This window comes from Pseudorca crassidens, chromosome 12, assembly GCF_039906515.1.
Source record: "Pseudorca crassidens isolate mPseCra1 chromosome 12, mPseCra1.hap1, whole genome shotgun sequence".
NCBI classification, from domain to species: domain Eukaryota; kingdom Metazoa; phylum Chordata; class Mammalia; order Artiodactyla; family Delphinidae; genus Pseudorca; species Pseudorca crassidens.
Genome location: NC_090307.1, coordinates 90898109 through 91040992, shown reverse-complemented (window position 1 = coordinate 91040992; position 142884 = coordinate 90898109). Strand labels below are relative to the sequence as shown.

Here is a 142884-nt window from a genome sequence, read left to right as displayed (position 1 = left end):
GGTGCTTTGCATGGGCCCTGGGTCACCATCAACGTCAGCTGTCACAACCTGAAACCGTCTGGGGATTGGACGTGGGATCTTGCCCGGGGCTCTGAGATGAGCTCCGTGGAGAAGGCAGCGGGGGCCCCAGGTCTTAGGGACCCCTGGCGACACAACTCACCTGCTTATTCATTCCACACACACCGCGGGGTAGCCAGCGTGTGCCAGGCGGCCCCAGGTGCCGAGCGCGCAGCAGACAAGACAGAACCAGCCCTCTCGTGGGGCTCTGTGCTCTGGGGTCCCCGGCATTTCTGCCGTGGGGCTCTGTGCTCTGGGGTCCCCGGCATTTCTGCCGTGGGGCTCTGTGCTCTGGGGTCCCCGGCATTTCTGCCGTGGGGCTCTGTGCTCTGGGGTCCCCGGCATTTCTGCCGTGGGGCTCTGTGCTCTGGGGTCCCCGGCATTTCTGCCGTGGGGCTCTGTGCTCGGGGGTCCCCGGCATTTCTGCCGTGGGGCTCTGTGCTCTGGGGTCCCTGGCATTTCTGCCGTGGGGCTCTGTGCTCTGGGGTCCCCGGCATCGCTGTCCCCATCCCCGGGCGACCCGTGATGGCTCTGGGGGGGACTCACCGTACAGCTGCCAGACGCGTACCCTGTCCTCATAGGGGAGCCCGTAGCGCAGCGGGTCACCCACCGGGCCCTGGTAGTACGGCTGCATGATGGAGCGTGTGGCCGCCACGTGGCTCAGCCCGATGGCGTGGCCAAACTCGTGGACAGCCACTGCGAACAGGTCCATGCCGTGGGCATCTGGGGACACAGGAGCCAGTGAGCCCAGGGAGGCACCACCAGCTCCTGCTGGGCCACGGGGACGGGACCCGTGGGGTGAGGTGAGATGAGTCCGCCAAGCTGGTTACAGAGGAGGCCCCGGTCCTGACAGACGGGTCCTATGGAGTCACTCAGGGCTTGTCTGCTCCCTAGGAGGCCCTGTGGAGTTCACAGGGGCCTCTCGGGCCCCGGGGGTCTCTTGGTCCCCCTCACCTCCCACGTGCCCCTCACAGTAAAGTTGGCAAACTATTCTGTACGGGCCACGTGGTAAATATTTCAGGCCTTGCTGGCCGTCAGGATCCCAAGTTACAGGGGTCACTGTAAGCTCCCTCAACCCCACAGCACTGAATAGATGCTCCAGGCCCCACAGGACGGGCCTGGGCTCCCATCGAGGCATAAAACCCACAGGTTCTACGGGGCCACTTCTGGCTCCTCCAGCTGGGATGGGCTCCCCAGCCTGGGATATAGACTCACCCCACGAGGCCCCCGTCTCCCCCGCCCGCACCTGCAGCCTGTGCCCCGCGGCTCTGCCCCTCGTCCCGCCTTGAAGCTAGGGGCCCGTGACTCCTTTGGCCAATGGGACTTAGAAGTGATGGCGTGCCGAGGCCTCGGAGGCCTTCCAAGCTTGCACTCCCGCTTGGGAGCTGGACCAGGGGGAGGATAAGCCTGGCTCACGGAGTCACGTCCCAGGCCTGCGAGCCCAGCCCGGGCCCGCCAGGTGGGTTGCCCGTGCAGAGACGGCTGGAAGCAGAGCTGTCCTGAGCTGGACAGGTGCCCACGGCTTTAGGCAGGGGACGCGTGGCGGTTTCCTCTTCCTGGGGGGCTGGTGTGGCTCCCTACACCATCGTGGGCTCTGTCAGGGGCTGGGGGTCATGCGGGGTCCCCGGGGCCACCCCAACCCGGACGCACCTGAGGAGCGGAACGTCCAGGCCTCGTCATCGTCAAAGTGGGTGTCCCCTGCGGTGTGGTGGTCGCCCGGGAGGAAGGCGTGGGCCACCGCGCCGCCGGGGCCGTCGAAGGGGTAGCGGTCGTTGTGGTCAGCTGTGGAGAAGTCGATCTGGATGTCGGCGGCGCTGCCGGCCACCTCGTGGAAGTTCAGGGGCGTGAGGTCGCTCCAGACTTTGAGCGCGTAGTGCATGAGCGCTCGCACCGTGTCGCGGCCCAGGGGCGAGTCCCGCGGGAACGTGCGGACCCTGGGGCAGGCGGGGTCAGAGCCGGGTCGGTCACAGGGACAGGCCCAGTGCCCCCGCCCCAGGCTGGAGTGCGCTCCCTGGAACAGCTTGCCCCGGGGCGGTGGGGGGCACCGGGGCCCTTATTTGGAAATGGGGTTTGCAGACATAACTGGGGCGGGGATGGAGATGAGCTCATCCTGGAATAGGGTGGCCCCTAAAACCAGTGAGTGTCCTCACAACAGACAGAAGGGGACACAGACGCGGAAGGAGGACACGTGAAGACGGAAGCAAGGATCAGAGCCACGGGCCCAGGGCTGCTGGCGGCACCCGGACAGGGGCGGGGCCGGATTCTCCCTCACAGCCTCCAAGGGACCTGTGGCCCCTGGACCTCGGGTTTCTGGCCTCCAGAACCGAGAGGATAAATTCCTGTCTCTTAAGCCCCGGTCTGTGTGTGCTCATTTTGGCCGACGCCCAGACCCCCGGAAAGGCCAGGCCCGGTGGAGCCCCGCCTGCCCACCTCCATGACAGGTTCCTCTTCCTCCACTTGGTCGGGGCCGGAGCCTGGCGCGTCCTTCGAGCCGGGGCTGCGGCTGGGAGGTCAGGGAGGGAACAGCGCGGGGTTCTCATCAGTGCCAGGGTGGCCTCATCTGCAGGGCGGGCGGGCGGGCGGGGGTCAGGAGCCAGGCCCAGCGCACGCGCACCCCCAACCGGGGATTCCCAGCAGCTCCCCGAGAGCTGGCCCCAAGCTCCAGTCCCGGCCCCTCGCTCTGCACCAGGTCTGTGGGGACAAGGTCCAGGCCTCCAGCTATGTCGGGCCCCCCTGCCAGGGGTGCGTCCACAGGCCAGGAGTGGGGGCTTTCAAAGCATTCACTGACGTACGGCAGGGATCTGAGCAGTCGGAGGGGGCACGGCCCCAACTCGGACCGTCGGCCAACATTCCCTGCATCTCACGGGACACACACCCGACCGGGTCTGTGTGTGACACACGTGTCTACTCCCAAGAGGCCCGGGGACAGACATGTTTTGATCAGCTGGCCCTTCGAAAAGTCTTTACAAAATTGGAATTTGTGGCCAAAATGTAAAAAGTGGGGTGCTCACATAACCCCCCCAGATTTCTGGTTTCTCTTGGAAAGCGGGCAGTTTCAACAGCACAGGCCTAGCACCCCAATGGGGCGACTCAACTGGGGCATGGGTGGCCAGACCCCACTCCGACAGCTGGCCTGCCCGGCCCGTGGCATGGAGTTTGAGACCCCACTGAAAGTGTGGAAAGGGGGTCTGGGTGCGGCTGGTACACACTCACCCCCTGCTGTGCCCACGGCCGGGGATGGGGAGGGGATGACGGAGGGATCCCATGCGGCGGGAATCCTCCCTCCATCCCAGGAGAGCAGGGCAGGCTGGAGGGGGCAGTTAGGAGGAACTGGGCTCAGCTCACCCATCTCCCACTGCACCCTGAGAACTGACCCAGGACGCCAGTGGCCTCCAGGCCTCCGAACTGCTGCATGGCCACGATGGCCTTGGACAGCTCCTCTGGCGTCTGCAGCTGCCCTGTGTCGGGGTCTGCTGGGGGCAGGTAGCCGAACCTGCTCAGCCACTCCTGCGGGCAGAGAGTACAGTGAGGGGTGGAGGGGGAGCTCAGCCCCACAGAAGAGCCACCTGCCTGGGGCCATCACTGCGGGGAGGGGCAGGCCTCTCCTAGCCCTGATCAACACTCCAGCCCCTGCCCAGTAGCCCACAGGGCGTCTCATGCTCCTTCCTTGCCTAAGTGTCTTAATAAACTTGATGCCCCTTAGATGGGTGGGTTTGAGCAGTGCACAACCTGTGCGACTGCTCATGGCAGCCTGCCCCACCTCACTCCTCCTGAGGCAGCAAAATGCCCAGGGGACACTTCCGGAAGTGAGATTTTTAAAAGGTTATTTAACATCGTGAGCGCCCAATTCAGGCCCGGAGCTGGCTTGTGAGGCAGCAGTTTAGGACCCAAGGTCTGAAACCCGTGCTGAGAAGGGCAATGGGCTCAGAATCTGGTTTTAGGAATCTGGTTATGAGCTGCATGTGCACAGTAGTTAAGAGCCCAGACTCTGGAGCGAGGCTGCCTGGGTGCAAATCCCACCCAGCCCCCTCCTCACTGTGCAACTGAGGCAAGTCACACCCCCTCTGGGCTGTTTCCTCGCCTATGGATGTGAGGATATAAAGAGTTAGAACGTGGAAATGCTCACATCAGCCCTGACACAGGTACCCTCCATATAAGGTGTGTGTTGTCAGCGGACAGCTCTGATGCAAAGTGCCCCAGTGGGGGTCCTCTGAGCAGGAGTGGGGGGCAACCCTTTATACCACGGACACACATAGAACCCCTTTACCATCTGTGGGGGGCCAGGGGACAGGGAGGCACCGATGCCATCCGTGGGGACCTCCTGGGGGGCTTCTGTTTCTTCAGCTGCCACACGGCGCTCATGCCCACTTCCCAAGCCATGTGACAATCCCATAAAAAGCACTCAGCCGGGCTTCCCTGGCGGCAGTGGTTGAGAATCCGCCTGCCGATGCAGGGGACACGGGTTCGAGCCCCGGCCCGGGAAGATCCCACATGCCGCAGAGCAACTAAGCCCGTGCGCCACAACTACTGAGCCTGCGCTCTAGAGCCCTCGAGCCACAGCTACGGAGCCCGTGTGCCACAACTACTGAAGCCCGCACACCTAGAGCCCGTCCGTGCTCTGCAACGAGAGGCCACTGCAGTGAGAGGCCCGCGCACTGCAGCGAAGAGTAGCCCCCCTCGCTGCAACTAGAGGAAGCCCGCGCGCAGCCACAAAGACCCAACGCAGCCAAAATAAATAAATAAATAAATGTCCTAAAGGATGAAAGAGAAAGCATTCGGCCGCGTGGACGCAATGCCGGGGTGGGCTCATCAGCCAGCGCCAGAGGACCCACGGTGCGCGGAGCGCAGGGTTTGGGAGATTCTCTGAGCTCCACCCCCTCCCAGACCAGGCTTCAAGAAATGCACCGGCTTGCAGGTCTATTTTTTTTGTTTTTGGTGGACATGTAAAAAATCTTCGATTCATTTATGCTACCTGCAGGGCCCCCAGAAGCTTGCGAGTTTGCAGCCCCTGCCTGAGGACTCCCCGCCCCAGGGATCTGACCCCACAGGGGGCCCAGAGGGTGCTCAGTGGGAGGGGGTCTATCCTCCTGGAATTCCCAGGGAATGTAACTGACCAGGAGGGTCCTCAATGATTTGCATATAATTTGCATACACCTGCAGCAGACTAGCTGGATTCCCTCCTTTCCAGGAAACACTGAGTCCTTGCTGGGGTTCTCTCTGTTCCGTTACCTCCTCCCCAACTCCTGAAGGAACCCCCAGAATGCACAGAACTGGGGGACCGGGAGACCCCCCTCGACCCAGGCAGCACAGTGCACAGCAACCAAGGGGCGCTCCCGGTGGACACACGGGTGACATCCTGTGCCCAGACGAGGGGAGCACGAGGGCCGGGCAGGCTCACCCCGACCCGGCTCTGCCCTCTGTGCTGTTGAGGCCTCTGCCACCCCGAGCACCCTTCTTTCGGGAGGACCACCCTTCACATCACTTCAAACACATTTAAATGCACCCCATCAGCCGCCAACAGGATTTACTGAGTCCCCCGGCTAATCAGTGTCTGAGAGCATTCCCGGTTACAGATGTGTATTTGTATCCACTTTGCTGTACTAACAGAAACTAACGCGACATTGTAAGTCAACTATACTCCAACAAAAATTATTTAAAAAATGTGTGCTTGTGGCTACGCATCTTGGGGGAAAGTTTTACATGTGCTTTAAGGTTTTGATGCTGCCGTTTTCTTTCGGAAAGTCAGAAAACACACACACTCTGCAGCTCTTTGTTAAGACTGCAGGACTGAGCTACAGAGCCTGGAGGCGCCCAGCACCACGAGGAATCCCTCCGGGGTGTCCTCAGACCGTACATGATGCTGGGTGACGATGCTGTCCCCACTCTCCTTACCAGGTAATGGTCCACCCAGGCAAGCGCCTTTCCCCACCCAGGCCAGTTGCTTTGGGTGGGCAGGGGCTGAGACAGCCTGGGGGGACCACCCGTCTCCCGGCTGTCCCCTTCTAGGCTGGGATAACAGCTGGGCGTCTGATCGTAGCAGAGCCCCGCTCTGAGCCCTCGCGGGGCTCCTTGGGGCTCACAGAGGAGCTGCGCCCGCTGGTGCTGGGCAGCCTGGCCCGAAGGCCAAGCGCATCTTTGGGCTTCAGGCCTCAAGAGCACCTCAGGTGGTTTGGAAACGTCTGCTAACATTGAAAAGCAGGAGGTTTCAGCTACAGGTCAGAACAAGGGCAGAGCTGAGGGCCTGCGCCAGCCTGGGACAAGCTCTGCTCCGACCGCGGCCGGCAGCTGCTGGCGCCTGCCCGGGCCCTGAGCACTGCAGCCTGCAGCCCCTGCTGCACGAAGGAGCACAAGAAGGGACCAGATCTGAGGGGCTGGCGGGAGGCAGGGGCTCCCTCCCCCTTTCCCCGCAGGCTTGGGCTCAGACATCCCACCTGCCCCCAGCGCAGCTCCCTCCCCCATCGCAAAGCCCGTCCCTTCTCTTCACACCCCGGGCCCACCTCCTCCCCGTGGCCCCACCAGTGGCGGTGGGCTTCTGTGTCGATTCCTGGACGGCTCGCTGGGGGAAATCCTCAGGAGGTGTCTGACAACAGGACGAGCCCCTGGCAGCCACCGGCCCTCAGGTGATGCGTGGATCGGGGGGCCTGAAGAACCCACGGGGACCCTAGCCCAGCCTGAGCCATCCTGTTCTGCCTTCAGTGGAAACACAAGTGTCCCCGACAAGAAGCCCCCATCCCTGCTGGGAAGGAACAGTCACCCTAGAGCCCTGTGAGGGAGGGGGCGTCTTGGACAGCCCCTTTCTCTCTCTCTTTCTCTCTCCCTCTCGCCCTGCCAGCTCGTTCCGTTCCCCTCTTCAGGGGAGACAAGCAAACTCCCGAAGGGCCGGGGTTTCACTTTTTTTCCTGGTAGTACGTACACGCTGGAACATCACAGAGGAACCAGGCTGAGAGCCCGTCCTCAGGGCCGGGTCCTTGCATGGGGCGAAGGCTGACAAAAGCCCTGCCTCGGCTGCCCCTGGAGCCCGCGCAGCCCCGATCCCTGCACCCACCTCAGTGGTGCCTGCATGAGGACGGCCCCTGGGGTGGGGGCCCTGCCCCTTGCCCCCCAATACCCTGCAGAGCCTGTGGGTCGCCTGGGCCAGCCCCCTCCTGTGCTCATCCACTGGTCCTCCCTTCACTGTCACCACGGCTACCGTGTCTCCAGGGCAACGAGGCTGTGTGGGCAGAGGGTGAACTTTCCAGAAGGCTGAGGGGAGGGGGGAGGGGTGGGAGCGAGGGGAGCCCCAAACCCGCAGGGGCTGCCCCGCCTTGGAGAATCGCTAACAGCCAAGGACATGCTTTCACCCTCCTCCCCGCAAGGACCCCCGTGAGCTGAGCCATTACTGCAGATGGGGAAACCGAGGCCCAGAGAGGTGGGTGTCCTGCCCAAGGCACTGGCAGGAAGTGGGGCGCCGGCCCCTCCCGCAAATGCAGTCACCTACCATCCCTCCCGTGGCTTTCCCATTCGCCCTGCCCAGCCCCCGCCTGGTCTTGTTTTTCTCTATGTCGTTTATCGCTGGTTGACACAACGTGCATGCGTTCACAGCGTTAACGATGTTTAACGATGTTTAACGCACACACCACAGAACTCCCTCCTGACCTCCGCAGTCACAGGCCAGTGGGCCATCGCCGCCACGGAGCGGCCCCGCGTTCACGTCTTGAGCGGCCCTCGGCCCAGCAGGTCAGCCGTCAAGTGCAGGCACCTGCGGCCTCGGTGCTGGCTCCCAGGCGGCGCAGCAAACCAACCTTCCACAGACGGGTGGACCAGTGGGCGAGGGAAGGCCGCGCTGCGACGTGCTGTACGGCGCCGGTGCCGGTAAACAAGAAGTGCTTACTGTGTGCAGTGCCCCCGCAGGTCCCTCCCACAGCCCCAGGCCTGGCCACTGCTGTCCCCACTTACAGGGGGGGAAATGAGGGCTCGCCGCACGCGTTGGCCGTGGGAGCAGGACCGGAGCGAAGCCACCGGGACCCCGGGACGCCTGTCGGCTCGCCGATGCCCCGTGAGGGGCCTGTGTCTGGCCGGGACAGTGGGGACGGCGGCTGAACTGTCGGCGCCCCCTTCGCCCTCCGTCTCTAACTGGATTCCGCCAGCCTCGTCTGGAGCGGGTATGGAGAGCGGTGTCATTAGCCCCACGGCACAGTTGAGGAAACGGAGGCCCAGGGCAGTGCAGACAGCGTCACAGCGCGGGGGGAGCGGAGGCGGGCGGGCGGTGGTTTAGAGCGCCCACCCCCACCCCCAAACAGTAACAGGCCCTTCGGCACCCACTGCGTGCCGCCGGCTCTGCACCTTCACCCACTCACTGCTCAGCACCCACGGGGCGGTGTCACCATCACCTCCACGTGCAGCTGCGGAAATGGCTCACGGTCCCAGGGCGCAGCTCTGGCTCAAGTCTGTGTCTGACCCGCTTGGCCGTCCGGGCGCTAAAGACCCAGAGCTAAGGGGGTTGGTGGCCCCCCGGCAGGGTGCGTCTTCCTCCAGGGGCTGCTGGCGGTTGGGATGACCCCTTGCCCCAGCATCTTCCCCAGGGGGATGCTCCCAGAACCTCCTCTGACGGTCCACCCGTCCATCCGACACCCTCACCGAGGGATCCCTGTGTCAGGTGCCGGGGGGACAGGGAAGGTCTGGGGAGACACCGTCCTGCTGTCTACGCAGGAGGGACAGTCTTGCACAGAAAGCCAAAGATAAACACGTGATAAGTGTCACAGATGATAAATGATTAGTGATCCTAATGGCCAACGATTATTGAGCGCTGCTCAATTACTCACAGCACCCACAGGGGAAAGCTGTGAGAACAGGGGTCTGTGGGGTTCAGTTCCCGCTTGGCACACAGTAGGCGCTCAACAGAGAACTACTGAAATGATCTTACAGGTGGGCGCTATTATTATGACCATTTTACAGATGAGGAAACAGGTGCAGAGAGGTCAGGACACTTGCCCACGGTCACACAGCCAGACAGTGCAGAGCTGGGAGGGGAACCCAGGCTATCTGGCTTCAGGGCCTATTCCCAGGACCGCTGTGCTATGAGGGGAAGTGAGACAGGGTGGAGGGGCTCCTTAAATGGGTGCTCGGGGGGGTGGCACCTGAAGGATGAGAAGGAGCTGGCCAGATGATGAGCCGAGGTGAGAATTCATGGCAGTGGGAACAGCTTGTGCAAAGGCCCTGGGGCAGGAACCAGCCTTGGAAGTTCAGGGAGCAGAAAGGAACTGGTAGGACTGGGGTACAGAGGGAAGAGAGGATGGAGGAGTGGGCAGGCGGGTCCCGCATCCTGCCCAGGCCACTATCCATCCCTCCTGAGAGCTGGACAGTGCCTGGGAGGGACACAGCAGGCTGTCGGCTAGCGTGTGACAGATGCACCCGTCACCCCTCCCGTGCTCAGCAGAGGCCCTGCACCCAGAGCATCTCACTGGAAGCTCCGAGCCACCATTAACCGAGAGGCAAAAACCACATGCATGCAAAGCACCCTCGGAAACCCCCAGGAAGGCACTGCATCAGGGAGGACCCTGGTGAGCCCTCAAGCCCTTGTCCCTGTTCCCACACCCCCTCCTCAGAACACGAAGGCAGCTTACTGCCTGCAGACGCTGTGGTGAGAGATTCAGGGGCATCACCCAGGGAACGTCCCCACTGCCCCGCTCTCATGGCCCCACTTTACAGACGAGGAGACTGAGGCCCAATGCTCAGATCGCAGGCTGTGAGCAGAGGCTGGCCCCGGAGCCCCTTGAAAGAGCAACGACATTTCCTCAGCTGCCAGGCTGCTCGCCAGCCTGTTTAGTCAGCTTCCACAGTCCCGGGGCTCAGACCACAGGCGGCCAGGGCGGTCCCGCCCACGCCACAGGCCCCCGAAAGCACCACAAAGACTTCTCAGTCATCCAGACGCCCTAGGCCATGAGTGTCTGGGAAACGACTCACTTGTTGACAACGTGCCTCCAGGGTCGGGAAGGGGCCCAGTTGGGTCCTAAGCTCTGGGAGGGGAACCTGGAGGCGAGGCTCCCCTCTGGGCGGCTCAGTGACACCATCCCTGGTCCCCTCGGTTGGGTTCCCTGACTGCAGCCGAGAGGGTGTTCCCGGCCCCAAGCCAGGTCTGATACGGGTCCTGAGTGCACCGAGGTGCCAGACACTTGCTGGGGACCCAGAGGCGACTGGCTGAGGCCACGGTGATGGTCACCCCCGCCACCCCCCTCCCTACCCCCTGGAGGCGGATACGTGCTCACAGGAGCTCCAGCCCCTGCCCAGCCCCCTGGGCCGCTACTCCCGGCCACCCTCACATACTCTCAGCCACAAGCCACTGTCACCGTCTGGGTGTCAGACATCAAAAGACCTGCCAGCACGCGTGGTACAAGGCACAAGAGCTCACAGACTTTGTTGCTGGGATAGAAACCTGAGAACAAACTTTAGAGGACGGTGGCGAATCTGCCAACATACGATACGTTACGTGCATACCTGTCACCTGGGCTCCCCCAGCATGGGTCCCTCACATACTCACGTCGCAGTAAGCGGGCGTCCTGGCAGCTCCTGGCTATGGCGAACTATTAGGAACAGTCTGCCCGTCCGTGCGGGGGTCTGGCTAATGGACATGACATCCGTGCAGTGAAATGCGACGGGTGGAAAGAAAGAACCAGGAGGACCGAGACGTTCCAACACGGACCGTTCTCCAGGATAGACTGGGAAGTGAAAACCGCAGGGCGCGCGGCAGTGGGCAGCAGGTTGTCATCCGTAGAAATAAGGGACCGAGGTCCCCATGCCCTTTTACGTGCCCAGACAACCTCTGGAAGGATCCTCAGGAAATGAGGGAGACAACGGCCCCTGCAGACCCTTCTGCATGGTCTGAATATTCTGCTGTGGGTACTACCTACTCAGAAATAAAATAATGAAAACGGGCCCAGAAGGACTTGCGGCTCAGTCGACAACCCCAGGAGGGCACGGGGCTCTTTTGTCCCGCTCGCCGAGGCCTGAAAGCCCACCGTTGGACCGGCGCGTCAGGCCTCAATCCGGTGCTTTGTTCTCCTCTGAGGCTCGGGCGGGCTGGGCTGGGGAGCCCCCTCCCGGGGACAGCCAGCGCACAAGAGACCCGCTGGGCACGGCTCTGTCTGGCAGAAGCTGGGTCACACTTACAAAGGGGCCCTTCTCCTCACTGGCAGCCCTAGATCTGAATATCCAGTCAGTGGGCCCCTGGGGGCAGCGTGCAGAGCTGGGTGGAGGGGAGTCCTCCCTCCTCCCCGCAAATCCCTGCTGGTACTCCCAGCCTTCCGGCACCTCCGGGTCTGATGCGCTGAGGTGTCATTCCCCCGAAGGCCACCAGAGACCGCCCTTGGCCCGCAAGTCGGGGGCAGGAGGCAGGAAGGTTTCTCTCACTCAGGCTGGAGGGGTCCTGGCCTTCCCTGGGTGGGGCGGGGGTCTCCCTGGGCAAGGGCAGCATCCTCTGCTCTTTATGCGCCGGGTCGTATACCAGGGCTCTGCTGTCTCTGGGGCTCCAGGCTGGGGAGCCACGTCCCCTGCCCAGTGCCCCGTTGCCGGGGAACCCAGGGGAGCAGGGAGAGGCGGAGGCATGGCGGTGCAAGCCAGGAGCCGGAGTGTGCACCTGACCCGCTTCCTCTGGGTGGGCGGCGAGAAACTTCAGAACAGCCCTGGGCGAGACACACGCACTTGGCTGGGCTAGGAGCTCCATGCCCTGAGCGTGCGGGCCCGACCCCCAGGAACCCTCCCGTGGGGTCCCTCACAGCTGGAAGGTGGGAGCCTGGTTCTACTACCACCCAGCCTAGACCTAGAGACTTGATGCCCTCAGACACCCCAGGGCCCGGAGGAGGTGGGCAAAGGCACCCCGATTTCAGAGCAGTTTGGCTGGGAGGAAGCGGCGCTGGGGACCCTCTGGCGTCTGGATGCAGACAGCAGGGACCGTGGTCATTCCCCCGCAGGCGGCTGCAGGGGTTGCGGCAGCTGGGCGGGGGTGGCCGAGTCCTGCCAACCACGGGGCTGCGGATGCCGCCCAAACGCCTGCACTGGCCTGAAAGCCACCCGGAGCTCGAGAATGCCACTGGCCTGGGAGAGGAGCCTTATCGGCACCCCTTTAGGAGACTGCCGTGGGCCGGGGGCAGAGGCAGGGAGCAAGGTCCCCGGCCCTGTCCCTTCATCTGTGCAAGTGAGGGCAACTGCAGGGGCGGAAGCCTCAGAAGGAATCTGCTTCATCCACCGCCCTGCTCTCACCCTCGCCTGGCCTCCCGGGGCCCGGGGGTGGCGAGACCCATAAAGTCTGATCTAAATCTTCCAGGTCCCGAAGAGGAGGCTCCAAGCCTGGCGGGCTGAAAGGGGGAGGGGTGTGGGAAGAAGACACTGCGCAGTCCCCCAGTATGGTTTCCAAGCCAGTGGGACAGCTGATACTGAGGGAGGGGCGCAGGAGAAGGCGGGACGGCTACATCCCAGCCTGGGAATGGGAGGGGGACTCCAGCAGGCTCAGGACAGGGACAAGGGTGGCAAGGCAGGGCTGGCCACCCTGGGGGTGGAAGGAGACAGGGACTTGGGCCAAGATCCATGCCCAGCGGGGGGCTGGGAGGCCGGCTCCCTTGCTCCCCAACGTCTTCAACATCCTCAACGGAGCAAACTCGAAACCACCGACTTTCCGGGGCGCCCACACTCAGCAGCCCTGTCTTTTTCTCGGTTGTGGGCGCGCACCCCTCCCCCCCGCCACTCCCACGGGGAACGCACTCGGGACCGCCCTGCTCTGGGCGGCTGCGACTGCTGTCCCACCCGCCTCAGGGGCCCCTTTGGGGCTACACGGAGCCGGCAACGGGGCTGGGGCCAGTGAGCCCCCAACCTCCGCGGAGCAGGTGAAGTCCCTGCTCCGGCGACTGCGGCGGGCTCTGAGCGCACGGAGCCCGGGAGGGACCCGCCGCCTCTTTCCCAGACCCGGGTGCGCGCGCGTAAGACACTCAGACTGTGACCCAGCCTCAGCCTTCCTGCCCAGGAAATGGGTGCAGGGCGTCCGAGTTCCCGCAGGCACCGAGGCGCCCCGATGGGGTCTCCCCGGCCCGCGGGAGCCCTGCATCCCGGCCGCGCACTCACCACTCCCAGGCTGAGGTCCTCGGCTCGGGGCGCGGGTGCAGCGCAGCCCCCACGGGCGGCCAGCGCGAGCAGAAGCAGCGGCAGCGGCGGGACCCGGGCCCAGGGAGGTGGCGGGCCGGGCCCCCGGGTGGCGCGGCGCCGCCGCATCGCGCTCACAGGGCGGACGGCGCGGCGGTGGCAGTCCCCGCGCCCGTGCGCCCCGCGCCCGCGCGCCCCGAGCCCGCGCCAGGCTGCCTGCCCGACCGAGCCCTGCGCCGCCTCCCAGCGGCGGGGCGGGGCATGCTAATATATGTTAATGAACGCCGCCGCCGCTCCCTCCCTCCGCCTTAAAGGGCCCGCGCCCCGCTCCCGCCAGAGTCCCGCGCCCCCTGGAGGATGCTCAGAGCTCACCCACGCCCCGCCCGGCGAGTCCACACGGGGACCTTGGCTGCGGTGGCCCGAAGGAAGACACTTCCAGAGTGTCCCCAGACGGCCCCGGGGCGGCGGAGGCATGCAGGCGGGGGCACAGTCCGGGGCTCTGTGCCGGCCCCCGGGGAACGGACCTCGCCTCCCGCCCGACCGCTCGTACTTGGACCCCGCGCGCCGAGCACTGTTTCACGGTCAGGGCTGGGGACCCGGAGCGGCAGCCGCAGCGCGCCCGGCGGACGCCTGGGGGAGCCTTTGCACCGTGGTAGAAGGGAGGTGGGGTCGGATGGCGGTTGAGGAGGGAGAGTGGGAGGGGTCGGGGTAGGGGTGGGAGCAGGGAGGGGCTGGGGGCGTGAGAGGAGCCGGGCTGCAGCGGGGCTGGGGGTGGGAGCTCGGGAGGGACTGCGGGAGGGGGTGGGGTGAGAGACTAGGAGGGGCGCGGGCGGCGGCCCTGACTCTGGTGGCGTCTGGGCGCAGCTGGGAGTCAGCGAGGGCCGTGGGTCTGTGGTCGCTGTGGGTTTGAGGGCTGGGTTTTCGGGCAGAGCCTCCTCTCCACTGTCCTCCCGTGGCTGGGGTCTTGCGCATCCTTCCCTGCTGTTACTCTCCAAGCCTGCTCAGAAGACCGTTATGTTGACCCGCTGAGATCACTTGCAGTGAAGACCCTGCATACGATGGCCGTTCACAGGCACATCCCCCAACCTTGCTCAAGTGCTACTGGCAAAAGCCTAGCTCAGACTGGCTCTGGTCAGGGAAAGGAAATTTATGGGCTCATTAAACTAGGCCATCTCAGAGCAGGCTGACGTCAGGCAAGGCTGGATCAAGTTGCACCAGGACATGATCAGAATACGGTTTCTCTCTCCATCTCTGTGTTGGCTTCATCCTCAGGCGAGATCTCTCCAAATGGCAGCAAAGACAGAGTGGGCAGCCGCCCCCGACATTCTTCCAGATTAGCAAACCCGGCCGACCGACTCTCAGGCCGCAGTCCCACGGCCATCTCTCATTGGACGCTGTGGGCCGTGTGCCCATCCCTAACCAAGCATGTGGCTGGGGGACGAGCGGGACCAGCTGCGCTGACGATGGGAAGGAAGGCGTTTTCTAAAGGAACTTTGAGATGCTGACGTCAGAGTGAAGGAGGGTGGGTGGCAGCCAGGGCTGGCGCAAGGGGCTCGGAAGAGATACCGGAGCAGTCGACCCCATGGTGTAACAGTTCTTCCTGCACCTGAGAGGGGACGCTGGCTGAGGAGCTGTAGGAGGCCCTGAAGGCGGTGAAGAGCCATGGCAGTGGCAGCGGCAGGGCCACAAGCATCAGAAGCTGCGGACAGACAGACCTGGTTCTCGCTAGGTAGGTCCAGACGGTGCCTGGTGGACGGTGCGGGAACCAAGGATGCTTGGTGTCGGGGGACGTGTCACTTCGTGGCGGGGGCCGTGTGGCACCACGGCTGCTGTTTTCTCCTCGAGCCTGCCCCTGAATGCTGGCATTTGAATGTGGCCCAAATACAAGCGCTGACGAGAGGCCACTTTTCACCCATCAGATGGGCGACGTTGAGAAAGTCATCTGTCATCACTCACCGCGGAGGGAAGTGGGGACTTTGGTGCTGCTGGAGGGGGTGCCACTGGTGCAGCCTCGCTGGGAGGCCATCAGGGAGCAGCTATTAAAATTTGAAATGTACACTTTCTACGGCCCAGCATTCTTGGTGTCTGCCCTGGAAAAACACGCCCATCTTTGTACAAGACGGCTGATGCGAGATGTAATAGTTAACCAAAAAAAAAAAAAACCCAGAAACTGCCTAACTGTGTGCTCTGGTGCTGGCTGTGTTCAAGGACGAGGGTGACGGGCAGAGTCCCGCGGCGCCCGTTTGCCGGCCTGTGTTTGCTGCAGTGGGGTCATGTCCCACTGCAGAAATGGGCACTTTTCTAAGACCCGCAGCTGCTGTGTAAGCTGGTGGCTGCCCTGGGATGACCGCGCTGGGACGTACCCCAAAGATGGAACACTGCATTGAGTGAGAAAGGGTGAACTAGATCCAGGTGTGCCAATGACGCTACTCAGACCTATTGTTGAGTGAAAAAAAAATTACAAGAAAAAAAGCAGAGAGCAGAAAAACCCCACAAAACAACTACATAGTTACATTTACCATGTGTACCGTGTACAAACACACGTGTCATCTCTTCTGAGCTTGGTCTGCTCAGGGGACCAGATGAGGACGAACAGGTAGATACCAGGATGTGAAGGGACCAAGGCCTTCAGGGTCTCAGCACAGGTTTACATTCTTACCAGGAGCAGCTATTCCTGGTTTACTTGTGTAACTCAAGGTCAGTGGGAAGAGCAGGGTGCATGTGTGTGTTGGATGGGAAAGGTCAGCTTGCTCAAGGAGGTCCCTGCTCCAAGATGGGGCCCCAAGGGGATGTGGTGCCCTTAGACCAGGCCCCAGGCCTTCAGTCCAGCAGAGCGATGGGGCACTGGCCACATGCCTGAATCCCTGCCCTTGTGGGGCTGACACCTGGCATGGTGGGCATAGATGAATCGGGTGCAAAGTGGAACAGTGGCTCCCAGAGGTTCCAGGCCCCATCCCTGGAATCCACGATGTGTCCCCTTATGTGGTAAGGGGAGCCTTGCAGATGTGATTAAGTTAGAGATGTTGAGATGGGGGTGGTCGCAGTGTCCTCACAAGGGCCCTTGAAAGAGGGAGGAGGGGGAGGCTCAGAGTCAGGGGAGGAGGCCACGTGGTGATGAAAGCAGAGGTCGGAGCGATGCAGCCAGGCACCGAGGGATGCAGGTGCTTCTAGCAGCTGGACGAGGCAAGGAGCAGAGCCTCCCCGGGAGCCCCAGAAGGAGCCAGCCCTGCTCACACCTTGCTTTCAGCCCAGCTGAAGGTCTCTAGACCTCCAGTCTCTAGACCTCCAGACTCCAGAACTGGGGGAGAACAAAGGTGCCTCACTTCGCACCACTAGGTTTGTGGTCACAGTTAAGGGCAGCCACGGGAAACTCCTGTGCATCTTATGGGCGGGGTCAGGAGGATGAGATGTCAGCTTCGCAAAGGCCTGAGGGAAGAGCAGTCAGCCAGGGGGCCAGCCCGTGCAAAGGCCCCGGGGCAGTCTCTGTGTGTTGGAGATTCAGCCATGGGGCTGGAGTGCCAACAGGGGGAGGTGGTTTTAAAACTTGTCCTTGGGACTTCCCTGGTGTCACAGTGGTTGAGAATCCGCCTGCCAATGCAGGGGACACGGGTTCCAGCCCTGGTCTGGGAAGATCCCACATGCCGTGGAGCAACTAAGCATGTGCGCCGCAACTACTGAGCCTGCGCTCTAGAGCCCGTGTGCCGCAACTACTGAGCCTATGTGCCGCAATTACTGAAGCCCGCGTGCTCTAGCGCCTGCGTGCTGCAACTACTGAGCCCGCATGCTGCAACTACTGAAGCCTGCGTGCCTAGAGCCTGTGCTCCACAACAGGAGAAGCCCCTGCTTGCCACAACTAGAGAAAGCCTGTGCGCAGCAACAAAGACCCAACGTGGCCAAAAACAACAACAACAAAAAGCTTGTCCTTGAACTCTTGGCTACGCTCCCCAGCGGGGGCTACACCCCTGGCCTTTGTGTCCACCTCCATCGACAGATGGGCCTGCAGGCTCACTTCTGAGCCTGCCTTAGCAAAGGCCACGGGCTCCCCTGGACCCCCCGGCACTCAGTGCAAGACACTTGCCATCTCAGTGGGGGCGGAGAGAGGGGGGGAGAGAGAGGATGCACAGAAGCCCCAGGGCTCTAGCCGGCGGTTTGCGTCTTCCCAGCTCAGGGGCCAGCTTGTGGGTGAAGAAGCTTCGGATGGTCTGGGGGCGGCTGCAGGGAGGCCTTGAGGAGCGCTGCCCGGCCGAGCCCGGACAGCCGCAGCCGTGGGAGGTAGTCAGGATGGCTGAGAGGTGCTTAGTCCTGCCACATTTGGGATGTTTTTGCTGGTATCTAGATGCCGTGTGAGTCTGCTAGGGCCGCCGTAACAAGCACCCGGACACTTATGGTCCTGTGTCCTGGAGGCGGGAAGTCCGAGATGGAGGTGTCGCAGGGCTGGTCCCCCCGAGGCCTCTCTCCTGGGCGTGTAGATGGCCGTGTCCTCCCATGTCCTCACGTGGCCGTCCCTGTGCGTGTCTGTGCCCTGATCTCCTCCTCCTATAAGGACACCAGTCACGCTGGATCGGGGCTCACCCTATGGACTCACTTCACCTTAATCACCTTTAAGACCCCATCTCCAAGTACAGTCACATCTTGAGGACCGCAACACCCAGATTTTGGAGGAACACAGTTCAGCCCAGAGCAGACGCCAGATGGAGGGAGAGGGGGTCGTAGCCAGAGGTGAGAGGTCGTCAGGGCGGGGACCACGTGCGCTGGGGGTTGTGCGGGCCAAGTGGCCATGGGGGCCGGGGTGGGGTGTCGCTGGCCCCCCTGGGCCCCGCCCCACTCAGCTGCCAGGTGCAACTCTTGGTCCTGGAGCCGGACCCTCTGCCCAGCCCGTGCCCCCGGGGAGCACCCCACCCCTCCCTCTCTGGGGCACCTGCCTGAAAGGGAGGCGGGTCCCCATGCCACGGCCTCCGGAGAGGGCGTTACAAGAGAAATCAGTTCTGGTTCAGAATACTTGTATTCACCTCTTGGTATTTGAAGAGAAGATGCTCTAACTGCTGGGATTGTCTGTGGGACAAGCTTTCCGGCGCTCAGGCTGTCTCGTACCCTGTTGTCTTCCATCCAGGACGAGCCTCTGGCCCCCTTGGCCCCATTGGTCTCTGTGCAGGAGGAACAATTTCAGGCGCCTTCAAGAAACCCAGCTTAAGAGGGAAAATTAGAGGTTAGTTTCAGGCATGGCTGGTTCCAGGGTCTCTGAGCCCAGACTCTGCTTCCTCCCTTTGGCTGACCTCGCGTGCTCCCCCACTCTGCCCAGAAGAGGAGGCCTCCCTTTTTCTGGGCCATGCCATGCGGCACGCAGGATCTTAGCTCCCCAAACAGGGCTCAAACCTGTACACCCTGTGCTGGCAGCTCGGAGCCTTGACCACTGGACCGCCAGGGAAGTCCCGAGGAGGCCCTTCCTAACGTTTCAGGGAAGGTCCTGGATTGTCTCACCTGGGTCTTGTGCTCTTCTCTGAGCCCATCACTGGGCCAAGCAGATGTGAGTTCTGATTGGCTGGCCTGGGTCTTGGGCTGAGGGCCTGTCAGCCCCACCCTTACCACGTGGGCCAAGTCGGGGAGGGGCGGCTTTCCGGAGGAAAATTGGGGTGCAGGTGCCAGAAAGGGGTGTTGGCAGGAAAGAGGCCGGCAGTGCATGTTCCCGCACCCTTTCCAGGCTTGTCGTCCGGTCGCTCTGCTCTGGGAGCTGATCTAAGGATGTACAGACCCAACTCAGTGAATTCCGGCTGGCCTACTTGGAGGCGATGTAGCTATTCCCAATTTAAAAAGAACCAAAGCTGAAAACCTATGTCCACAGACAAACTTGTGCATGAGTGTCCGTTGCAGCATTACTCATAATGTCCCCAAATGGAAGCTGCCCAAAGAGCCACTGACCCGTGAAGAAGGGACACACAGATGTGGTGTCCACACAATGGAGTATTGTTCGGCCCTGAAAAACTATGCAGTTGTTGACCCGTGAAGAAGGGACACACAAATGTGGTGTACCCACACAATGGAGTATTATTCGGCCCTGAAAAGCTATGCAGTTGTGAGGCATGTTGCAGCGTGGAAGAGCCTGGAAAACACACTGTAAGTGGAAAGAAACAGGAAGACAAGGCCACGAGCTGTACGATTCCATTTATAGGAAATGTCCAGAACCAGCAAATCCAGAGAGGCGGGAAGCAACGCGGTGGCTGCCAGGGGCTGGGGGAGGGGAAGGGGGCGACTGGTAGTGAGTAGGTGGTTGGTTTATTTTGAGGAGGTGGGAATGTTCTGGAATTGGATAGTGGTTGATGTTTGTACGGTGCTATGAGTGTACCAAAAGCCACTTTAAAGGGGTGAATGGCATGGTGTGTGAGTCTCTGCTTAAAAGGAGAGAAGGAAACGCGGGGATGACGGGTTGGGGGCTCTGCTCCAGGCGCGCTGGTGAAGGGTCGGCAGGTCGGACCCGCCTGCCCCGTCTGTGCTGTGTGGCCGCTGCTCTTCCGGCCCCGGCTGCACAGGTGACAGCTGCTCGCAGGGGTCAGCAGGTTGTGAAACTGAGAAGAAGCCAAGTTACTGTGCATCACTGAATCAGCGGTACCACGATCTCAGAGAGCGCGAAGGGGAAGGGCCGCCACGCACACGGTGACGGGCTGCTTTGTCACGTGCAGTTGGTTCCCGACTTATAGGAAGAGGTTTCTAGACTCAGCAAGACACAGCCCTTCACCGTGCATCCCTATTAAACACACATTAAAGAGCGAGGAAAGTTAAGCAGGCTGGTGAGGTGTTGGAGGCGCTGTCAGGTCTGTGCTCTGTCCGTGTGTGGGGGAGGGGTAGGCAGAGGGAGGGGGCGGGGAGGGAGGGGGCGGGGGCGGGGGGAGAGGGAGGGAGGGGGAGGGAGGGGGAGAGGGAGGGAGGGGGAGGGAGGGGGAGAGGGAGGGAGGGGGAGGGATGCTGCTTCTTAAATAGTGCGGGGAGGAGCCTAGCCGGCTGGGAACGCAGGAAGAGGGTCTGACGCTCCCACTGCCCTCAGCCTATAGCCACGTGCTCCTCGGAGCTCAGGCGGGCTCCTGCACAGCAGCTGGGGTTTCCTTCCAAGGCCCTGTATCAGGGCAAGTGGTGTCCCCGCAAATTCACGTCCACCCAGAACCTGAGAACATGAGCTTATTTGGAAAGAGGTTGCTGCAGATGGAATCAAAGCTGAGGCCGGAGATGAGCCCATCCTGGATTGTCCGGGTGGGGCCCGAACCCAGTGACAGGGTCCTTGGAGAGGAGGTGAGAAGCGGGGAAACACACGGGCAGGTGGTGGCAGAGCCGGAAGCCGTGCGGCCACAAGCCGAGGACACAGCAGCGCCCAGGACGCCGGCAGCGCCAGGAGCGGACGGGCAGCAGCACATCTGCCCTCAGAGCCCCAGCCCTGTGGCAGCCGGGCCTCGGGCTTCTGGCCCCCAGAACTGAGCGGACAAACTCCTGAGTTTTCAAACCCTGCTTAGTGGTGGTTTGGGCGGCTGCCCAGGACCCTGACACACCTCCCAGCTGTCCTCTGTGCCCACCCTGCCTTCCTGCTGTTCCCTAAACTAGGCCCAGGGCGACCTTCCCCACATGTGGAGGGATGGTGCCACCTGCCTCAGCGTCAGGGGCTTCTGCTGTGCTCGGGGGGCAAGTCCCAGCTCGTATCCCAGCCTGTGGGCCCAGCCCGCCCCGCCCCCCCTGCCCCCCCTCACCCCAGGCCTGCTCCTGCCTCAGGGCCTTTGCTCACGCTCTTCGTGGCCCCCCAGCCCCAGAGCTCCCCCAACCCTCTACTTCCTGCAGGTCTCGCCCGTGCCTCTTCCTGAGAGATGCCTCCTTACTGAAGCCTCTGCAAAGCAGCCTCTGCCCTCGCCCCTGCCCGCTGTGCAGTCTCCACCACCCGCCGTCTGGTACCTTCTCGTCTGTTCATTCCGGGCCCCCCTCAAGGCCGGGGGGCTTTGCTGTCCTGCCCTCAGTGGCTCTCAGCAGCAGCACGAGGGCCTCAGGAGGGATCCTCCACCTTTGAGGGGAGGCTGCCCCAGCCCACTGCCAAGGCGGCGAGGGACTGAGGGGACCAGCCTCTGCCGGGGCTCCAGAGGCCTGGTGTCCCCGGGTCTCCTGGGCCCTCAGCTCCCCCGCCCAGCCCTTCGGTGCAGGCTCCCCAGGGGCTGGTCCCGCGCTGCTCTCTCCCTGCTCTGATGCCCGTCCTGCTGACTCTGGAGGCTCCGGTTACCAGCCACGTGCTGCGGGCACGAGGCCCCTGCCACCCGAGCTCCGGCCTGTTGGAGCCTTTGGCCAACAGCCTCCTCCCTGGACAGTCCCGTGGATGAGCCACGCCAGGCAAACCCGTGTGTCCCCAGCGCCGGTGCTGAAAGAAGTACGTGCGTGTAGTAACCCGCACGTGTAGTAACCTGTGTGCGCGCACATATGCAGCTTGCGTCTACATGCCACCTTCCGGAGCCACGTTCAGCTCAACGTGCGCTCCCGCTGCGGTCCCCGCGTCTAGTCCGTCACCACAGGGATCACCCGGCCCCTCCCCCTGCCGACCTGGGACCCTGGGAGTCACTTGGGGCTCCTCTTTCTCTTTCTCTGTGTCTCTGTCTGTCTCCCTCATCGGCCCCTGAGCCCGGAACGCCTGGCCCTGCCCCCATTCGCGCCCTCTGCTCGGCGTCCCCTCTCCCCCAGGCCCACCGACCGCTGCCGTGGACCAGACCGTGTTGTCGGGCCTCCCGCCTCCAGGGCTTTGTCATCGCCTGGCTCGCGTGCTGAGCCCGGGCCCACGCCGGGCTGGAGGGCGCTGGCCCCTGGAGTGGGTTTTGCGTGCCGAGTTGAGAGATGGGAGGCCCCGTGCGCTGGCTGCGTGGACGGCTGTGGCCTGGCCTGTCAGGGGGACTCGGCACCGGCCCCAGACGCCAGGTGGGCAGCCCCCGACCCGCGGGCACGGAGCGGGGTGGACGGCTGGCGCTCGGAGGGCCCGGCATCCTTCGCACCTTCTGTGGGCAGCGGAGCCCGATTTCCCTGGGGCTTGGCCTGCGTCCCTCTCTCGCCCGGGGACCTATGGCCACGCCGTGCCCGCCGAAGCCCCTGCCGGCGCTGAGCCCGGACAGAGCTGGAGGAAGACGGAGCAGGGCAGCCGCTCGCCTGCTCCCTTGCTGGGAGGTGGAAGGGCCGCTCCTACTGCCCTGCCCGACTCCACCCTCGGCCAGGTCAGTGGAGACGCTCTCTGCCGCTGCCCCCCCGACCCCCGACCGTCGTCAGGGACGGGCTGTGAGGGTCCCCCGAGGAGCTGAAGGCGGCTGAGGGAGGGGCACCGGTCAAAGGCAGGACGATCTGAAGCGTGTGGGCAGCAGGTGACGGAAATATATCAACATTGGCCCCGGAGAGCGACAGATGTCCCTCCTCACGGTGCAGCGGACAGTGCAGGGTGAGGGCTGCTGGCCGGCCTGTGAGAACTTTCTCTTCATACTTTTTCAATAAATCTAAACGTGTCCTAAAGCTTATTACGGAGAAGATAAAGGAGCTTTCTGTACAGGTACAGAAGTAGCTCCAAGACGTAGAGTAACTGCAGGCGCAGGGGAAGCAGGCACGCGGTTTGCTTTTCTGCGTGTAGGCGACGCGGATGCAGACGTGGGCCGGGCGGAGGGGACCGTAATTTCCCACTTCCTTGTAGTTGTAAAAAGCAACTTGAAAGGACACGCGAGGAAGTCATGTTTAACCAGGCGGAGGAGTCACTCATCCAACACAAGTGGGGCCCAACTGCTGAGAGCCGCCTGTCGGCGCGGCCGTCGGATTGAGCTTCCAGCCCCTCCTGGCTGCAGCCCGGCCCCCTGCGCGCTCCGGGTGGCTCGCTCCCGCTGCCCGTCTTCTCATCTCTCTGGGAATCTGGGTCACGGACAGCAAGCTGATCTGGACGCAGGTCTCACCCGGGCGAGTGGGGACATCCAGGCAAAACCTCACTGAAAGCTGGTGGGAATGTGGTTTTTAAAAAAATATTTTATTTTTGGCTGCGTCCTGTCTTCATTGCGGCGCACGGGCTCAGTTGTCCCGCACGGGTTTAGCTGCCCCGCGGCACGTGGGATCTTAGTTCCCCAACCAGGGATCGAACCCTCGTCCCCTGCCTTGGAAGGCAGATTCTTAACCTGCCACCTGCCTCTCCTGCTTTGCGGGGGCTGAAATGGCTGTGGCCTCGCGCCCCGGTGCAGGGCTGGGGGAGCGGGACAGGCGACCCCTACAGCCGTCCCCATGCCGCGCGACACCCACGCAGCAAGTGTTAGAGGCCAGTGACAGACGACAAACAGTAATGAACTCACAAGCCAAACAAGGAAGAAACTGCCCACGGTGACTAGCTAGAAAAGGTGTTTTCTTCCCATTTTATTTGATAATACATTTTCACAGAAACAGGATATTATTTACAAATATACAGGTAAGAGACTGCTGGTCAAAAATCTTAAACCTAAAATGTCATCAAAAATTAATTTACAAAACCCGCCAACCGTCCAGGAGCCCCAGCGGGATGTCTGTGCAGGACGGGGCTCTCTGCTCTGCCAGCTCCTGGGGCCCCAGGCCCAGTCGCCCACGGCCGAATCTCAGGAGGCACTGGTCTGCATGTTTTTGGAAGCTGCGAGCATCGCTCTTACTTTGGCCATGAGGTCCTGTGCGAGGAGAAGAGGGCATCCCTGAGGGCTCCCGCTAAGTCTCAGGAAGGGGACGCTCCACACAGGGAAGTAGCTCGTGAATGTGTTAACGGGTGAAGACAGAGGAAACTGGGGGCAACGTGCTGGGTGGCTGGGGACACACCCAGGCAGGCTCAGGGCCCAGGAGGAGACGCTCAGGCCTGGCCGGGAAGGAGGAGACGGGGCTGACCGGAAAGGGGGGCCCAGGGACCAGCTGCCCTGGGCAACGCTGACACCACCGCCTCCAGAGGACCAGCTGGGACCCCCGTCAGGACCCACAAGATAAGGGGACAGGGAGTGGAAACCAGCCCCCTTAGAAGAAGATGGGAAGAAAGAGACCCTCCCGCCTTACCTGAGTGATTTTGCTCTGCACGGAAGAAACAATTGCTGAGGAGATCTGACCGTCTTTTTCCTGAGAAACTCCCCTAACGCAAGTAAACAGAGAGGTCAGAGGCTTAAAAAATACTTTAAGAAGGCATTTTGTTTTACTTGTTTCCAGTATCCTTAAAAAAGAAATCAACATTATAAATATATTTCACTTTTATGTTTTATGTAACACGTTTGAAATATTTCATAAAATGCAACATTACTCAAAGATATAGGGCTTCCCCGGTGGCGCAGTGGTTGAGAGTCCGCCTGCCGATGCAGGGGACGCGGGTTCGTGCCCCGGTCTGGGAAGATCCCACATGCCGCGGAGCGGGTGGGCCCGTGAGCCATGGCCGCTGAGCCTGCGCGTCCGGAGCCTGTGCTCCACAACGGGAGAGGCCACAGCAGTGAGAGGCCCGCGTACCGCAAATAAAAAAAAAAAAAAAAAAAAAAAGATGAAGAAAAGGACAAAAGCACAGAAAGCGGGCGCCACACTCCCAGAGCCTGACCACAACCCGAGTGGGCGCCTCTGGTGCATCGTGAGGACTTTCGGGGCCGTGGACACGACACACAAGTGGTGGTCGGGGCCTGTACTGAGTCACGTTTTACCTTTGAAGAAGCTGCACCTTAGATTCTGACCCACCTCAAGTGAGCTGTGGCCTCTGCTACTCACCCACCAGCATCGGAGCACCGTAACGCACACTTGCGGAAGCAGGGGGTTTACAGGCGCGATGGAGGACCTGATCCCCTGCCCCCGACCCCCGCCCAGGCTCTGGGTGGGTGGGTGTGGGCGGGCGGCTTTTCAAAACAGGACTAGGTCTGGCAAATATCCCCCGACAACCACGGGCAGCCAGGCAACGGGGGTCACCTGCGCTGGCACGGGGAGACCGCGGGACGATCAGCGTGGACGCCGACATCCCCACAGCCTGCGTGGTCAGGAAGTGATGGGTTCACCCCTGCCCGCTTGGGTTGAGAGGGAGCGATGGGTGGGTGGGGGTCCTGGGCCCCTGTCACCGCGGAGTCCAGTGCCCGACCCCCTCCTTTGGTCACACTGGGCTCCCCAGCTCCCACGCCATACGGCCCACGTGAGCACAAGGCACTACCGGCAGGGAGCCTGGAGAGACACTGGTTTGGGAACCGGCCGCTGGCACACTACGCGGCCGCCCCACACCCACTCGTAGGGTTCCCCCTGCCCAAGCGCGGGGCGGGTGGCCCGGGGCGGCCTCTGGACCCACCCCTCCGTGTGCGCCCTCTACTCATCTGGAGCCCGAGTGACACCCGGAGGGGGTGGGGCGCAGGGCCTGGGGCCGGGGGTCTGCCAGCCCGCCCCTTCTCAGTGCCCCCCCCCCCGCCCCCGTGGCCCAGAGGTCAGGGCGGGGTTACCTGGAGCGCTCCTGGCTGGAGCCCCGACTCTCCACAGGAGAGATGCTGGCCGAGTGCCGGCGCGCGGCCTGCTTGCTCGGGGAGGCTGGCTGCGAGCCGGCCTTGGACTTGGTCCGCGACCGCGAGCGCCGCTTCTTCTTCTTCTCGTGGGGGCTTCTGGAAGGAAAGCGGTTTTAGACAAAGGCACAGCGCGGGCTCTGAAGGAGCTCTGGGTGCTCTCCACGGGACAATTCAGCAATTTCACCCACCCTTCTATACACATTGACTCCTTTTCAAAACCACACACATTTAATTAACTTGAAACGGATGGATATAACAAAATAAAAGTCGTGCAGAAGTAAAACGTGGACCACCTTCTCGCCAGAAGTCCTGCAGTCAGATGCCTGTGGGTTTAAAACACCATCAGCACTTTATCTGCATTTAAAATAACCCAAGATAAGTAACCAAGCGCTGTTTGTACTGCTTGTTCATTTACGCTGACTTCATGGGAATTTCCAACCAGAAGTGGAAAATCATCAAAACCCAGCACTGCGAGCACAGACGCTAGGCGTGTCCTTGTGGCCTGAGGCTGACGGCCCCCGGGGCCACCCGCTCTCCCACCGCCCTCGCGGTCGCGCCTCGCTGCCCGCGTCCTCGCGTCCTCCGAGTCGCCAAGGCCCGTGACTCCACGTCAGAAACGACCCCCAGCCCCTCCCCACTCCAGCCCCGCAGCCCGCACTCTGCCTGGGCCCAGCGCCTCCCGCCCAGAGGCAGCTCTCACTCCACTCCACGCCCTGCCCTGTGACCCCCCCTCCCCACGGCCCTGAAACACAGCAAGAAAGAGGGTATGTGTAGGTGGTGGAAGCGCTGCGGTGCAGGCCCCTGTCCGCTTCTCCTGAGACCACGGTTGCCCGCCCTTCAGAACCCGCCGGCGCCTGGGCTGCAGGCCGCCCTCCTGCTGGGACCATCTCCTGGAAAGTCTCTGCAGGCACAGGTCACCGCTGGTTTCATCAGCCCCCGTCTCAGTTTGTCGCTCCCCGCTTCCTCCCGGGCTGCGACTTGCTGCAAAGCACTAGAGGGTGGATCCCTGGCCGTGGGCAGCTGGGCGACAGGACGGGAACTGGACCTCGGGAGACATTGCCCGATGCCCACGCCCTCGTCCTCGGAGCGCGGTCGGAGGGTGGGCGACGGGCTTCTGGTGCTGTCACTTCCCTGCGTGCCGTCACTGCTCTAAACACGGACGTCCCGGGTCACCGCCTGCACAGCTCACACTCCTCCTGGTTCCTCGGGACTCAGGTGGCTCACAGGCCCTTCCCAACCTGGAGACACCCCGGGGCCTGTCTACACGCACACCCACCCCACTCGTCGGGGCACCTCCCTGGGGCGGCTCCCGCGGACCCCTGGTGCAGGAGGCTGCTGGCCAGCGAAGCAAGCTGACCGTCCCGCCGGGCAGGGCGTGGCTTTCTGGCTCTGTCTCAACAACAAGGACCTGGCCCTGGGTGGTGGCAGCTGGGCAACTTCAGTTCAGCTGTGGGAAGTGTCCCTGGTGCGCTGGCCTACGTGCAGGACAGGAGCAAGAGAAGTGGTCCACAAAGAAGAGGCTGTTCCCGGTGCAGGGTACACAGAAGCGGGAAGTGCACACCACAGGCCTACTTCCTACACTGCAGACGTTTTGTGACTTTTTGTCACATGGCTAGGATTTCAAAAGCAGCAGCAAATAAAACAATAAATATTTAGGAGCACGTGGCATATGTCCCGAATGATTTCAGCCCCAAATCCGGCTAAGTTCCTACGGCTGCCTACGTGAATTAATTAAAGGTAGGTGAGCAATCCTGAACTGTAGGTCACGTTCAATTTCACTACAACTCGATCTCATGACAAAACTTTCTAAGCGTTCGCTTAAGGAATTAACTCATCTTTTTGCTTTTTAAATTGAGGTGTGCTTTATATCCAGAGAAATGCAAAGGTCTGAAGTGCTATTTGCTGAGTTTTGGCAGACATGGTGAAACCCAGACCCGTCACGACTAGGAAAACTCTACCATCCAGAAGGTTCTTCCACTGATGCTCTCAGGCATCTGCATCCCCTGCCCCACCATCCCAGATACCCACTGCTCTGATTTCTACCACATAAATGGAAACTCAGATAAACCGGATCACACAGTGCTAGTCCTCTGTGACTGGCTTCTTCCGCTCAAGCAGTCTGACTCTGAGATTCCTCACGAGGGGGTTCTTTTCGCGGCCGGGTAGTGTTACACCGTATGAATCTGCCATCACTGGTCTTTTCGCGGCCGGGTAGCGTTACACCGTATGAATCTGCCATCACTGGTTGAGGCTCTCCTCTGTTAACAGACATTTGGGCTGTTTCCGGTTTCTAGCAATTACAAGTCAAGTTGCGTCTGTGGTCAGATGTTTATGGCGAGTAAACACCTGGGACTGGCACGGTCAGGCCATGGAGCAGTGTATGTTTAACACTGTAGGAACCCGCCAAACTGTTTCCCAAGCGTTTCAACACTTAGTAATGTCCGTCTGCTTGTTTCCAGCCATTCTTGTCAGTGTAAAGAGCGCCTCACCGTGGTTTTAACCTGCATTTTCCCTGACAGGTGACTAAGGAAGCTGAGCACATTTTCATATGCTACCTTCACTGGCTATTTAAATATATTCTGTTTTTCCACCAAGGTATTTGTGGTTTATTTATCAAGAGAAAACTATTCCTTAGCCCAGATATGCATAGTTCATAGTTTCGAAACACAAGCATGTGACAAACTCCTGTGGAACTCAACCCAAAGAAATCCTTTCCATTCCAAAATAACTTTGCACTCTAAGAGATACCGGCCTTCCGCATCTCCTCAAAATCTCTTATGGAACCGTAACTTCTGTAGACATCTGCATGTGCCTTCTTTCTTGGTTCAACCACAGCAAGCTTACAGACAGCTGCGACACCCGGGGACACAACGAACGCTCCAGCAGTAGGAAAGTGCAGGCGCTTGGCCAGGAGGCTGCCCCGCTGAGGCCTCCTTACGGGACGCGAAGCTCCTCTCTTCCACAGCTCAGTGACAACAGCCTTCCAGGCCGATGGAGAAATGGACCTGAAATACATTGTTATGAAATGTCTTTCAAGCCCTCTGCCCCTCTTCTAACTGGGCTGCCTTTTTGGAGCTGACATAGGCCTCTGTCAGAGATGCACATTGCAAATCTCTCTCCCCGTCTGGGGCCTGCCGATGCACTTTCTTAACTGTCCCTTTTGAATGAAGTTTTTAATTTCAATGAAGTCAAATTTATGATTTTTTTCTCTTATGGTGGCATTTTCTACATCCTCAGGAATCTCTGCCACCTCATAAATGTATTCTCCTTGTTTTCTTCAAAAACAGAATGGTTCTAGTTTTCATGTTTAGGTCTGTGATCCATCTTGAGTTAAGCTTGGTATTCGGGGTACAGGTCACTTTTCTTCCATTCTGATGTCCAGTTGTTCAATCAAGTTTTGCTGAAAAACGACTTTTCCTCCCTGCACTGTTTCGGCTCTTCACCCTTTTAAGGTGTGCAGCGCACGCCGTCTGACTCCTGTGGCTCTCTTAAGTCCTGAATTGGTATGAGAGTCTCCAACTTAGCTTTCAAGGTTGTTCTGACTGCCAGTCAGCGTGCCGAGGGCACAAGAAGCCGAGGGCGGTTCTGATTGGGACCGTATTGGGCCTACAGATCCTTTTGTGGAGAAGAGCCATCTGAACGACACTGAGCCTTCCAGTCCATGAATATGGACTTTCTCTCCATTTATTTAGGTTTCTCCTAAACATCTTCTCTGAACTGTTTTGTGATTTTCAGTGTAGAGAGATCTTATACACATTTCCTTACATTTATCCGTAAGTAGTTTGTTTTTTTGATACTGTTCCAATTAGTATTCTTTTTAACTTCATTTTTCGGTTGTTCTAGGCTAGTATACAGAAATAAACTTAGAGGTTCCTTAATAAGAAGACACACTTTTACGCTCTCCTTTGAAATCTTTAGGGCTTCTATTTCTTTTTTCTTGCCTTACTGTCGAGGCTATGAATTCTATTACAGAGCAGACACCTTGGCCTTGTCTCTGATCTCAGGGGGAAGGCACCAGCAGGTGTGATGCTAGCTGTAGGCTTTGCAAAGATGTCCTTTGGGAATTCTCTGGTGGTCCAGTGATTAGGACTCCACACTTCCACTGCTGAGGGCCCGGGTTCAATCGCTGGTTGGGGAACTAAGATCCCACAAGCCACAGGGTGTGGCCAGAAAAAAAAATAAAGATGCCCTTTACCAGATGGAGAAAATTTCCTTCTATTCCTGCTTTGCCAAGTTTTTTTTTTCCCCTTTTCTCTTTTTAATGAACAGGTGATGAATTGTGTCAAATATTTTTTCTGCATCTATTGAGATGTCATATGATTTTCTTCACTTATTCTGTCAATACTGTGAATTACAATGACTGGTTTTTGAATGTTAAAGAACCTTGCATTTCTGAGACAAACCCCATTTGGTCCTGATGTATTTTATCCTTTTAATTAATTGCTAGACTCAAATCAGCTAACACTTTGTTAAGGATTTTTGCACTTATTTTCCTGAGAGTATTAGTTTATGAATAAACACATGCGTGTACACACACATCCACCCCCCCCAACAAAACACACCACGCTCCACACCACACAGATGTGCACACGCTGTCCGTCTGCTTTAGGATGGTCTCATGCGGTGAACTGGGAAGTGTTCTCTCTTCTACTTCCTTTGAAGTGTCTATAAAATTGGTTATCCCCTTTTTCTTGAACGTTTGTTAGACTCTACCGATAAAAGTCATCTGGGCCTGGAGTTTTGTGGAAAGGTTTTAAATTATAAATTCAGTTTATTTAGCAGATGTGGAGCTACTTAGATTTTCCATTTCTTCTGCTGTCCATTTGGTAGTTTGTTTCTTTCAAGGAATTTGTCCATTTCACCTATGCTGTTAAATTAACCGGAATGAGATTTATTTTCTTATTATCCTTTTAATGTCTATAGGGTCTTTCATTCTTGATCAATCTAAAAAAAGATTTATCATTTTTAAAATTATTTTCAAAGAACCATCATTTGCTTTTACTGTTTTCCTCTGTGAGTCTGTTTTCTATTTTGTTGATTTCTGACCTTACTTTTATTATTTCCTTGCCTCTATTTACTTTGAGATTAATTTGTTCCTGTTTTTCTAGCTTAAGACAGAAGATTGGGTTTTAGACCTTTCTTTTTTTTTTCTAATAGAAACACTTAAAGCTACTAACTTCCTTCTGAGTACAGCTGCAGAAGGAGTATGTTACATTTTCATTATCATTCATTTCAACATATTTTCTACTTTCTCTTGTGATTTCTTCTTTGACCTATGGGTAATTTAAAATGTGTTAACTTCCAAGTATTTGGGGACTTTCCAGATACCTTTCTACAGATTTTTATGTGTAAGAAGACATACTCTGTATCATCTGAGTCTTTTGGAATGTGCTGGGACTAATTCAGTGTTACAGGGAACAATTTAGCCTGCTGACTGACCCACGTGCATGTCACGAGAGTGTGCATGCTTCACTGCTGGTGGTAGTGTTTAGCTGGTCAACAGTGCTGTTCATATTTGCTGCATCTGTAGTGTTCTACTGCCTGCCTTTCCCTTTAGTTCTGTCAGTTTTGTTTCAAGTATTTTAAAGCTCTTTTATTCAATGCACACATTTAAAACATTATGTCCTCATGAAGAGCTGGCCCCTTCATCATTATGAAACTGCCTTCTTTATCTCTAGCACCACTTTTTCAAGTCTGCATGGTCTCCTGTTAATACGGCCACACCACCTTTCTTCTTATTAGCACTGTACGGTATCTTTTAGATCTTAACCTATTTGTATATTTAAAGTATCTCTTATAAGCAGCTTAGTATTAAGTTTTGCTTTTTAATGCAGTCTAAAATCTCTGCTTTTTAACTAGAGTTTTTAGTCTGCTTACATTTAATGTAATTATTTGTATGGATGGTGTTAACAATCTTCTTGTTTTCTAGCTGTCCATTTGTTCTTTTTCCTCCTCTTCCCCACTTTTCTGCTTTCTTTTGCATTAATAAAGCATTTTTATGGTTCTCTTTAACAGTCTCTATTGGATTTTTAACCTTTTTATTTTTAGTGGTTGCTCTAGAGAATTATGATATGCATCTTTCAATTGTCATAATCTACACTGAATTAATAACACTTCATGTATGATACAAGAACCACAGAACAGCAGCATATTCCCATTCACTCACTCAACAAGCGTTTGCTGATGTGCTCGGTGAACGCTGAGCTGTAGGGATTCAATGCTAAACCCTGCCCCCCACCCTAACCAATCACATACTATTTATTGTCATAAAGTAACCGGGACTTCCTGTTGGAGTGTACTGTAATATGATTTGGCTAAACATTTTCATGAATTTTACTTTTAAAAATATTCACTCTGCCCAGATCTGGATCTCCAAACGCTAAAAGGAACCAGGATTCCTAGGAGAAACAGCTGACCCCAGGTCTGGGGCAGGGAAAGCACAAGCTAAGCCTGGAATATCCTGGGCCAAAAGTGACAAAGTACTCAAAGAACAATGGGGCCAAATGTGAGACAATGTTACCATCAAATAGAATATAATGGCAACGGACTGTTGCACAACAAATAAAAAACAAATCCCCAAACCCAAAGTCCACAGTGATACTAAAACAAAGGGGGGTGTTTAGAGAAGAAATGAGGAGAAAGCTGCTGGCCACAGGACACTCACATTGTTCCAGTGCCACCCCACAGATGACTTGTTAGTTCAAAGAGGAAAAGGTATGATTACACAGCAGACACAACCTTAACCAAGTGATCAAACTCAGTGTCACTGGCAAAGGGACAAAGGGACACTTGTGTGCCTCCTGGTGTGATGCAATGGGAAGTTACACAACATCACTATAGAGTATTCTTGCTAAAAATACTTAACATGAACACAGCCAAAAGGACACAGTAAGACAAATCCAGAGTGTGGGACCTTCAATGATACAGGTGACCTGGGCTTGTCAAAGTCATGAAATATACACTCACAGGAGGGCATGAGGGAGGGAGGAAGAGGAGGAGAGAGAAAGGAAAGCAAATGTGGCAAAACGTTAACACTGAATCACACTACAAGTTACATGCAGATGGGTGTTTTTAAGTAGTAAGTTAAAAACTTTCTAGTAAGTTAAAAGTTTTTCAAAAATAGAAGTCAGGGGCTTCCCTGGTGGCACAGTGGTTAAGAATCCGCCTGCCAATGCAGGGGATGTGGGTTTGAGCCCTGGTCCAGGAAGGTCCCACATGCTGTGGAGCAACTAAGCCCGTGTGCCCCAACTACTGAGCCTGAGCTCTAGAGCCTGCGAGCCACAGCTACTGAGCCTGCACTCTAGAGCCCGTGCTCCGCAAAAAGAGAGGCCACCGCAGTGAGAAGCCCACACACTGCAACAAAGAGCAGCCCCCACTTGCCACAACTAGAGAAAGCCCGTGCGCAGCAATGAAGAACCAACGCAGTCAAAAATAATAAATTAATTTAAAAAAATGTTAAGTTAAAAAAAAATAAAATAGAAAAAAAGTCAGTGAAAGAAGCACTCGGTGATCAGCCTGTAGAAATAATCCTTCAAATCTGGCAGGAGGCACTTCCCCTCAGTTGGGGTGACCTGACGGGATTAAAGTGACCCTGACTTGGTGGACGGATTAGTCACCTGCTGCCACACTGAAGCAGAGACCCCGAAGCTACTCCGAGTAGAAGGTTGAGGGGACAGCCTGATTGCTGGGTAACAAAACGCGCCTGCTAACAGAACATATTCCTGGCCTACAGAAACTCTGGGTTTATAACCAAGCCCAGGAAATCGACCAGTAATCGTGCACATGTTCACCTCTACTGGGTTCCTCCTGAGTCCACCACTGTCCACGACCCCTGAGTCAGGTCACAGGCTTGATCCCATCTATCAGGGCAGGGTAGCTAGCTAGGCCCTGCAGTAAGTTGAGTCTTAACTTCTTTTATCTGACTTACTGAAGTTCTGATGATAGCACAAGCTCTGATGAATCCTAATATAATCACCGTCTTCTCTAGTGATAGCTCTTTTAATGCAAAGGTTAATTTGAGGGCAAAGCAAGAACTCTTCTGTTAGGAGAGATCTTCGGCTCCAAGGAATTAATTTTAGACCATGCCCTTTACATATACCAAGGGTGACGATAAATTTCAAATGTCAATTACTTGCATAAGGAATAAAATTTAAAATGGACTTCAATTTTCATCATTTTATCCTGCAACAGTCACGTATGCTTAGCGTGGGAGTTCCAAGGCACAAAATGAAATTTATAAACAGACGGAGTGAGTCTGTACATGAAGCCTTCACTGAAATATATCAGTTTTACAGCTCCTTTCCTGATTTTTCTGTTTTAAGAAAGAGATGACATTTTATCATTTAATGGAACTATTGCGTAACTAGCCAGACTGCAGGAACGTTTTTCAGTTAGAAATGCCTTTCAGAACTGCTCCTGCATGTACACATGTAGCTGATTCCCTTTGCTATACAGCAGAAACTAACACAACATTGTAAAGCAACTACACTCCAATAAAGATGTTAAAAAAAAAAAAGTAACTGCTCCTGTTGAGGATGTCTGCTGATGGAGGGGCGTCTCTGAGGCAGGTTTGGGTGATGGCTGGGTTCATTTGTCCAAGAATGGTGGACACCTGCAATGCAGATTTGTCCTCTGGAAGACCTGGAAGGTTCTGGAACCCCGGGTGTCCTGACACTCAGCAGCATGGCATCATGAAGTCTGAGACTACGATGGGCAACAATGGCGTCTTGCCCTTTTCTGGGTGCCTTGGTCACCGGGCCAGCAATGCTCCTTGTCTACCTACCAGAGCCGGGGCCTGCCTTAACTCCAGTGCAGGGACACAAAAAATGGGACGCCCTCATTTTCAGAGAGAATGGAAATACAGAAGCCAAGTGACAAAAAGCATTCAGGTGGCATCACCCAGGCTGGACGGGGCGATCCCCAGACGGCGCCCCTCAGCTGAGAGGGACACGCCCCCTGGCCCACCGGACACGCTCCTGGCTTGGGCCCTGTGTCTCCTCAAGGCAGTGGTGGTGCCAGGGCCTCTGGTGGCAAAGGTCAGCCCCGGAGCGCTCTTCCTGGGAGCGGGGGCAGGGGCCCTGGCTTGCTGGGCGTCCAAGGCCCAGACTGGGGGAGATGGCGACATGGGAACCAGCCTCCCTCACTCTCCTCAACTAGACAGGTCTCTCCTAGAGGTCAAGGGGCCAGAGGACGGGCCCTCTCCCTGCTCTCAGACCCCACGAGGACCCTGCGGCACTCTCCTGGGAGCTGCAGCCGAGGCGTGGCCACATGGGCAGCAGGAGGGATCCACCTGAAATCTGAACTTCAGATTCTCCTTGTCGGTCGCCCCTCCACTCCTTTCCCTGCTCAACACGTGAAGGGTAAGGAGCTGCGTGTGGGGGTCTAGGGGCAGCTAGGCTTGGGGGAAATGTGACCCCAAGAGCTCCCAGCAGGGCCAACCACCTGCAAAGACAGACGTGTTCCAGCACAGGCAAGCACCCTCTGCTTCTGAGCTCCAGAGCAGTGAGAACGCTGCCAGGATGACTCGGGATCGGCCAAAGCAGCTGCTCCCCGGCTCCGGACAGCTCTGTGCCGGAGACGTGGGAGCCCCACCTTCCAGCGCAGGTCCCGTGTCTGCGAAAGCTCCGCCGCCTACCTGGACCGGGTCCGCTTCCTGCTGACTCCAGGGCTGTTACTCATTCGGTAGGCAGTGGGGACACTCCTGTCCTCCCGCCGTCTCTCGGGGGAGTGTGCTCGTCTCCGAGGGGACCGGGACCGGGACCTGGCAGAGGAAAGCAGGCATTTCAGTCCTGTGTGGGGTGGGCAGGGGAGCACCTCCACTGCTGAGACGGAGGCCAGCCCTGGCCTGAGCCCGTGGGGCGTGGTGGGTCCCTGCCTGTCCTTTCAAGGCCCACCCCCAGCCTCCCTACTCTGCTGACCCGGAACTGGATCCAGGCTCGGAGGCAGAACGCTCATCACACCAATGCTAAGCTTTTAAGTGGGGCCCAACTCGTGCTGAGGCTGGAGCCGTGGGCTGCTGGTGCGGACAGCCAGCAGGAGCCAGCTCCCGCCCACTGGGTCCCTGCAGTTCCTGGCGGACGCAGGCCCGCTGCTGCTCTTCCTTTCTCTTGCCTTTGCCCATCTGGTCTCCCTAAAACACGTTCAGCTCACTGGTATTGCTGTCAAAATTAGGTAAGCAAAGGCAACAAGGTCCAAGTGAGCTGTTTCCACTTGTTCTGAACACTGGCAAGAGGAAGAAAATGACACGTGATGAAGTTCGAGGACCCCCTGGAAACCTCTCTTGTTTGCACTCATCTTATGGCCTCTCAGCATGAGGAACAGGCTGCAGGCCCGCTGGCAGGAAGCCTGAACCTTCAATCCAATTCGGACCATGCCGTTCCCATGAAAGTTCTGGCTAAACCATTTGTTTATGAGATGTCTAATATTTTTTCTTCCCTTTCCTGTGCCTGGAAGAGGACTATTCTATTCGTGCAGTGCCGTGACCCACACACGGCAACCGTGCCCCAGACAGCAGCACGCAGAACTCCAACTCGAGACCCTCACCCACGGGGTCACGGTCCTAACGGACGGCCCTTTAACAATGGGTTTAGGACTCTTATTTTAGCTTTTTGTCCATTCAGTGAAATTACTGTTTTGGGGAGACCTGAAACAAGCAGAAATCTGGGGCGGGGGGGGGAATTTCTTTCCGTTCTGTTTCTATGACAACCCACTCAAAAAAACGATACACAGAAGAGGTTTTGATTTTGTCATCTAAAGAAGTTCTACACGGAATCATTTTAAGTCACAGTAAAACCCCCAACAACGCACACCGTTGTTGCAAAGATCAGCTTGTATCACATTCCACCCTCTGTGTCACAGGGGGAACGCTGAGTCACTCCTGAAAAACACCGCAGCCACGGAATGACCTGCTCCGGGAGAAACGCGCCTCGGCCCTGGGGCTCCTCTGACACAACTGCTTTTCAGCTTATACAACGGTTGTGATTTTTGTTTCCAGAGCTGTCCTAAGATTTAAGTAACGATTACAAAGGTGAGGTCAGTCAGACACCTTGACATTTTACCGGGCTTTCCCTCAAAAGAGCTCCAGGAGTCAAATCTGTTCGTGGTGGAGGCTGCCCGATAAATGCCTCGCTGTGCTGCCCCCACTGCCGAGCTGCCCTGACAAGGCTCCGGGCTCAGCACCCTGGGAGGCCGTGGGTCTGTGGCACGGAGGCACACACTTAACGTTCAGAATGACACGTGCTGGGCTGCGCGGTGCTAGAGCCCCGAAAAAAGCTCTGCTCAATCAAAGCCATAGCGCCTACGAAATGCTTAAACACAGGCTTCTATGATAAGCTCAATAATCAGGAAAATAAATGAGTTTTTACTGTCTGCAAATCCCTAACTTTGACATACAATACCACTTTGCAGTGGCCACTGGTGCCTTCTTTGAAGTGAGGTGCCTGTTACCAGTAGATTCCAAGTTACCCGGGAAAAGCCCATCTCAGAACGGAGGGCCACGAGCTACACCAGATGACGCTTAGGTTTTATTTTAATTAAAGAAGCTCCAATGCTTTTATTCTGTTAAGTAGGGTCTGAATATTGCTACCATGGCACAGTGCAAGGAACAGGAAGTCCATTTTGTAAGTAAATCATCTGTATAACGTGACCGGAGAACTTCTCATAAAGAAAATGAAATAGTCTGAATTAAAAATTTTCAAGCATGATGCAACTCAGATTTTTTTTCTTAAATGATCATAATGGTTTGCTTTCAAAGAGGTCATAAGGAGACTTCTCATCTGAATGACAGCGATATTTATAAACAGCTTCTTTCCACCAGTGTTTAACCATTTCAGGAACCCACTTCCTCCATTCCTGTTACTTCACTACTCACAGGCCCTCACGGAACTGAACAAGCAGCAAGGATCTGGTACCAACCAGGCTGGGGTCCTGGCGGCAAGGATCTGGTACCAACCACGCTGAACAAGCAAGAGGCTCCCGGTTTTAGTTCTTCTCAAGCTTGAACTGTGGACCCGACTTCACCCGCAAACCCTTCCTCCCCTCCTGCGGGGACAGCTTCTCCCCGCAGCACTGTTACCAACACGGTGGCCACGGCTCTGCCTGGGGTTACGACTCACTTCCTGGACACCAGCACGTGAACCGGCGCCTGGGGGAACGTCAAGCACCCCATCCTCCTTTAAGGGCCTGGATCAGGAGATTAAACCAACCACCCTCACCGGTTTGCTACGCAGTTTTATCAGGGGGAGAACGTAAGGAATTACAAATTTCAAACTAAAATACGACCACAATTTTGCCCGCCTGAGTTCTTTTTGAACATTAAATAGAGCACTTGCAAAAGTCACATTAACCCCCAGCTCCCAGGCCCCTCCCCGAGTGAAAGCCCTGAGGGAGCCTGACCTCTGGAAGCCACACGGGGGGCCCCTGGCCCTCCTCCACATAGAGCACCTCACACCGCGGGGCTGCAGAGTTCCACCCAGAATCCCCCCAACCTCAGAACAAGCGAAACCAACCCCCCACCAACTAACCAACTACACGACGCTGCAGGCGATCTCATCAAAAGCCTTACAAACAAGCTGAATTTCAAGCTTTAGTCTCATCGAGCTTTGTTTTAAAATACCTACACTGTTACAAGTGGATTTTAATTTTAGGCAGTGAATTGCATGAGTACATCTTCATCCATTAAGGTATAAAACCTAATGTGATATAAAAGCAGAAAACAACAGAGAAAGAAGTCTTATACTTTAATCAGTGTTGATTTAAAAGACACCAAATACTGTCTTTCGGTAATCACTGTGCTTTCTGAGAAGCAAAAGACTGATTTCCAAAACTAAAAATTTTTCTATGACAAATTCACCTTTGGAGAGCCAGAGTCATCTATAATTTAGACATATTTGATAAATGGGACTTCAACCATACGAGCATTAACATATTAACATAAAAATTACTTATGACATAAAAGCTTTTTAATCTCAACTTTCTACATTTTATACAGGATTTCAGTAATTTAATATACAAGAGAAAATATATTTCAACTGTAATATCCTACAACAAGTAGAAAGAAATATTAACAAAAGTCATTTTACTTGGAGCTGACAGTAGTCTTTTTAAAACAATTAAGTTGTGTCAGGCCCAAGAAACAAGTCTTATATATCCTATGCAGACATTATGTCTGTCATGGGTTAGTCTATCTGGAAAGACAGATAGTTAAAAAGAAAATTATGACAGTATCATTAGCAGCTGGTTAAAATTTAAATTTCTTTTTTTTATACTTCAAACAATTCATATCACCAAGAATACCAACCTCTTTCATTTTATAAGTTTATTTTATAAATCCAGTTGGATCCCTAGAAATTATTAGTGTGAGCCTGGATTAAGAAAGCAGGTCTGTAACCAGCTTAAGAAAAAAGGCAGTATTATCAAATAAAACTCACTCTTCTCAGAAATAAGAGCTGAAGCAGGATTCTACCTGGTGAAGGTGACTTATCCGACTTATGTCCCCAGGGCCCAGAGACCCACCACAAGACAGCTGGTCTCTCCTCCGTACCTCCGATCAGAGACCTGCAACCCGCCTCTGGGCCCTGAGCTCAGAGGTGGTCTGATTTCAAGGAGCGTCACTGCCACATATAAGCTGTCAAGGCAAATACTCCTGGACAAACACTTTGAAGGTTTGGTTTTATAATATTTTTTTAAAAATATTTTATAATAAAGTTGCACTCTGCCTTGACATTTTATCTAAACTGCAAAATCAAACATCTGACTTATTTAGTGAACTTAAGTCAGCTGATTTAACTAAAAGTTAACTGATTAACTAAAAGTATCACACAGATACTACTGAGATTTAAAAAAATGTTTGGGAGTTATGAAAATACTCAGCTCTTTTTACAAACATTTTAACTATAGGTCAAATTAAGGTAAAATTGATGGTTTGCCATCACAGAACTCACACTAACAATTTTTTGAACTTAACTTTTTCTTTTAACTGAAAATTACAAACTAAGGATTAGGAATTTGCTTCCTGCAGTTGTCAGCACTGAATATATGAGAACAATATAAAATATACTTGAATATAAAATCTGTAAATCTATTCTAAAATAAAAAAAATTTAAATGTATTAAAATAACATACAAAATGACTTACTATTATATATAGATAGTCAATAAATATCACACAAATCCTAGCAAGTTAAAATTCCAAGTGTTTCACGAACACTTCCAGTTCTGAACAGACCAACCTGGGGGAAAGGTCTGTGGCCATCAAATCTGACCAGACAGGCTCACTTCAGTACTAGACACCGGCACCTACTGTATGCGCTGAGCACTCACCATGAACACCTGCTCATTTCTTACCCTGGGAAACAATCTAAGGAATCCTGAGAGTTACCAGTCCCCTAGATGGGGCTTTATGGATGCACTATACTCTCTTCTCTTTGAGCCCTGGAATAAAGGCTAACTAGGAAGAATTTTACTGGGTATGTCATTACTCAGAGGGCTTGTACAGGCCTATTTATTTATTTCCACTATATAATGTTGTAAGAAATTTTTTCAAATAAGAAACTTTAAAAAGTTTTGATATATACATACAAGTTTCTGGGGACTTTCAAAAACTGAAAATATGTCAGCAAAGTTGTTCATTTAGTTAAACAACAACAAGCTCTGTGTGTTTGTGTATGTGTCTGTGTGTGTGTGTGTGTGAGGGGGGGGGAGAGAGAGAGAGAGAGAGAGAGAGAGAGAAGTGATGGAACGTCTAAAGAACTAGCAAAAACACAGAAAGCGGGACTTCCCTGGTGGCGCAGTGGTTAAGAATCCACCTGCCAACGCAGGGGACACGGGTTTGAGACCCGGTCCGGGAAGATCCCACATGCCGCGGAGCAACTAAGCCCGTGCGCCACAACTACTGAGCCTGTGTGTGCTCTAGAGCCTGCGAGTCACAACTACTGAAGCCTGCACGCCACAACTGCTGAAGCCCATGCACCTAGAGCCCGTGCTCCACAGCAAGAGAAGCCACAGCAATGAGAAGCCCGCACACCTCAACCAAGAGTAGCTCCCGCTCACCACAACTAGAGAAAGCCCGCGTGCAGCAACAAAGACCAATGCAGCCAAAAATAAATAAATAAATTTATTAAAAAGAAATGCAGAGAGCCAAAGATCAAATTTATTCTAATTTCACTGTAGACAAGTGTAAATACTTGTCAAGCCTTTAAGGTCTGGTCTGGGTAAAAACAGAGAAAGCACTGTTGTTCTAAGATATATTTAAGACAGGCAGATGTGTATACAAGTACACTTGTTTTTTAAACATTAAAAAATAAAAAGTATAGGGCACCTGCATTTTTCCCACGGAAAGGAAAGAACTAACAGCAGCTGGAGAAGAAGAACTAGATCAGTACAAGTGCTGTGCTAAAGAGAAACTGAGAGAAGTCCAATCAACGTTCAGTAATAAATCACAAGGCATGAAGTAAGTTTTAAAATTAAAAATTTGCTTTCCTGAACCTCCTGCAAGCCAGGTGCTTTAAGAAAAAGAAAAATACCTGCTTTACTAAGCAGCAAATTCTGTGATGCTTACAGGTTTTCATGTTTATTACTTCTGTTGCCTGAAATGTTAAGCTGCTTCCTCAAAAGCTGGCTCCTTGTAAAGGTGGTTTTGGGTTGAACAGTGACTGTGGGTGAGAGGTTTGGAGAAGCAAATTAATCGAGAAAACAGATGTGTGCCACTGTGCTCCCTCCTTTATGTGCACTTGTAGGTGCTGTGCCAGGGAAGCTGAACACAGCCGAAGTACAAATCCTCCTGCTTCGCCATCTGCACATTCACAAGGAGCTAGCCTGGGAAAGCCTGCTTGTTCACACCAAGCAAAAGACCCCCAACCTGTGGATCTTCCACACATTTCAGCCGATATGCTAGGCTTGCTTCTAAGACCTGTTAAAATGTAAATACCTCTATTTTTTAAAAAACCTGGCAGTAGCTGATGAACCTTAGGAAGTCAGGTTAAAAAAATATTTTGAAAAGACCTTATTTGGGTTGGCAGGGCGCATCTCTCATCAACACACGCAGGCGTGTGGGTCTGTGCTTACGGGGAGCTGGTCTAGGGAGGCCCCACCCAGCTCTGCTGGTGCGCAGGTGAGGGGGTCTGCACCCACACCAGATGCACGGCCGCGAGGGCGCCCTGCACACCCACCTCGAGCGCCGTGCTGTCCGATAGGCACTGGGAAGACAATGCTTTGCTTTCGAGTGGGATCTAGACCTGGACTTGGATGACGAATGGTACTTGGGAGAGCGTGATCTTGTTCGAGACCGTTTTTTGTGCTTTTTCTTTTTCCTCTCTCTCTCTTCTTCTCTCGGCGGGTCTTTGCTTTTGCTTGAGCGCCCTTCCGGAGGCTTAATGTCTAAAGTGGGCAGCGGTCTGCCTCCGGCCAGTAGAGGGCAGGACACAGTACTGGCTTCCTGGGAACAGAAGCAAACGTCTGGATGTTAACAGGGAAAATGCGACATTTAAAAATGTACGTTTATAAGCTTCCGACTTTGGGGCCCTCTCACCAGTAACAAACCAACACCTCCTAGAGCGGACCACGCCTCCCTCTGTGGTGCTAAAAACCCTGCCCTGGCATCTTAGGGAGAAGGACGGCTCCTTCGAAGTCAAGAGCTGAATGCCCACCTCTCCCGGCCGAGCCTTCCCGTGCAGGGTTCCCCCCAAAGCCTGCTGCGCTGCGGCAGCTGGATTTGACGAAAGGAACGCGGCACGAAGGGCACTGTGTTAGGAAAAGAGCCCCGCTTGCTCTTTCGTAAATAATTGTGACCTTCCACCGAAAAGGAGATTCCTCTAGTATCGCGTTTTGATGAACCTCTGCTCTGCCTGAACCAAAAGAGGTTCCTCTTTGATTTTTAAAAAACTCTTTGTCACAAAGAAAATACATTTCTCTCCTTCTTTCTTTGTACCTGTGTGAGGGGATGGATGTTAACTCCTAACTCCTACTAACTTACTGTGGTAGTTATTTTGTTCTATATGTAAGTGAGATCATGCTGTGTACCTTGAACACACAATGCTGTGTGTCAACTGCTAACCAGAAAACTGTCACTCGCCATCTGCTCTACAAGGATGAAGACACTGGCCACTGCCGTCGCTGACCTCTGACATCCCCTGAAAGGAGCTCTGGGTGGAGATCAGGAAGGAGGCCCTCGGTGCTCTGGGAAAACCTGGCAGAACAGGCCTTCAGATAGAGTTTCAGAAGACTTTATGGGCCTAATTTCTTGCAGCTCCTCATGCCTAGAAAAGCACTAACATCATTAATGGCGACATCTGCTCCTCGTGACGAGCAGCCACCTTCTGCCAAGATGTGTGCTCGACTGCACGCAGCCCCTGACCAGAGTCACTTATCTACTGACCCCCGGCCCCCAACCTCTGCAGAGCAGTTCCTCGGCGCTCCTGAGAGGCTGTCTCCTGGGCTATCATCCTCATGTTGCCCCAAATAAAACTTAACTCACAACTCTCATGTTGTGCACTTTTTTTCCATTGACACAATCATATCTCAGTAAAACTGAAAGAAAAAAATAAAGCCACTAATGGGAATCACAAACAAGATAATCCCATCAGTGCAAGTCAGCCGTGCTCCACACATGTGAACGCACCACACCACGGTACCGCACTTAGTAAGTTATCAGTCATCCTCAGAAACTCTTTACCCAAGCATGACAGACACACAGAAGAGTGCACAGGCCTTCAGGACGCTGCCTGCTAAACTCTCACGGTGGGACACCAGCACACACATCAAGAAGCCACCACCCTCAGCGCTGTGGCATCCAGAGCACGCCCATCGCTGGGACTTTACTGTAAAGTGCTGGAGACGCACACCTGAGGACCACATCGCACTCTACGATGACAGGAATGATAAGCTGCCTGCACGGCCATCAGAAGGGTGCACTCCTGGCTCACTATGGTCCATCCCAGCAGTGAGTCAGTACAAACCAGCTTGAAAGAATGATGTGGTGACATCCTATTTTTATTGACGTTAACATTTGTCCACATCACGTTGTAAGATGAAAAAATGAAAAACCCCAACAAACCCAGAACCCCAAAAACCCACCACTGGTATTTTACATTTGCAGCTGTGGCCACCCACCTGCAGCCCTTCCCCTTGTCCTGAGAAAGGCCATTTCCTCAATTCATTTACATGAATTTTAACTACAGCCAGTAAATACCACACGCAGAGATATATCGAGAAATCTGCAATGTGTCACTTTGTGCCTCTGAGGATTCAGCTGTAAGGTTTACGGAAAACAACCCCAGGCAGGGGCTGCGGCCCGGCCCCGTCTCGTGGGCCGCGTGGGCGCTGGCTGCTGCCGGGTGCTGGGCTCTAGCAGGACCGGCCTCCCCTCTCTTCTCCGCTGGTCCATTTGGACAAGGCCAACTGGATGAGGGAAAACGACACTTTGTGCAAATGGTTCTTCTAAAGTTGCGCTTCTTGCCCTGGCGGTGCTCCTGCGGCCGGACGAGGATGCCACCCTGGGTTACGGGTCAGGGCTGCGACCCGAGGGCAGTGCTCTGCCTGCCTACTGTTTACACTCACAACACCGTCTCTCACACCTTCCCTTCCTTGTGAGCTGAGAGGCAGCAGGGCCAAGAATCGCTCAAGAACAGTAGAACAGTGCGCTCTGTTCCCAAAGCAGTTTGCTCTCTGTAGCCGGGGCCACTGCAGGACGGGGGGCGCACGGGCCGCCTGCCGCTCCTGGCTGGCTTCGCTCGTCTCCTCCGTGTCAGCGCTGCCCAGTTCATTTTTAAGGCTCTGCCTAAACTGTCTCCAGGGAAGCCAGTTCATCGTGAGACAGTTCTTCCTATCAAAAAGGTCTCTCTCACTTCAAATTCTTTTAGTGCAATAATATTTTTTGGGTTGCATTTAAAAATAATTGGTTGTTGTTCAACAATTCTAACATGTAGAAATGAACCTTTACTTCTAAGAACACCTAACTCCCACTCCGGCACTCCATAAACTTATATACAAAATGATATGTTAAGACTAAAATAAATAAAATGTAGTGGCCTTTCTAACTTCAAAGGCTGGCGGAAGGGAAGTGCTGGCTGTGCCGCCAGCCGTGGTGCCTAGTAGAGAACCCTGTTGCCGCCCGGCTGCAAGAGCCAGCTTTTAGTGCATTTAAAAAATCCCAGTAACTGTGGACTCTAAATTAGGAGTATATACATTGCACGGACAAGGAGACGGAAGTAGGGGTAAGAGGCGCCAGTGAGCACTTCCACGCCGGATGCACGAGGCCTCCAGCAGCGGCGAGTTAGTGGTCACGGCCCCAGGAGCCACAGGGCAGTCAGGGCTGCTGCAGAGATTTTCCCCGGAGAAGCAGAGAGAGTCTATCTCAGGAGAACTGAGACATGGTTTCCATCCCTTATCTAAGTGGTTTGTTGAGTGAGGAGAAACACAGAATGGCTGTCTTTCTCCCTCAGGGTTCTCCCTTCCTGCACATGAGGACAGAACCACGGTACTAATTAGTGATGATTAGTGCTGCAGTAAACGGGGGAGAGATGGGAAAACACGCCCCCCATGATGGACGTCTGCAAAGAATAAGAACCAGGTGGACGAGGCACACTGCAGGCGGCCAGTCCAGGACAACAGGAGAGGGTGAGTGGCAGCTTATTAGATGAATTCCTATTTATACATTATTGCCAACCTGATAATTTGTACCTCTGAACTTTATTACTGCTTCTTTTGCCTTTATCCTAACTAACGCCCGTCATTAGGAATACTTATTTCACCACTGTGGTTATAGTTTAGTACTTCATTTTGAAGCGAGGGAATAAGTGAATCAATATATTCAAAATATAACTCGTAATTAGGTCATGGGGTCTATTTATTCCAATAAAATGATTGATTACCCTTCACCATTAAAGTGAAAATCAGCAACTGAGGTGGGGGGCCTTTGCTGGGCTGAATTAAGATGATGCATTGTGACGACCTCACTGTTTTTTTCAGCCTAAAAGTACTAAGAGGATATTAAAAAAAAACCCGGCAGTTAGACTTGAGAATAAGAAAAAAAAAAGGATAACCAGTCCCACACGCCCAGGGGCAGCCCCCCAACAATGGTGACCCCAGGGGCAGGCTGTCTGTGCCAGCACGTCTCGGGGTCCTGAGATGTACGCTCTCCCCAACACGGCTCCACTTCTGAAATCAAGCAACCTCACGACGCGTCCCACCACGCAGGGCGGCGGCTCTCGTGACCGACCGCACCAGGGGGAAGCAGGCGCGGGTCATGCCCTTCATGCAGGGTGAGGCTGAAGAGACTTGCAGGCCGCCCGCACTGCCAGACAGGACGGCTGGATGCAGGAGCTCTACCCAAACACAAGCCGAAGGGCCTGGCCTGCCCGGGCCTCCAGGGCTGCTCAGAGGCAGGGCTTCTGTTATGTCCAGGCTCGGGGAGCGGCCAGCACCTGGGACACGTCAGGACAGGCGTGTGTTCTGGCCTCTTCAACTACACCCAAGGCGTTCCTGGGTGCACAGCTGGCGCAGGGGGCACGGACTCAACAACACTGAGGGGTGGTTCGTGGATATTAACGACATGAGCCACAGAACTATTTCAGGAAAACATCACTTGGGCTGTTCAGGAAAGCGCGGTGGCCCCCTGCTCTCTCTGCAGCCCGGCACCCTCTCCCCTACTTGCAAGAACACCGTTGATGTGGACAATGGCCCTTCCTGCCCTCTCAGTGCGTGAATTCCGGATGAAGATCTGCAGCTGAAGCAGAAGACAGACCAGAACATTCTGCTCTCCCCAGCCACCTTGCTACGTTGAGGGAGAAACACATGACCCGAGTCTGGCCCAGGTCAACAGATTCAAGACCAGGCTGAGCGGGGCGGGGCTGCGGAGTGAGGCACTGAGACAGGGGCCGGAGGGAGCAGAGCTGCGGAGCTCAGCCCGCCCAGGAGGCTGAGCCTGCAGAGGAACCCTCGAGACATACGTGAGCCCCAAGCACGCTGCGCCCCCCTCACAACTCAGAAAGTGAACCCAACTAGTTACTGGACTTGCTTAAGTCATTTGGGGGCAGTCGGGTGGTTTTCTAGCACGTGTAATCAGGGCCCTGACTGATGCAGCAATCCAGGCTTTCAAACGACTGGAAAAGAGATTTAAATACCCAGCTAGCTCTGTAATCTAGCCCTGGCTGCAGTGATGGAAACGTACTGTTTCTGCACTGCCCCCCACTGCAGTTAGCTACCAGCCATGTGCGGCTACTGAGCGCTTGAGATGTGGCCAGTGTGATCAAGGACCTGAATCCTCAATTTTAATTGAGTTAAGCTGAAATTGCCACGTGTGGCTGGTGGCCATACTGCACAGTGCACATCCGGAAGGAGTCAATGGCCCTGCTAATTTGTACTATAAATTATACGAAAACCCCAAGACCAAGTCACTGCTGAGTCAACACCCTCCCTGCAGCCCCACACCTCCCTTGTCTAGTTTCTGAAGGCGCTTGGCTGAGGCTCTGCAGAGGGTGACCCGTGAGGAGCTGCCTGTGATGCCCGCGGGGGACACAGCAACAGAGCCGTGCGGCAACCAGTGTCCAACAAGCAAAGTGGCCTTTTGGGGATGGAATGTTAATACTCCAGCAAAAATGATCAGAGCACAGATCATCACGGGGTAGAAGAACACATAGGTTGGTCTGAGTCATGACTGGCAAAATCAGGAAGGAGCATGAGAAAGATTAGTCATTTATAAGAGTATTTAAGGGCTTCCCTAGTGGCACAGTGGTTAGGAATCCGCCTGCCAATGCAGGGGACACGGGTTTGAGCCCTGGTCCGGGAAGATCCCACGTGCTGCGGAGCAACTAAGCCGGTGCGCCACAACTACTGAGCCTGCACTCTAGAGTCCCTGAGCCACAACTACTGAGCCCACAGGCCACAGCTACTGAATCCCACGTGCCTAGAGCCCGTGTTCCGTAACAAGAGAAGCCACCGCAATGAGAAGCCCACGCACCACAATGAAGAGCAGCCCCCGCTCGCCGCAACTAGAGAAAGCCCGCGTGCAGCAACGAAGACCCAACGCAGCCAAAAATAAATAAAATAAGTAAATGAAAAAAAAGAGTATTTAAAAACTTGTGCCCCTTATTTTGGTAACAGTGGGAAACAATACTGATCAGTCTTTGATCACAATAAAGTATTTGTCAACAAATTAGCACACAAACTAGCAACTATTATTTCCTGCTGTGGGAAAATAAATTGCTCAAAAGCAGACTAACATACATTTTAAAATAAAATCTTATTTCTGAAGTAACACTACATTAACCACTAAATGGGATAATTATATAAAAGACTCAAGATATATTATACGTTTGAAATCAGACTTTGAAACGCATCCTCTAAAACCACATTTGCAAATGTCTACCAGTGCACATCGAGCCAGAGTCTCCCCAGTCGACCTCGCAGGCAGGGCAGTCGCCCAGATCTGACTGCTGAGGCCTCTTTCCAGATGACCCTCTCCTGCCCTCTAATCAGCTGTGCCCGCTCAGAGTGCTGTTGCCGCCGTATCCACATTCTTCCGTGGAAACGTACTGCAGCGGTTCAGCCTCTCCCAGACCTGTCCCCATGGCCGTGCTGGTTCTGCCCCTTCCTCCACAGACCCTTCATTCAGTGCGGGGTTGGGCCAATCACTGCTGCCTGCGCAGCTTGTGGGTCTTTGGCCCCAGAGTGCCCTCGCCCCCGTCACCTCTCCAAATGACCATGGTTCCCCAAGACCCTGCTCTGTCCCCAAGCACTCTACGGACCCTGCCCTGGGCCGCCTCTGCTGTCCTGGGGGCCCAGCACCCTCACCCTCTTGCTCAGAGCTGCTCTGTGCCCCGCAGGGCTGACCTGGTGGAAATGTCCATGGGCAGATGCCAAGCACACGAATGCGACTGGTCACGGAATAAGAGACAGGCTTCTAATTCACATCCCAAAGCGCCCTGAATATAACAGAGGCTCAACAAACATGGGTTGATTTTTGTTCCCCTTTCCTTTTCAAACTCTTGTTGGACCTGTAAACTTGGCAGGATCATTAACTTGAAAAAATTACTGTTATCTAAACAATGTCTTGAAGTCTGTTGTTACCACGTAAATGACGGCATGATTCAATTCAAGACTTCTGATTTCTCTTTGTTTTGAATTAAGAGCACAAACAAACACACACCAGAAATGAGATGGTATATACACAGATTTCTAAGTACTACTTATGAATAGTGTTTTAAATATTTTATATACTGCTTAAAAATTTAACATACTAGTATCTGTCCACATCAATAAACACACTCCAAGGCATCATTAAAAGTTATACCTGAGTATGTAAAAATCACCTCTCCTAAGAGATCGATGGAACCGAACAGACAACCATGCACTAACAGAGCATGTACAGCTGGGATTGAGTGTATAATAAAGGGGCCCTTGAACTAGTGCAAAAAGATGTGTGATTTAGTGGGTTGTGTTGTGTCTAGCTATATGCTCCCCAGAATGAAATAAATTCCCAGTGGGGCAGATTAAAAGACAAAAAGGAAACTGTTGGTAACTCTGGTGATACAGAGCTAACACAAAACAGGAGAGAAAAGCCAGCCAGCCAGGAGAAAAGTAAAGGCTATGGAAGGGGTTCACAGCAGGGGAATAAAAAGGCCACAAAACCCGTGAAAAGTTACTCAGTTAACACCTATAATTAAAATATGTAGGTTAAACCAAACAGATACCATCTTTTCCTATCTATCAGACTCACAGAATTAAGATGGATGACAGCCAGCGACGGCAGGGCGTGAAGACAGTTACATTCACACACCACAGAGAAAAACAATATGAAAACAAACCCCCCCAAAACTGCTATAATCGTTCTAGGCACTAATCTAGCAATAAAATAAATTAAAAAAATTTTAAATCTGAAGTTTAAAAATCAATTCCACGGTCAGGGATTTATGCCGTGGATATACTCCCCTCAGTGAGCACAGAAGGCTTAAAGCAGCATTGCTGTAACAGTAAAACCCCAGGAGCGGCTCGCGTTTCCACCAGCAGGGAGGGGTGAACCAAGTACGGCACAGGCAGGCGGTGCTTGATTTCAGGACTGATGTATGCAAGGACTGACGGTCACTCATCCTGTAAACAGTTACCACACGAGGCACTACTCTGGCATTGATATGGAAAGATCCCTAGCAGAAGTGAAAAGAATCGAGATACCAGAATAATGGACAGGGCACAGTCCTATTATTGTAATATTCAAAATCTATTCCTAACTAAAGAGGATGACGGGTGCCAGGGGCCTGGAGAGGGGAGTGGGGAGCTGGGGTTTAATGCGGACAGCTTCAGTTTGGGAAGACGGAGAAGTTCTGGAGATGGATGGTGGGGATGGCTGCACAACAACATGAATGTACTTAATGCCCCTGAACTATATGCTTAAAAAGCGTTAAAATGATAAACTGCATGTATATTTTACGCAATAAAAAATGAATTAAAAACGGATACTTTGGAGACGGCGGGGAAGATGGCGGAAGAGTAAGACACGGAGATCACCTTTGTCCCCACAGATACACCAGAAATACATCTACACGTGGAACAACTCCTACAGAACACCTACTGAACGCTGGCAGAAGACCTCAGACCTCCCAAAAGGCAAGAAACTCCCCACGTACCTGGGTAGGGCAAAAGAAAAAAGAATAAACAGAGACAAAAGAATAGGTACCGGACCGGCACCACGGAGGTGCAGGGAGGAGCAGGGCGGACACTGCGGATGGCGGAGGGGGAAAGCTTCGAAAACGTGGAGGAGAGCAACAGGGGTGCGGAAGGCAAAGCGGGGAGATTCCCGCACAGAGGATCGGTGCCGCCCGGCACTCACCAGCCCGAGACGCTTATCTGCTCACCCCCCGGGGCTGGTGGGGCTGGGAGCTGAGGCTCGGGCTTCGGTCGGAGTGCAGGGAGAGGACTGGGGTTGGCGGCGTGAACACAGCCTGCAGGGGGTTAGTGCACCACGGCTGGCCGGGAGGGAGTTCGGGGAAAAGTCTGGACCTGCCGAAGAGGCAAGAGACTTTTTCTTGCCTCTTTTGTTTCCTGGTGCGCGAGGAGAGGGGATTAAGAGCGCTGCTTAAAGGAGCTCCAGAGATGGGCGCGAGCCGTGGCTATCAGCGCGGACCCCAGAGATGGGCGGGAGATGCTAAGGCTGCTGCTGCCGCCACCAAGAAGCCTGTGTGCAAGCACAGGTCACTATCCACAAACCCTTCCGGGGAGCCTGTGCAGCCCGCCACTGCCAGGGTCCCGGGATCCAGGGACAACTTCCCCGGGAGAACGCACGGCGCGCCTCGGGCTGGTGCAATGTCACGCTGGCCTCTGCCGCCGCAGGCTCACCCCGCATCGTGCCCCTCCCTCTCCCCCCGGCCTGAGTGAGCCGGAGCCCCCAAATCAGCGGCTCTGTTTTTTTTTATATTATTTTAAAATAATATCCTAGCAAATTCTACCACCATTTGAGTGATTAATAAAAAATAAAACTTTTATTTATTTTCTAGCACCTGAAAACATCTCTAAACCTTTCAACTAAAGTATGTATAGATGAATGTGCAGACCAAAGTAAAAGCATCAAGATAATTATATTTAAAAATGAGTCAGGATTAAAGGCGATGTCCTCCTTTTTAAAAGCATATTGCAGTATTCCAAGTACATATCCTTACTCTCAGCGGCTCCTTTAACCCCGTCCTATGTGAGTGAAGAACACACGCCCTCCTGCGACCTACGCGCAGAGGCGGGGCCGAATCCAAAGCTGAGCCCCCCCAGCTGTGCGAACAAAGAAGAGAAAGGGAGGGAAATCTCTCCCAGCAGCCGCAGGAGCAGCGGATTAAAGCTCCACAAGCAACCTGATGTACCCTGCATCTGTGGAATACCTGAATAGACAACGAATCATCCCAAATTCAGGAGGTGGACTTTGAGAGCAAGATTTATGATTTTTTCCCCTTTTCCTCTTTTTGTGAGTGTGTATGTGTATGCTTCTGTGTGAGATTTTGTCTGTATAGCTTTGCTTTCACCATTTGTCCTAGGGTTCTGTCCATTTATTTTTACTTAAAAAAATTTTTTTCTTAATATTTTTTATTTTAATAACTTTATTTTATTTTATCTTACTTTATTTTATTTTCTTTTTTCTTCCCTCCCTCCCTCCCTCCTTTTTCTCCCTTTTATTCTGAGTGTGTGGATGAAAGGCTCTTGGTGCTGCAGCCAGGAGTCGGTGCTGTGCCTCTGAGGTGGCAGAGCCAACTTCAGGACACTGGTCCACAAGAGACCTCCCAGCTCCACGTAATATCAAATGGCGAAAATCTCCCAGAGATCTCCATCTCAACACCAACACCCAGCTTCACTCAACAACCAGCAACTACAGTGCTGGACACCCTATGCAAAACAACTAGCAAGACAGGAACACAACCCCACCCATTAGCAGAGAGGCTGCCTAAAATCATAATAAGTCCACAGACACCCCAAAACACACCACCAGACGTGGACCTGCCCACCAGAAAGACAAGATTCAGCCTCATCCACCAGAACACAGGCACCAGTCCCCTCCACCAGGAAGCCTACACAACCCACTGAACCAGCTTTAGCCACTGGGGACAGACACCAAAAACAATGGGAACTACGAACCTGCAGCCTGCAAAAAGGAGACCCCAAACACAGTAAGTTAAGCAAAATGGGAAGACAGAGAAACACACAGCAGATGGAGAAGCAAGATAAAAACCCACCAGACCTAACAAATGAAGAGGAAATAGGCAGTCTACCTGAAAAATAATTCAGAATAATGATAGTAAAGATGATCCAAAATCTTGGAAATAGAATAGAGAAAACACAAGAAACTGTAACAAGGACCTAGAAGAACTAAAGATGAAACAAGCAATGATGAACAACACAATAAATGAAATTAAAAATACTCTAGAAGGGATCAATAGCAGAATAACTAAGGCAGAAGAACGGATAAATGACCGGGAAGATAAAATAGTGGAAATAACTACTGCAGAGCAGAATAAAGAAAAAAGAATGAAAAGAACTGAGGACAGTCTCAGAGACCTCTGGGACAACATTAAATGCACCAACATTCGAATTATAGGGGTCCCAGAAGAAGAAGAGAAAATATTTGAAGAGATTACAGTTGAAAACTTCCCTAATATGGGAAAGGAAATAGTTAACCAAGTCAGGAAACACAGAGAGTCCCATACAGGGTAAATCCAAGGAGAAACACACCAAGACACATATTAATCAAACTGTCAAAAATTAAATACAAAGAAAACATATTAAAAGCAGCAAGGGAAAAACAACAAATAACACACAAGGGAATCCCCATAAGGTTAACAGCTGATCTTTCAGCAGAAACTGTGCAAGCCAGAAGGGACTGGCAGGACATATGTAAAGTGATGAAGGAGAAACACCTACAAGCAAGATTACTCTACCCAGCAAGGATCTCATTCAGATTTGATGGAGAAATTAAAACCTTTACAGACAAGCAAAAGCTGAGCGAGTTCAGCACCACCAAACCAGCTTTACAACAAATGCTAAAGGACCTTCTCCAGGCAAGAAACACAAGAGAAGGAAAAGACCTACAATAACAAACCCAAAACAATTAAGAAAATGGGAATAGGAACATACATATTGATAATTACCTTAAATGTAAATGGATTAAATACTCCCACCAAAAGACACAGACTGGCTGAATGGATACAAAAACAAGACCCATATATATGCTGTCTACAAGAGACCCACGTCAGACCTAGAGACACATACAGACTGAAAGCGAGGGGATAGAAAAAGATATTCCATGCAAATGGAAACCAAAAGAAAGCTGGAGTAGCAATTCTCATATCAGACAAAATAGACTTTAAAATAAAGAATATTACAAGAGACAAAGAAGGACACTACATAATGATCAAGGGATCAATCCAAGAAGATATAACAATTGTAAATATTTATGCACCCAACATAGGAGCACCTCAATACATAAGGCAAATATTAACAGCCATAAAAGGGGAAATCAACAGTAACACATTCATAGTAGGGGACTTTAACACCCCACTTTCACCAATGGACAGATCATCCAAAATGGAAATAAATAAGGAAACACAAGCTTTAAATGACACATTAAACAAGATGGACTTAATTGATATTTATAGGACACTCCATCCAAAAACAACAGAATACATTTTTCTCAAGTGCTCATGGAACATTCTCCAGGATAGATCATATCTTGGGTCACAAATCAAGCCTTGGTAAATTTAAGAAAATTGAAATTGTATCGAGTATCTTTTCCAACCACAATGCTATGAGACTAGATATCAATTACAGGAAAAGATCTGTAAAAAATACAAACACATGGAGGCTAAACAATACACTACTTAATAACGAAGTGACCCCTGAAGAAATCAAAGAGGAAATTAAAAAATACCTAGAAACAAATGACAATGGAGACACGACGACCCAAAACCTATGGGATGCAGCAAAAGCAGTTCTAAGAGGGAAGTTTATAGCAATACAATCCTACCTTAAGAAACAGGAAACATCTCGAATAAACAACCTAACCTTGCACCTAAAGCAATTAGAGAAAGAAGAACCAAAAAACCCCAAAGTTAGCAGAAGGAAAGAAATCATAAAGATCAGATCAGAAATAAATGAAAAAGAAACGAAGGAAACGATAGTAAAGATCAATAAAACTAAAAGCTGGTTCTTTGAGAAGATAAACAAAATTGATAAACCATTTGCCAGACTCATCAAGAAAAAAAGAGAGAAGACTCAAATCAATAGAATTAGAAATGAAAAAGAAGAAGTAACAACTGACACTGCAGAAATAGAAAAGATCATGAGAGATTACTACAAGGAACTCTATGCCAATAAAATGGACAACCTGGAAGAAATGGACAAATTCTTAGCAACGCACAACCTGGCAAGACTGAATCAGGACGAAATAGAAAATAGGAACAGACCAATCATAAGCACTGAAATTGAAACTGTGATAAAAAATCTTCCAACAAACAAAAGCCCAGGACCAGATGGCTTCACAGGCGAATTCTATCAAATATTTAGAGAAGAGCTAACACCAACCCTTCTCAAACTCTTCCAAAATATAGCAGAGGGAGAAACACTCCCAAACTCATTATACAAGGCCACCATCACCCTGATACCAAAACCAGACAAGGATGTCACAGAGAAAGAAAACTACAGGCCAATATCACTGATGAACATAGATGCAAAAATCCTCAACAAAATACTAGCAAACAGAATCCAACAGCACATTAAGAGGATCATACACCATGATCAGGTGGGGTTTATCCCAGGAATGCAACGATTCTTCAATATACGCAAATCAATCAATGTGATACACCATATTAACAAACTGAAGGAGAAAAACCACATGGTCATCGCAATAGATGCAGAGAAAGCTTTTGACAAAATTCAACACCCATTTATGATAAAAACTCTCCAGAAAGTAGGCAGAGAGGGAACTTTCTTCAACATAATAAAGGCCATATATGACAAACGCACAGCCAACATCGTCCTCAATGATGAAAAACTGAAAGCATTTCCACTAAGATCAGGAACAAGACAAGGTTGCCCACTCTCACCACTCTTATTCAACAGAGTTTTGGAAGTTCTAGCCACAGCAATCAGGGAAGAAAAGGAAATAAAAGGAATCCAAATCGGAAAAGAAGAAGTAAAGCTGTCACTGTTTGCAGATGACATGATACTATACACAGAGAATCCTAAAGATGCTACCAGAAAACTACTAGAGCTAATCAATGAATGTGGTAAAGTAGCAGGATGCAAAATTAATGCACAGAAATCTCTGGCATTCCTATACACTAAGGATGAAAAACCTGAAAGTGAAATCAAGAAAACACTCCCATTTACCACTGCAACAAAAAGAATAAAATATCTAGGAATAAACCTACCTAAGGAGACAGAAGACCTGTATGCAGAAAATCATAAGACACTGATGAAAGAAATTAAAGATGATACAAATAGATGGAGAGATATACCATGTTCTTGGATTGGAAGAATCAACATTGTGAAAATGACTCTACTACCCAAAGCAATCTACAGATTCAATGCAATCCCTATCAAACTACCAATGGCATTTTTCACAGAACTAGAACAAAAACTTTCACAATTTGTATGGAAACACAAAAGACTCCGAATAGCCAAAGCAATCTTGAGAAAGAAAAACGGAGCTGGAGGAATCAGGCTACTTGACTTCAGACTGTACTACAAAGCTACAGTAATCAAGACAGTATGGTACTGGCACAAACACAGAAATATAGATCAATGGAACAGGATAGAAAGCCCAGAGATAAACCCACACACATATGGTCACCTTATCTTTGATAAAGGAGGCAAGAATATACAGTGGAGAAGAGACAGCCTCTTCAGTAAGTGGTGCTGGGAAAACTGGACAGCTACATGTAAAAGAATGAAATTAGAACACTTCCTGACACCATACACAAAAATAAACTCAAAATGGATTAAAGACCCAAATGTAATGCCAGACACTATCAAACTCTTAGAGGAAAACATAGGCAGAACACTCTATGACATACATCACAGTAAGATCCTTTTTGACAACACCTCCTAGAGTAACGGAAGTAAAACCAAAAATAAACAAATGGGACCTAATGAAACTTAAAAGCTTTTTGCACAGCAAAGGAAACCATAAAAAAGATGAAAAGACAACCCTCAGAATGGGAGAAAATATTTGCAAACGAAGCAACTGACAAAGGATTAATCTCCAAAATATACAAGCAGCTCATGCAGCTCAATATCCAAAAAACAAACAACCCAATCCAAAAATGGGCAGAAGACCTACATAGACATTTCTCCGAAGAAGATATACAGACTGCCAACAAACACATGAAAGGATGCTCAACATCACTAATTATCAGAGAAATGCAAATCAAAACTACAATGAGGTGTCACCTCACACCAGTCAGAATGGCCATCATCAAAAAATCTACAGACAATAAATGCTGGAGAGGGTATGGAGAAAAGGGAACCCGCTTATACTGTTGGGGGGAATGTAAACTGATACAGCCACTATGGAGAACAGTATGGAGGTTCCTTAAAAAACTAAAAATAGAACTACCATACGACCCAGCAATCCCACTCCTGGGCATAAACCCTGAGAAAACCGTAATTCAAAAAGAGTCATGCACCCCAATGTTCACTGCAGCACTATTTACAAAAGCCAGGACATGGAAACAACCTAAATGCCCACCAACAGACAAACGGATAAAGAAGATGTGGTACATATATACAATGGAATATTACTCAGCCATAAAAAGAAACCAAACTGAGTTATTTGTAGTGAGGTGGATGGACCTAGTCTGTCATACAGAATGAAGTAAGTCACAAAGAGAAAAAGAAATACCGTATACTAACACATATATATGGAATCTAAAAAAAAAAAAAAAGGGTTCTGAAGAACCTAGGGGCAGGACAGGAATAAAGATGCAGATGTAGAGAATGGACTTGAGGACACGGGGAGGGGGAAGGGTATAAGCAAGGATGAAGTGAGAGAGTGGCATGGACATATATACACTACCAAACGTAAAATAGATAGCTAGTGGGAAGCAGCTGCATAGCACAGGGAGATCAGTTCGGTGCTTTGTGACCACCTAGAGGGGTGGGATAGGGAAGGTGGGAGGGAGACGCAAGAGGGAGGAGATATGGGGATATATGTATAGCTGATTCACTTTGTTATACAGCAGAAACTAACACAGCATTGTAAAACAATTATACTCCAATATAGATATTAAAAAAACCCAAAACAAACAAAAAGCCCACAGTTTTATTAGAAAATACAGATGCAACCATGTAACATAATGGGTTACAGTATCTATGTATGCAGATACCTTTTAATTAAGCCCTATATTCCCTGCGCAAATGACATCAAAACAATAAAGGAAATTAAAGTAGTCCACTCACACCCCTCCCATGTGGCAGCTCCCTCACCTTCTTAAGTTCCCTGCCCGCCCACACTATATGCGCGTTTTTACAGCTGCAGCCATAAACGTGGAGCTGTTCTGTACTCTGCCTCTCCCCCCTTTTCTATCTGTGGCGGTTATAGCGGCTGCATGTTTTCATCACTGCCCTGGCGCAGAGGTGCTCCCAAAGCCAGGGTATGACTGCAGGTGCTTTTCTGGGCCCGCCTGCCTTTGGCCTCCCCAGGCGGCCGCCTCCGGAAGCAGCACAGGGAAGCACAGAGGCGGCCAGGCCGGTGCTCCAGCAGGTGGCCGGGGGCCCAGGAGGATGGCAAGCGCGCCCAGCCTGCCAGGGCGCAGCCCACAGTCCACAGGCTCTCACGGAAGCTGGCATTCGTGCTCCCCAGCCTGATCCAGCTACCATTTTTGAGGTCTCCTGCCAGATTTGAATTTCAGACTGACTCCTGAGGTGAGAAAGCTGATTCGACCTTCAACAGAATGCTGAAAATCTGAACTTAGAATGCTGCTTTCCATGGAGAAACAAATAAACCAGTGGCTACATGCAGCAAAAATCAGTTTTTAGTAACGGCCTTAGACGCTCAGAAATGTCAACATAATTAAAGTAAAAAACGCGCAGCGCCCGTTCTACGTTACAGGAAAAAGGCAGCTGCGAAAGACGTTTGGGGACCCCTGGAGAAGCGGGGCAGGCCGTGTTCTGAGCAGCCCAACGCCCCACGCCCCACTGCCATGTGAAGGGAGGAAATGGGCCGGGGGCTAAGCTGTGGTTCTACAGCTTAGGAAAGAGTTGTGGGCATCTGACCCCTTTAAGAGAAGACGACGGTAACCGTATCTTACTTTTCTTTTTAATTAAAGTGCTGCTATTAACACAGACCCCTGAGTAAGGTTCTTGGCCGTCAGTGTGAGCTCAAGGGCCACTGCTGTGGCAGGAGCCTCACTGCTCTGGTGAGTCTGTCCAGGCCCGAGGCGGCCCTCACAGCCGAAGCTGTCCTGCAGCTCCTGGGAGGCTCACCACGAAGCACAGGCTCCCAGCCTGGGCCCAAAGGTCCGTGTCTGTGACACTGCACCCAGTATTTGGTGTGCATGTGCACTCAGGGAGTTTTCATCAGGTTCTTACTGACCCCAGCTATACAGTACAGACAGACCTCATTTTATAGTACTTCACAGATACCGCGTTTTTTTTTGTTGTTGTTGTTTGTTTTTTTACAAATTGAAGGTTTGTGGCAACTCTGCGTCGATCAAGTCTATCAGGGCCACCTTCCCAAGAGCACTTGCTTATTTCATGTCTCTGTGTCACATGTTGGTAATTCTCGTAATGTTTCAAACTTTTTCATTATTAGATCTGTGATCAGTGATGTTACTATTGCAAAAAGATTACCACTCGCTGAAGGCTCAGATGATGGTTGGCATTTTTTAGCAATAAAGGGTTTTTAAATTGAGGTATGTATATATTTTTCAGACATAATGCTATTGCACACTTAATAGACTACAGTATAATGTAAACATAACTCTTATACACACTGGGAAACCAAGAAGTGCATGTGATTTGCTTCGCTGCTATGGTCTGGAACTGAAACCACGGTATCTCCGAGGTCTGCCCGGAAAAGCACGCGATCCCACGTGGCAGAAGGGCGGGGTCTGCTCACAGCCTTCACGCAGGCTCGAGCGCTGAGTGGCCGGAGGAACCCACGCTCAGGTGCTTTTACCAACCACGCTTTGCCCAGAACACAGACGTGGACTCTTGTTTAACTCACCTCGACGCTGAAAGGATTTTCTTCCACTTTCCCGACTTCTGCTTCTGGCAGAGGATTTTTTAAGGTTTGTAAAAATAGAGCTGCCTTCCTTTTACGTTCCGCTTGAAGCTGCTTCTCCTTTGATTCCTTAGACGCCTGGGCAAGCTTTTCCCTGGCAGCAGCTGCCAGTCGGTCCTCCAACTTTTGCTTTGCTTAAGGAATAAACAGAAAAAAAGATGTTTAGAGCAAGCAGTACTGTATAAATATATTGCTATCTTAATTTCCATGGGCAGTAAAAGGGTCATGAAATATAATGCAGTTATTTTAAAACGTGAATATGATACAGGTTTCAGGAAAGGCCAACAAATCAGGCAAACAATTCTCAGAGCATTAGTTTACAATGCTTTTACTATTGGTACTTCTCACATTTTACATTCAAAATCAAAGTCAGAAAGTTGTTGGGATTCCACAGCAGTGAAACCTGAAATGATGAAAACCTCGGAATGGTTCTCATAAACATGTGCCCAAATTACCAGGCAAGGAACACCGTGGAAAGCGTTTTATTCCACATGACCTGACACACTGCTCAGTCCACACGCAATAAACGCAGATTGAGGTACACACGCATGAACACAAGCGTGCCCGGGGGGGGGGGCAGCACAACGCTAGTTCCCAAGAGCAGGGCATCCTATGGTTAAAGAATTGCCTTCCATCAATGTTGCGTGATCTGTTTGTGTATACAAAGAAAAACTCATTCACAAAACCAGTTAGAATAGATAAATACTGCAAACGCAACTGTTAATTCACTACTTTAGTGAGAGCAGAACAGAACTTATTTTGGAGGAGGGACAGAACACGACAAGACGTTCCCCGCAAACACTGCTAGCCATGCGTCAGAGGCAAGCGGTGGCCACACCGTGACCCCTGAAGACGAGCCACAGCCTGAAAACCAGCTTGGGCCCCAGCACCTTCAAGGGTCCGATGGTTCTGCAGGGAGATGGCCTCGCAAAGAGGCGTCTCCCAGCTCGGAACATTACCCCGAGCTGGGCGCACAGGCTGAGCATTTGCCCCAAGGCTGCCATTAAAGCCTTCTCGGCCACCCTCAGCTGACCCTCTGAAAACACATCGCCGAGGGCACTGCATCTGAGCTTAAGGAACAGCAGCGCTCCTCACTCCACAGAGAACTTCTCAGCTGAGCCAAAGCAGCGCGCGGCTCCGCAGTGGTTCTGATCTCCGAAGGCTGGAGACTCCAGCTGGCAGTCCCGTAGTTTTGGCTTAGTAGGTCAATCTTGTATTTACGCACTTTTCTTTTAAGAAGTTTAAAACACATTGACAAACCTTGCTTTGCTTCTAGCTCCTCCTGGGTAAGTTGAGGCCGCTTCTCCTCAACAACTACACAGGGTGGGGCAACTGCCGGGTTAGTGTTTGTAGCACTACTAGAACTTTCTTGGCCTTCTTTGCTTTCTTCATCATCATCACTGTCATCATCTAGCTTAACACGATTTTTTTCCAGGGGAAGTAGATCATTTTCTTTGGCCTTGATTGCAAAGCTTATTGGAGCAAATGAAGCTATTGAGAAAAGGTGAAAATGGTAATACATTTTTAAGTAACTGGAAGCACAGAGCAGAAATCTACACGGGCCCCACCATCCACATGAGCATCAGCTGGTGGAGCAATGTCTTGAGTGGAGCCACATCTTACGCAGAGGGAGGTTCTAGGGGCCGCAGGCAGTGCCTGTGATGTCAGAGGGCATTTAAGAGGACATCACACGTGCTGAGCCCGATGGAGGGGAAGGCAGAGCACCGGCTCCATCTCGGGCCACGTCAGGATGCACACACTGAGTGCCAGCTGGGGTCACTCTATGGGCAAATGGTCAATTTTTGTTGGTGTTTTCCTTTTTTTTCTGGGCTCAGCACATTGCTGAGTTTGCAGAAGTAAGCATATGATGGGACTCCACTATTAAAAGGTACTTCTAAAAAATCCCAACCATAGAAGGTAACCTTTTCTTACAAAAGCAAGCTGCAGAAACTGTTCCTTTATTCAGCAAACGTTTGACTGGGTGCCTACTTTGTGCTAGGCGTTATGTCAGACTATTCTCTGCACCTTTAAGAAAATCTTAAACCTAGTGTAACAAAAATTTAGGTGGTTCAATTTTTCTCTCCTAGAATATTTGGAAATTTTAATTGAAGAGAAGTACAAAGGCCCCAAAGGAAACAATCTTCTTCCCCTTCCCCCGTCTACTCAGCACTCACTGAGTCCCTGCGTCCTCAGACTACGGCAAATGGCTCCTAACAACACCTAACTGGTGTAATGAGATACTTTATTTTTAAAAACCATGTGTTATTACTGATGAAAGCTACTCCAGTAAACCACAGCGAAGGGCAATGTCAAGTGCAGTGCAAACGGGCTGACTCTGAGAGGGAAGTGGATCTAGGTTACCGAAGGCAGGTTCTGATGTGGCTGTAACTGTGGAGGTGAGCTCACCAGCTGCCCCCGCCCCCCGGGCTTCTCTACTTTCAGCATTTCACGGTTCCAAACCCAAGTGTGACTTGAAGCTGGTAAATAATCTCTGACATATAATCATCTCTCGTCAATAATCTCTCAAGCTACACAGCACACCCCAAGATGTTAAATGTTAGCAAAGTGATATTTTATAAGTCAGAATGAAAAGGGGGCAAAATCAGTCTCTGTGTTGATTATGCAACGCCGTGCACTTGCACTGTACGTGCTGCGCTGAGGTCTACCTTCCTAACAAGCCCCAAACAAAGATATAACACGGGGTGGAAAGCACACTGTGCTGGGAGAGTCAATATTAACTATTTTACCGTGGTTATGTTAAGAACGGCCCTTATCTTTTGGAGATAAGTGCGATCACACTGATGGATAAAATGCCATGATGTTGGGATCTGCTTCAGAATATCCTGGGGCTGGGCTGGACTGAGAATTCTAAGATGTGTCCTGCGTCGGCCACGGGCGCTGGATGCTAGCACTGCGTGTGTGACTATTACACCAGGCTCTGTTTCTGTACTTGTTTGAAATTCTCCGTAAGAAAATACTTTCATAATATTAACCGTTTATAGCCTCTAGTAATATGGTCTCTTTAAGAATAGAGTCAAAGAAACAGAGAAAAGAAAACTTCAGTTAAATGTTAATCAAAATTACTCAAGTTAACTTGGGCTAAAGTATTATATCACAAAATAATTTTAAAACAATTACTCCCAATTTCTTCCTCCAAATTAAAAAATATGCAATCAACAAATATATTAAAATGAAAACTTCTGGAACACAGTTTAATGCATGTCGAATACAGTGCCAAACAGCACCACTGTTCGATACATACTTTAAAGTGATTTAGGGACTTCCCTGGTGGTGCAGTGGTTAAGAATCCGCCTGCCAATGCAGGGGGACACGGGTTCGAGCCCTGGTCTGGGAAGGTCCCACATGCCGCGGAACAACTAAGCCCGTGCGCCACAGCTACTGAGCCTGTGCTCTAGAGCCTGCGAGCTGCAACTACTGAGCCCACGTGCCACAACTACTGAGCCCACGTGCCACAACTACTGAAGCCCGTGAGCCCTAAAGCCCATGCTCCGCAACAAGAAGCCTGCGCACTGCAATGAGGAGTAGCCCCTGCTCGCCACAACTAGAGAAAGCCCGCGCACAGCAACGAAGACCCAACGCAGCCCCCAAAATAAATAAATAAATAAATTTATATTAAAAAAAATAGTGACGTAACAAAAGAACTGACTAATGTGCAGAGTCTCCACGCCTCACCTCACTTAACATTTGCAACCCCTGGAGGAGACAGATACTATCAGGCCTCCCCATTTACAGATAAGGAAACTGAGGCTCAAAAGGTCAAGTAAGCTTCCCAGCATAGCTCAGCCAGAAAGCAGGGGATGAGGAACTACTTTCTTTGGAGAATTACTCAATTACACAACTACTGCTTCTACCTGGAACCTTATTTGCAAGTCACCTCACAACACGTGAAAAGCACTTCCTACAGCCTTCAGCGGTTTCCTGTTGTGTTAAGGATGAGCAGCAGCTGTGGAGGGGCCCCTCTCCCACTCCCCGCTCCTGCACTGCGCTCCAGCCCCGCCCTGTCTTCTGCCTGGAGCCGTCATCCTTTTCTCATGCCTGGCTTTCTTGCTCGTCTCATCTCAAATGAAGCCTCTCCTCAGACAGGCCCTGCCTGGCCTCTCTCCTTCACGCCACTCCTGACGTTCTGTGTTGTGTGTGCGGTCTGGTTACCCCGGAGCCTGGAGTGGGCAGGACCGCAGGACTAATGTGGCCCCGGTGTGCACTGACGCAGAGTAGCCTGTGCTCAGGAAACACGCGTGAGTGAGCTGACGGCGCCCGGCCCTCCACCTTCCACATCAAACATGCTTCGTTTCTTAAGGTATCAAGTTTCATTACTAACTTTTAACTTCTAAGGTAATACATATTCTCTATAGGAAATTTTGAAAACACAAGTGAACAAAATGAAAAACCAACTGCTATTCAGATACGGGAAAGAAATGATCTGAACACAATGGTTCCGAGGCACGTACATGTGCATGTGTACAAACACACGAAAAACGGGACCATACTTTATAGCCTGCTGTTTTCACTTAGTAAGCGACACCTTTCCATAGAAAACGTTTAGACATCTTTCCATGTCAACATACATCATTTTAATAAATGGCAATAATATTCCTTAGTATGGACATGCCAACTGATTTCAGTCTCCCATGATGGTTCCCAATTTTTTATTTTTAAAAGCCCACGAGCCTTGGGAGGAACACCTGGTCGAGACGTCCTGGTGAGCCAGACGTTTCTAGGAGTGGGAGGGCATCCGCATTTAGGGTTTGGTCCCCATCACTGGGCTCTCCCCTGGAGAGGCCTTACCGACAACACTCCAAGGACAACGCACGAGTGAGGGTCCTGCCACTTGCACGCTCTCTGTTACTTTCTAACTTTACCAAATTGGAGGCAAAGAACAGTATCTTGTTAGTGAGGATATATTTTAAAAGTTTAGGACTTCCCTGGTGGTGCAGTGGTTAAGAATCCGCCTGCCAGTGCAGGGGACACGGGTTCGAGCCCTGGTCCAGGAAGATCCCACATGCTGCAGAGCAACTAAGCCCACGTGCCACAACTACTGAGTCTGCACTCTAGAGCCCGTGAGCCACAGCTACTGAGCCTGTGTGCCGCAACTACTGAAGCCTGTGCTCCGCAACAAAAGCCACCACAATGAGAAGCCCGCGCACTACAATGAAGAGTAGCCCCCGCTCGCCGCAACTAGAGAGAGCCCGTGTGCAGGAACAAAGACCTGACGCAGCCAAAAAAAAAAAAAAAAAAAAAAAAGTTTATTCACTGACCAACTGTTTTCCTTCTTTTGTGAACTACCTTTTCATGTCCTTTGTTTTTCTACTGCAGTGACTCTTCTTACTGATTTACAAGAGCTCTTTCTATAGCAAGGACTTTGACCTTTATCTTCTGTTATATTAGCCATCACTGCCATCCTGATGTTTATCTTTCAACTTTATACAGGCCCAGTTCCCATCAGACCTATCTTTCTTTATCATTCATGGCTTCAATTCTTAGAAAATCCTTTCCACTCTGACTAGAAAAAAATTACCTTTATTTTCTTCTACTTCATGATTTTATTTTTTATGTTTAAACACTTAAATCTATCTGGAATCACTATAATTGTCAGAGGTAATGTGAGAGTCTTATTTTTTTCACAATGGAGAGCCTGTTTTTGCAACGTCAATTACTGTCATACTAGGGAAGCTTTATCATAAAAATCTCAGCAAATGTTGGTGCTTTTCCAGCATCTGCTAACAAGGTAAGATTGTCCTTGGAGGCTTTTCTGGCGGGATGCCGCACTGGGATGGCTGCAAGGAGCCCCACCTGCTCACACCTGCTCTCACTGTCGTTCCCAGCTTGCTTCCATCTGAGGTGCTAACATCTGGGTTTCCCGGGGTCCTGGCCTGCAGACTGCTAAGCTTTATGGGGCTAAGGTGCTAGGGCTGGAGAGCTTCCTAACTTTCCACCTTTGGGCTCTGGAGTAGCTTTAATCAGACAGGCTTTTCTCTTCTTGAGGGAAGTTACCTTGACCTTAACTTTGTCCTGGCCTGCCTGCTTTTAGAGGTATTTCACTGACCAGTTTTCTAAATTCTTTCAGGCCTATAGATCTGTCGTCTTACTGCCTCTCTGGAGACATTTTAGCAATTGATCAATATATTTTCTTAGACAATTTTTTCAGTTATTTTCAAGTTTATTCAAATTTAGTTGAATACATTGCTCCCGTGGACTTAAAAACACCGCGTTCTCTCTCATTATGCTGTGCATTTGCTCTTTTTTCTGTATTAAACTTGTACAATGATGATAAGTTTTACTGGTCTTTTATTATATCCTCACCCATTTCTGCTTTGATTTTTACTGATTCTCCTTTCCTGCTTTTCTTACGTGCATTTTTTTGTTTGTTTTTGTTTTTTTGCGGTACGCGGGCCTCTCACTGTTGTGGCCTCTCCCGTTGCGGAGCACAGGCTCCGGACGCGCAGGCTCAGCGGCCATGGCTCACGGGCCCAGCCGCTCCGCGGCATGTGGGATCCTCCCGGACCGGGGCACGAACCCGCGTCCCCTGCATCGGCAGGCAGACTCCCAACCACTGCGCCACCAGGGAAGCCCTCTTACGTGCATTTTATAGAAAGTTTCTTCCTAGGTCCTTGAGTTGAATGCTTGCTTTGTTTTCACTTTCTCTTCACCAACATAAGCACATGAGGTTGTAGGTTTTCTTTAAGTTTTCACTGCATCTGATAAGTCTGGATAATATGCTCACTGCCCTCACCTTCTCTGACTGATCAATTTCAGGGCGCTGACATGTCTGTAAGAACCTTTGTCCTCCAGCATTCAGAACACTTTTCATTCAGAAGTTCAGATAGAGCTGAACTCCCTGGCATTTAATGCTGTAGATACACGTCCGATGCGCCAGCCTCTGCTTTTTCTCCCCCGTGAAGGACAACCTGTCTATTTTCCCATCTGGATGCTTTTCCTTCCATCTCTATCCTTTCCCTTGGAAATCTGAGAAAAATTTTGAACTTGTCTTCTCACCCAGTCTGATTTTTAGTGTTTTTATTATATTTTAAAATTTGGCCATCTTTTTCGAACAATCTTTTCCAGATATCAGATTATCGGCTGCACTAATTCTACAGTGCCTTTAATTCTGTGAGAATACGCATCAGACACTAAAAGAATTCTCCTGTCACTTAGTAACTGTTTCCAAGGTGCCCACGTGCTCCGAGGCTCGGATCGTGTTCTCCTGAGCTCCTGCCTCTTTGCGGAGCCGAGACTCTCTGTCTCCTCGTCCTCACCCTGACGGAGCTGGGGGTGGGGTGCGTGCTTTCGGACACCCGCAGCTCTCGGGCGCCTCAGGCTCAGAGGGTACGACGAGGGAAGTGGCGAGCGAGCACCATTTCGTCTGCTGAATCCCAAGGCGCTTGATCCCGGGAGCGGGAAGGGCGCTCCATGCGGGGGCTGGCCCACTGCACCCCGACCACACCCTGTTGGGGCCCTGCTGCCCCCTGGACGCTCCTGGCGGTTCTGGCCTTCTGCCCGCCCCCTTCTTTGGTTGACAGTGGTTCCCCCGGGGTCACTGCCACTGAGTCCCCAAATGTCCTACTCTTTCCTATGAACTGAAGTCCAGGTGGCCTGGCCTGTCCTTCTTAAACATGAACAGTACCTCCCCCTGCTTCTGGAGCAGTAACTGTTTTTACTCTCCTTACTAATACATTCCTTTGGTTATTCCAATGAGAGCTGAAGGCGGCTGGGAAGGGTGAGAGATTAAACACGTGTGCTCAGGTGACCTCCTGGACTGAGAGGCTCACAGGCACTTCCATAAGTTTCCCAGTTACCCATCTGGGTCATTTGGGTTAATCCTGATCGCCATCTTTGTATCAGAAAAGGCATCTGTATGCACAGAAAAGGCCTTCCTGCAATCCTGGCCCGTCTGCCCGTCCCGCGTCTCCTCTGCCTTTCCTTTTAACCCGGGCACTGGCTCCTGCACCGCCCGGCCACGCCCCCTCCTCCACTTCAGGCCACCAGCTCCACCCTGAACCGCCCCCATGGCTTCTCTGCCTCGATCCCTTCACACACTCACCATACTGCATAAAGTGATTCCTCTGATCTAAGCCACAAGGTGTGCTGTCCCTGCTGGAAGCCCCGGGACCCGCCAGGAAGGCAGAGCCCCACGAGCTGCCCATGGTTACCTGGGCAGGTGTGCCCCCCTTGACACCCGGGTCCCTCAGACCACTTCCCGTCTCTGAACAGGCCACACGGCTCAGACCACGCCGTCCCGCCTGGGAGCTCCTCTGGCTCTGAACCCTCTTCCCTCTGCACAGCCCTTCTCATTCCCACCTGGTGCAACTCACTGCTTCTTCACACGTCCAACCACAGAGTTCTCTGCTACCGTGCCTGTGTCAGCTTTTTTTTCTTTCTATTTATTTATATGTGCTCTTTTCATGTATGTCTGTCCTGGTAGATGAAAAACTCCTCCCAAGAACATAAAAGGTAACTGAGGGGCTTCCCTGGTGGTGCAGTGGTTGAGAGTCCGCCTGACGATGCAGGGGACACGGGTTCGTGCCCCGGTCCGGGAAGATCCCACATGCCGCGGAGCGGCTGGGCCTGTGAGCCGTGGCCGCTGAGCCTGCGCGCCGTGGCCGCTGAGCCTGCGCGTCCGGAGCCTGTGCTCCGCAACAGGAGAGGCCACGACAGTGAGAGGCCCGCGTACCGCAAAAAAAAAAAAAGAAAAAAAGAAAAGGTAACTGGAACGGAGCGAGTGGAATACCGCCTGGCAGAGACCCTCAAGGGACTTGCCTTAACAAATAAAGAAAACGAATTCCATTGGCACAATAGTTTGCATATAGTTTCAGAAGTCCAAGGGGGGGCGTACAAAACATCATTTGAAAAATTCTAAACATTTCCATTAAATTGGTAGAACAGGCTGTTAGCAACAGCCTGTAGAACGCATACCTAAGATGAGCTTACATCCAAATGACCCCAAACCCGAAATCAGGAAAGTACTATGAAATAAGCAAGTTTTATTAATAACAGCAACTTAAAAGGGGCAGCCATTTCCTCCTGTCCTGTGGCTAAAGGCACCTGACCTTAAGCGGTCCAGCGTTCTTCCTTGCTAATTTGAAGTGACACCTGTGAGGTACAAGGTCAAAACTGGAACCCTTGGTAGTGAGGGCAGCGTACCTTTCACCAGCTTCCCGTCGGGGACGGCTTTGCTGCACGACAGCTCCTTCTTCCCCGAGGAGCCACCTCTGCCCCCTGCGTCGGCCACATCTTCAGACACACTATCGTCCCCAACGTCACTCGGCTTTTCAGGAGCAGACTCTGCAGGAGCCTCTTCCGGTGCTGACACAGCCTGCAGAGGTTAAACATGACTCTGAACTGCTCCATTGGAAATGACACAGGATTTGTCAGAAAAGATATGCAGCACATACATTTCATGGGACAAAAGCATGGCTACGTTACTGCCTAAGTAACACCACGGAATATATTTTCTAACTCAGATTTACTATTTTCTGATACAACAGAATGAAAAGAGGAACGGAAGGAGGTATTTTCCCTGTAATACTGTTTTGGGAACCAATGCCCACTAGCTCTTCTTTGGAGAATGACCACTGAGAACACGTTTAGAACACCAAATTATGCCCAGCACCTACAGATGAGTCCATTTTCTTCAGTTTGAGCAGTCAGATAAAAGCCTGTAGAAATCCACTGATATGCAAAGCCTACGTCATCTCTCTATCAAAACAGGTTTTAGAAAGACATTAGGGTGCCCATGTAATTGAGGAGAGGAGAGGAGAGGCAGAAGAAAGGATTACAAGGACAGCAGGAAATGCTTCTAACAGGTGCCTGAGAACCAAGTGTGGGGACGTCTGCAGGGATGGGAGTCGTGAGGCGAGCTGCTGGCAGGTGGCGCTCGAGGCCAGTGGGTGGGTGGCACCTGTGTGGCTCCAGGCTGTCAGCTGGGAGCATCTGTGGTTACACTTAGGCATTTAAGTACATGTTAACACAACAGAAGTATAATACACAGCTTCCATCCAAAGTAGTTAAAAACAACAGCCAACCAAAACACCAAATGCCTGAAGAGACAGGATTACTTTGTTTACAACATTCTGGACAAATGATCATCAATGAACTATGAATACGGGTCAAAGATTTCAACAGATGTAAAACAAGAGAGGTGGGAAAAGCTAAACTCGGCAAATGCAAGACATACGTTACACGTAAAAGTGAGTGTAAAATCAGCCAACCCTGTTAGTGCACATCCCGAGGATTACTTCCTCCCAGACACACACCTGTGCGCTTTCAGCCCCTTCTTTCTGGAGGAAGAACTGCTTCTTAAACTCATAATAGGCATTATACTGGTGCCACGGCTGCAGGAACTCAAACCTAGGAACAGAGAAGGGGACGAGTCATTCAACAAGACACGCTCGCTCGCTGTGACACCCCTCGGCTCCGACGGACCACACCTGCTGCTCTGAGGCTTCGCAGTGACTGACCCTGGCGATCACACAGATCGTGTTGCGACCACAGCCTCCTGTTGTTATGTTACGACCCGAGCACGGAACATTATTTGATGAAAAAAACAAAGTGCAGTGTGTGTCTGAATTTCCACAGCAGATTCTTGAAAAGCATGAATTCCAGCTTTTTATTTTAGGGAGGTTCAACATTTTTAAAAAAACAAAGCAAAACAAGTTAAACAAACAAAAAAATTATAACAATAAAAAAGACAACCACCCCAACTCTAAGTAATTTAACAAGATATATTTATCTAAACACATAAGGATAAAAAAAAATATATGTGTGTGTGTATATATATATATATATATACACACACATATATATACATATATATAAACAATTATGTAGCTAGATTAAAAAAAGAAGCTAAACTAAACCCCAAATACCATTCATCTGCCCCACATAAACTCCTTCACTCACCTTTGATCATTCTTGGCACGAACGCTCGTCTCAAACTTAAGGCCGTTCCTGGCCACGTACTCTGCCAGCTTGTCAATCACGGGCTGAATGTCGGGGGGCGGGGGGATGATGGCGGCCACGGAAGCAAGTGCACTGCAGAGGAGAGCTGGGTCACACACACAGTGCCAGGCCCTCCTCCAGATCAGCGGCAGGGGGGCGGCCAGCAAGGCTGCTGGGGGACTTGCACTGTCTCAGTTCACACCGGCAGGTAAGTTACACACAGACAGGGAGGCCCTTATCTGAGATGACTGGGACTACAGAAAACTAGTCAAAGTCAATCCATTTGAAACAGGGACCAAAATATCATTGCCAATGATGAAAACAGGGGTTTTACTCAAAGTGACACTTAAGGTCATGAACACAGGTTCATCTTTTCTCTCCTCACATTTCCCCCAGTTGCTAATTCTAGAAACAACCAAGGACAAATCAAGTGTGAATTTGTGTATATATATGAAGGTATGCTGGCCAGCGTGACTCATCATCCTTCGTTTCCTGTTTCCTGCCTTAGCATGATCAGGAAGCGGGAACCATCCAAGTGCTCCGTCAAGGCTCCTGAGCGGCTGTCCTGTCAGCTTGAGACGTGCCAGTGCCTCTTAGGAAGTGCTCGCTCACCCGCAGACGCCCTTCAGAGCCCCCTCCACGCTCCCCAGGACAGGCGCGGGGGTCCAGTCCCTGCCTTGCTGGCTCTGTTAGTCGATGGTTAGCTGAACTAACAGCAGATCCGCATTTCCTACCAGCTCGTGAGCCATTCACTTGCATCGGCTTTTATGAAATCCTGCATTTTGGGCAGAAACTGGGCCTCGCTTCACACTGCCCGTGCCTGGTGCTGCCCCGCCGAGATGGCGGCACACGGGAGAGAGCAGATGCTGGGTCAGGGCAGCGGCGCGGGACGCTGTCTGGGAGTTCATTTTCTCAGTGGCTGGACCTCACTGCTACAAGTGCTTATGTCATGACAGTTTCCGTTGCCCAATCAACCCTGCAACTCGGGGATTTGGATAATAAGTACTCAGGTAACGGAGACCCTCTATGTGACTCACACTATAAAGAAGCCCAAACCAAGAACACAGGTGCTCCAGGTGACCAGCAGAAGTGAGAGCATACCTTGTGGTGATGGTGGTGGAGGTCACCCCACTACTCGTCTCTGCTGTGCTTGGGGGGGGCGGTGGCGTGGTCCCTGGAGGGGGCGGGGCCGTGGCTGTCACTCCAGCGGAGCCGGACACGGCCACCCCGGCAGGCAGGGTGCTGTAGTAAGTGGCTACGTCAACCCCTGGAGGGGGAGGTGCCAGGCAGTAGGTGCCGTCGGGCAGCATGTAGTAGCTGTAGTACATGGCTGCCACTGTCGCTGTGAAAAGACACATTTTGGGGGCGTGAGAGTGGCAAAAGACAGGCTAGTTGGTGAGTATCCACAATGCAGGAAAAAGGGACACTTTTCCAAATGCAATATCACTTCTGTCCAATGTCAACCACATCGTTTTGTTTTTCGGATATAAGAAAGGCTGCCCAGGTGACACAGAGTTTGGAAGAATCAGGCAATGCCCAGACACACACCCAGGGACGATGGAAAGTGAACATGCACGGGGACATTCAAGGCAGCCCAACGTGGACCTTCCTACTACACAATTGATGTCCTCCCTAACTGCAGAGCGGGCAGATTAGGACAAAGTCCACTGTCCAGCAGCACTAGCTCCCTTCCTGTGTGGCCTGTGAGGTGATCCGTCTGAGGACTAAACACCCTTCCCTGGCTTCCCCGTTTGACACCAGCTCTCCACTCTCTCCTCTCCTTACTTTTCTCATTTAAACATTTGTCTGGGCATAAATCACAGCCATGTATTCTTAGGTCAGTCTCCCAAGGCACGACACAGAAGCAAAAATAAACAAATGGGACCTAATCAAACTTAATAAGCTTTTACACAACAAAGGAAACCACAAACAAAATGAAAAGGCAACCCACAGGATGGGAGAGAACATCTGCAAATGATGTGAACGACAAGGGCTTAATTTCAGAAATATACAAACAGCTCATGTAGCTCAGTAACAAAAAAAACAAACAACCCAATCAAAAAACGGGCAGAAGACTCAAATAGACATTTCTCCAAAAAAGACATACAGATGGCCAATAAGCACAGGAAAAGATGCTGGACATGGCTAATTATTAGAGAAATGCAAATCAAAACTACAAGGTACCACCTCACACCAGTCAGAATGGCCACCATTAAAAACTCTACAAATAACAAATGCTGGAGAGAGTGTGGAGAAAAGGGAACCCACCAACAGTGTAGGAGGGGATGTAAATTGGTACAGCCACTATGGAAAAGAGTATGGAGGTTCCTTTAAAAACTAAAAATAGAACTACCGTATGATCCAGCAATCCCACTCCTGGGCATATACCCTGAGAAAACTCTAACCGGTAAAGACACATGCACCCCAGTGTTCATAGCAGCATTATTTACAATAGCCAGGACATGGAAACCACCTAAATGTCCATCAACAGAGGAATGGATAAAGAAAATGTGGTACATATGGAATATTACTCAGCCATAAAAAAGAATGAAATAATGCCACTTGCAGCAACATGGATGGAACTTGAGACTATCATACTAAGTGAACTAAGACAAAAAGAAAGACAAATATCATATGATATCACTAATATGTGAAATCTAAAATACGATACAAACGAACTTATTTACAAAATAGAAACAGACTCACAGTCATAGAGAACAATACCAAAGGGGGAAGAGGGAGGGAAGGGATGAATTAGCAGTTTGGGGTTAGCAGATACAAACTACTATACACAAAACAGATAAACAACAAGGTCCTACTGTATAGCACAGGGAACTATATTCAATATTTTGTAACAAACTATAATGGAAAAGAATCTGAAAAAGAATATATATTATGTACAACATTCATATAAATGAATCTGGTATGTATTTCTTATATACATGTAACTGAATCACTTTGCTGTATACCAGAAACTATCACAACACTGTAAATGAACTGTACTTCAATAATAAGCAAACAAACACTTGTCTTGGAAGTCATCTTGTCTACAAAGCTGTGCTGCTCTGAACCCCTGCATGCCTTCACCCCAGCACAGAGACGTACTGCAACTGATTTAAGAAGTCCTGACGGCACTGAGATCGTTTGGGGCTCTATTATTATAAACAGTGAAGTACAATCACTTCCTATATATTTTGCCCACCCATGCAAGTATCTGTAAGATAGAGCCCATTTTTTAAAACAATCAAAATTCCTGTAAATTTATTCATTTTTTATTTGGGGGGAAAATATTCAAAACCAGTGAAATCACAGAAGATCCAATGAACTAATTAAGAATTTAAATTTCTAATCCTGCTGTAGATAAGCAACTGGTTCTGACTACACAGAGATTTAATTTCCTCTGCATTAGAGCATGGTGAGAGATTTTTCTCATTAAGGAATTTTATTTTGATCTTCAGTTAATCTACTTTAAAACAAAAACATTTGCCAATAGTGAGAGCCTTTACACTGACCACAGTTTCCCGCACTGGAAGCTCCGTGGGGAAGGTGTCAGTGGTGCAGCAGCTCACAACCCGTCCTTGACAGCTATACCCCAGCCTTTCCGCCTCGGCTGGGACAACTGCATCACTCACACGTGCTGCAGGCATATCCGCGGCTGGTAGCGACTTACTTTCTATGAATTATACATGTCTGAACTCCCAAGTTGTGAATCGCTGGCTCGATGCCGTGCACCAACCACTGTTCACGTTCACCACAATATTCCACATTTTCAAAAAAAGATGTGTGGCCTCAATATCCTCTCTGTGTGATCTTTAGCACAGAGACATTCAAAGCATATCTCTGAAGGAAGGCGGGGGCAGAGGGCAGGAAAGACACGTTTGTTCTGTAACCCCAGCGCTCAGCACACAGAATCTGTTGGGTGGACAGATGGATTCGATGCTTCAGATATAAGCTTTTCCTAACCCAATCAGGTATTCAAATATGAACAGAGGCTTCTGTGAGCTGTATCATCCTCCTTGAGACGATGGAACGACTTCCCCACACACCCTGCACTCGGTCGAGTGACGGGGGCCCTTCTTCTCACCCCTGGGCACAGACACCGCCACGGAGGAGGGGTGAGGAAGCAACGGCAAGACCAGAGCGTAGCCCCGCCCACAGAGCACCCCCTGTCTTGGGAGGGGCAGCAAGAGCTGCTACTGCCCAAAGTGTCACATCTCAAGGACAGGACAGACACTCCATGTCCCTCCTATGCCAGGTGGCCAGCCTCTGGCCTGAAAACAGGCCAAAATACATCTCAAAGTCGTAGCTACAACCAATGAGGCGTATGGATTAGAACAGTTTACAGTTAAGTGTCAACTATATATTATGCAATTGCAATTTAATGCATTCTTTATGTAACAGAAGTGAATAAATTATTTTCAAAACTAAGGATCATTCCTTTGAAAGAATGAATGCAGATTAACCATCAGTCTGTACCTGAGTCACCCATCAAATTAAACTAAAACAAAGTCTAAAAATAACCCTGCCAGAAAGACGGCAGATTAACTCAGGAACTCACCCATTACAAATACCTAAAAATGCTTGTAAAATATAAGGGAAAAATTTAAATGCATAGCTGAGCTCACAAAGAGAAGAGGCTCCATTTCCATGTGTGAAAATCAAACAAAGCCTCCAAGCCTGAAGGCAGCTCCTAAGCCTTGAGCCAAGTCTTACTCCGGAGGCAGGGATCCCACACTGGAAGGCCAGCCCAGGGCACGCCCCTGGGGATCTTGCAGAGGAGGACAGACTGGAAGCAGAAACCTAAAGACAAGGCACGCAGGATGCCCTCTCACTTCTCACCCACGCGCTCTGTGAGTCCTTTCCAACGAATTCTAATTACACCTTGCAAAGGTGAACAGGAATTTGAAAATCCCTCTGTATCCAAAACTAACCCTGATGCCAATGGAACACCTGAGGCCTGGCGAGCTGAGAACGCAGACTTTGCTGCTGCGGGGTGCCTGCTGGGGCAACGCCACAGCTGAGGGCCCAACAGTGCAGCCAACTGTGCACTGTTTCCCTCAGATTCCCATTTCATGTGCAGGATGTCACAGATGAAAAGATTTTAGGGAGAAGGTTGTTTCTGTCCTTTTCCCCACAGACACTGAGGCCCGGGGCGGATGTGACAGTGATAGGCCAACCTCAGCCCGGAGCCACGCCTGGCCTGGCCTGCCCCCCAATCTATGGTGAACAGTATCATGCCCCTCATTTCATTTGCAGGTGCCAGGGGCAGCTCCAAACAGTGTCTTCTGCCTGCTGTGAAGCCCCTCCTAAGTTTTACCTCCAACAAATAACAAAGGTTGGCGAGGATGTGGAGAAAAGGGACCCCTCATATGCTGCTGGTGGGAATGTAAATTGGTCCAGTCACTGTGGAAAACAGTACGGAGGTTTCTCAAAAAACTAAAAACCAGGGACTTCCCTGGTGGCGCAGTGGTTAAGATTCCGCGCTCCCAATGCAGGGGCCCTGGGGTCCAATCCCTGATCAGGGAACTAGATCCCACATGCAGGCCACAATTAAGAGTTCGCATGCCACAACTAAGGCCACATGCCTCAACTATGGAGCCAGTGACCCACAACTAAGGAACCCGCCTGCCGCAACTAAGACCTGGCACAACCAAGTAAATAAATATTAAAAACAAACAAAAAACCCCCTTGAAATCAAATAAATATATATATAAAAAAATGAAAACACTAATTTGAAAAGATACATGCACCCTAACTTTCAAAGCAGCATTATTTACAATATCCAAGATATGGAAGCAACCTAAGTGTCCATCAGCACATGAGCTGATAAAGAAGATGTGGTGTACACACACACACACACACACACACACACACACACACACACACACAGTGGAATATTGCTGAGCCATAGAAAAGAATGAAATAATGCCATTTGCAACAACATGGATGGACCTGGAGGGTATTACACTTAGTGAATTAAGTCAGACAGAAAAAGACAAATACTGTATGACATGACATATGTGGAATCTAAAAACTAAAATGAGTAAACATAACAAAAACGCAGATACAGAGAACAAACTGGTGGTTACCAGTGGGGAAAGGGAAATGGGGAGGGGCAAGACAAGGGTAGGAGATTAAGAGGCATAAACTATTACATATAAAATAAATAAGCTACAAGGACATACTGTACAGCACAGGGAATACAGCCAATTATTTTACAATAACTATAAATGGACTATAACCTTTAAAGGTTGTGATTCACTATGTTGCGTCCCCGTAACTTACATAATATTGCACATCAACTGTACCTCAATTAAACCAAAGTTTTTACCTCCAGAACCATCTCCCACCCCAGGAGGCCCCTGCTCTGCCCTCCTGCACACACATCCCTGGGGCAGTTCTCTGCGATCAGGGCTATGGTCCCAGAAGGCAAAGCATCTTAAAAGCAGTGAGAGGGAGGCTGCACAGCTCCCAGGTTAGAGCAGGCACTAGAGAAGCGTGTGACAAGCAAAGCCCGCTGACAGCAAGGTGCGTGCTGAGGTATTCCGCAAGAGCAGGAGCCAGCCGCCGGCACCACCCCGTGGCAGACACTGCAGATGTGCGCTCGTCGCTGCAGTGGGGCCTCACAGCTCTTGAAATCCTTGAATTGGAAATCCTTTAAAATGACTACCAACTAGAGAACATGTGTTTTTGTGTACAGCTCCCAACTCAGAAATTCTCACGAATGCTAAGTTTTGAGAATCGCTGGACCAGACAGAGCAAAGGACAGACAGAGGTCTGGCTCCCTGGAGCTCACCGTCCCATCCTAGACACGGGATGGTGTGGTGTGCAGGGTTCCAAAGGGTGCCCGCAGTCCCACTTCTCACCGGGCTTCCAAGGCATAACACTCCTTACTAGGGCTCTTGCTGTTCTCAGGGCTGTCTGTTGAATTTTTAAAGAGGGAATTGGGTTTTACACAAAGTTAAATGCCGATGTGATTTTAATAAACATCATGACAATGTTTACTTAAACATGCCTACTCCAAATAAATCCAAGACAGAGATGCCAACGGGTGCCTCCACTTCCCAAGGGCAGGCATAGCTGTGTGGAAAGATCAAGCCGCTTAAAACCACCGGCACATTCTTAAGCACTTCCTCCCTGACACTCTGTGCGCTCAGAAACGTACAGAGCTGCGGAACCCAGGGTCAGACAGACCTGCCTAATTACCTTCCAAAGCCCTTCTATTCAACGGGCTTCTTGCAAAAATCAGAGCCAATTTACTGATTCTTGTATGTGATCTTAATCTCGTACAAATCTAACTCTCAGAAGAGAATGTAAGCCTTGGAAGGGTTCTTGGAGATCAGCGGGCTGGTCAGCAATCCCTGCTGTCAGTTCAGAAATATAAACGTGTGTCTGTATTAAGAATGAAAGAAAATAGCTTTCCTGAGCTCCGTGGAGAAAAATAAGTATACTCTTAAAAGACCGATCTACTTTATCCACACAAGATCGTGAAAAAGAAGCGCCGTGCTACCAGCTGAGCGGGCCTGGGCAGCAGCAGCAGCAAGACTGCCCGCCCGCCCGCAGCGGCCCTGCCCACCCCCGGCAGCGCCTGGCCCCTTGGCCTCCGTCACTGGATGGCCAACCAGTCTCCATCCACCTGCATCCTTGGGACTTCCCTAATAACTTCAACGGCTTTAAATCCTACGTACACTTGCTGATTCCAGAACTGCTGTCTCTAGCTCTGAGCTGAACTGGTATGTTAAGTGCCTGCTCAACACGCGCACTGGGACATCTCATAAACCTCTCAAAGGGACGCGTCCAGAACACAGCCGTCCCCACACACTGCCGCTCCTGCTTCCTGCGGCCGCGCCTCCTCCCGCTGAGTCAGCCCGGGCTCCGTGGTTTCTCTCGGACCCATACCCGCCTCCTGGGAACCAGAGCCCTTCCGGCCGCTGCCCTAGAGGCTCCAGGGACCCCTTCCTAGACCAGCCAGAGCCCCCATACTGCCCACCCAGCCGCGTCACTCCCCATCAAGGCCCCAGCCACGTTCCCTTTCTGTGAGGCACCTGCCTCGGGTCCCATGCCCCCTCCCCACCACTACCCAAATCGGGCCTCACCCGGGCTTCCTCAGGCCCCTGGGCCCCGGAAGCCTTGGCTCGAGGGCCTCCCTGGTTCCGTCCGCCAGCACTGCGGACTCCCCCAGGGGTGTCGCTGATTCTGCTCCACGATGGTGGGAACGCCATGCACTGCTCTTCCCAGCATGGCTTGCCCGCGATGCCAGTTTGTTCAAGGAATGTACAAGTCACGTGTGGAAGAACAGGAACTGGAATGGCACAGGGCAAAGGCTTCTAGGAGATGGTGGCCTGGAACCTTCCAAACTCTGAAGGGCGATATTCAAACCACAATTCTGGGCCCATCCAAATGACCTACCATGAGTGAGAGCAGAATTAGGGCATTTTCAGACATTCAAGAATCAAAAAAAACGGTCTTCCTGGTACCCTTTCTTCGCAAACTACTGGAGGACATGCTCTAGCAAAATACAGGAGTAAACAAACAAACAAGGAGAGAACAGCACTAACAACACAGGAAAGCAATGAATGGAAGTCAGCGGAACACCCCGGGTTACAGGCTGGGAACACGGCCTGTCCAGATTGGTGCCAGCAGCCAACAGCTCAAGAAACACAGCTGTCGGACTTCCCTGGTGGCGCAGAGGTTAAGAATCCGCCTGCCAATGCGGGACACAGGCCCTGGAAGATCCCATGTGCCGTGGAGCAACTAAGCCCGTGTGCCACAACTACTGAGCCTGTGCTCTAGAGCCCGCGAGCCACAACTACTGAGCCTACATGCCACAACTACTGAAGCCCGTGGGCCTAGAGCCCGTGCTCCGCCAACAAGAGAAGCCACAACAATAAGAAGCCCATGCACCACAACGAAGAGTAGCCCCTGCTCACCACAACTAGAGAAAGCCCGTGCACAGCAATGAAAACCCAACACAGCCAAAACTAAAAACAAATAAATAAATAAATAAATATACTAAAAAAAACCCAAAAAACCAGTCTACTTGACTGGAGAATCTTTTTCTGCCTACAGATAAGAGTTAGCTTTCTCACACTGAAAACCTTTACCTGAGGAGAGGTTAAACTATAGGAGTTTAAACATTAAGCATCAACAACACAATTCAATGGTAAGCAAAATTATCACTGAATTCTGCATTTTCAAGGGGGAGGAAAGTGCCCAATAATCCCAGGGAATGTTAAAAACGTTCAAGGTGCTTCAGAAGTAGAATGAGAGAAATCAAAGCTGAAACCTCCCTCTCTATCCCTTTTCTTAAGACTCTCTTATCCACGCAACTGTCTCTTGATGTCTGTTCTCAAGCCTTCTGGCTTCACCTCATGGACTGGGATAATTTTCAGGACTTCCTTAAAAACCCCTCCTGGCCGCCGTTAGCTCTAGGCAGAGCACTTATCTACTAGCTCTCTATCATATACAATTGATGATACAATTGTGTATCATACACAATTGCAAGGGAAAATTACAGTCAAAACAAAAACTCCCTCAAATTCTACATCCACAGTTTTTAAGTAAAAAAATATGACCCTGGGACTTCCCTGGTGGCACAGTGGTTAAGAATCCGCCTGCCAATGCAGGGGACACAGGTTCGAGCCCTGGTCTGGGAAGATCCCACACGCCGTGGAGCAACTAAGCCCGTGCGCCACAACTACTGAGCCTGCTGCGCTCTAGAGCCCGCGAGCCACAACTACTGAAGCCGAGCGCCTGGAGCCCGTGCTCCACAACAAGAGAAGCCACCGCAATGAGAAGCCCGCGCACCGCAACGAGGAGTAGCCCCTGCTCGCCGCAGCTAGAGAAAGCCTGCGCGCAGCAACGAAGACCCAACGCGGCCAAAAATAAATAAATACATTTATTTAAAAAATAATATATTATGACCCTCCCCATGCCCCGAACACTTAAAAGCTTTCAGCATCTGGATCAGCACATACCGTGTCTAAAAACCCTGGGGCTCCTCTCACCACAGTGAATGGCGGTGGCCCACGGCTGTTAAGGGCTCAGAAGCCAGATGCTCGAGAAGATGGAAGCTCAACGTGGGCTCACAGCAGCCACCCTGCTTAATTTCCTTCACTGTGACATCCAGACAGCCCTGTGTTTAAGGAGAAAGAATCCCCAAACAAAAGGAGACTTGTTTTGCTGTCACCAAACTGGAAGAGGAAAATCTGAAGACTTCTGTAGTGACACGGAGAATTTCTCACTTGTAAACGCACTGGAAACCACCCAAATGGATCCGTTTTAGATACATGAATGTGTGACTCAGGAACTTTAAGGCCAGTGTTGAAAAGCAATTGCTCTTTTTTTTTGCTTCTCAAGATGCCTTGTCTCCAACTATTACTTAAAGTCTTCATCAGTGACCCTCAAGCAAAATGCCCTGGATTTTTCATACCGTGTGGAGGGTTTGGAGGCAAGCTACCTAAGAACAGGTCCTGGGGAGTCCGGGTGGAACCATCAGGCAGCTCAAGCGCGAGACCAGGAGCTCAGGGTGAGGCAGAGCCTCAGGGGTATGGGAGGTGGGAGCCTGCGGCCCGGGCTCTGTGCTGTCAGAAGTCTCCCCTGGGCCCCCGACTGGGGGAAGGACATCTGCTCCAGGGCATTTTGGGGATCTCGTGAGAGCAGAGAATGGAGTCTCCAGAGGAGCTGCACTTGGGAGGGACGACAAAGCATCTCAGGGCAGGTGAGAACGGTGTCGAGCAGGGGTGGCCAGTGCTGGGATGAAAGGTCTGGATGGAGCTGCCGACCTGAGTGGGGGAAGGTGAGAAGGACAAGGCCCAGCAAAAGGAGCCCAGGGAGGAACATGCCGTGCAAACAGCAAAGAACGGAGTCTGGAAGGAGACAGAACCCAGGCAACCCGAGTTCTCTGGGCCACGGACGAATCTGGAGAGACAGGACTTCAACTGAACACAAAGAAAAGGAAGTAAGACTAGTAATGAGATGGAAGGGATCCTGCTGAGCAGGGCCAGGAACTGGGCCCGTGCGCCTGCTTCAGCCCAGCTCGGGAGAGCTCAGGATGCTTTTACATTTTCAAACAGTTCAAAAACAAACCCAAAACAAACCAACAAAACAACACTTCATGATGTAAACATTCTATGAAATTCAAGGTTCGGTGTCCATAAATCAAGGTCTATTAAGGCTCGGCCACATGCCCTTGCTCCCGATGGTCAGTGTGGCTTTCATGCTCCACCAGCACCAGCAGCCGCCACAGAGGCTGCTCGGCTGCCACACTGGAAACGCTTACATCCTTTACAGAAAAGGTCTGCAAACCTGCTGGAGAGTTTAGAAAACAAACCGAGGCCCAAAATACCACCATTATCGACTATAAGGAACACAACAGTCACAGCTGAAAAAAACCAAGTCACCAACCAAGGAGAAGATGGATGGAAGTGGATGTAATCATGCTGAATGCCAAAGAGAAACATTAAAAAAAAAACACAAAAGAAAATGACAGATATGGAAGAAAAAGATGATCCAAAATAAGGAAGCTGGTGTCTTTTAAAAGAAGTTCAGAGGTATAACAGAAAATAATTTCCCTGAAATGAGAACTGCATCTTTGACTGAAAGGGTATACAATGAATTCCAGGAAAACGGGGGGCTTTATGCTGATTACGTTATTAAAATGTAAGGGCAAAGAGAATTCTTCACGTATCCAGTCAGAAAAAGCAAGCTCTTAAGGGGTGAGGGAGGGGAAGATGGAGCTGGCCTCGCCCCTTCCACAGCAACATGCAGCCACGCCCCCAGGTTCCAGGCAAGTGTGGCGAAGTGTACTATTCGCTGCCTAGTCGCTATTTATGTCAAAGGGCGGCAGACATTTTCAAACATAAGATCTCAGAGGACAGCACCCAGGAGCAACTAATGAGAACCAACCAACTCACTCACTCAACTAGTCGGTGGCAAAAGTCAGCCAACCCAGGTTTCTCTGATAGGAAGGACCATGTGAGATTCTAGTTTACAAGATCTCAGAGAAAGAAAATACAACCCAAGTATTTTATACCCAGGCAAGTTTTCCTTCCTACACCAGGGTCAACGGCAGGCACTTTTCAAGAATGCATGAAATGGAACCCTTGTAAAACTGACTTGTTTATGAAATTCAAACAACCAAGAAACGAATCAGATAAAGAACTCAAAGACAGATGCTCTGACAAAAAAACTAATCCGCAGAACTCAGACTAACCAACCAGGGAAAAGAACAGAATGTAAATACTACTTTAAACTCTCACAATCTAAACACGGTATTTCTTAAAAAAAAACCTCGCAGTTAGGGGAGGGGTGAAGGGAAGGCATTTTAATAGTGCTGAATTTTCTCTACTTTCTTAGTTGATTAATAACTCTAAGATAAAAAACATAGCTTGAAAAAACCCCTACAATTCCAACCTCTCTGATGTTCTCCTTTTAGAACTGAATTCTTGAGGTATGGAAGAAACTTTTAACTGAAGTTCAGGAATTACTTCATTTTCATTTTGATTACAGTTCTTCAGCTAAATTCAAGTAAAATTATAAAGCTTATTTCTACTTTAACACAAATATTTCTATCTATACATTAACTTTTTAATCTGTCTTTGCATAAAAATTATCTTTGTATTCTAAAGATATGAGCTTTCTTTTTTTCCCCTTTTTCCCACAATAGCTCAGTCTTCTTCACTGTGTCAATGATGCTCACTTAATGTTAAAAATGGCTATTTCTGGATGGTGGCATCTTGGGTAATATTTTTACTTTTTCCCTTTTACTTCTCTTGAATTATAGTACAGCTACTTCTAAAAAAGAGCTTGCAAGGTAAGTAAAGCATTTCAAGGTCACGACTTTGCAGAAAAAATGCTAAAAACAATAGCAAAACCACATTTTAAAAACTGGGAAGAAGCATGAAAATATCTACTGCAGCCATGTGACGTGGTTTAATTTCACTTAAGCTATTTATAGACCGAAACATCAAAAAACCCAAGCTGGCATTTTATTTAAAAAAACTGCACGCTGTAATAGTGGGTGGTATTTCAGCATTACTGCTTCCGGCATAATTTATTTTTATTATGCTTTTTTGCAAGGATTTATAGATAAATAGCAGAAGTCAACTAAATAATAACAGAAAACAGCATGAAAGACAGTTCACTGTCAGGCTAATAAATGAAAGAGATTGTTTAAGTTTCGCATATCTATATTTAAGGAGCTTCTAGAAAAAAATTCTTTTAAAATAAAAATAGGGGCTTCCCTGGTGGTGCAGTGGTTGGGAGTCCGCCTACCGATGCAGGGGACACGGGTTCGTGCCCCGGTCTGGGAAGATCCCACATGCTGCGGAGCGGCTGGGCCCGTGAGCCATGGCCGCTGAGCCTGCGCGTCCGGAGCCTGTGCTCCGCAACGGGAGAGGCCACAGCGGTGAGAGGCCCGCGTATCGCCAAAAAAAAAAAAAAAAAAAGATGCTTTTCTTCCTAGACTGCCAAATCTAGGAAAACCTCTGATCAGCAGAAAGTAAATAACAAGGGACGACTGAGTCCATTCTAAGGTGATTATTAAACACCAAGTAATGTAAAAAGACGGAAAAGCTCAGTGACTTCAGCTGCCTGGACGGGCCCCAGCCGGTGGGCTCCCTCGCCTCTGTTCGGGACACAAGCTGTCACAAGGACTGCTTCAGCCTCAACAGGATACAGGGAGAGCTGACAAAACAGTCTTGCCATTAAAATCTCAAAACTGCAAAGAATTAACTCAGGATACGAGTGTTTCAAATGAGCATCACACACACCTGCAATTTTTCTGAGAAGGTTCAAAGTGGTACAAATGGCCAGGGAAGGAGTCACCCCCTCACCCTGAACCCTCTTCTAAGCGCACCGCTGGTACCAGTCTCTTACCTGCCCCTCTAGTCTCACACCAAACGCCCCCTTCGGCCCCACCCTCGCCCACCAGGAGCCCCAGGCAGAGCCTCCAGCTGCCGCTGTGCCCTAACCCTACTCCATTCGTCCTCCCTGAGGGACACACAGGGCATCTCAGTCTTTTGCTGCTAATAAAAATCGTTCTTACAGTGAGCATTCTTGTAAGCTCAGTCTTTACACACGTAAGCTCAGTTCTGGGTCAAAGGCGTGCATTTTAGGTTCTGGTCTACACGGGCAGCTTGCCCTCCACAAGTCTAACACTCCCACCAGCAACATGATGTCGACCTTTTTTCCTTCTTTGCTTACGTGACAGTTGAAAAATGGCGTGTCTCTCTTTTATTTAATCTCTATGATTACTAAGAAATTCAAATAGGTATACATGAAACAACATTTCCCACAGCCCAGAAACCTCGATTTTATCTGAAGACTTATAATTTCAAAGTGTTCTTGTGTGCCTGCGAATGGGTATTTTTCCACCATAACAGAAAGTCTCGGATTCTTCATATATTTGCTGTAGCCTGATTTAAATGAAATGTTGGATTTTATTTTCCACGGAGGTTAGGTTCTAAAGTCAGCAGATACAATGCCATCTGAGTGAGCAGCAAGGGTAAACCTTTAAAAAAATTTTTATGGTCATTTTTACCTTTGTGAATTATTCATACTGCAGTTCACTTTTCTACTGGGCTATAAGTTGTTTTCCTATTTGACTGTAAAAGCTGTTTCTGTTAGTTTTTTTCTGCTTTCTCAACGGTTTTGTTTTTTCCATTAGTTGAATATAATGTCTGTTGGCTTAAAATAGATGATTCTTGTTCTGTTATTTTCGGGCTTCCCTGGTGGCGCACTGGTTAAGAATCCACCTGCCAATGCAGGGGACACGGGTTCGAGCCCTGGTCCGGGAAGATCCCACATGCCACGGAGCAACTAAGCCCGTGCGCCACAACTACTGAGCCTGTGCTCTAGAGCCTGCGAGCCACAACTACTGAAGCCCGCGAGCCTAGAGCCCGTGCTCCGCAACAGGAGAAGCCACCGCAATGAGAAGCCTGCTCGCCATAACTAGAGAAAGCCCACTCGCAGCATCAAAGACCCAACACAGTCAAAAATAGAATAAATAAACAAATCTATTAAAAAAAAACAATTAGGGGGCTCCCCTGGTGGTGCAGTGGTTGAGAGACTGCCTGCCGATGCAGGGGACACGGGTTCGAGCCCTGGTCCGGGAAGATCCCACATGCCACGGAGCAACTAAGCCCGTGCGCCACAACTACTGAAGCCCGCGAACCTAGAGCCCGTGCTCCGCAACGGGAGAAGCCACCGCAATGAGAAGCCTGCGCACCGCAGCAAAGAGTAGTCCCCGCTCGCTGCAACTACAGAAAGCCCGCGTGCAGCAATGAAGACCCAACGCGGCCAAGACTAAGTAAATAAAATAAATTAAAAAAAAAAAAGTCGTTACTTTCCTGAGAACTCTCACATCTGGCACGTACACCTGGAAGTAGTTTTGCTGTTGGATAAAAGGTGAGGCTCTAACGGGATCTGTTTTCCGAACAGCTTTTCATAAGCCAGTCCTTCCGCGTTTGAACCTGTCTCGGGGGGCGCACTCACCCCTCCCCGCTGCAGGGCCTCCTGGGTCTCGGGCCGGGGAGGCCCCGGAGGCACTAACACACCAGGCCAGGGCACTCCTCTTTAGAACGCTGAACTTTCTGCTTTTTACCAGCAGAGTTTTTCACTTAAACTTTTTCTGGTTAAACGTACTGTAATTACGTATTTAATTAAAATTTATGCAAACAGATGAAATCTGAGTGAGAAAAGAGAATTACTGATTCTGTGAAAATGAAACTGAATCCTTTGAAAAGATCAGAAAAAAACACCAATTGCTTAAAAAACAAAAAACTGTTGTGGAACCCAAGGAGGGAGAAAGAACTGTGAAAGCCCTGAAGTAAGACACTGCAAGCTTGCGGTTCTGCTCTTGGGCGCCTGGCGTGCACCTCACCTCACAGAACTCAGGCTGGCTGTGCTGAGGACGCCCGTCAGAGGCAAGGCCGTGGCCCACGTCAGAAGTGGGTCAACAGCAGCACGTGTCAGGCACGCACGTATGTAGCATTTTCAGACCTGTTTGAATCGCACGTTTTGTGTAAACCACCAATTACTTAGGCCTCCCAAGGACTTCTACTGTAACATCTCATTTTATTATCTGATGAGCCATGTCGCCTTTATTTGCCTCTTTTTCAAATTTTTCATATTCTTTCTTGCTACTTTTTAAGATAACCATAGACTCTAATTACAAATAAAAACATCTTTGAGAACCCAAGTACAGGTGTCTGTGTTCATTTCTTCTAGGCATTTTTCTGATCTAGATCCAAATTCTAAGGCCGCCTCTCCCATCCTGTGACTCCCGGATGCTAGATGGGCTGTTGTCATGGCAACCCAAGGGGCCGATCCTGGAGGCAGGGCTCTCAGGGAACATTTTCTCCACTAGGCACTGCCCCTCCCCTCTTCACAAAGCGGCCCGTGCTCAGGTCTCCACTTCTACACCACCCATTCACTTCCCACCCGGGTGGAGTCTAGCTTTTGTCCTCTCCATTTTAACGAAACTGCTCTCACTTCCCAGCACGATGCGTTTAAATCTGTGTGAAATCTGAAGGCCACTTGACAGCCCCTCCCCAGCTTCTGGGCAGAGCTGACTACTGCTGAGCACGGTCTCCACAGAGAAGCTCTGCGACCTCCCTCTGTCCCGCTGCCCAGGTACCCTCCTGCACCCACAGAGCAGAGGCTGGACACGGGCACCTATGAGTAGCATCTGGCTTGCCTTATGTTTTGTATTTTTATAAAATACGCCTTGTATTTTTACAAAATATGAATTCACTGCTGACATTTGTAAGTTGAGATGTTTCACCTAAACACGCTAGGTTCCTTGCTTCTCTGGAAAACCCAGAACCTGGTCCCAGCCCTCTGGCATGGCTGAAACCCACGTCTCAGCAGAACACACTCTGTCAGCACCGACTCCCTCCTTCCCCTCCACTGGCCTGGGCACACGTGAGGCTGGCCCCCAACGCAGCGTGTGTGTCCATCACCAGGCATAACCTCCATACCGCCTCTCCTACTCGTGTCTGTCACTCTTGCATGTGTGAAGAAGATGACTGTCAAAACAATTATTTCACTGAGGGGAAGAGGTGGTCACTAACTGGTGCCCCACTGCTGGAGCACCTCCGGCTGGGGTCAGGGGTCAGGGAGGGGACCAGGACACCCCGCCCATGGACTGGCCTGCAGGGTTTGCCTAGAGCAAGGGTGGGATTTCCCCCGGGCGAGAGGCTGTCAAGGGTCACCCTGGCCTCTGGGGCCCCTGATGAGTGGCAGGAGGGACTGAAGTCATGGGGCTCCAGGCTCCCTGGGTCCTGCCCACCCCTCTCATCCTCCAGCTAGCCGTGACTCGGCCCAGGCCGTGGTCAACAATCAGAGCGTGGGACCTCGCAGTAAAACCCCGAGTCACGGAGTGGCCTCCCTCGGCTCCCCTGCCCAGTCCTACAGGCTATGTAGAAACACAGAGCCATTACCGACCTCGTAGTTAACTGCACGCACACTAGTGATTAGCAGCGCGAATAACCGGATAACGGCCACTCAACCCTGAATTTTTATTCCTTTCCGATGCAAGAAGTTTAATAGCTCTAGAAATCTAGAGGAGGCAAAGGGACACTGCATTCAACTTGTGCAAATTCAAAGACAGGTGTGAAAAGAGAAAGCAAGGAAAAAGGAAGCCAGAGACGTACCACTCAGTGAGCTTATAACCTGGACTGAGGTAAAGATGGGGGCAGAAGCTCCCGGTCACGCCCAACTCCTGATTCACGGGCTTCCCCCGGGTGGGCTGGCTGTCAGTACTGAGAGCCCCGTCGGGAGGCATGAGGAGTGATTTACAAAGTGCTTCCCTGGTGGCGCGGTGGGTGAGAGTCCGCCTGCCGATGCAGGAGACACGGGTTCGTGCCCCGGTCCGGGAAGATCCCACATGCCGCGGAGCGGCTGGGCCCGTGAGCCATGGCTGCTGAGCCTGCGCGTCCGGAGCCTGTGCTCCGCAACGGGAGAGGCCACAACAGTGAGAGGCCCGCGTACCGCAAAAAAACAAAAGAAACAAAGAAAAACAAAGCGCTGCAGGGATTACCGCCCACTCTGACGCCCACTGCACCCCCAGCCCAGAACCAACAGGCAGGTAAGATGAGACCGCACCAGATCCGCTCTTTGATTTGAACATTTAAAGAAACTGTATTTAACTTGATTTATGCATTAAAGAAATTATCTGAGTTCTCTAAGACATTTTTTTAAAGACACATACATTAAGTTCACTCAAGTAATTGATTTTTGAAGTCTAAAAATGTTAATTTAGCACATCAAAATTACACATTGCATGCCAGTGCCAGACGGGAATGGCAAAAGGACACAGTTATCATTTTTAACAAAAGCTTCTTCCTAAAGTGACAAGCAGCTTACGTTTTAAAAGGGAATTAACCTCAGGCTGACCCTCCAATCTCTAGCTGAGAGTGACAGGCTTTATAAATTCATTGTATCAGGTGTCCCTGTGAAGTAGGCTGAACAGATGAATTCCCGTGGCTTTGCTAAAGGTTCTTCTCATTCAGTATTTAACCTCTGAATAAAATAATTTTAAAAAGACCTGATAATGAGACCAAGGTTAAATACTTTCAAATGATTTCTTGAATAGAACTTCAAGATTCACCTTCTATTAATAATCTTTAAGTAATTAAAAAGAGAAAAGAGTAGCAACCAGCAAGAGCAAGTAGGAACTGTAGCCAATTCCGAGGTGCACATTAGACCCCTGTGTCCTTTAGGAAAGCAACCCCGGCAAACAGCGGCACAACACATGTCCCCCGACGCCCACTTTCCCCGTCCTTCTTAACAGAACTCTGCTTTTGTTTAGGGCAGCGATGTAGCCGACTGAAAGCCCACTTCCCAGCCTGTGCTGCAGGACAGCAGGACCATGAGAAACTGCTTTCTGCTCTTGCTCTTCCTCTTCATCCTTCCTGGAATGCAGGGCTGATGCTGGTGATGGGGCAGCCATCTTGCCAACGTGAAGTGACAGGCAAAAGGATGAGGCCACATGCTAAGGGTGCTTAACATGAACGCTCCTCATGGCACCTCTACCGGACCTGCAAACCTACCCCCGCACCTGACACCCTGCCCGGAGGCGCACAGTGAGGTACTCACAGTCAGTGGTGTACTCCACCTGGGAGGGCTGCACGGCCGTGCCATCTGCCGTGGGTGCAGTGGGGGCAGGACTGTCGGCCTGGGCTTTACGGACCAGGGCCGCAAGGGGGTGATCTGGGTCCACCACCTTCAAAGGCTGCAGAGAGAGAGGGTGCAAGGTCACACCACATCCTGCATTCTGAGTCACGCAGAACCCTTCTGTGGCAAGAAGGCTCTAGGACGGTGTCTACGCTTCAGAAAAACCTCAGCACACGCATGCACGCAGCACACACATGCACACCACACCCACACACGTGGGCAGGCGCACAGAGGGAGGCCCTGACCGTGGCCGACGAGAACTCTAGCTGGTTTTGAGTTCCAGAGGAACTGAATAAACAAATCACCTCAATCTTCCGAATGACATGAAGGAAAAGGAGGGATGACCAAGACTAGATTGCTGCTGAGAAAAGTGTAAGCCTCCAAATTCACTCAAAACCTCAAACTCTGTCCATCCTTAAAGCAATTTCTGATTTTTAATCACCAACAGCTTTTAAAGCCCAATCAATCAGCCACACTGCGTGACTGCTGAAATGACATGCTTAGGTCTGATGAACCCCTGTTTTTTCACATCACAAATGGCACAATGAATGGTGTGGATTAACTCCTTATAATAAGAATGAAAAGAAAATTTTTCTTTAATTTATGTTTCTCACTAATACATTATGCTATCCGTGACAGTAACAGACTATTTCAAGCGGCACATACCCTGGACACCTATGAAATCTAATCCTGTTTTAATAAAACCTGCATGAAAAAGTAATTTTCCAAGTCTTAACCAACATTTTACTTAAACTAAATATCCCAAACAGTAAAACTATAACAAAATGAAAATAAATTGCTTGTGATTTTATAAAATGGGATATATAAGCAATAAAGGGAGCAAATCCTTTGCCACCAAGCCAAACAAAAAGGCGAGATACACGTCAATGCTAGTAAAATTAAAAAAGCTATCAAACAAAGAAATGCCTGCTTAACAGTTTTCCGAAGTTAAATGAGCAGTTTCGCCATGGCATAAAGCTACAGCTCAGTAACGAGATGAGAACCTTCATGAGCTCCTCCAGGCGGCTGCACTTCTTGGAAGCGAACAGGGACGGGTGCAGGTAACTCCCGCCCTCTTCGTCATCGTCATCTTCGTTGTCAGAGCTGACCCCCGACTCTGAAAGCAAAACACGTGTCAAGACGTCAAGGTACAAATAAATTACGTAAGACCTCAGACGCACACAAAGGCAGAACTGTATGCAGCCATTTCTTGGTTATCTGTCCAAAAACCACCTTCGGAAAATATTCCCTAGCTTGCTGCCACCCACGTCGTTCAGCAGAATGACATTTGCTTGTGACTTTATCAAGTGGGATCGCAAGAAACAAAGGCAGCGAGAAAGGAGCCTGACCTCGGCCCCGCTGGCACCTTCCCTCTGGCATTTACTAGTCCGGAGCCACTGAGTATTTAAATTTTTTGGAAAAAAGGCAAAAATCGTACTGATTTTGAAGGTAAAATAACAGCAACAGATTTTTTACTGAACTACAGCAAACGAACAACCGTGGAGGAGATGAGGTCTGGGGTAAGATGCATACAACTGATTTTGAAAATCGTGTTTCAGCTGGAAGAAAAATTCAATGTAGACACATGTACTGCTGTCTCAGAATGTTATTCAAAATACTTAATTGGTCTTTGTAGTAAGAATTCCAAATTTAGACACTTATAAAAACAACAGCTTAAGGCAGAGTAAAGAAAAGAGAGTAAGATTAGGCACTTCATTCTGTGGACTTGTGTAATTTAGCCTCAGGCCCTAACACGGGGTGCACGCTAGAACGATGCACGGAGCACGAGGCTCGCTGTTCTGTCTGTGACATGTTCAACAACCAGAATGAGGGGAAACGTTTCCAACCTAGATGGTTATGCTCTGATGGCATCAACATTTAATTCTATGTCACCCATCTTTGAAAACGTTAATTAAGAATCTAGGGCTTCCCTGGTGGCACAGTGCTTGAGAGTCCGCCTGACGATGCAGGGGACATGGGTTCGTGCCCCGGTCCGGGAAGATCCCACACGCCGCGGAGCGGCTGGGCCCGTGAGCTGTGGCCGCTGAGCCTGCGCGTCTGGAGCCTGTGCTCCGCAACAGGAGAGGCCACAACAGTGAGAGGCCCGCGTACTGCCAAAAAAAAAAAAAAAAAAAAGAATCTAATATATGTTCAGCCTTATTGCACAGCAGGTTTAATCCTCGTGCCTTAGTGGCAGGATTTCACAAACGTTCAGGAAGTCCTACAGCGCAGATCTCAACCCCTCCCCCAGCCCAACACAGGACAGAAACAGTTTCACATACTCTTTTTCTCTTCACTTTTGTTTTCTGCCAGTACCGTATACCGTCCTTCTTTCATAGCTTTCTGGATGAATTTGTAGTAGGGATTGAGGTAGTGATCAAAGCGCAGAAAGTCGAATTGAGAGTTTCGGGCCTGTTTGGCCTTCAGCATTATTTCAAACTGTGCACCCTGTTTGCACACGAAGTTGGCCGTGCGCTCAATAATGGCGTGCATTTTGGCTGTTGGTGGCTACAAGAGAACACACGCATTCACGTTATCAGTCTGTCCTCTTTTCCACTGAGCGTGTGGCTTAAAACACAGGAATAACCCTGGTTTTACTACTGACTAGAGACATTTCAATGGGAAGAGTCCAGTTTGAACAGACTGTGGCACTGGCCCCGTTACACGACACTCAGTTTCTGAATTTTGCAGTATTTTGTGGGAAGAAAACTCACCTGCTGAGGCAGGCCATTCTAGCTTCGTACTGAACCCACAGGAGGCAAGCTTTTCCGCACCAATCAATGTGTTTCCTATATTGGGGGCCCTTAACCAGGGTTCCGTGATAGGGTTCAGGGGGTTGTGAATCAATCCTCTGGGGAGTTGTATGCAAATTTTGCACATACACATGCAATTTTCTAGGGAGAGGGGTGCATGTTTCAATAAGTTTCTCAAGGATCTAAGAATCATTTCTCTTCCCTTTTTCTCAGCAGGGACTAATGTTTAGAGCTTTGAAAACACTACTTTTGTACATCCAAGGAAAGCCGCAGGCTCACGCCCAGCCTTTCCTTCTGCACCTGACCTCTCCTCACCCCGCTCCTCCTTCTTACTCCCTGTAAGACTGCCCCGTGGCGCCCGTTCATCAACGCTCCCACTTAAAAGTACAAAGCTCCAGGGACTTCCTTGGTAGCGCAGTGGTTAAGAAACCACCTGCCAGTGCAGGGGACACAGGTTTGATCCCTGGTCCGGGGAAGATCCCACATGCCGCGGAGCAACTGAGCCCGTGCGCCACAACTACTGAGCCTGCGCTCTACAGCCCGCAAGCCACAACTACTGAGCAAGTGTGCCACAACTACTGAAGCCTGCAGGCCTACAGCCCGTGCTCCACAACAAGAGAAGCCACTGCAATGAGAAGCATGCGTATCACAATGAAGAGTAGCCCTGGCTCGCCACAATTAGGGAAAGCCCACATGCAGGAACGAAGACCCAACGCAGCCAAAAAAAAAAAAAAAGTAGAGCTCTAAACTGAGGCCCAGCTACCTGTGGTCTGGCCAGAGCAGAGACGGTTTCACCCACATTTACTGGGCAAGTCATCTGGTTGCCTTGAAGTGCATTCACTACCTGGAACCAGACCCCACCTCTCTCCTGCATGTGCTGCTAAGTTACCTCCGCCACATCATGAGCTGAGCAATTCCTACCCACACAAGGAGCCCCTCGGACCAGAAGCTGGAAGCCACACATCTGAAATACTTTTAATATTAATGAAGAGATTAACACTAGAAAATTACATGCAAATAAAGTGGGAAATTATTCTCATTAATAACGGGCGGTTAAGAACTCAAGATGCTTACTGTAATTTCAGGGCTGAATCCTTCACAAAATACAAACGCCTTAATTCTCAAATGTGATTCCTGAACTAATGATGTCCTTCACACTCACATTGGATAAATGTCTATGACTATTTACTGGTCCCCAAATACACCAGAGTCCATGTCAAAGGCCCCCTGTTGCACCGAGGTGCGGATCCTGATGCACATGTTCAGCGGCTTTGGCTCAACGGGAAGATTCATTTTTGCATTAGTGTATTCCGTATACATGACAATTGTTAAGGATCGCTTCAGAATAATGATCCTTAAAGGAAAATACAACCCCTCCCGCCGCCCAAGTAGAGATGTTCTCCACTGACCAAACCAAAACGCTGGTCTAGAACTTCTTAAAAGCAGGCCCTCTTATGATGTCACCTTATGGTTACAGCAGTCACAGAGAGTGTGTGGGTCATTTTACAAAGCAGCTTACGAGCACCCTTCCAGATGTGCTACTGAAGCAAGTGGATATCAGATAAACATTTGGTTTGGAGAAAGTCATTCTCTGCTCTCCTTATCATGTAGGTTTTAGAAAAATCCTCTTCTATTTAAGAATATGATCATTCCTACCATAAGATGGAATTTTAAGGATGTAGCCAACACATAAATACGTATGTGTTACAAAGACTGACTGGTCCAGGGGAAAATGCTTTTCTAATTTATGGAAGCCTTTTAAGAAAGCAACTGAGCCCAGAAAGGGGGACTAACACCTCCCAGCATCTCCAAAATTAACGTGGCTCTAGAAACTCGAATAGGCATCGGGAAATGGGACAACAGTATGTGAGGTCAGAAAACCTGCATCCATTTTCCAAAGAGCTTTGGAAAATGCTGGAGCTCTGATCCCTGCAGCAGGGTGGGGCTGGGGGCCAGGCTGGGCGGCAGGTGGGGTGAATAAGCGAGTAGCCCCAGGGGCAGCTGGGCTGGCCCTCTCTCCTCCTCTGTGATCAGAGCCCCAAATAATATCAGACTGAGGCACGAACTCAACTGTCAAAACAAAACTATGGAAGTAACAGCAGGAAGTATAGGAAAATATTTAAAAACTGTCAGGGGTGGAAAGGTCTTCTAAGACAAGATTCAAAATCCTGAAGCCAGAAAGGAATACAGTGACATATATGGTGACATAAATGACTTCACAAATACCTTTAAATTCTGCACGGAGAGAGGAACAAACAGGTAAAAGACAAAGCGCCAGGAGAACAGGAGTGCACGACGCTGACCGGACCAGGGCTTAGCACTCATCATACTGAAAAGTCCTCACAAACCCCCAAGGAAAGGCAGGACTCCACAGGAACACAGGGGTAAATCGTGCTTCTTTTGTCTCCCCACCCCCATCCCATGGCAACACAGCACCTGAAGGTACGGTGAGACTGACGCTCTAATCAGAACAACATTCGGTAAAGCGTAACCGCAGTGGCTCTGGGCTGGAAGTGCAGGCCTGACCCTTACAGGATGACCTGGGGCGGCTGCTCTCGACGGCTCTGTCCCGTGTCCCCGTCAGAGGCACTGGTGTCGTGAGGACAGAAGATCCGAGCTAACACAGCGCCTGGCACACAGCACGTGCTCCATGAATACTCACTATCTGATGTTGTTATTAACCTACTGGTGCCACCGCGCAGGACCAGGACGGGAATTGTACATTGTATCCTCCCCCCTTTTCCTTCTGTCCATAAAATATGTTAAACAAGCACATTTCGCTCGTAAATACACTCAAACGGGCGTGCCGAACACGCAGCACTTCCGATCCCCTTGCTGATCCGAGGGGAACGTGAGGTGTCACACAACAGGCGGGGGGCTCACGAGACCTCGCGCGCCTCTGGGCAGTGCTTGTGGAAACCTCGTTTGGGCTCAGAACCCGGATCTGCGGCGTCTCGGGTGGGTGAGAGACTTGGCTGAGACGCGCCCTCCACCTTCCCCGCAGTGCAAGACAACACAACACAGCCAGAGACGGACCTGGGCACGTGTAGAACTCAGGAGGTGACAGAGACAGGCCTTCGGGTCCCTGGGAAAGGGACAGGTAACTGAAAACACAATGTCGGGACAAGTGATGCTGGGCTACATATTCCGGGAGAAAACAGTTCCTTACTTCCCAAGAAACATACAAGTGGACAAACAGTCACTACGAAAAGCTAAAATAAAGCTGTGAGGTCACCTGAGGAGCTGGCGTCTAGAGGCCCAGTGGGACCAGGCGGCCAGCCTCGAGCAGGCGCCGGCACGCGGCTTCCAGGACGCTGTGACCTCTCACTGCTCCTGACCCTTCGCACGGACCCCCAGAGACCCTGCAGCCATGGGGTTCTACTCCAAAAGCCTAGTTTAAACCTGAGACCCCCTCAAGCACCCGCTCTCTTCACCACCCCGCCTCCGCCGCTGCCCGAGCAGCCCCTGCCCACCGAGGCAGCAAGCGTCACCTAAACACGAGCCGGCAGTTTCATGCTCGGCCACCAAGACGGAACGTACGACGCAGACACCTGTCTCCTAGGCAGTCTCCCCGCTAACGCGGACACGACAGTGTGTGACGCATACAGCAAATCACTGCCCCGATTCACAGCAATTCTGAAGAATGACATACTGCTACCACCGTACAGGAAAGGCCAGCAGTCCACAGGCCACCTGGTGAGCACTCACACACGGTTTCTCCACAATCGCGAGATTTCCTACCCGGGGGACCATTTTATACGAACATCGGGAGAGAGCAGACCACTATACGCCAGGCTTGCTGTGCTCTCCACGGGGAGCAGACGCTTTGGGTCCCGGCAGGCCACCACGCAGCCTAGTGGTGCTGACTCTGGGAACATACAGCCATGAAATACTTCAGTAGGAATTAAGGCAACAAAATCTACTACACCTCTATGTTTATGTTCGCATAAAAGCTTAAAAATGATCTTCATACCAAAACTTAATAAGAATCTATAAAGTCAACCTTAAATAAAAGCTTTTAGCATTACGTGTGGGTAAGAGAGCAACTGTTTTTAATGCGTCTCTCACGTAGAATAGCATATTCCAGAAAAAACAGAAATACAATACATAAAAATATTTCAATACAAGTCTCAGGATATCAAATCTTCAGAAAACATTTTCAGTTTTAACTGTAGCAAACTGATCAACGGTAGAAACGGGAATCAAACATAAATAGTGATTCTCCTTGGCAAAATCCAAAGAAATTTTTACCCATATTTGCAAGAAAAGAGAAAGAGAAGGAGAGGATTTATAAATGAGTAAGTGGAGGAAGGAATGGGTGGAGGCAGGAATTAAATTCTGTTCTCTCCCATCGTCACATAAAACCGAAGGGCAAGAACCAGCAGATTCACGCTGCGCTAAATAAGGGAAGTATCAGGTGCTAGTGTGGGGAACACAAGAGGCTCCTTCTATGGGGAATTTTCAGCATCCACTGTTTATTCAATGATGCTGTAGCAGGACACTATGAAGGGGCTGGAATACCCACGTCCGTGGTGCTTGCAATCCAGTTAGGAAGATGCCAGAGAAAAATCTTTACTCTGAGCACGAATATCCCTTTTCCAAGCATGTACACACAACACAAATATTTTAAACGTCCCTAATGACCATGTAAGAATCCCACAAAGCACAGCGACTCAGGATGGCACAACGGCTAAGACCATGGGTTAGAGGTCCTGCCTGGCACGCACGACCCAACTTCTTCACTTTTCTGCATCTGTGAAAGGGGAACAGGAAGCTACCTTATGGGGTTACTAGCATTAAGTAATACTTAGAAAATCCTCAATGGGGCCTGTCACAATGTAACCTTGACTGGACGTAGCTGAAATAGCGAAGTGAGATCAGTGGGAACTAGAGACCCAGCTGCAGAGCACTTAGGCCAAGAGGATGCGACCCAGGTGTCCCTCCCGAGGGCAGGGGCCGCCTGGAGATGCCACAGGGCCCTAGTCATAACGGAGAGGAGAACCGGGTGGAAGGGTGCCAAGAGAATGTTATAGTAAAGGTCCCCATCTTGAGTGCCCACAAAACCACACCAGCAAAAGACAGGACACAGCAACTGTACCGAAAGCCACGTGCCCTGAGCAGGAGGGTCTTTGCATCTAAACGTGGCTAACAGTCTCCTCACCAGTAGTTCTGACTGGGTTTTTCCATGTTGGTAAAGTCTGGGGATTCAACCGTATGGTCTCCGAGAGCGAGCCAGCTCCCCAGGCCCCTGATGCTCTGGTCTGGTGATTCTGCTAGAATTTCTCCCTTTTTCTTTAGGGGGGAAGAGGTGGTGTGTGATTTTTTCTCCGTTAACTCACAAATAATTTTAAAGCATTACACACCCAAACTAGAAAGCAACTGTGATCATGGCGGGGTGCTCTCACCAGTACTTCCCGATAAGTAGTAACAAAGGTTAACAGTATTGTGAACGAGAAAGACACCTACCAGCTCCACATCAGACGGCACATTCAATCCTAAAGGGGCAATGAAAGGCTCCTCGTTTTCCTCCAAATTTTCAGCCTCGTGTTTTTCTGTATAAAAAGAAGACATAGAACTTCAGAACCGTGACCTGCAGAGGAGGCACACCCACCAGCTGTAAGGCACTATGGGGCCGGGGGGCGCGGGCATGACGGGCCCTTCCCGGTTCTGTCGCACACCATCCCTCCCAGGAACACTTCCGTTCTCTGCTCGCTCCACCACGTGTGGGCAGAATCACTTTACCAAACCCCCGAGGGGCTGGGGGTACAGACACAGCGGCGGCAGCGTGGACTCCCCGGCCGTGGGGAGGGTGCAGCGAGACAAGGCACGTGAGCATTTCCCCAACAAGGCTCCGCACTCGGCAGGCACTCGACACACGCTAGGCTCTCCTCCTTCCCAGCCCCTCTGACCTGCTAGGACCGCCCTTCAAACTATCGCTGTGGGTCCCCCAGAGCGTCAGGCACAGGTGCTCAATTCCAAGACAACGCTTTCACCGCTGAACCGTAAAACCCCAGCATGTAACTGCCAAGACTTCTCCCCCCAAGCAAACCACCTCTCTTTCCACAAATAATCAGATGTATTTCCAATTCTTCTTCTTCTTCTTTTTTAAAGACGTATTTATTATTTATTTGTTTATTTATTTATTTATTGGGGCTGCATCGGGTCTTAGTTGAGGCACGCAGGATCTTTGTTGAGGCATGCGGGATCTTTCTTTGCGGCGAGCGGGCTTCTCTCTAGTTGCAGCGTGCGGGTTTTCTCTTCTCTAGTTGTGGTGTGCGGGTTCCAGGGCGTGTGGGCTCTGTAGCTGTGGCGCACGGGGTCCAGAGCGTGTGGGCTCTGTAGTTTGCAGCATGTGGGCTCTCTCATTGTGGCACACAGGCTCAGCAGTTGTGGCATGGGGGCTTAGTTGCCCTGCGGCATGTGGGATCTTAGTTCCCCGACCAGGGGTTGAACCCGCGCCCTGCATCGTAAGGCAATTCTTTACCACTGGACCACCAGGGAAGTCCCTCCGTTTCTTCTTTAATGGTTCATTTAATAAACATTTGTCTACTGTATATTAGACAAGGCACTACACATTATAGCTTTCTGAACTCTAAGGTACCTATATACAATTCAATCACTCAGAGGATCAATTTAAAAGAATATAGTGAAATGTACAAAAAATAGTAGAAACCCTGTAAAAGCTAACAGTTTTAAGGATTTCAACATCTACTTAAGTTTTTCTTTCAAAAAAGATGACATGAGATAAATATTAAATCTTCATCAAAACAAACGTTTCCATCATACATAATAGAGTCTCTTGAAGAGATGAACAATTTCAAAAGTCTCCTATCAAACCTAATTCTCTGTGAAGCCAAGAGGGCATTTTAAACAGGCTTCACAGTACACAGGGACCCGGGGACTGTAGTCTGATGAGATACAGACTGATTACAAGTTCCTATTAGATAAGAGTATTTAATACTGCCCCACAAGTTCATGTAGCCTTACTCTCACCCAAGGGCTAAAGACTTACTGTGGCCTGAAAGCTCCCTGTAATCAACAATACCCCCGCTCAGCTTCAGTAACCAAATGACACACTGAACTGGTAGATATTAGAAAACACTGGTTTGCGACATGCCAAGTAACAGCTCCAAATCCTCAATTTCCTTTGGGAATGAAGCCAGAGGTGTCTCTATAAAAGTACAACTTTTACCGTACCTCCCTAAAATGACAAAGTGATGGAAACTAAGGAAACAGCCTTTCCTTAGTGCTAAGTTGTTCTCAAAAATAAAGCCACTGGAATCAAAAGAGCTGTCTGGAACAGGTGGGTTACACAGCTTTGCTCTATTCTTATACATACCTTTCTTTACAGAAAAGTGGCTTTAGCAGCACAAAATAAAACCCAACCATTGCAATACTAACTCAGATTCAGATAAATTTAAGTAACTTTCTCTTTTTTAAAAAATGGATATGTAATAATGATGAAAAACAGAAAATTTAAAGGATGGAACTGGGATGAAAACAGTAAGCTGCAAAAAGGGAAGAGAGAAGTTAAGTTGCACAGAAATAAAGGTTCCATCAAATGCTTCTGTTTAATGTCACAAGGCTTTAAGGTGCTAAAGACGCCCAGACAATGCGGTCATCCCTCAGTACCTGCAGGGGAAACCAAAATCCGTGGATACTTAAGTCCCACAGCTGGCCCTCTGTACCTGCGGTTCCACATCTGTGGATTCAACCAACAGTGCAGTACCGTTTGATTGAAAAAAAAAAAATCTGAGAATGAGTAGACCTGCACAGTTCACACCTGTGGTGTTCAAGGGTCAACCACATAGTAATTCTGGAAATCAAGGAATATTTAGACATGTTGGTGACTCAGGAAAACAAACAAAAATTAAATTTTCAAATTTTAAGATAACGCAGCAGTAAAGTAAAGTTTGGCTGTTAGTGGTGCTGGGCACCGAACACCCAATGTTTGAATTCCGTCTACAAAGTGCGTGAATGTATAGGTACACATCCACGTACGTGTATGTTTGTGTGCATGTGTACATGTTATTCATAGATGTGGCATTTTATTTATATTAGTGTAAATTAAACATAAAGTGTCAAGCTGTAAGGTTTACATGGGCCCAACTTCCACTAAAAAGTTAATCAGCGTACCAAGCAAAGTTCTGAGGATGTGATTACAGAAAGAAACAACATTTTAAATACAGAGAACGTTACGTTAAAGAGAAAACATACTAAAACTTGGAAGAGAAACCAAGTCACGTGGAAGTTCTTAAAATGCAATAATCATAGCAAAGTTCAGCAGCAGCCAGCCCAATAATCACGCCAAGACAAGTGCCCATCACCTAGGACAGGGGCTGGCAGCCGCTTTCTGTAAAATGCCAGACAGCAAGTGTCTCTGGCTCTTCTGTCTCATCTACCCAACTCTGCCATTGGAGTGTAAACGCCACACAGATAAAACGTGAGCAAATGAGCACAGCTGTTCCAATAGATCCTCACAGAGACGTGCCAGCTGGGCCTCGGTCATAGTCTGCTGATCCCTAATCTGAAATGTTAAGGAACGATTATTATACATTTTTCCAAAGGCGGTCGACGGACCTTGCAAAGGACATCTGGGCGCTATAAATCTCAGTTCTTCACTTGTGAAATGGTGACAGTATGCATTCCTTCCTTCTGATCAAACACTAGATATCTAAAGCAGACATAACGCATATGGTTCAGACACAACAATAAAACAGGAACTATTCGGAATCCCAAAGTGGATGAATTATTTTGGATAAAGGAACGAGTGTATACTTCTTAAACCTGCAAGAACATGTCTACCGCACCCTAACTTCTGAGGTATGGTCAGATCCAAAGGTCAACGGAAAAAGGTGTTTAATACCTTAACCACGCTTTAACTCAATACGGTTAAAACTACACCTGGAAAAACTCTTTAGAAGCTCGCAGGACAGAGCTGTGCAACAGTGATTCTTATGTCCATCAAGTAATGAGCAGAAGGAAAGGAGGGGCAACAAGGCAAGTGTCTGTACTGCTCTCCCAGGATCACGCCCCCGGCGAGGGGTCGGGAGAACCCGGGTGCAGCTGCACTGTGCAGGGCAGACAGCATGTTAATATTAAACTGCTATAATTACTTCATACGTGTCAGGAGGTTTGTTACTTAAGGAGGAAACAAGCAAGTCCCACATCACAGGTTCAGTTAGCTCGAAAGTGAAATCCCTCTATGATGGGATTCCTGTTCATTATTCTGAACGTCTGACTAGGCTTCTGAAGTTCTCCTTCTCTTTAACAGAACACCACGAGTAGAGTGATCCACCCTCAATGACTATCATCACTGACGATTCATGACTGACCAGCATGCAGGGCTATAACAAAGGTGCTCTCAGGTCTTACCAAAGTGACTACGGACACCTGCTCCTGAACTGCACATGGGTCTGGATTTTTTAATAGCACTATTTTTTTAAAAAATAAATATTCTGAGTTAATCCAGAAAGGCATAAATTTAAAATCTTTAATTCTATGTAAACATTATTTTGAAATACCATATGGTTAAGTCTATCCCCTAGGGCCTACTGAGCCTAAGCAGGACATACTGTGCTGTTTTCTGTCTGGTAATAACTGACCCCACAGGCGTCCTTCCACTGGGCATCGGCCACTGTTTCAGTCGTGGGGGGATGTGAAGGAGCAGGCTAGCAGGAGGGTGGTTAACGCCTGTCCTGTCAACGGCCCAAGAGCAAGTCACTGCGGATTTCAACACATATACTGTCTATCTAGAAACAAAGAATCCAGCGTGAGTAACTTCCTATTCCCTGAATCCAAAAGAAATAAAGGAAAGGCACCCAGATCCTAGACAGTAACTAAAGTCTGAATTCACTCTCCATCTCCATTAACAATTCATCTTCTGGTTTTTAGCTTTGTTTTACCCTAATACCAATGATGTTCTCTTTCTGTCCCAGCGATGCTGTAATTACTCAGTGCCCGTATCGTGTTTGGGAGACTCTACCGCTGCACGTAGTACCTGCCCAACGTCATCACCCCGGGCAGCCCCCCACCTCGCTGTTTAGAAGGCTCCTCTTCCTCTGTTGGTTCGGACGGGTCATAGTAATCACTGCCGTAAGTGAATCCCACCGCATTATAGCTCCCGTCCTCCGCCAGCGCTTCACTCAACCGCTTGTATTCTTCCTCTTGAAGAAAAATAAGAATTATGTTAACAAAAATAGAAATTTACTGAGAAAAATTTTATATATTTCTAAAGTTGTAGCTATCAGTAAAGCATACAGCACACTTTTTCCAACCTCTTTTTGAGGCAAAAATGTTTCTAAAAATTCACACTTCATATCTATCAATATGTACTTTTGCCAGTACATGTTTACCACAGACAGCAGAATACGTGTCTTTTGTGGAAAATTTCTTCCTGCTGAGAAATTTGGGGATTAAGAACTGTATTAAAGATTGTTAAGGCAAAGACAAGAACATCAATTTTAATTTATACGATACTGTTAAAGAAGAACAGTTAAAGAGTTTGGTTTTTGTTTTTTCAAATCCCAGTCTGCCCTCAAAAGCTGGGAAAATTCTTTGTGGCTCTATATATAAACTATCCTGAGGTCCTCTCAGAACGCAAAGACTCCTGTTTTTCCAATCCACTGGGTACTGTCAAGATAATATCAGAAAGAGTGAGTATAAAAAAATGAATGGGAGTAAATTTTTAAATACTTAAAAAATTTTAAAGAGTTTGTTGCTTAAATAAGTTTTTCTTGAGCAGTACCTTGCCTTGCCTCTTCCTCAAGCAAGTCCGTATGCAAGGCTAAATACCTCTCTTCATCACACAGGGCCTCTATTCGTGCCTCCTCTTCAGAGAGCTGGTAATCTCTGTTCCATGTGGAATACTCAGCATCGCACTCAGAAAGGTCATGCAGGTGACCGCGCCCATCATATCTGTAATATGAACGTGCTGGTCAATGGAAAGAAATTAACGTCTGGGTTGGTTTGTGTGGGATGTTTTATACATATACTTACCGATTAAGATAAAGAAATAAAAATAGGAAAACAAACATATAAACTCTTCTCAGATTTATATTTAATTTGGCTAGTCATAGCTCACCTACTTTTAAGCTCAAGTTATCTTAACAAAGTCTAAGCTCCTTTCTGCAATATGATAAAACTTATAATTAAAGGTAAACAATCCTTTAATAGCTTAAAATGGTATCCACTTCAGTGGCAGTTCTTACCGTGTATGGTTTGGTTAACCATTCAATGCCATTTGCAAAAAAAATAAAAAATAAAAAAAATTTTTTTTCTGAAAAGTCAAATATCATAGCTTACATTCACACAAACCGGATACATAAATACCTATCCGTAAGAACCAAACGGTCGAAATTTCCTCGCTTCCTTCTGCTAGTCCCGAACTCTCAGGAGAGATCTTCACCAAAGAAACTTGCGTCCATTGGAGGTAAAATCTTGGCTAGGCTCGCCCCCTAGCCACTTGGCTGAGGAAATAAGTGCTGGGTTATGTGATAGAGAGACACACATACATAGGAACAGTGACATATACGTGCAGTTTAAGGAGGTTCACTCGAAACAGAGCAAAACTATTAGGAGATGCAGGATCATTATTTTCTTCCAGACTTTATGCCCCCAAGATATAACATACATGAAGACGCATCCACGTGTACTTGCATGGACCGATAGATACTTTAGCCAAATTAAGAAGAGCACTTCCTGCCATGCTTTTAACACAGAAGATTCAGTGAAGATGCTGCCAATGTGCACCTCTCAGATAATGAGTGAATTAGTAAATTTCACTTAAAACACTCAGATTTAGGGTTGCAAAAACAAATGTAGAAAGACAAACAAAAGTCTGCTTAATTTTTTAATGCTGACTTTTGTAATGAGAACCAGAAAATACTACAGGTAAAAAAAGACATTTACAAGAAAAAAAGGCCAAAAATTTCAGGGTAGCCAAGTTATTGCATTTTATTAAATTTCAAAATTATGTTTACTATGCTGTAAACCTCCTTAACTTACAAATGTAGATCATTATTTTCAAATATTACACATGTACATGTGTGGTGTTTGCTCCCCACTGGTTTTGGAAGACCTAACTCCCATCGTATACAGAATGATATGGAAAACTGTATAAAAAGCTCAGATTTTCTTGCTTATCAAACTTTAATAATAAATACCGCAAGTAACACTTTGGAAAAGGAAGCTGCCTGACAGCTCAGGCAGCATGATTCAATAGGAACCATGGTTTAAAGGCACAGCATGCTTGAGCAGAGCATGGGGGCCCTCAGGTCCAGACCTGAGCTGGCCACCCTCCGTCCATGAGTCCTTCTTGTCTAGATCTAACTCCAAATGGAAACGTCGGGGATGGAAAAAGCCGTCTGGTCATTAACGTGTCCATTCTGGCCAGCTCAGAGGTCATCCCTACAGTCATGTTCCAGGGCTCTGCAGAATCCAGTTTTAATTGGCTCAAACGATGGGCTTCCTTCACTCGGAGACTATTCCACAGTCTAATGGTTGGTCACGGTTACTTTTCAGTCCGGGCCCCAGAAGCAGAGTTGCCAAATTGGCAAAAACCAAACCGACAAACAAAAATCCCAAGGAGAAGGAAAGAGGGACTGAAAACATGGGAGGGGAAGAGAGCAAACAACCTACATCACGTAAGGGCATCCTTTTCAAATCAAACATCTTTAGAAATCCAATCCCGGGAGCCCTCTGCCCAAAGTGGCTGAACACCCTCCAGGGTGATCACCTAAAGCACCTTTGATTTGAAAAGAACACATCTGTATCCCAGCCCCACCCTTCAGTTGTAAGAGACAGTGAAACCAGCCCTAAGAACGCTACGTCTAAGAGCAAGGCCAGTGTCTGCACGAAGTCAACTGGCCTCCAATTGATTGGCAACTTCACCCTCGGCCTGAATCTGTCAAACTCCTGGGATTAACACAGGATGGGGGAGGAGTCGGGGGGAGTCAAATGTCAAGCTGGCAAAATATGCGCGCTCCACAGAGAGCGCTGCGGGCACGACAGTTTCAAAGCCAACTCAGGGGACCCAAGAGGTATCTAATTGCGGCATCAAGCTTGCGGCGTTTCGGGCTGCCCTCCCACCCACACCGAGCTATGGGAGCGCGGAGGGCTCCAGAGCGCCGGTCAGGAGAGGCCCAGGGCCCAGGCAGCTTCCACTGCCCGGAGTGGCAACTGCAACCCAGCGACAAGAGTGAGAGGTCGCGAGGTGGCTGCGGGGGCAGAGACGATCCCTCCGGCGACAGACGCGACACGCAGCTCCAGCCAGGGCCTTAGGGCCGGTTTCACCGTCCCCCTCCCCCCGAAAACCAGGGGGATGTGGGGACAGGGGAGTGGGTGTCCCCCCGGATCCCTGATGGCTCCAGAAAACCCCTCTCCAGTCCTGGCCATCAAGTCAACATCAGACGAAATCAAGCGGGCGAGGGAAGGGGAGGACCGGCGGGTGGGGGGAGGAACCGACCTGTCGATGAGGATCTTGTGGTCCCCCATCCAGGGGATGAGGTGCTGTCCCTGCTCCTGGGCCAAGGCCCGCTCGTCGTCTCGGAACAGCTTGCAGGCATAGCCGAAGACCAGCAGCTCCACTCGGTTCCCCCCACCGCCGGCACCGCCCGGCCCGGCCTCCTCCTTCGCGCCGCTTTTCCTCTCGGTTTTGGCGCGGCCTCCGGTCGCGCCGTACATGACAGCGTCCCCGGCGTCCAGGCTGGTTCTCTTCTGCGCCGCGACGATGTCCCCGATGTCTCCGCCTGGCCTACCCCCTCAGTCAAACGCGCCGCATCCCGGCCCCAACCTCTACACCGCCGCCATAGCGGGCAACAAAATGGAGGAAGCGCAACTTCCGGCGAGGGGCGGCCCTACTTCCGGCGAGCAGGTTCTGCAGATTCGCTACTCCCGGGGCAGTTTGAGCCGCTAGAAAAGATTTGGCTTTAGCCTTTCGCATTCGGAGGCGCCGCCACGTTCGGGGCTGCAGTTATCAGAGAGGAGTGTGGTTTTCGTTTTTATTTTTCTCCGGCGGCCGTCCAGGGCAGTGGCGAAAGCGCAGCTCTGGATCGCGCGCTGCCCACACCCTGGCCCTTCCCGGCTCTGGGCGGAAGGAGGGCGGGTGCTTCGTGGGCCGAGTGCGCGGCTCGGTGTGGGCGGATATATCTTTTCTGGGCGAGGTTTCCTGTTGGCTGCCGCCTGGACCGGGGGTCCGTGGGGTCGGGTGGTTTGGAGCCGGGGGTCGTGGGGTCGGGTGACCTGGGGCCGGGACTCTGAGGCCCGGGGGGTGGCTGACAGGCTGTGCCCTGGGATGGGTCGCATGGCCTTCTGGTGCCCTGGTTTGTTTTCGGTCCTGGGGGTCACGACCCTCCTCTCGCGTACCACGGAAGGTTTCCTTAGCGGGTGTCAAAGAGCTTAGTAAACGGGAAGCCCTTCGCGGTGACGGACTTGGGGGTCCTGGGACCCATGTGGGAGAAAAGTGGTTGGGGCGCTGGTGGCAACCCCGTTTGCGGAGACTTGTCACTTGGATGCGGGGTGACTTTGCTTTGTTTTGTTTCTTATTCTATTTAGTTTATTGGTACAACCCCTTTTTAAAACCGTCGCTGTCTAGTGAAGGTCAACATACCTACCAGTACCCAGCATTTCCACTTGTCTTACCTGATACCCCAAGACCTGCGGGAGACTTGGACTCAAGTGTTTATAGCAACTTTTTGTTTCTTTTTTGTTTAACATCTTTATTGGAGTATAATTGCTTTACAATGGTGTGCTAGTTTCTGCTGTATAACAAAGTGAATCAGCTACACGTATACATATATCTCCATATCCCCTCCCTCCCTCCGTCCCTATCCCACTCCTCCAGGTGGTCACAAAGCACCGAGCTAATCTCCCTGTGCTATGCGGCTGCTTCCCACTAGCATAGCATCATTATTGAATGACCCCAAACTGGAAACAGCCCAAGTGTCCATCAACAACAGAACGCTTAAATAAATTGTAGTATAGTAATATACACAGTGGAATATACAATGAAACCGAATGAGCTGCAATTACAAGCAAGAGCCTGGATGAATCAGAAACAATTTTGAAAGGAAGCAAGACGGAAAAGTACAAATAGTACTTTTGTGATTTCAATCCTAAAATTCAAACAGGCAAAACTAAGCTATAGTGTTTAGGTGGTAAAAGATTAAAGCAAAGGGAACTTCCCTGGTGGCACAGTGGTTAAGAATTTACCTGCCAGTGCAGGGGACACGGGTTCGAGCCCTGATCCGGGAAGATCCCACGTGCCGCGGAGCAGCTAAGTCCGTGCATCACAACCACTGAGCCTGCGCTCTAGAGCCTGCGAGCCACAACTACTGAAGCCTGCATGCCTAGAGCCCGTGCTCCGCAACAAGAGAAGCCACCGCAATGAGAAGCCCGCGCACTGCAACGAAGGGTAGCCCTCGCTTGCTGCAACTAGAGAAAGCCCACGTGCAGCAATGAAGACCCAACACAGCCAAAAAATAAAATTTAAAAATAAATAAATAAAATTGAAGTTGCTTTTGAAAAGAAAAGATTAAAGCAAAGTAAAGCAATGTTAAAAGAGATGATTACGTGAGGGATGTGGGGAAAGCAGAGCGTTATGATCAGGAAAGGCTGATGGGATGGTGCAAACATTCTATTTGTTGAGCTGAGTGATAGTTACAAGAGTGTTGACAACTCTGTGGAGTGCATTTTTTAAAAATAATTTTATTTATTTATTATATTTGGCTGCGTTGGGTCTTTGTTGCTGTGCGCAGGCTTTCTCTAGTTATGGCAACCAGGGGCTACTCTTCATTGCAGTGCGTGGGCTTCTCATTGTGGTGGCTTCTCTTGTTGTGGAGCACGGGCTCTAGGCATGCAGGCTCAGTAGTTGTGGCACACGGGCTTAGTTGCTCTGCGGCATGTGGGATTTTCCCGGACCAGGGCTCGAACCAGTGTCTCCTGCGTTGGCAGGCGGATTCTTAACCACTGCGCCACGAGGCGAGTCCTGTCGAGTGCATTTTTGTTTAATGTTTTTAAAAAGAATAAAGGGCATCTCGGGTGTAAGCTGTTATCATTTTTTGATATTTTTGTTTCAGCCACACACACATATGGTCATAAGATATAGTTCTTATTGTGGACCACAGTAAAGAAGTTTGCTTATATTATCTGGAAGATTCCTTCCTATTCTGTAATTTGAAATGGCCGATAACTTCCATTAACATTCTTCCCACACAGGAATGCCTGCTTTTTAACACAACTGGAATCTTAAAGTGTGGGTGGGTTTTGGGCAGTCGTGATGGGTAGGATGGCCAGCCCTGTCCATTGCTGTGGACGTTAGCTCAGTCCACTCAAACTGGAGCTCTTTGATCTCCAGTTACTTCATCTGTCCAATGAGGCTAAGAACTTTGCCAGGTCCCTGCCATGAATGCTAACTGGCCACGTGAATGGTAACTAGTCAGAGCCAAGTTGGGTGAGGCCATAGAGGAAATGCCTCTCCCAAGATCACCCCACACTGGCAGGCACAGGCTGTGAAGGGGTGATACATTTTTGGAAGTAAATAGTCATAGAAAATGGGTCTATATGGTCTAGATTTCTAGGTCCATCTTCGTGCAATTTTGTCCTTTTCAACCAAATGTGATTTAACTTTTATACATTTGCAAGAGTTTGTGTGAATAATGCAGTAAATCAGGAATATAAGTCCTATGTCAGGTCATGGGTCCCAGCTTGCATTCAGGTTTATGAAAGAGCATATCAGTCAACCCATCTCACCTGAGCACTTACCATGTGTCAGGCACTTGAGTGCGCCTCACAGGACTGTGAACTCCTGGGTGATAGGAAACGTGTTTGTATCCCCAGTTGGACAAAAATTAATGACAATGCCTTGTCTATCGTTTGGAAATTTCATTCAGTGGCCGATAACATCGCGGCCCCTAGGTGAGATGCATTGTCTCCTTGAATAAAGATTCTTTGCTAACGAAGAAGGGAAGAATGGGTATTGGGTGGGCAAATAAGCAATGTCTGTTACATTTTACATTATCCCTACTCATAAAAGGCAGGGGGAAGACATGTAAACACATAAATACGGTAAAGGGGCATGCAATTTCTATGAATCTGAACATGCTTAATTTAAAAATAATAGCTTATATTATCGAGCATTTTTCAATTAGGGTTCTCTTAGGAAAACAAAGGTGGTTCTACAGAGGGAAGTTAGTACCCTGGACTGGTAACAAAGGCGTAGGAAGAGCTGAAGACAGGAGTAGGTGGGGCAACCCTGAGACAAACAAGAGCTGGCGCCCCAACCATCCTGGATGCTGGCTGAGCACGGGGAAGGTGGCCCCGTCAGACCTGGGGTTGTGAAGGAGGTGCTGTGCAGAGCCCTGGAATCAGGAAGAAGATACAGATAGAACAGGAGATGCCTTTCAAAACAGAGAAGAGGGCTTCCCTGGTGGCACAGTGGCTAAGAGTCCGCCTGCCGATGCAGGGGACATGGGTTCGTGCCCCGGTCCGGGAAGATCCCACATGCCGCAGAGCGGCTGGGCCCATGAGCCATGGCCGCTGAGGCTGCGCGTCCGGAGCCTGTGTTCTGCAATGGGAGAGGCCACAACAGTGAAAGGCCCGCTTACGGCAAAAAACAAACGAACAAACAACAGAGAAGCAGAGAGATACACAGGCTTCTCCCCTCACACCCTCCAACACCCAAACTGTCAGCATTTGCTGGACGGAGGTGACGCCAGTGGGCAAGGGAGCCTGGAGGCTCCGCCTGCAGGCCAAGCCCCTCGTGACACTGGGCAGAAGGACCATAGTGGACATGAGGGCAGATAGGTGCCCTCCTGAGCACGTGTATTATCCAATTGGTCCTCACGAGGCCTGGCTAAAAACAAGACGACCGTCCCCAAATGGAGTTGATTATGCTGAGCCCCACATCACCAAACTAAGACCTAATTTAATAACGGCTTTTGCTCTCCAGAAATGGGACCTTAAACCTGTGAACCAGGAATCACCAGATCAGCACCAGTTAGGTCACCTGCCTCTTAGACGCCTGTCACCTGCACAGGAAAGTAACCTTGCAGTAACCAGCCCATGTTCGGTCTAGTATGACTTCCTCGTTCCTCTTCCCTTCTGTCTATAAAAGTCTTTCATTTTGTACAGCTTCTTGGTGCTTCTTTCTGTCTGTTAGATTGGATGCTGCCTGATTCATGAACCACTGCAGAAAGCCAGTAAGATCTTTTTTTTTTTTTTTTTTTTTTGCGGTACACAGGCCTCTCACTGTTGTGGCCTCTCCCGTTGCAGAGCACAGGCTCCGGTCACGCAGGCCCAGCGGCCATGGCTCACGGGCCCAGCCGCTCCGCGGCATGTGGGATCTTCCCGGACCGGGGCACGAACCCATGTCCCCTGCATCGGCAGGCGGACCCTCAACCGCTGCACCACCAGGGAAGCCCAAGCCGGTAAGATCTTTCAGGTTTGCTCAGTTGAATTTTCTTCTTTTATGGCCCCTTCATGAAGGTGCTCTGTGATCTTAGTCTTACCTGGAGATGTTTGGTAACTTGTCCGAGGTCACAGATCCCTGGCTGCCTGCCCCCCGGGCCTGTACTCCTGCCCACCAAGGAGCTTCATCTTTCCGTATAGACGTGTCTGGGTGTCAGTACCCACACGTTCACTGTCGACATGGCCTCGTATGGCCAGAGGGACTTTGCAGATGGGATTAAGTTAAGGGTCTGGAGTTGGGAGATTATCCCGGATCATTTGCGTGGGCTCAACGTGGTCACAAGGATCCTTGTAAGACGGAGGTGGGAGTTTGGGGAGCCGGCCTTGAATACAGAAGCAGATTGGAGGGACGCAGGCGCCTCTAGAAGCTGAAAGAGGTGAGAAACAGACCCTCCCCTGGAGCCTCCACATGGAACCAGCCCTGCCGACACCTTGATTTTAGCTCCTTTGAGACTCCTGTCCTCCAGAGTGAAAGAAAATAAATGTGTTGTTTCAAGCCACTAAACTTGTGGCATTTGCTACAGCAGCAGTAGGAAGTTAATACATATGGTAACTCTGTACTTAACTTTTGGGGAGCTGCCACGCTGTTTTCCAGATGGCTGCAGCATTTTCCATTCCCACCAGTACTTGGCATGGTCCATCCCTTTGATCTTAGCCATTCTAGGGGGTGCATACCTCACTGTGGCTTTAGTTTGCTTTTCCCTAATGATGAGTGTCTTTTCACATGCTTATTAGCCATTCAGATATATTCTCTGGTGAAGTGTCTATTAAAATCTTTTGCCCATTTAAAAATCATAGTCTTGGGATTTCCCTGGTGGTGCAGTGGTTAAGAATACTCCTGCCAGTGCAGGGGACATGGGTTCGAGCCCTGGTCCGGAAAGATCCCATATGCCACGGAGCAACTAAGCCAGTGCACCACAACTACTGAGCCTGCGCTCTAGAGCCCGTGAGCCACAACTACTGAGCCCGCGTGCCACAACTACTGAAGCCCGTGTGCCCAGAGCCCATGCTCCGCAACAAGAGAAGCCACCGCAATGAGAAGCCTGTGCACCGCAATGAAGAGTAGCCCTCGCTCACCACAACCAGAGAAACCCCATGCACAGCAACGAAGATCCAACACAGCCAAAAATAAATAAATAAAGAAATTTATTTATTAAAAAAAAATCATGGTCTTTTCCATATATCATGATACGCTGATATGTTTCCTCCTTAAAGGTAGCTGTTCCCTGACTTTTATCATGGTAGATCAGTTTTGCCTATTTTTACGTTTTAGGTGAATGGGATGACGTTGCATGTGCTCTTCTGTATTCAGTGTCTCACTCGTCATGTTTGCAAGTCATCCATATCATGGTGTGTGATTTCTAGATTTTTCATTCTTAGTGCTGAATAATTTCCCATTGTGAAAAGCCACCAGTAATCTATCCATTCTACTGTTTATGGCATTTGAGCAGTTTCAGTTAGGGTCAGTGCTGCTATGACCATGCTTGTGTGTGCCTTTTAGGGCCCAGGGTTACACACTTTTGTGCTGAAATCGACAGGTATATACCTAGGGGTGGAATTGATGTGTTACAGCACTCAGCTTGAGAAGATGCCACCAAGCTTTCCCTCTGTGCGTGTACAGATCCAGACCAGGTTGCTTTTGTCATTGGACATTTTCACTGTGGGGACCACACCCAGGTGACACTGCTGGTGATCAGTGTGGCCCGCACTGTCATCTTGGAGCTGTGGAAGCACAGGTGAGTGTACAGATTGGAAACTAGGACTGGGCTGGGGAGAGACCAAGGTTGGTGTAGAGATGAGTTAGTAAAGGTCTATTCAGTGCCTACTGTGAGCCCAGCACCCCTGCAGGAAGCATCCAGCCCCTCATGTTGGGGGCTTTAACCTAGGGGCATGTATGATCTAAGTGTGTGCGGGTACACTGGTGATCTGTGAAACAGGTGCGAGAGCATTTAGTATTTTCTGCTGTTGCCAAGTTACATCCTTTGCCATCTGTCAAATGAGCCCAGAAAGAACAGAAATGGTGGCATCAAACTGCCGTCACCCGGGGGCATCCGAGAACGACCCTGTCCTCCACCCAAGGCGCTCCTCCAAATCAGCGGCAGAAACAAAGTTGGAAAGCATCTCCTTTCCACTGAGACCAACACTTGGTGGATTTCCTTCCACCAGGAGCAGGTGGTCTATGGAGTAGCTGACTTACCCTGTATTAAATCTCCCTTTTCTAAGCCTCGAAATCCTTACATCCCTCTAAAACAACCTGGCTCGTTACGAGTCTCCAAATAGTCTTTTCCTCTACATCGGGAACATGGAAGGGCTCAGGCATGTAACACCGATGAGGACGCCCCAGCGGGGAAGCGGACCCCAGCCCAGGGGAAAGGGACGCTGGCCACGCCCTGCTCGGACCTCAGCCCAGGGCCACCGAGGTGCAGGTGAAAGTCTGGGTTTTCTGTGAACGTCTTTTCCCCCTTTTTAAGTGGGAAGAAGCAGGCCCCCATAAAACATCTTTCAATCTCTGCTTTACATGCTTTTATTTATTTGCTTATTTTTTGGCCTCGGCCCGCGGCATGTGGGATCTTAACTCCCCAACCAGGGATGGAACCCGTGCCCCCTGCTTTGGAAGCACGGCGTCTTAACCACTGGACCGCCAGGGAAGTCCCTACATGATTTTACATGTGATTTGAACCAGCAAAATCATACTTTAACGAAGGGGCTCCGGTAGGGGAGACCTTGCGGAGCTCAGCGCTTCTCAGACCCCTGGAAAAGCCTGAGCGTCTGCCCTATAACCAGTCCCTCGGGCATGCCCCACAGGGATCCACTTCCTCAGGAACTGGGACTGCTCCAGCTACTGTGGCCGCCTCCCCAGGGGCTCCGGGAAGTGAGATGTCCTCCCGCGTGCTCGCTGGGTGATGCATCCCCTGGGGTGTGTCCACATTTGAATGCACGGCTCTCTCTAAATTTAGCTCTCCGATCCCACTGAGACTCACTGTGGGCACCATCCTTCCTCTGCTCACCTGCCAGAGCTGTGTCATTTTGTCATTAGGAGACCCCAGTAGGGAGGCACGCATGCAGAGAAGGCCACGGGCCACCACAGGCACGGACAGCCTCTACAATCTGGGCCCAGTCCACAGAGAGCTGGCCTCTGCCTCCTGCTTCCCAGAGCCTGGGGTCGGTGGGAACCGCCTGCCTCCTGCCTACGAGTCTGGCAGCCAGGCTTGCGGCAGGGCATCCGGCCTGGCCGACCTGGAGGTGGGAAAGAGCAGCGGGGTGGCTGACCCCAGCAGGTTGGGTTTAGGAGGCCCAGAGGCGCGACTTCAGTGCTGGGACCGGTGCTCGGGAGTCTGCTGGGCTGGGCAGGCTGATTAGCCTACAGACGGCGGCTGGTGAGTGAGCAGCGTGGAAATGATGATGGGCTGATTGCTGTTTCCTGTGCGGGGGTGGGGTGGGGAACGGGTTTGTTCCCAGAGAGTTAAATCTCAGGGATCACATTCACTGTCGAAGTGCTGGATAAACCTGTCTGGGCTCTCAGAGCCCTGCCCATGGCCCCGGGAGGCCGAGTCAGGGTCGTCTGAGTGAGTGGGCCGGGGGAGGGCGGGTTCACAGGGACAAAACCCACCTGAGCTCTCCCTGGGCAACGCCCCCAAATGCCCCAGCTCCACTCAGCTTCTAGGTCTGAATTCCCCGTGTAAATAAATGAAAATTGGTGGATTTAGGGGACCTGAAGATTTGCAGAATTTGGGATATGTGGACATAGGTGGGTTTTGGACTAGAAAGGTCTCCCTGCCGCCTGCGGTCTGCATTCTGTCTGGAATGGGTCACGTTTGGTCCACAGAGGGTTTTCTTAAAAATCTGAAGCAATATTTATGTATTTGGAAACTTCTCTTGAAGAACTGGAATGTCTGCAACTCTGGGCCGCGATTCCGGGATTCTGGCGTGTACATGCTGTCCTGGGGCTGGGGAGTGGCTGTCCCTGTGGACTCAGTGTGTCCCTCCCCTGCCCCTCCCCGACTCAGCCTTGCCAGGCGTTAACCACTCAGTCACCAGGTCCTGAGGAGGCTGGCAGAGGGCCGGGTGCTTGCGGGGCTTGGGGCAGTGCCTGTTCACCACGGTTAGAGACATGTTCCCATATTTCAACACTAACAATTGTTAGGGCCCGTGAACTCAAAGCCACATGGTGGGGAGGTGGTGTCCTGACTGTCCCAGGCCTCTCCAGCTGCTCTGGCCTCTCCCTGAGTGAGTCTAACACTGATCTCGGAGGGGCAGCAGTGAGTGGTGGCGTAAAGTGAGATCTTAATTCCCTGCCCGGGAGTTGAACCTGGGAAGCCTGGATGAAAACCAGGAATCCCAGCCAGCACACCCCCTGGCTCTTGCCCCCCAGTGAAAAACGCATTTCTCACCAAGGCAAAACTGTAAAAACAGGTGCAAAGTTTATTGTTAGGGACACAGCACAACAACAAGTGGGAGAGCACACCGAGAAACAGCTTGTTTAGTTAAGACAGAAGCAGGGCAGAGATGCACACCTGGAGAGCAAGGGTGTGGTCGTCCTCCCTAACGAGGAGGACCCCAGTAAAGAGGCAGTTAAGTCACTTATATAGGGCAGGTCTTCCGGGTCTCTGTTCACCTCTGGCCAATTATCTGGTTTCCTTCTCCACACCTGCCCTGCCCTAGGACCCTCCCTAACATGCGGGGGCAGCTTCTTTCCAAGATGGATCCCAGCCCAGAGGCCTATGGGACGGCCTTAGCATCACCTATTATGGGGTGGTGTCCCCTCCTTTTTGACCCCCAAGGAGCCTTTCTGCCCATGTGCAGTGTCTCCCTTGCCCCAAGGATGGGAGATGTATGGCCTCTTGATCTTTTAACAGGATTTAGTCCCACTCTGTTCCTGCCACAAAAATGTCCAATGTCCGATTATTTACCCTATTTCTCTTACTGGTTTTTATATCAAGGTGCAGATCTCGAAATATAGACAGGAGTCTGGTCATAAATATGTATTCCTGGAGCCCGTTTGTCTCTTGCTTCAGGAAATGTAAACAGGGGGCTGGTAAGGAATGTCCACCCTGGAGCCCATCTTCTTCTCCCCCCTGGGAGTGTGAACAGGAGGCCGGTTGTAAACGTCTAGCCTGGAGCCCATCTCCTGCCTCAGTCCCATCACGTGGACCCACGGACGTGCCCGTTGGGATCAGCGCTTCCTGTCTCTGGAGCAGACACGTGGTGCTTCTCCTCCTCTCTCTCCCCCATCCTCTGGCTCTGGTTCCACGTCTCTTTGCAGAGGAAGGAAAGAGGAAAACCCCAAATCACCGCCCTGCCCAGACCCTACCTCACAGGACTGGGGAGTAGGTTCCCGGCAGGGCCACCCTGCACCCCCAGAAGACACTCCTAATGCCATTTCCTCTCTGTCTCTGTCTCTCTTTCTGTCTCTGTCTCTCTATCTGTCTCTGTCTCCCTGTCTCTGTCTCTCTTTGTCTCCCTGTCTCTGTCTCTCTATCTCTCTGTCTCTATCTGTCTTTGTCTCTCTCTGTCTCTGTCTTTGTCTCTCTCTGTCTCTCTCTCCATCTCTCTGTCTCCGTCTCTCTGTCTCTCTATCTGTCTCTGTCTGTCTCTGTCTCTCTTTGTCTCCCTGTCTCTGTCTCTCTATCTCTCTGTCTCTATCTGTCTTTGTCTCTCTCTGTCTCTCTCTCCATCTCTCTGCCTCCCTGTCTCTGTCTCTCCCGTAGATTAGTCACTGAGCTGACAGGGTCAAAGGTGATCATTAAAAGCCCATCATCTCAAAAGCGCCACTTCTGCACCCAAACGGGGGCTTGACGTTGCACAAGGTCAGTGCATTAAGTCCGCAATCAAGGTGGCTGGAGCTCCCAGACCCCCGCGGCTGCCTCTGCGGTGAAGATGGTCCTGACTCTCCCATCGCAGGTCCCCTCGAGGGGCCGTTTCCGTTCAGACGGGCAAAGCTCTGCCTGGAAGGTTGTCGTAGGGGTTACTCTAAGTGTGTTTTCACCCACTGAGATCGCGCTATCGCTCCGAGGTGACCGCTGCCACTAGTGTGGACGGAGGCGGGCGCTCTGCCGGGATTTCCCCATAAAGTGTAATTGTGAAAACCTTGAGAGATTTCGGCTGGGACACCCACCCCCGCGGCGGAGGCGCTGCGTGGCCCAGGAGGAGAGACCCTCTTTGCGCAGCCCCAGGCCGGCCCCTGGGGACAGAGCTGGCTCCCGAGTCTGGGGACTGGGGTCTTCACAGGGACGGCGTCCGTCTGCAGGGCCCCCGCGGGGCTGTGAGCTCCCTCGGCTGGGACGGCTCCCTCAGGCCGCGTCTCCCCTCGCACAGCTCTCTGTCCAGACGCCAGCACCCCTCCCTGTGCTGGGCATGGCGGGGGGCCCAGGCACTGGGCTCAGAGGGAGAGCCCAGCTCAGTCCATCCGACCCCCCTCGTCGGGGGCAGGAACTTCCTCACGGTCCCCACCAGCATCCCGGCTGCTGCCCAGGCCCCATCCTCCATTCTGGGATCGCAGGCTCGCAGGCCCACGGGGCATGTCTGGTCCACGTGGGGTGACTTGTGGGGTTAGGCAAACCCTCAGGACGCAGACGGGCATCACTCAGCTGGTGACCAGTGGGGGAATCCGTGCCTGCTGTGGACGGACAGGCCCAGGGGCTGTGGGCAGAAGGGAGAGGGCTCTGTACCTCACCCTGGGCAATGCTCAGGGTCACCTGGATGAGACTGGACAGTCGCTGGCCCCGACCCCACCCCCTGGGGCCCCTTGTGGGTGGTTTCAGTCAGGGGACTCCTCTGACCTCAGACTCTTTGACAATTCAGCCAGGGCTCTGCTAGCAATTTCTGTGCCTCTGTGCAGACTAGAAAAAGTTACCTGCTCCAGGGGGCACCTGGATACCTGCGGAGTGGACCACAGGCTCCTCCTCAGCCCCTTCCTGCCCCTTCTGGGACCTCTGAGCAGTGTGCAACCTGCACCACCAGGCGGGGCAGCCCTGACGCAGGCCTTGGGAAATGGGCTTGAAGCAGCTTCAAGGTTAAAATGTGTTTACCCAGCAGCTCCTTCTAGAAATTCATCCCAAGGAAGTATTCAGGGATGCGTGTGAAGATTTATGCTCATAGCGATGCTATTTATAATGGTGGAAAAATTGGAGACAATCAAAAGGTTTAAACACAGGGATCCACTAAATAAATTATTGTGCAGTATTCTCACAGCTCTCGAAGCAGCCATTAAAAACAGTGCTGGGGCTTCCCTGGTGGCGCAGTGGTTGAGAGTCCGCCTGCTGATGCAGGGGACACGAGTTCGTGCCCCGGTCCGGGAAGATCCCACATACCGCGGAGCGGCTGCGCGTCCGGAGCCTGTGCTCCGCAACGGGAGAGGCCACAGCAGGGAGGGGCCCGCGTACCTCAAAAAAAAAAAAACAAAAAAAAACATAAGGCAAGATGTCCCGTCCCACTCATCACCAGGCCTTGAATGCAGAGGTCTGTGACGTTCCTGCCCTCCCGATCCAGGCTAATGTGCTGTGGAGTGTGGACACCAGCCCGGGGACGCCAGCCCCGACGCCTCCCCTGGAAACTCCCCAGGAGGTGGGCACATCAGCCTCGTCAACAAAGTGGCCCAGCGCCTGCCCGCTGGCGTCCACTCCTGATTCCCCTCGGCCAAGCACAATGGGAGCCGCTGTCTCGGTGCCACTGCAGGAAGCAGGGGCTGCGATGTTAATGCGCCTTCCAGGACACCAGGCCCAGTGGGGCCCTTGGTACAGGGCTGGGGGACGGCCTGTGTCCCCTGCTTGCCTGCGGGACATTCATGCCTTCTGTAGAGGACTCCTGCTGAGGACAAGCTGGGAAAGGAGGTTTTCTAAAGGGGAGCTCGTTTCCTGCCTTCTAACCAGGGGCCCAGGACAGGAGGGGGAAAGTCCACTTCACCAAGAACATGCGGTGTTAGTAAGAATGATATTAGTAACAGTAGGCACAGGGCCTGCTCCAAGCCCTGCCATTGCCGCATCACCTTTCCTCCTCTCCCTGGAAATAAGGCACCATCTTCACCACCATCATCACCATCACCGTCATCATCCCTATTGCGCAGCTGCGGAAGCCCAGCCACAGGAAGCTCAGTGATCGGCACATGATAAAGAGATTAAATTTCTCCAAAGCTCACAGACCCCCTTTTCCCTTGGGGCCTCCTGGGCCCAGATAAGAAGCTGACCCAAGCTGACTGGGCCTCATTCAGCCAGTGGATGGGAAAAATGGGAGGGGAGGGCTCCCCTGCATCCCCTCAGGGCGCGACCCGCCAGCCGCTCCCATCACCCCCTGCGTCCCCTCAGGGCGCGACCCGAAAGCGTTCCCATCACCTCTGCTCACAGTGCATTGGGCAGAACTCAAATCCACTGGTCAGATGATCCCTGATTCTGCGGAGGCGGCCGGGAAATGCAGTGTGTGCCCTGGGGATGCTCGGGGTTCTGATGCACCGGAGGGGCCAATGCGGAGGGAGGAGCCTGGGAATCTGCATGTATAACGAGCTCCAATGATGCTGCTGCTGCAGGTCCAGGGACCCCAGTCTGAGTAGCAAAGCTTTAGGGGCTCAAACACCCCTGTGTCTTTCCCCGTGGGAGGCACCCGCTCAAGGACCCTAGAGGTCCCCACTCAGCCCTGTAACCCATCATCCCCCGGGGTCCTCTCCGCTGTGCCTCCTGATGGACCCGTGAGGCCAGACCCCCGCGGTCTCCTCCGCTAATTAGTGCAGCAGTTCCTGCGGTGGATTCTCCCCCAGAACGCGTCCCCGGGATACCTGGCGCCTGTGTGTGTTTCCAGCATTGACCCGATGCATGTAATGAAAGCACAGAGCTGGCTTAGCAGAGGGCTGATCTCTCCTGTGGGCCTCAGACATACTCAGTGCGCCGCCAACACTGCTCATTAAAATTCCACCTGCGCGCACAGCGGGACACCTAAAAATACTCACCAGTCTCTCGCTGCCTCCAACTTCAGAGGGGAAGGCGTGTGCGGCCCTGGACCGGCGTGAGGAGACCCTGAGACTCCAGACAAGGGCAGAGGACCCCTGCGGCCTCCTGGGCGGGGAGCTTGTCTTCAGTGTGCAGAAGATGTGGGAGGGAAGGGGCCACGGTGCACCGGGCTGCAGCGCCCAGTGGGCAGGACACACGCTCATCAGGGACCCTGAGCCGCGTCTCCGAGGCCTCCAGCCCATGTCCCTCGCTCATACCTGAGGTCCAGCGTCAGCTAATGCCCGTGAAAGATGAGAAAGTCCCACAAACCTAACTCCACAGGAATCAGCGTGGAGCAAACACTGACATGTCAGGGTGCTGCCCACTAAGGTTCACCGTCCGCCCTTCGGTGACCGCCTTGTAGGACTTACAGACCCCTTGACCCAGCCTCACTGCATCACAGTTGTGGGGGGGGGGCAGCCGCACACCCCTCCTCCCAACCACAGTCTTCTACGCACCGTTTTACGGCAAAGGGGTCAGCCCGGAACCCCCTCCCCCAGGCTTCCAAAGTCCAAGAACTGAAGCACCAGATTCCTCTGCATTGAACCAAGTCTCCATTGCAGGACGTTTCATTTTTTCCTCCGAGCTCTCACTCCTTCAGGGAACATCGTGGTGGGTGTTCTCTTTCTCGCCTCCTTTGCACACGAGTGGGTGTTTCTCCAGGTAGATCTGGGAAGCGGAGAAGCCAGGGCCTGTGCGGTCTTTGCGCCAATAGATGCGCCCAGATCCCTCTCCGCAGAAGGCCCTTCAAAGTACGTTCTCACCAACAGCACGTAGGAATCCTGTTTCCGCACGTCTCTGCTGATACCCGCTATTGTCCGTCGTGCTCGTGCTTGCCAATCAAACAGGTGAGAGACGATGTCTTGTTTTAACGAGTTTTCCCCTCATTCCTACCGAATCGAGCATTTCCACGCTTACTGGCATTTGTAATTTCTCCCCCATGAATCGTGTTTATATCCTTTGCCTGAATTTCCACCGTTGTTTCTTTTTCGTATTATTATACGGAGATGATGGCATATTGTATCTGTGAATCCCTTGCTATGTATGGTGTGAATGTTTTCTCCAAGTCTGTGGGTAATTCTTAACTGTATCGTGAGTCGTATAGGGATTTTAAATCTTGAGGTAGTCAAGCTTATGTGTTCTTTAGTTTAGCCTTTTGCATTTTCTGTGTCTTGTTTGAGGTCTTTTGTCTCTCCAGGTTCCATTGTCTTATATTTTTGTCCAATGTTTTTACAGTTCTGTTTTACACTGATGTCTGAAATCCACCTGAAATTACTTCGGGAAATGATGTGAGGTTGAAGATTAATTCTGTTTTTCTTCCGCAGCAGCAGAGAAGTGTCTCCGCACCATTTAGTGCCATCAGTCCCTGTGGATGCGAAACGCGTCCTTTCCTGTGTATTAATTTCACATACGCTAAAGTCTCTGTTTCTGGACTTTTCATTATGTTCGATTGATCTATTTGCTCACGTCAGCTGCCCTCCCCGTTTTATACCCATTTGTTTTGTGCCCAACATGGGGAGAGAATCACCACCCGCTCTTCCTCCTTTTCTTCCTTTCTTATCTTTTCTGGTCTTGCCCTTTCTCTTCAAGATGAATTTTAGATTCCGTTTGTCAATATCTCTAAAAATCTATGTTGAGCTTTTGATTGTTGTCTCACTGAACGTGTAGAGTAAAATGGAAGAAAGTCAGCCACGCACTCCTGAGGCTTCCTGTTTAGGAAGGTAGCAAACCTCTGCTCCCTCTGTCAGGGCGTCGCAATGTCTTGCAAGGATGTCCTACTGTCATCTTTGTACGGATCTCACACGTTAATTAGGCTCACTCACGTATGTTAAAGTCCTGCTGCCGTTGTAAATGGAAAATTACTTTTCTATTGAATCTTCTAAGCAGTTACTGCTGATAATTAGGACAATTTTGATTTTTTATTAAAAGTTTTTCTTTTGATTTGAATTTGTCCTTTTGATTTGTGATGTTGGTTTTGGGGTTTCTACTTAGACAATTATAAGTAGAATATACTTATATTCTACTAAACATGTAATTTCCACCTTCTCAATTGACTACCTTTCCTAGCCATGGTAACTGGTCTAAGGCTGGACTGTTGACACCCACTGGACCAAATAATCAGGGAGGGAAGGATCTCGTCTATTATATATCGAGTCTCTGTAGTAGTCAGTGTGTGGGGGTCTGTGGGGAAAGTCAGTGTGAGGTAAAGGAGATCAAAGTTTGCACACAGACAGAAACAGAAGATGGAGAGAGAGAGACGTGGCTATTTGAAAGTAAAACTGAGCATTGACTAACACAATTGCCTTATTTTCTTGAGATTTCTTATTATTTCTCATTTATTTTTATTGAAGTATAATTGACTTATAATATTATACTAGTTTCAGGTGTACAACATAGTGATCTGATACTTTTATACACTACAAAATGTTCACCTTTTAAATTCTATTTATAATCTGTCACCATACAAGTTATTACATTATTATCGACTTTACTCCTATGCGCTACATCACATCCCTGTGACTCATTTATTGATATTTTATGACTGGAAGTTTATACCTCTTAATCTCCCTCACCTATTTCACTCATCCCCCCGTCACCCTCCCCTCTGGCAACCTCAAGTTTGTTCTCTGTGTCTGTGTGTCTGTTTCTGTTTTGTTGCATTTGTTCTTTTTTTAGTTTGTTTTTTAGATTCCCCATATAGTCAAAATCATATGATTCTTTCTCTGTCCGACTTAAGCCACTTAGCATAACACCCTACAGGTCCATCCATATTGTTGCAGATGGCAAGATTTCATTCCTTTTTTATGGCCAAGTAATATTCTACTGTACATATGTACCACATCTTCTTTATCCATTCATCAGTTGATGGACACTTTTGTTGCTTCCATATATCGGCTATTGTAAATAGTGTTGCTATTAACATTGGGGTGTATGTATCTTTTGACCTAGAGTTTTTGTTTCTTTGGAAAAAAATACCCAGAAGTGGAATTGGTGGATCATATAGCAGTTCTACTTTTAATTTTTTGAGGAACCTCCATCCTGTTTTCCATAGTGGCAGCACCAATTTACATCCCCACCAACAGGGCATGAGGGTTCCCTTTTCTCCAAGTCCTTTCCAACATTGTTACTTGTTGTCATTTTGATGATGGCCATTCTGACAAACCTGAAGGTGATATAGTAGCTCATTGTGGCTTTGATTTGTATTTGCCTGGTGTGGAGCATCTGTTCATAGGTCTGTTGGCCATATATATGTCTTATTTGGAAAAATATTTATTCAGGTCCTTTGCCCAATTTTTTTTTTTTTTTTGCGGTACTTGGGCCTCTCACTGTTGTGGCCTCTCCCGCTACTGGCTCCGGACGCGCAGGCTCAGCAGCCATGGCTCACGGGCCCAGCCGCTCCACGGCATGTGGGATCTTCCCAGACCGGGGCCTGAACCCGCGTCCCCTGCATCGGCAGGCGGACTCTCAACCACTGTGCCACCAGGGAAGCCCCTTTGCCCATTTTTAAATTGTTTTTTTTTGATGCTGAGTTGTACAAGTTCTTTGTATATTTTGGATATTAACCCCTTATTTGATTTATTATTTGCAAATATCTTCTGCTATTCAGTTGTCTGTCTTTTCGTCTTGTTGATAGTTTCCTTCACTGTGCAAAAGCTTTTTAGTTTGATGTAGTCTCATTTATTTTGCTTTTATTTCTCTTGCCTGAGGAGACATATCCAAAAAAAAAAAATTACTGCTGAGGCCAATGTCAAAGGGCATACTGCGTGTTTACTTCTAGGAGTTTTATGGTTTCAGGTCATATATTTAAATCTTCAATCCATTTAGAGCTTTCTTTCTCTTTTGCATATGGTATAAGAAAGTAGTTCAGTTTCATTATTTCGAATGCAGCTGTCCAGTTTTCCCAGTACCATTTATTGAAGAGGATGTCTTTTCCCTACTGTATATTCTTGCCTCCTTTGTCATAGATTAATTGACCATATGTGCCTGGGGGGATTTCTATTCTGTTCCATTCATCTATGTGTCTGCTTTTGTGCCAGTACTATACTGTTCTGATTACTGTACCTTTGTAGTATACTTTGAAATCAGGGAACGTGATACATCCAGCTTTGTTCTTCTTTCTCGAGATTGTTTTGGCTATTCAGGGTCTTTTGTGTTTCCATTCAAATTTTTGAATTATTTGTTGTGGTTCTGTGAAAAATGCTATTGGTGTTTTGATAATGATTGTGTTGAATCTGCAGGTTGCCTTCAGTAGTATAGTCATTTTAACAGTATTAATTCTTCCAATCCACGATCAGGGTATATTTTTCCATTTGTTTGTGTTGTCTTCATTCTTTTTCATCAATGTCTTATAGTTTTCTGAGTATTGGTCTTTTACCTCTTTGGTTAGATTTATTCCTAGGTATTTTATTCTTTTTGATGCAATTGTAAATGAGGTTGTTTTCTTAATTTCTCTTTCTGATAGTTCGTTATTACTGTATAGAAACACAACAGATTTCTGTATATTGATTTTGTATCCTACAACTTCACTGAGTTCATTTATTAGTTCTAATAGATTTATTTTTGTGGCATCTTTAGGATTTTCTCTAAATAGTATCATCATCTGAAAACAGTGACAGTTTCACTTCTTTCTTTCAAATTTGGATTCCTTTTATTTCTTTTTCTTTTCTTATTTCCGTGGCTAGGGCTTCCAATACTATGCTGAATAAAAGTGGCAAAGGTGGGCATCCCTGTCTTGTTCCTGATCTTAGAGGAAATGTTTTCAGCTTTTCACCCTTAAGTATGATGTTGGTTGTAGGTTTGTCATATGTGACCTTTATTATGTTGAGGTATGTTCCCCCACGCCCACCTTGTTAGGAGTTTTGTCATAAATGGATGTTGACTTTTGTCAAAAGTTTTCTTCCTGCATCTATTGAGATAATCATATGAGTTTACTTTTCAGTCTATTAATGTGCTGTATCACATCGATTGATTTGTGGATATTGAACAACCCTTGCATCCCTAGGATAAATCCAGCTTGATCGTGGTGTATGAGCCTTTTACTATATTGTTGAATTTGGTTTGCTAATATTTTGTTGAAGATTTTTGCATCTATATTCATCAGTGATATTGGTCTCTAATTTTCCTTTTTTGTGATATCTTTGTCTGATTTTGGTATCAGGGTGATGCTGCCCTGGTAGAATGAGTTCAGAAGCATTCCTTCCTCTTATATTTTTTTGGAATAGTTTGAGAAGGATGCATGTGAACTCCTCTTTAAGTGTTTGGTAGAATTCACCCATGAAGCCATGTGGTCCTAGGTTTTTGTTTGTTGGGAGTTTTTTTTTTTTTTCAAACTGATTCAATTTCATTCCTGAGAATTGGTCTGTTCGTATTTTCTATGTTTTCCTGATTCAGTCTTGGGAGATCATACATTTCTAGGAATTTATCCATTTCTTCTAGGTTGTGCATTTTATTGGCATGTAGTTGTTCATAGTACTCTGTTATGATCCTTTGTATTTCTGTGGTGTCAGTTGTACCTTCTCCTCTTTCATTTCCCCTATTTTCCCCCCTCTCTTTTTCTTGATGAGTCTGGCTAAAGGTTTATAATTTCCTTGAGATTTATACTGCTCATGGATGATCCTATTCCAAAGCTCCAGTACACTCTGGGAACAAAAGTAAATCTTAGATTAAACTTAACAGAGATATTGGATCATGATAGGAAACCATGCCCCACGTGAAGGTCTCCTGCTAACACTCTTCAATCACAAACTCTGCTCCAATAGGGGGATGATAGTGAGCTCTCAGAAAGCTGGTTTCTGACCAAACCATTTATTTCCTAAATGTACCAGCTAGTTGGTGGCAGTTCTACAATACATGTTATTTCATCTTTAACATTCTTTTTTTTTTTTTGGCGGTGCCACACAGCATGTGGGATCTTAGTTTCCCTACCGGGGATCGAACCCATGCCCCCTGCAGTGGAAGCACAGAGTCTTAACCACTGGACCACCAGGGAAGTCCCTCATCTTTAATATTATTATATTGAATGTTGACTCCTTATAGATCTAGAACTCTTCAGATTTAAAACCTCTCCTTCTATCTCTTTATAAGCACCCAGATGCCCAGCACAGTGGGCACAGTGAATGTTGACTCCTTATAGATGTAGAACTCTTCAGATTTAAAACCACTCCTTCTATCTCTTTATAAGCACCCAGATGCCCAGCACAGTGGGTGATCAGAAGGGGTTTGGTAAACATTTGCTGAGTCGATTGATAACCCCTTAGCATTATTTCTACTGACATCTGTCTTACAGTCTGCAGACATCTGAATGGATTTAGGGACATATGTGTCTCAGAATCTGTATTTCTGAGGATATTCAAGATAAAGCCACCATCTCCCCAGGCTTCAGCCCAGAAGCATCTTTTCAGACAGAAAATCTTTCAATTATGTATTTTTAAGCTGTTACCTGTTGGAGTTAAGGCATGAAGGAAATATTAAAATAACATTTAGTACTGCCACTGAATCCTCACATGTGTTCACCGTGGAACAGAAACACCAGCTCCATCCTGGCGTCCCAGCAGGTTTCAGAACCTTGGATAGGGCCAATGCCCAACTTGGTTTGGGAAGCTCTTCAGTCTTGGAGGGAGTTGCTAAGGACGATTCCACCTGGTGAGGTGAGGGGGAAACAGAGGAATGAAGTCGGCAGCTGAGGGACAGGAATATGGGAGAGAGATGGGAGGACAGAAGGGGTTGTGGGGGAGGAGTGTCTAAAGGCCACCACCTGGGGAAACGTGTCACACATGCTTTGGATGGCTTGTTCTTTTTTTTTTTTTTTCGATTAAAGATCTGATTTATTCAAGCATCTGAAAACATTCTACAATGAAACCTGCTATTAGCTGCTGCTTATACTGTGCTAGGGACCACGCACATACTGCCATACTGTTTTCAGAAGACTTGAAATGCCAGTGATTGATAGTTTAAAAACTGTACACCTGATGGAGAAGGAAGACAGTTTAATGCTTCACCCGGATCCAGAGGTGCACAGATGAAAGGACAGCTCCAATCGGCAAACGGGTGTTTCATGATCGTATCCGAGAAGAATCGACTGGTGATGGACAATTCAGAAATGCTTCCCCAAAAGGTGTATGGTTCCTTAAAAAGTTTCAGGTCACAACCCTTGCAGAAAACACTGACGCCCAACACACTGATTCTCGGTCCAGGAAACCTTCCAGGTTCTACGTGGCTGGGTGCCCCTCATAATCATGTTTCTGTGGTGTAACTAAGAGGGTCCTTTGGACCGGACAGGGCGCAGGTGGGGACTGTGCACCAACAGTCATAGTGGATGGCAGTGAACAAGGCAAACGATGTCATAAACCCTTCCTTTGTGAGCTCCAACGTGCTGCCATATTTTTTGCGGTACGCGGGCCTCTCACTGCTGTGGCGTCTCCCGTTGCGGAGCACAGGCTCCGGACGCGCAGGCTCAGCGGCCATGGCTCACGGGCCCAGCCGCTCCGCGGCATGTGGGATCTTCCCGGACCGGGGCACGAACCCGCGTCCCCTGCATCGGCAAGCGGACTCTCAACCGCTGCGCCACCAGGGAAGCCCTACCACACTCTTCCTCATCGATCTGTAGGTAGTTGCTGAAGTAGAGGGTACAGGACACCGGCGCTGAGCAGGCAGAGTCCTGCTCGTCCCAAGAAACCTCGCCATGGTAACTCGCCCCGGATGACACCTAGGCCCACAGCAATGATCTGTCGGGACCAGTAGATCACATCTAAAATTTCATCCCTGTCCTCCCGGGCCGCGTTGCCCCGCAGCACCTTGCTCCAGACAGAGACTTTGAGGGCCCCGTTGGCCAGCTGCGGCTGAGAGGTCGCCTCCTTCCGCCGCGCCGCGCGGGCCGGGCCTGGGGCGCGCGGGCGGATCGAAAACAGGTCCGGGTCTGGGGTCGCGGGTCCCGGCGCACGGGGCGGGGCGGCGGCAGCGACAGGCTCAGCAGATCGGTTCGGCGGCGCGCATGCGGCTGCCCACACTTAACCTAACACTCCGGCTCTGCCAGCTCTGCCGAGACCAGGAGCGCGCAGGGCGGAGCATCCCTGGATGGCTTGTTCTCGGGTACCAGGAGACAACTTGCCTGAGGTCAGGGATCCATCCACATTTGGGCAGATTTTCTCCACTGTCACTACCCACGCTCCTTGGTGGCCATCTCACACTCAGGCCCTACAGGGTCCCGTACACTAGACCTAAAACGTACACTGACTGAGCCATTGTGACACGTGGTCTGCGTTCTGACGCACGCCAGACCCTTATTACAGGAAGGAAAAGAAAGAGGACAGAGGAGAAATGTTAGCTCCCAACACCGGGCAGAAAGAATTTGTTAAACAAACAAACGAACGAACCTATTTCCCCTCTTCATTCCCCCCTCCGGGCAGTGATACGAACCTAGCTTCCCTCCCTGCAACCTCACTGCTTCTGGGACCTGGACCCTGTGCTCAGTTCACGGCTGCCAATTGCTCTGCTGGGTCTCATTTTACCTCCGGCTTTTCCTCTCTGAACATATGTGCACACACATTTATTATTTATTTACTTTTGTTTGGTGATCCAACTGCAATTTACTTTAATTAGAAAGTTAGCCTCGGGCCAAGCATAATATACATTTGTTTTGTTTGACTACTTTTGAAAACAAAAACCCACCTAAGATCCCCCATAGCTAATTAGCTTGACAAGATTTGTTTGATAACAAAGACAGTGAAATGTTTCAAATGCATCCACCCAGCCTGGCAAGAAGGTGGAGGGAATGCCTTCCAGCTCTATGTTGGCCCAGGTGTGGAGAAAGATGGATAACCTGAGGCTCAGAACGTTCCTGTGCCCTTCCCGGGACAGGGGTGTCCACCCTGAAACCACGAGAGCTGACTGCTCAGCCCCCTCCTACGACCCTTCCTTCTGATAGGCTCTGCTTCTGCTGAGCCGTGGACAGCCACAGCCACAGTCAGAGGGGCATGGCTTAGCCTGCAGAGACAGAGCCTTGGTGCCTGCACCCCTCCTCCTGGCTCCTGCAGAGACAGAAAATATGCACCACGAGAGGCAAAGGGAACTCTGCTCCAGCCTCAGAAGTGGCCCCCGTCCCTGAATTATTTACAGGGACATGTGATTAGATAATTCCTGCCATCACATCCCTACCATCCCTGCTGCTGGCTCATCAGTCACAGGTGGTTATAGGTAATTAGGGAAGTCTTCACCAGGGAGGTCTATTTACTGTCACAGATGATTCATAAATGAACACTTCATCCTCAAATCTAAATCATTAAAATAAAAAACTAAATTTGACTACATCCAATTAAGATAATAATCATCTTACCTTGGAGTTATCTCATGCCTTATCCTGGCTAAGCCTCCAAGTCTTTCTGTGTTATTTCTTCTTATATCCCTAAAAAGTTCCAACTAGAGGAAAAGGGTCAGGAATTATTCTGCCCATTTTGCAGATGGATAACCTGAGGCTCAGAATGTTCCTGTGCCCTTCCCGGGACAGGGGTGTCCACCCTGAAACCATGAGCGCTGGCTGCTCAGCCCCCTCCTACGACCCTTCCTTCTGATAGGCTCTGCTTCTCCTGAGCTGTGGACATCCACCGCCAAGGCTCTGCCTGATGCTCATGGGTTGCGATGTGATTTCATCTGAAGTCCGCTCACCCACGTTCTTTGCCATCCAAGAGAAGGACATCTCCACTCTTCCAGCTGGTTACGCCCAAGCCTTGAACTGTGTATGCAATCTTTCAGAAAATCCTCACGGTTCTACCTTTAGAATATCTTTACCATCAAGCCACCTCCCTGCCCCACATGGCAATTCTCATACAGGACCATCACCTCTTGTCTGGATCCTGCATGAGGTCCACCAGCCTCTGCTTCCACCGAGACCCCTGCAGTCGGCTCCCCACGCAGCAGCCTGGGGGTCCCTTGCCCCCATATGTCAGACCATGTCCCCCTCTGCTCAAACCCTCCAGGGTCTCCACCCATGCTGTGCTGTCCAAAATGGTAGTCACAGGCACATGTGCTGCTGAGAAATTAAAATGTGGCTGCGCGACTGAGGAACTCAATTTGCATATTACATAATGTAACTGATTTAAATTTACATAGTGACCCGTGCTCCCAGTTGTAGAGTGAAGATCTAGGCCCTGCCCACCTCTCCACCTCCCTCTTCCTCTGCTCCTGGCCACCCACCCATCTATCCACCAAACACATCACTGTGCCTCTCTGGGCCTCAGTGTCTCCACGTGACCAGCGGGGGAGCAGTTCTACTTCCACATCCTCACAGGGAACGCTGGGAACGCTGGGAGAGTGACACGTCCTTACACACAAGTAGGGAAGCTGTGCAGCCGCCAGGGTGACAGGACGGATAGTCTGCAAAGTGGCAGCTCAGTCCAGCCTCCTTCCCACCCCCTCCCTGCTGCGAATCCCAGCATCCCTCACACTCCCCTGGGCTCTGTGTCCCCCCCCTTCCATTCTGCGTGCCCAGCTTAGTCTGTGAGCTCCCCACATGGTGAGTGGGAGGGTGAGGGCCCTGGAGCAGCTGGCCTGTGTGCAAATACCAGCTCTGTCCATGCGCCGGGTGCCCTCGGGAGGGACACTTAACCTCTCTGGGCCTCAGTTTCCTGAGGACTCTCCTGGCGGGTCCCCTCATGGTGTCCTCTGGCCCCATCACAGTGGCCCCTCCCCATATCCCCCACTGCATCACAGTGACACCTCCTCATGTCCTCAGGACACATCACAGTGACGTCAGCATCACCAAGACGTGTAACGGGCAGTGCAGCAGCAGCCACCTGTGTGTGAAATGACAGCTCTCGCCTCTCCGGACGGTCAGGGAGTTTATTCTGGGCAGGGGGAGCAGGCAGAGGCCACACTGAAAGGTTCTGTGGCACATCCAGGGATGCGGCTCTCCCTGGGGCGGTCCTGCCCCAGCCTGCGGGCTGACAGGCGCTCACGGCTGCCCTCGTCCTCACGCATTCCTGCCTCTTTCTGCTTCTGTTTTCTGCTCCCTGCTCCGACTTCCCTGGGACCCACCTCTCTGCTCTGAGACGCCGCAGCTGTAAACGCCAGATGCACGAACGGGCCTGGGGACCAGTCTAGCCGGTGTCAGCGCATTTTCCACTGAGACCTTCCTGACTCGTGTTACCTGGGCCACGGGGACGATTTGAAAACACTTTCTGTTCAGTTTTGAGGCCGGCTGTTCTAATTCCAGATCCCCATGTAAGTTCACAGGTGTTTTTTCTTTGCTTTTTGCTGGAAGCATCGGAGCAATTTCCTCTCTGCGTGTTTCCCTCACCCGCCGGGCAGGTTTACACACCGAATATAAACCGTGAGCATAAAAGTCAGGAGTCTGCAGGCCCCGTTCCTCTCAAACTGGAGCCGCGAGGTTTAACAGAGGAGAGAGGGCCTGGGGAACCACGGGCGATCACAGTTAGAATTGAATTCCCTTCTGGCACCGGACCCACCCCTGCGCCCAGCACCCTGCAGGGACAGGGAAGGCGGGGAAACTCGAGTTCCCCGCACGTGTGGACCCCGCGTTCCCCGGCTCTGGACGGGTCCTCGGTGGGCGTCTGCCCCGGACCCGGTGGCCGTCCGCTGTGTCCCGCACGAGCCCCTCCCGGCGTCCCCGGCCGTGCGCAGCTGCACGTGGAGGGATTGGCAGGTCAGGACCTGAGTTCCCGCCGCCAGCTGAGGGTGATGACGAGTGCGTCAGCACCTGCCGGGCCGTCGGTGCCTTGTGTGGTCACGACGTGTCTGTCCACAGACAGGCCGGACCGACTCAAGCCCAAAGGGGCCTCTATCGCTGGTGGGCCTGGAAGGGCCGGGGGAGCTGGGGATTCAGGCGGCATTTGGACAGGGGAGGGCGCGTGCCGGGCCAGGGGTCAGGGCCTTGGGGTGTCCTCGGATGACCTGGTCACACACTGAGGGATGTCGGGAGGGTCCGAGCACAGCGCCTGAGGGTCCCCAGTGCCCCGGGTACGGTCCACCTCCCCACCACCCAGCATCGTTACACATGTGAGTGTGTTCCATCTTGGCTTCCTCTTCTTGAGAAGCGCTGCTCCGTGTAGCTGGGGAGGTGTGGGGCTTTCTCATCCCACGGCTGCTGTCCCGATGCCCAGAGCCCATGCAGCACTGGGTGAGGTGTGAGTGTTCTGGGTCCTGGAATGGGGACTGTCCACCCAGGGTACGTCGGACTCGAGGGCTGAGACGAGCACCCAGGGTGTGCTCAGTGCAAGGGCACATGTGAGCTGGGGCACAGAGGAGTCGTGCTGGAGGCCGCTCTCCACTGGAGCGCTGTCAGGGTGCCAGGGCGCAACGCTGCTGAGCCCTCACCGTTCACAGTCCCCATGTAGACTTTGGTGGAAGAAGCCTCCCGCCCCCCCCTTTTTTTTTGGCTGCACCTCCCAAGTGGGCTCTTAGTTCCCTGAGCAGGGATAGAAACTGTGCCCCTGCAGTGAGAGCACAGAGTCTAAACGGCGCCCCGCCCCCTTCCTGATCGTCTCTCCGTGCCCCCGCCTCCCTCCCCCCCCAGCCGGCGGGGGTCCTTGGTGGAGATGGGAGGGGGCAGGAAACTGTCTCTGAAGTGCACGTCTGACTCTTCCTGTTATACACACACACACACACACACACACGCACACACACACACTCATGGTTTCTGAAATTAATAGCTGCTGTTTTCAGTTGTCTTGCTGTCTGTGCACAGAGGTGGGAACGGGGGAGACCCCCAGAGGGGCACTGGAGGAATTTATGAGCCCCCAAGTCATACTCAGAAGACACCCTGTCTTGTGCTGTGAAGAAGCTCTGCCCACGACTGGCCTTGGAGAGGGTGACCCAGTGACACAGCTCTGGGCCACGTCAGGGGTCACACAGAACTGTGTCGTCTCGCACATGTGCTGGGTGTCCCTGGGGCTGTGCACGGCTCCCCCCCGCACTGGCTGTCAGGTCAGTGCACAGGAGGGAAATGGGGCCCTGGGTGTGGGTGGGCAGGTCTGGTACTCGGCTTCCCCTGGGCTTCACTCTCCCCACACGTGCACGCCCTGTGTCCGTGTCCCTGTGATGAGCCATGGGTCACCTGTCCCTCTGGGTTACATCCTTCCCGGGCTCACAGCTCCCCAGGGAGCCTGAGAGGAGCAGCTGCTCAGGCCCCATGTGGAACCTCCCACCAGACAGATGTTTATGAGTTGCCGTGACTGGTACAGCCTCCCCAGGCTGATGGGCAGATGGGCAGAGACAGGCCCCGAAGGCTCAGGCAGGGCCTCGTAGGGGGGCTGCCCACCCGGGCCCTGACCAAGCCCACCCCCGGGGAGCCGTGCCCTAAAGCAGAATGCCCGAAGCTCTCCGTGGATGAGCGCTCCGTGGATGAGCGCTCCGTGGATGAGCTCTCCGTGGATGAGCTCTCCGTGGATGAGCTCTCCGTGGATGAGCGCTCCGTGGATGAGCTCTCCGTGGATGAGCGCTCCGTGGATGAGCGCTCCGTGGATGAGCGCTCCGTGGATGAGCTCTCCGTGGATGAGCGCTCCGTGGATGAGCTCTCCGTGGATGAGCGCTCCGTGGATGAGCTCTCCGTGGATGAGCGCTCCGTGGATGAGCGCTCCGTGGATGAGCTCTCCGTGGATGGGCGCTCCGTGGATGGGCGCTCCGTGGATGGGCTCTCCGTGGATGAGCGCTCCGTGGATGAGCGCTCCGTGGATGAGCGCTCCGTGGATGAGCTCTCCGTGGATGAGCGCTCCGTGGATGAGCGCTCCGTGGATGAGCTCTCCGTGGATGAGCGCTCCGTGGATGAGCGCTCCGTGGATGAGCGCTCCGTGGATGAGCGCTCCGTGGATGAGCTCTCCGTGGATGTCCCCACGAGGGCATCAGCATCTGAAAATGCCAGCCCAGGGTGGGTGCACTGAGTGCAGGTGAGGGCTCAGCACTGACAAAGTGTCTGGAGACTGAGTCTCAGCTCAGGCTCTGCAGCCATTATTCTAGAACATTCTTGCCCCCCGGCTCCCGGAGTGCTGGTGGCTGCAGGGTGTTCTGGGTCCCTCATGTCTGATGTCATTTACCTCCTATGCTCAGGTGGCATCATGTCCTTGTGTGACAGTGACCGTGAGCCTGGATGACCAGAGCTTCCGCCTCTGGATCCATTACCCACGGAGAACTAAAGACCAAGCTGTCTTCCTCTGTGACGTGGGTGGGTCTGTTGGGTGGTGGGAGTGGGCAGAAGGGGGCAGAAGTTCAGCAGGAAGCGTGTTTGTGAGAGGGTAGGGAAGAGGGAGGACGTAAAGTGGTTCAATCCATAAGTTTAAAGAAATGAAGTCACAGAGTTATTTATGATTAAATGTAACTCTTTCTCCAAATCTGTCACCACTCAATGTAGGTGACACCAGATTTAGACAGTCTGTGGGCGTCTGCATGGAAGCAAATCACATCTGTTCGTTGCCAGGAAAGGTTGATCTGAAAACGGATTGAAGTTATCCGTGCTAAAAATGAACATTTCATGAAGAGTCATGTGAGCGAGTGGCAGCCCGAGCACATGCCCACCTCTCAGCTAGGGGTGGGGACACCATGAGGACAGCATCTATCCCCACCCCACCTGGCTGTGTCCGGGAGAGGGTGGTCAGGTCTCCCAAAGGAAATCCAGAGGAGGGGGGAAAAAACAAAGAGAACAGGGAGGCAGGGTTGAGCCCCAGGCATGGGGCAGCTGGTCCTAGGAGGCCACTCGGTGCTGGGACCTCAGAGACAAGGACTGTGTGTATTTGATATCTGTGCTTAATGACCAAACGGAAGTTTTGTGACTCCAAACAGGAAACCGAGGTATCAAGTACACATTTTTATCCTGAGAATTAGCAGACTGCTGAATATTGTAAGCATAGGACTTGGTGTATCCACCACAAATCATGCTGTCCCTGGATTTGAAACTGAGCAGGACACTGTGGGGCCTTCCTGGGGACAGATCCCCTGCCCTGTGTCCCCTCTCTCTTGTTTGTAGAAGAACTTTAGCCTCCTAGGCCTTCCCCAAGTTCCAAAGAGCAAATTTAATCCGAGAAGTGAGAAAATGCAGAAACAAAGGAAAAGAGTCAAGTAAGACAAGTTAATAATAGTTCAGCCATAAAGTCAAGGACCTTTTGTTCCTCCTCAAGGGCTGTAGATACTGGGCTGAGCCGTATCCTTGAGCTGTTTTGCAGATACCGAGACCCTCAGCAGGTGGAGAAACTAAATGCATGCCGACCACCACCACGTAGACCCCAGACCAGCTGGAACCAGAAGGTTCATGATGTTGACTCCCAGAATACCACCTGTTACCTCACCACCAACCAATCAGAAGGATGTCCACAAGCTGATCACACACCTGCGACCCTCTCCCTCACTTTGCCTTTAAAAACGCTTCCTGAAAGCCATCAGGGAGTCCTGGTCCTTCGAGCATTAGCAGACCCACTGGTCTCCTCGCTTGGCCCTGCAGTAACTGCTGTACTTTCCGCCGTCACCACAACCTGGTGCTTTGCTAGCAGACCCAGGTTTGGTACAGTAATAGGTTTCTGTCTTTAATGCTTTTCTTTATTTTTTTCTCCTTTGAAAAGGTCTCCTCCTTCCTCCCTCCCGTCACCTTCCCATCCCCTTCCATCTCCAGTTCGCCTCCCAGGCCGTGCCCTCTCCGGGTCCCATGGGGACACATGCGTGGTGCCTGGGCATTCTCCCCCTCTCCTCACATCAGTGCCCTCGCTCAGGTCTAAACCAAACAGGGGCACTCCACACCTGCTGTGAGCTGGCGTCCTGGTGGGCCTGCCGTGCCTTCTCCACTGATGGCTTCTGGCTCTGCCGGTGGGTGCCCAGCCCGGGTGTCTCCAAAGCCTCAGCCTCGCTCGCTGGCTCCCTGGCAGCTCTGCCCACCTCAGAACCCACCCCAGTGGACCAGGAGGGTCACGTGCACCCTCCCCAGCCAATCCTGCTTCAGGGATGGGGATATTTATGCTGATTGGCCAGGCCTGATTCCCTGCTCTCTCCTGAACCAATCACCGTCCTTGGTGGGGGAGGGGGGCATGCAGTGATTGGCAACTTCCTGAGTCACGTGCCCCATCCACATCACTCCATCTAGAAAGGCAAGATGTGACTCCCCAGAAAGAAAATGAGGCCACCTGACCAGAAGGCGCCCCCCAGAAAATGGGTGCAGGGACGTTGAGACAACAGCACCCACCCACTGCTCACACCCGAGAGAGCTTACCCTCCCTGCCGTTGCTTTGATCCTAGGCCCCGTGCCAGGTGCTGGCCGTGCTCCTGCACTACCTCTTCCTGAGCGTCTTTGCGTGGATGCTGGTGGAAGGGCTGCATCTCTACAGCATGGTGATCAAGGTCTTTGGATCAGAGGACAGCAAACACCGCTACTACTACGGGATAGGATGGGGTAGGTGGGGATGGGATGGGATAGGGTAGGGTGGGATGGGATGGGGTAGGGAGGGCTGGAACAAGTTAGGTGGGGATAGGATGGGGTAGGGCAGGTGTATCTTCATTGTCAGGTCCTTCTTCCGACCCCTCTGCCCCCAGAAGGGCAGGAGAGGAAGGAGAGTTGGACAATTGATGGCAAAGACCTGTCGGTTTGTTTGTCTCTCTTTGTTCTTGTCCATCCTGAGGAGTCCTGGTGAGTACCTGAGGCCTCGTTTCCTGCGGGAGGGTCGGGCTATGTAATTGACACCTGGCCTTCCGGCATTTGCCGTAAGGAATCTACCAGCCGCTGGAGACCTGCGATTTCTTTCTGATTGTCTCTCAGTAGTTTTAATTTTCACAGTCCTCGTTATGCGAAGATGACACGTTTGTTTTATGCTTCGAGCTGGCAAATACTTCTTTGGTGAGGAATTGGAGGTAAAATACACACACACCCTGTAAGGCCAACGGGCCGAGGCGGGGGAACACAAGCAGATTCACAGGTTGCATCAGACCGAATTCTCCGGACCACCCAGTTCCAGAAACTGACATGCGGACTTTGAACCCAGCCCAGCCTTCCCGCCTTTCGAGGGGCGGGACTAACGGTCCCCCAGGATACCAGAAAAGACCACCAAATAAGGAATACCCTGCGCCCTCCCAGATTCACCACACCCCTTTCCCTTCTTCCCCTATAAAGTCTTGCCCAACCCCCCCCCGTCGCGACTTCTCTGGCCCTTTTCTCTCGGACCAGTGCACCCCGCCCGGGAGCGCTCCCTAATGAAGCTCACTTGAAGCTTTCCTCTGTTCCGCGGTGGTGCCGTTTGTTAAGATCCGACCTTACACACCCCACTGGTTTTCCTGGAGTGAATAGCTTCATTATTCCCCTGGGAGGATAGAAGAGGGAGAATTTGGACTTTGAAGGGCAGCTGTTGGGGGGGGGGCGTTCCTGGAGGAGGGGCCACTAGAGAGAGAGGGAAACTCCTGGGAAGAAAGAAGGGGAGAATGGATGCAGGTAGACGAACTGTCTCTGCCTCATTCTGCATTACCTTATTGCTTAGAATTTTTATATCTTTTATTGAAAATTTGAATCTTCCTTTTGCAATAGATGTGCTCCTGACAAGGAAGGGGTTACTATGTTTTTTAGCAGTTGTGTGATAGCCAGGACGGAGCAGAGTTATGAAGACGAGGGCCTTCGACGACCCTCCCGCTGGTCGCTTCAGCTGAGGACTCACTCTCAGTCAGGGGTTGCAAGCCCCCATGTCCACTGAGACCAGACAGGGAATCGGCACCCTGTAAGACCTGGCACCCTGGACTTTGTCCCTTCCTGATGGTACTTGGCTGGAGCTGGACAGCGCATGTCACCACCCCAGCCCTGGAGGACCCCAAGCCTGCGGGCCTGGATGTGAGCTCCCTGCAGACAGAGCGCTAGGCTGGTTTCTAGCAGCCTCCATCCATCTTCCTGCCAGCTTCCCCTTAATGAATTTCATCAGCGGCTCAGGAGCTGTGTTCTTCGCTCTGAGTGGGCTAGACTTGGCTCTGGGCCTAAGAACAGACAATCTGCAGGCAGCTGGCCTCTCTCTACCTGCAGTTATTAATTAGGAAGGAGGTGGAGGCTGACCCAGGGCCCCAGGAGGTCACCCGGCAGGGAGGGCCCCTCGGAGAGGCCGCTTCTCCGCGGATTCCCTCCCTGCTCTTACCCCGACCCTCAAACCACCTGAAGCTGGCGGGAGTGGCACCTTCAGATGCCAGGCCCCGAGCAGGCGAGTATACGGTGGGTGGAGGTGGATGACAAATACACCCTGTCTTCTAGAAAGTTCACGAGGAATCCAGGAGAGGACGGCAGTGGTGAGCACACAAGAGTTTCAGTACCAGCACAGTGTACACCAGCCTCAGCTCCCACACTCAGGAGCGGAAGAGACGTGTGTGCTGTATTTTCTCGTGATGCTACCTTATTTCTTTCAGAAGCTCCCGTTCAGCTGGAAGGTGGAATTTCATCAGCCAATTCTGGATCCTACCAGGAAGACTCATTACACAGCGCCAAGATAGCTGAAGGCGCGTCCCAGGCCGGATTGTGCTGCAATAGCGAATAACCCACAAAATCCCGGTAGCTTGAAACAGCCAGTTTTTTTCTTGCTCACACTTCATGTCTTTCATGAGAATCAGGAGGTTCCACTTATGACAGCAAAAATCTCAATAAAGAAAGCACAGCCTGATCGCTTTGAAAAGTTTCTATTTTCAAGGGTGAAAGCTTGAAGCCCCCAAAATATATTTCATTAAGATGGGACCAGGATTCTGAAATGTTATCACTGTCTTGTTGGCATCTCACAGTTCAGAAGCTGGTAATAGAGGAAAAGGAAATGGGAACGCGAGGTAGTTAATAATAGTAGATTATTGTAGGGATTAGCTTCGTGCCTTGAGTGACTTATTTTACATACACCTGGAGACACCTCGTTTGGTCTTCACAATAGCCTAAGGAGGAAGGTATTCATTACCACTTTTCACAGTGAGCACATGAAGGCTCAGAGGGGTTTAATGAGTTCCCTAAGGCTGCACAGCTGGTCTGGGGCTGGGAAAGGAGCCAGGTGTTGCTTGGCTCCAAACCCGCTCACTGTTTTCTCCATCCTGCTCCCACGTTCCTCATTCTGCCATCTGTGAACTTTTTCTTAACACACACACTCCTCTAGTCTCTGTGGCTTGCTCTGCAGCTGTGAGTTCGAGGGGCGATCATCCCAGTCTCTGCTTTCTATTGAGTGTTTGTGCCAGTACTTTGCCGCTACCCTCAAAGCTGCAGAGAATATCTTCGTACTCAAGTAGGACAAATTTCAAGCACAATACCTGGTACTTGGTCCTCGATAAACATTCATTACATTGATATGTTTATCTAGGTCCAGGTGGCATCAGCAGGGTTACACATGCAGTTACATATTTTAGATGCTCTGTTAGTTTTTCCTTATTCTCATCCATCACCCTCCACATCCGTCACTTCATCACATCACCATCATCACCACCATCATCATTACCTTCACTATCACCGTCATCATGTTTACAGCTAACATCTGTTGGGCACTGCTGTTCAGCTGTGTGCGTACTGGGCTGGGTTAAGAACTTTGCGTGTATTTTCTTATTGAGTCTTCCCCCATGATCACTTGTTGAATGAGTGAGTTCATTGACTCACCAATGATCAGTAGGGATCTTAAGACTTGGCTTACTTATCTTAAATACGATACATCTGATGATTCTTCCCCCTCCGTCATCCTCCCGCTAGCATTCACTGAGTGCTTATTTACCAAGAATGATAAACTACTTATTAGTTCTTACAGTGACATTTCGTGGTAAGGACTGTTGTCACCCCCATTTTACAAACGAGGCAGCTGAGCCTCAGAGAGGTAAACTGACCTGCCCAACGTCACCCAGCTCTGGATCAGCAGAACCTGGGTTTCAACCAGGGAGTCTGGTCCCACATTTGGGATCAGATAGGACCATCCCACGGCCTCCCAGACACACAGGCCACCGACATGCTGACCTGGCCTCTCATCCTTACACAGATTATCTTCCACGTATCTGGAGACACAGGAAGTAGGAGGGTAGTGGGACAAAGTCATGGTCATCAAATCCTACTATGGAAGAATCTTGCATTTGTATGTGGTCAGAACTAGGGAAAATGTGTCTGGGCTGCAGACACTCTCTGACTTGGCACAAAGCTGGCTGTTGCTCAGAGGAGTCTGTGAGGCATCAGCTCCAGGCATCCGGCGCCTTGCCAGGAAGCTCTGTTTTCCGTTTCCCTTTCATTGCCATTTCAAATTTTTAATCAAGGTAGACTTGTGAGAGTCTAAAATTGTCCTCACTACAAAGGATGGGTGGTGTTCTAGACAGAGAGAACAGGAGGGACTGAATTCCAGGTGGAGGTAAAAGAAAGCTACATGTGAGATGCTCAGGCTGACCCTATGATAATTCTCAGCTTCCAGCAGCTCCAGCGGAAGCCCGAAGAGCAGCTGCAGTTGGTGCGAGTGGGGTCCTGACCCTCCCCTGCGGGTCCCGATGCCCTGATGCTCTGGAACACCCTGGGCTTCACAGTTGGTGCGAGTGGGGTCCTGACCCTCCCCTGCGGGTCCCGATGCCCTGATGCTCTGGAGCACCCTAGGCTTCACAGTTGGTGCGAGTGGGGTCCTGACCCTCCCCTGCGGGTCCCGATGCCCTGATGCTCTGGAACACCCTGGGCTTCACAGTTGGTGCGAGTGGGGTCCTGACCCTCCCCTGCGGGTCCCGATGCCCTGATGCTCTGGAACACCCTGGGCTTCACAGTTGGTGCGAGTGGGGTCCTGACCCTCCCCTGCGGGTCCCGATGCCCTGATGCTCTGGAGCGCCCTGGGCTTCATCTACGCAGGGTTTCTACCCCGCAGGAGCCAAACTAGGTGGATCAGTGAATGGCCAGCGTCAATGCTCAGCAAGAACAGGCGCTGGCTCCTCCTGGCTCCTGTGCTTTGCTCCAGAGGTGGAGGTCTCAGCACACTCAGGGCTTAGTCACAGTATTTCCAGAACCTGTAGCTGGGTCTGTGCTGCACCCATGGAATCCAGCAGCATCCACGTGATGGAGTCCTCAGGTTATGTTCCCCAGGAGCAGGGCCTCAGGGACATCAGCTTCCTCATGCAGAGGAAACTGTGGTCTCAGCTCTTTGCACCTGGTCAGGCACCAGCCCTGCCCCTGGATCCAGTCTCTTCACGCTAGACTGTGAATGCAGGTGCACGTCAGCTCTAGACCCTGGGCTGGGGGTCCTGAGCCCTTCACTGGCAGAGGGAGCAGAGGGCTGGGGTTCCTGAGCCCTTCACTGGCAGAAGGAGCAGAGGAGGAGGCTGCTGTGCTCAGGGCGGCTGCGTCATTTAGAGACCTCGGAGGAGGCACGACTTTCTGAGTAACTAGGGTGGGTTGTTTCCAGAAGTAAAGTCCGATTCTCAGGTCAGGATCCTCAGAATTCACCTGTGTGTGTGGAAGTGGAGAAAGTCCTATTTTCGATGTGTGCCCTCCAGGACAAACTCCCCAGATAACTGGGGTGGGGAATGCTGCGTATCTGCCTCCCTGTTTGAGGTTCATAGACACATTAGCTTATAAATGCCTCTAAGCTACACAGTGTCATCTGGAAGAGAAAGAGGAAGGTTCCCTATGGTCAGGCCAGATTTCCCAAAGCTCTTCTTGAACATAGGGCCCTTTCTTTGTGGAATGACTGGTAGCTGATCCAGAGTAGGTTTTAAAAACTTTATTCTCAGTATGAGAGCTTTCTTCCAACTCCCAATCCCCAAACAGACTGTGACATGGCATTGCAAATACCAGGCAGATTTATTCTGTCTTAATTCAGTGTCAAGTGGCAGAAACTCAACTGAAAGTAGCTCATAGAACAAAAACACCAGGGCGATGGCTTCAGGCACGCTCGCTCTAGGGACTCGAGTGACATTATCAAGATTTTTTCCCTTTTTTCCATCCTGCAGATCTGACTCCTCCATTTGTGCCTTGGCTCTCCCCATGTAGTATCAAGATAGCTGCTTGGATCTGAGTCTCACTAATATTTGCATCTTCTTAGAAAGCTCAGCTGCTTCTTTCTCAGTCATTTAAATGAAAAATCCAGGACTGAGTCTCATTGGTCCATCCAGTGCTACACGTCCATTTTTGGGTCAATCTCTGGCAAGAGATTTAATGATTTAGTAAGCTGGGTTTGGGTAACATAGCCATCTTAGACCCATGACAGGAGTCAGATAACCTGACCACGTAGAATGATGATGGCTCTGAGGACTTGTCTGGTGGTCCAGTGGTAAAGAATCCGCCTTACAATGCGGACGCGGGTTCCATCCCTGGTCGGGGAACTAAGATCCCACATGCCGCAGGGCAGCTAAGCCCATGTGCCACAACTACGGAGCTCTCACGCCTCAACGAGAGAGCCCGCGTGCCGCAAACTACGGAGCCCACGCCCCCTGGAACACACGTGCCACAACTAGAGAAGAGAAAACCTGCACGCCGCAGCTAGAGAGAAGCCCGAGCACTGCATCAAAGAGCAGTGCACCCATGCGCCGCAACTGAAATCCGACGCAGCCAAAAATAAATAAAAAATAAATCTTTGAAAAACAAAACAAAAAAACAAAATAAAAAAGGATACAGTCTTCTTAAAAAAAAAAAAGAATGATGATGGCTCATCAAGGAAAATGCAGGCTCAGTTACTTGAAGAAAGTGGACCAATGGAGCAGATCTGTAACGGTGCCTGCAGACCCAGCAACACTGACAAATACCCATCATCCTTCAAGTTCCAGGTGACCTCACCTGCTCCACCTGTCCCCCTTCCCCCACAAGCCATGGCTCTAGACTGGCAGATTGCTTCCCATCACTGCAGGACCACACCTTTTCCAGGTCATCCATTTTGACATGGAATCATTCACTTCCTTATCCTCGCGCGCGTGCGCGTGTGTGTTGCGCGTGTGCGTGCACAAGCATGTGAACGCAGGCACCTACCTGTTTAGTTGCATCTAAGCTCTTAGGAGACTTGTATCTCATCTCACATTTGCCCTATGACCCCCACCTGTCAGATTAACCAGGGAGATGGTTTTGCACATATTTTCTCCCGTTCCATAGGCTGCCTTTGCATTTTGCTGCTTGTTTCGCTCTTCAGAGCTTTTTAGTTTGATGTAGGCCACTCACTTATTTTCGATTACGTTGCTTGTGCTTTAGGGGTCATATTCAAAAGCTCATTGCCAAGACCCATGTCAAGGAGTTTTTGC

At 50.8% G+C, this 142884-nt stretch overlaps 2 protein-coding genes across 6 annotated transcripts in view; both read right to left on the bottom strand.

Annotated features, from left to right (window-relative positions):
* Positions 1–13360, bottom strand: part of MMP17 (matrix metallopeptidase 17) — a 21396-nt gene extending 8036 nt beyond the window's left edge. Inside the window, exons 1-5 of one of the 3 annotated variants that reach the window (XM_067701248.1) lie at positions 13147–13360; positions 3432–3564; positions 2488–2617; positions 1708–1991; positions 604–780 (exon numbers count right to left, since the gene is read on the bottom strand). In XM_067701248.1, coding sequence (XP_067557349.1) covers positions 604–780; positions 1708–1991; positions 2488–2617; positions 3432–3564; positions 13147–13293 — 871 coding nt within the window. In that variant the 5' untranslated portion in view covers positions 13294–13360. Of the gene's footprint in view, positions 1–603; positions 781–1707; positions 1992–2487; positions 2618–3402; positions 4589–10573; positions 12737–13146 lie in introns of those variants that run through there. The other 2 variants (XM_067701249.1, XM_067701247.1) reach the window with 2 other exon arrangements.
* Positions 13361–23527: 10167 nt separating this feature from the next.
* On the bottom strand, positions 23528–106129 carry SFSWAP (splicing factor SWAP). 3 transcript variants are annotated; one of them, XM_067701246.1, is made up of 19 exons: positions 105756–106129; positions 103038–103207; positions 102325–102456; positions 97757–97842; positions 91820–92045; positions 90542–90654; positions 89460–89595; positions 71460–71700; positions 70320–70451; positions 69674–69767; positions 68562–68733; positions 60663–60893; positions 59346–59536; positions 41803–42089; positions 36703–36837; positions 35293–35418; positions 25599–25754; positions 24202–24274; positions 23528–23828 (listed from the first exon to the last, which is right to left on the bottom strand). In XM_067701246.1, exons 1-19 carry the CDS (start codon positions 105971–105973, stop codon positions 23763–23765), a joined length of 2985 nt encoding a protein of 994 aa, XP_067557347.1. In that variant the 5' UTR covers positions 105974–106129; the 3' UTR covers positions 23528–23762. The 3 variants fall into 3 exon arrangements, with proteins under 3 accessions (XP_067557347.1, XP_067557345.1, XP_067557346.1); XM_067701244.1 differs by lacking the exon at positions 36703–36837 and having other exon boundaries at positions 41824–42089; positions 105756–106128; XM_067701245.1 differs by lacking the exons at positions 36703–36837; positions 105756–106129 and having other exon boundaries at positions 41824–42089; positions 103085–105735.
* Positions 106130–142884: the final 36755 nt, after the last annotated feature.

What these genes read in the sequence shown, in the direction of transcription:
- SFSWAP (XM_067701246.1), bottom strand. Translation starts at nt 105,973, where the DNA reads ATGTACGGCGCGACCGGAGGCCGCGCCAAAACCGAGAGGAAAAGCGGC. An exon ending in TGCCGTCTGATGTGGAGCTG is followed by an intron (nt 92,046 to 97,756) that starts GTAGGTGTCTTT and finishes GTTCTCTTGTAG; the next exon opens with CCACCAACAGCCAAAATGCA. An exon ending in AAAATCCTTTCAGCGTCGAG is followed by an intron (nt 42,090 to 59,345) that starts GTGAGTTAAACA and finishes TTCTGTTCCCAG; the next exon opens with GAAGCCAGTACTGTGTCCTG.